At 45.2% G+C, this 131,200-nt stretch overlaps 11 protein-coding genes and 2 long non-coding RNA genes across 19 annotated transcripts; 4 read left to right on the top strand and 9 right to left on the bottom strand.

The window, feature by feature from the left end:
* Positions 1-16,809: 16,809 nt before the first annotated feature.
* LOC144994493 (uncharacterized) lies at positions 16,810-23,047 on the bottom strand. The gene is made up of 3 exons (XR_013658049.1): positions 22,971-23,047; positions 22,813-22,847; positions 16,810-16,926 (listed from the first exon to the last, which is right to left on the bottom strand). It is a non-coding gene; the product is annotated as an uncharacterized LOC144994493 (long non-coding RNA).
* Positions 23,048-25,219: 2,172 nt separating this feature from the next.
* sub1b (SUB1 regulator of transcription b) lies at positions 25,220-27,118 on the bottom strand. Of its 3 annotated transcripts, none has more exons than XM_011479499.3 (5): positions 26,985-27,118; positions 26,126-26,195; positions 25,702-25,821; positions 25,528-25,636; positions 25,220-25,459 (listed from the first exon to the last, which is right to left on the bottom strand). In XM_011479499.3, exons 2-5 carry the CDS (start codon positions 26,192-26,194, stop codon positions 25,380-25,382), a joined length of 378 nt encoding a protein of 125 aa, XP_011477801.1. In that variant the 5' UTR covers position 26,195; positions 26,985-27,118; the 3' UTR covers positions 25,220-25,379. The 3 variants fall into 3 exon arrangements, with proteins under 3 accessions (XP_011477801.1, XP_078808197.1, NP_001098187.1); XM_078952071.1 differs by lacking the exon at positions 26,985-27,118 and adding an exon at positions 26,876-26,933; NM_001104717.1 differs by lacking the exon at positions 26,985-27,118 and having other exon boundaries at positions 25,380-25,459; positions 26,126-26,194.
* A 1,394-nt stretch (positions 27,119-28,512) lies between these two features.
* Positions 28,513-49,299, bottom strand: zfr (zinc finger RNA binding protein). Of its 2 annotated transcripts, XM_023958824.2 has the most exons (20): positions 49,139-49,299; positions 48,912-48,993; positions 44,991-45,273; positions 44,635-44,773; positions 44,299-44,520; positions 43,978-44,213; positions 43,683-43,880; positions 42,713-43,028; positions 42,423-42,613; positions 42,233-42,352; positions 40,863-41,008; positions 40,586-40,742; positions 40,105-40,301; positions 39,837-39,987; positions 38,351-38,492; positions 35,135-35,232; positions 33,669-33,764; positions 33,486-33,597; positions 33,248-33,345; positions 28,513-29,281 (listed from the first exon to the last, which is right to left on the bottom strand). In XM_023958824.2, the coding sequence occupies exons 1-20, from the start codon at positions 49,173-49,175 to the stop codon at positions 29,108-29,110; spliced, it is 3,195 nt and encodes a 1,064-aa protein (XP_023814592.1). In that variant the 5' UTR covers positions 49,176-49,299; the 3' UTR covers positions 28,513-29,107. The 2 variants fall into 2 exon arrangements, 1 of the variants encoding a protein (XP_023814592.1); XR_013658048.1 differs by lacking the exon at positions 35,135-35,232.
* Positions 49,300-54,129: 4,830 nt separating this feature from the next.
* Positions 54,130-56,859, top strand: uqcc3 (ubiquinol-cytochrome c reductase complex assembly factor 3). The gene is made up of 2 exons (XM_004072815.5): positions 54,130-54,344; positions 56,606-56,859. Exons 1-2 carry the CDS (start codon positions 54,228-54,230, stop codon positions 56,732-56,734), a joined length of 246 nt encoding a protein of 81 aa, XP_004072863.1. The 5' UTR covers positions 54,130-54,227; the 3' UTR covers positions 56,735-56,859.
* Positions 56,860-57,062: 203 nt separating this feature from the next.
* LOC101174198 (perforin-1) lies at positions 57,063-60,634 on the bottom strand. 3 transcript variants are annotated; one of them, XM_004072816.5, is made up of 2 exons: positions 60,486-60,634; positions 57,063-57,570 (listed from the first exon to the last, which is right to left on the bottom strand). In XM_004072816.5, exon 2 carries the CDS (start codon positions 57,555-57,557, stop codon positions 57,162-57,164), a length of 396 nt encoding a protein of 131 aa, XP_004072864.1. In that variant the 5' UTR covers positions 57,558-57,570; positions 60,486-60,634; the 3' UTR covers positions 57,063-57,161. The 3 variants fall into 3 exon arrangements, with proteins under 3 accessions (XP_004072864.1, XP_078808580.1, XP_004072865.1); XM_078952454.1 differs by having other exon boundaries at positions 57,063-57,600; positions 60,486-60,582; XM_004072817.3 differs by having other exon boundaries at positions 60,159-60,515.
* A 1,989-nt stretch (positions 60,635-62,623) lies between these two features.
* Positions 62,624-67,501, top strand: fam151b (family with sequence similarity 151 member B). Its single transcript, XM_004072952.5, has 6 exons — positions 62,624-62,675; positions 63,113-63,425; positions 64,890-65,049; positions 65,134-65,351; positions 66,927-67,062; positions 67,140-67,501. Exons 2-6 carry the CDS (start codon positions 63,305-63,307, stop codon positions 67,291-67,293), a joined length of 789 nt encoding a protein of 262 aa, XP_004073000.2. The 5' UTR covers positions 62,624-62,675; positions 63,113-63,304; the 3' UTR covers positions 67,294-67,501.
* Positions 67,502-70,129: 2,628 nt separating this feature from the next.
* ankrd34bb (ankyrin repeat domain 34Bb) lies at positions 70,130-76,562 on the bottom strand. The gene is made up of 3 exons (XM_004072953.5): positions 76,360-76,562; positions 72,049-72,318; positions 70,130-71,945 (listed from the first exon to the last, which is right to left on the bottom strand). Exons 2-3 carry the CDS (start codon positions 72,249-72,251, stop codon positions 70,463-70,465), a joined length of 1,686 nt encoding a protein of 561 aa, XP_004073001.1. The 5' UTR covers positions 72,252-72,318; positions 76,360-76,562; the 3' UTR covers positions 70,130-70,462.
* A 1,309-nt stretch (positions 76,563-77,871) lies between these two features.
* dhfr (dihydrofolate reductase) lies at positions 77,872-79,520 on the bottom strand. Its single transcript, XM_023958072.2, has 6 exons — positions 79,347-79,520; positions 79,172-79,221; positions 78,726-78,831; positions 78,526-78,649; positions 78,324-78,439; positions 77,872-78,006 (listed from the first exon to the last, which is right to left on the bottom strand). Exons 1-6 carry the CDS (start codon positions 79,436-79,438, stop codon positions 77,925-77,927), a joined length of 570 nt encoding a protein of 189 aa, XP_023813840.1. The 5' UTR covers positions 79,439-79,520; the 3' UTR covers positions 77,872-77,924.
* Positions 79,521-79,529: 9 nt separating this feature from the next.
* LOC144994492 (uncharacterized) lies at positions 79,530-83,883 on the top strand. Its single transcript, XR_013658047.1, has 3 exons — positions 79,530-79,609; positions 79,689-79,738; positions 83,745-83,883. It is a non-coding gene; the product is annotated as an uncharacterized LOC144994492 (long non-coding RNA).
* A 493-nt stretch (positions 83,884-84,376) lies between these two features.
* gtf2h2 (general transcription factor IIH, polypeptide 2) lies at positions 84,377-90,393 on the bottom strand. Of its 2 annotated transcripts, XM_023958826.2 has the most exons (15): positions 90,256-90,393; positions 89,823-89,914; positions 89,673-89,750; positions 89,559-89,595; positions 89,397-89,483; positions 89,263-89,313; positions 88,433-88,487; positions 88,190-88,295; positions 88,025-88,115; positions 87,695-87,890; positions 87,552-87,615; positions 87,384-87,487; positions 86,713-86,815; positions 86,600-86,639; positions 84,377-86,490 (listed from the first exon to the last, which is right to left on the bottom strand). In XM_023958826.2, exons 2-15 carry the CDS (start codon positions 89,876-89,878, stop codon positions 86,380-86,382), a joined length of 1,179 nt encoding a protein of 392 aa, XP_023814594.1. In that variant the 5' UTR covers positions 89,879-89,914; positions 90,256-90,393; the 3' UTR covers positions 84,377-86,379. The 2 variants fall into 2 exon arrangements, with proteins under 2 accessions (XP_023814594.1, XP_023814593.1); XM_023958825.2 differs by lacking the exon at positions 90,256-90,393 and having other exon boundaries at positions 89,823-90,247.
* A 335-nt stretch (positions 90,394-90,728) lies between these two features.
* On the bottom strand, positions 90,729-118,376 carry oclnb (occludin b). The gene is made up of 16 exons (XM_004072818.5): positions 118,024-118,376; positions 114,492-115,725; positions 112,454-112,489; positions 112,211-112,389; positions 111,724-111,895; positions 111,600-111,650; positions 107,058-107,158; positions 104,703-104,777; positions 103,960-104,037; positions 101,820-102,498; positions 101,256-101,420; positions 97,743-97,858; positions 94,448-94,552; positions 94,204-94,375; positions 92,626-92,667; positions 90,729-92,532 (listed from the first exon to the last, which is right to left on the bottom strand). Exons 2-16 carry the CDS (start codon positions 115,701-115,703, stop codon positions 92,434-92,436), a joined length of 3,282 nt encoding a protein of 1,093 aa, XP_004072866.2. The 5' UTR covers positions 115,704-115,725; positions 118,024-118,376; the 3' UTR covers positions 90,729-92,433.
* A 6,784-nt stretch (positions 118,377-125,160) lies between these two features.
* sdf2l1 (stromal cell-derived factor 2-like 1) lies at positions 125,161-128,076 on the top strand. Its single transcript, XM_004072820.5, has 3 exons — positions 125,161-125,404; positions 126,885-127,081; positions 127,221-128,076. The coding sequence occupies exons 1-3, from the start codon at positions 125,221-125,223 to the stop codon at positions 127,497-127,499; spliced, it is 660 nt and encodes a 219-aa protein (XP_004072868.1). The 5' UTR covers positions 125,161-125,220; the 3' UTR covers positions 127,500-128,076.
* Positions 128,077-128,221: 145 nt separating this feature from the next.
* il-17n (interleukin-17N) lies at positions 128,222-129,319 on the bottom strand. Its single transcript, NM_001204788.1, has 3 exons — positions 129,277-129,319; positions 128,947-129,122; positions 128,222-128,484 (listed from the first exon to the last, which is right to left on the bottom strand). The coding sequence occupies exons 1-3, from the start codon at positions 129,289-129,291 to the stop codon at positions 128,256-128,258; spliced, it is 420 nt and encodes a 139-aa protein (NP_001191717.1). The 5' UTR covers positions 129,292-129,319; the 3' UTR covers positions 128,222-128,255.
* Positions 129,320-131,200: the final 1,881 nt, after the last annotated feature.

The raw sequence follows: 131,200 nt of genomic DNA, 5'->3' as shown, positions 1-131,200 counted from the left end.
CTGCAGCTTAAAGAAGGTCTGGCTTGGTACTGCTGCGAGGAAACGATATGATGGGGATCCATTTATTCCAAGGCCCAGCCCGACCACAGGGGTCAGTACCACAGCGCCCATCCAACACAGGGCAGCCCAGGGCCCACTCCATGGCTATCAGACCACAGAGCGGGACCTCAGCCCGCCCAACGGGGCAAAACGGCAGAACGGGCACTGCAGCAACAGCACCCCCTACAGGTCAAGCTGGTGGTGCCCCAGAAAAATTGATCCCCAAGAGGAAACACTGGAGTAAAATATCAGAATAAAAATTATCATAAAATAACAACAAAAAAAATAGAAAAAAAGATAAATAAATAAATAAAATAAGATTTAACAATTTTAGTAATTAAAAAATAAAATACGTAAACTGATTAAAGCATAACCTACGTATCATTGGTAAAATAACAATAAAAAGAATAGCATATTAAAAACAGAGATAATAATAGTCCTTACAAATAAATAAATGAATAAATACGTAAATAAATAAATAAATCAATAAATAGATAGATAAAAAATAAAAAGACATAGGAAATGTTCAAAGTCATTTAAAAGCCAGACTAAAAAGGTGGGTCTTGAGCCTCTTCTTAAAAACCTCTACAGTCTCTGCGGCCCTGAGGCTCCCTGGCAGGCCGTTCCACAGGCGAGGGCCGTAATGGTGGAACGAAGCCTCACCGTGTGTCTTGGTCCTCACCTTAGGGACAACCAAGAGGCCAGTGCCAGGGGACCTCAGGGTCCGCGAGGGTTGGTATTTTAAAATAACATCATTTAAAAAAGAAGGCCCAAGACCATTAAAACATTTATAAACCATTAAAAGAATTTTGAAATCAATCCTGAAACGCACAGGGAGCCAATGCAGCGATTTTAAAATCGGTGTAATGTGTTCCCGCCCTCTGGTCCTCGTCAGAACTCGTGCCGCAGAGTTCTGTAATAGTTGCAGATTTGAGATCGACTTTTTCGGTAAACCAGAGAGCAGGGCATTACAATAATCTAAACGACTAAAAATAAAAGCATGCATTAGCACCTCTGTGCTGGCAAGAGAGAGGAACAGGCGGACTCTGGCAATGTTTTTAAGATGGTAAAATCCTGTTTTCACAACGTTTCTGATGTGGGGAATAAAATTCAGCTCAGAGTCAAAAAGAACGCCCAGGTTTCTCACACATTGAGAAGATTTAAAATTCCTAAGTTTGGGTAAAATCATCTCTCTCTTGTCTTCAGGACCAATGATTAAAACTTCAGTTTTGTCCTGGTTGAGCTGTAAGAAGTTTTCTGCCATCCACAGCCTTATATCTAAAATGCATTTTAAAAGAGTCTTGACAGGTACAAGGTCATCAGGAGACACGGCGATGTAAAGCTTTGTATCATCAGCATAGCTGTGAAAGTCAACGCCGTGTCTCCTGATGACATCCCCAAGAGGCAACATATACAAGTTAAAAAGTATTGGACCCAAGATTGAACCCTGGGGAACCCCGCAACTTATTTCATAGACTCCTGAGGACCGAGTATCCATACTTACAAAAAAATGGCGATCTGTGAGATAGGAGTGAAACCAGTTAAGAGCAGTTCCTGAGAGGCCGACCTGACTCCTTAGTCTGTCAAGTAAAATCTGGTGATCTACCGTATCAAAGGCGGCACTAAGATCTTGCAGCACCAGAACAGAAAGTTTCTGCGAGTCATAAGTATTTCTGAGATCATTTAAAATTTTTAAAAGGGCCGTCTCAGTACTGTGATTTGTCCTAAAACCAGACTGACACTTTTCATTTAAAAAATCATGTGATTGAATAAAAACAAGTTTTTCAATAATTTTTCCTAAAAATGGTTAGTTGGATACAGGTCTGTAATTGTCCATGATCTTTGGGTCCAAGTTACTCTTCTTCAGAAGGGGCCTCACCACCGCCGTCTTACAGGCAGAGGGGAAGACCCCTGTCTGAAGAGAGCAGTTAGCTATGTTTAAAATCTCGGACTCAAAGAATTTATAAAATGTTTTAAAAAGAGAAGTGGGAATAGGGTCTAAAAGGCAGGTTGTAGTGTTTGCTTGGGAAAAAACTCGACCAAGCATCTCTGCATCAACCAGGACAAAACTCTCCAGTGTTTCCTCAGGTAAAGACAATGCCACTGACCTGCTAGGATTACTGTCATGTACCGGTTGAAGGTTGGATCTAATAGCATTGACTTTACTCCTGAAGTGGTCAGCAAAGTCCTCACATGCAGTTTGTGAGTGAGGCATGATAGATTTATTAAAATCTATTTATTTTCACTTCCGGACTACGTTCCTTTGTCATTCTTTCAGAGTTTCTGCAGTTTTTGGTTTGTCTTATTCATTCCTATCATTGAAAATTATTCAGTTTAGTGTCTTGTTTTGCTCTAAAGTGTAGGGATAGAACAACTACCGGAAGATAGAGAAATCCTGTAATCCAGTCAAATCACTTTTTTAAGCTTTTATTCATCAAAGGATCCACCTTTTTACAGGTGTAACAGAAAACAGTTGCTGCATCTCTTCCATAAAAGAATTGGAATCTTCTTTGAAAAGTCGGTTCCAGGTTTCCTGCAGAACTTTGACGTTTTGCTTTCGCTCTTGGGTTCAGTTCACGCCAAACCAACTTCCTAGGGTTCCGTTTTGGGGACTATCCATGTTTTTAACAACCACCATCTTGTTCTTTTGTCATCTAGTAGTTCTGGCATAGCTGAAAGTGTGTTTTCGGCCATTGTCTTGTTGAAGAGGGCTGCATGGTGATGTAGTGGTTAGTACTTTTGCCTCACTATGGTTCAAATCCCGGCTGGACTTTTCTGTGTGATTTGCACATGGGTTTTCTCCACCTTCCTCCTACAGTCTGTTGGTCAACTGGTCGCTGCAATTGTCCCTATTGTGAATGCGAGGGTGTGTTGTTGTGTGGCCTTGGAATGGACCGGCGACCTGTTCAGGGTGTACCCCGTGTTTGCCCAACAGTAGCTGGGATAGGCTCCAGCAACTCAGTGACCCCAAAAGGGATTCAGCTGGTTTTGTGGATGGATGGATGGATGGATGGATGGATGGATGGATGGATGGATGGATGGATGGATGGATGGATGGATGGATGGATGGATGGATGGATGGATGGATGGATGGATTTTCCTGTGTCTCTTCTGGTGTTTGTCGCTTTTCAGCCAGAGAACATTGTTCCACTAAAGCTGAGGAGGGTTTGGTACCGTAGAGTTTAAAGCACTGCTTCATTGCTTCACGCAGACAGAGAAGGATTTGAAGGCCGTGTCACACAGCCACCATGTACATTTTACTCTTTTTCCACATATTAAATGTCTGTCTTTTGTGATACATGCATGACATACGTAATTTATAAGTGTTTCTTGCGTTCGTCTTTCGTCGATGTCTCTCGAAGGTTTCGGCAAAGGGGTCTTTACAGGAATTTGGTTTCAAGCTGTTCAAAATTGATTGAGAATTATGCCGTTTACACGTATTTTATGTAGTTTTTAACGCAATTATTACGTAAATCGTATCCAATTGTGTGTGATTTTTGTGGCATGCATACACAAATTTGTGGCTTTCCATGACCGTTCCACGTATGTCTGACAGACTTCATGCATGTATCACCAATGTATAACTTATATGGCGTGTACTGCGCACATATCACATTAAAATTACATAATTGATGCAGAAATCATTAATAAATTGCATATAAAGAGCGCAATAATCACGCAAGGTTCGTGTTCTACATTGATTTGCATGTTCTTTGCGTGGTTTATACGTACTTCTTCCGTGGTTTTAACGTGGTTCATTCGTGATGCAGTGGGGGAAAAAATGTAGTCAGCCACCAATGGTGCAAGTTTCCCACTTAAAAAGAGGAGAGAGGCCTGTAATTTTCATCATAGGAATACTTCAACTATGACAGACAAAATGGAAAAAATAATCCAGAAAAACACATTGTCTGATTTATTTAGCAAAATATGGTGGTAATGGCCTCCCTCATCTTTTTAAATGGGGAATTGGTGGCTGATTGAATGTGTTTTTGCCCCACTGTACATCTGTGAAAATTTAACGTAAAGACCACGACTTTATCACTTTTCCCACATATTTTCACATATGACCAATTTTCCTTCCCTCAAAATGCCAAAATGACCGGAGTGGCTGTGTGTCACGGCCTTAGTCGTCTACAAAAGTCAGAACACCGGGAAGAATGACTTAAAGCTCAATCAACCTCTGTTGCACATAAACAGCTTTACATTTTCAATCCATGTCATGTTCCATGGAAAGATTCTTGCTTCTGGCAATTCAGAACTTACTTTTGTTCAATGTCAAACTATTCATTGGGCTTTAACACTTGAACTTGCATAGTTGGGTTGTTTTAAAGCTTTTGACTTTTTCTGTACATATGCAATATAAACAAACAGTTCTTTCAACATTTTAACATCTCAAATAGAAACACAACAACCGTAGTGCACATCTGCAGCTCAAAATGTTCTGCAAGGACATTGCATCCTGTTTGGTGCAGCACTGTGCTGGTTTGTGGACCTGCAGGAGTCAAAAACGGGTAAAGATGGTCTGGTGTCCAGGATGGGGGCATAGACTGATCCCTGACTGGAAAAAGTAACTTTGATCATTTGTGTGTTGTAAAACCTTTGAGCTGATACAATCTACCACTGAGAAGGAAGAGCATCCAGCACTGAGACCCTCATGGTGGAGGACGTTTGTCCTGAACACCAGATCATGGTAGATGTTCTGGAGATCAATGCAGTGAAGCAGATGGAGATGTTTGAACACATTGAGAGGAGGAACAGTGATGATGCTGGCAAAAGGATGCTGAGGCTGGAGCTACCAGGAACGAGGAGGACCAAAGAGGAGGTTCATGGATGTGGAGAAGGAGGACATGAGGGCGATGATGACAGTGAGAAAGAGATGAGAGGGTTTGATAGAGGCAGATAAAACAGGAAGAAAATGCAGCTTATCTGTTAAAAAGCAAAGCTTGAGGGAACATCATAGCTGGAGTGTCAGTCAGTACGGGACACAGACAAAGAAGAAGTTCTTGTTTTAAAATGACAGCTTACATCAATGACCTTTCAATCAAACCTTGTGCCAGAATCTATTTATGTGTATATTATTAAGCTAATTGTTAGCACAGATTTTCGGTTTTCTCTATACATGATCCATGTTTGAGAACCAGAGTCCAGTTCGGAGATCCAGCTGAATTAACTAAAGGCTCGTGAAGCTCTTTACCATCTATTTTTCCCTGCTTGTTCGGGTCGCAGTGACTGCAGTCTCTGTCTGGATGCCCACACATCCCTCTCCCACTTCTTTCTGTTATTCCGGGAGGATTCCAAAGCATTCCCAGCCTGGCAGAGAGATATGACGTCCATGCAGGGTGTTGTGGGTCTCCCACAAGGTTGGACATGCCCATGACGCCTCACTAGCAGAATGTCCGGATGGCATTCTCGCCAGACGTCTAAACCACTAGAGCAGGATCCTCTGGATGTGGAGGAGTAGAACTTCTTCTTCGAATTCCTCTCCGATATTTGAATTTCACACCTTATCTCTAAAGGAGACCGCAGCCAAGCTGTAGGAATCTCAGTTCCCCCGCAAGTATCTATGCATTTCTTTACAAGACAGTCATGGTGGCCGGAGGTGAGGGTAGGAACAAAGAACTCTTTTCATCTGACTTTTTACCACCATGGGTTTGTGCAAAGTCTGCATTACAACACCAAGAAACCTATCATCCACTAACGAGTGGAATGACCTTTCTGATCCCAAAGGGGGCATCCCACCTATTTCTGGCTAAGAATCAAGGCCTAAAATTGGAGCAAACTGATTCCAGGAGAATGCAAAGGCTCCAGAAGCCACAGCATTTGCCTTTTGATTACAAATTATTACCGTTTCTGGTGGGGTTGAACTTCACCGGTTTTGTTTTGAAGTCCAATCTCACCCGAAACGAGTCAGACTTATGGCAAACGGATGCACACTGGTTTTTCGCAGAGACTTCTGGGAAATTTCTAGGGCACTGAATTTTGAAATTGTAGATTGGGACAGTTCTAGAAAATGGGGAACGGACTATACAGTGCACAAAGTAGTGAGTATTGAAGGAATTCTGGCACAACCACAGATTTGATACATTTTTGCCAAATTATGACCCGTAAAAAAAGGATTGGTCTACAGAGGAAGACCAAAGAGGAGGTTTCTGGATGCAGTGAAGGAAGACATGATGGCGGCTGGTGTTAAAGGAGAGGAAGCAAAAGACAGATGGAGGAAGCTGATTGGCTTAGGCGACCCATGAAGGATATGCTGAAAGGTGAAATTTCCTCACTACTCCCTGACCACAAAAAAACTAGAGTGCAAGACTGACCAGTACCCTGGAGTTTAAAAACAATTTCACTTGTTTTTGGGGGGTTTTAGCAGCAAATTAGACGTCACCAATTTCCCAACGTACTAAATATGAGCATTTTATGAACATTTTTGAATGTACTGTGTTCTGAAAATGAAATGCTTTATAAGAAATTACTTAAAACGTTTTTTTTTCCATCAAAAAATCGTTTAGACGCAATGCATTGTTGTCTGTGTTCACCGATCAAGTGAGCATCAACTCCTGCTGGCTTCTCTGAAAGGTTCCTGTGTTTGTTCAAGTCTCGGTGAACCTCGGAGATTCTGGGCAGCAAACAAACTGCATTTGGATTACAGGAGGTCTGAAAACTTCTCCCTGCAGGTTTTGTTATACTCATTTAGTTTTTCAATTCAGTTTGTTCATTAAACACCAGTTGTCTCACTGCTGTACACTAAAGAACGAAATGTCAGAGTGAGCAATCGCCTGACAGATTAGCAGATTGTAATGTTGTGGATTAGATTATAATGCTACACTACACTGCAAAAACAATCCTAAAAAGGTAAAAAGATCATCATTTCAAGAAAAATTGTCTTATTTTCTGTCTTGCAAGAAAAATAATCTTATCAAGAACATTATTCAGTAACAAAATAATGCGTCAAGCATTTTTGACTTATTTCTATTTGGAGCGTACATGTAACCAACGGAGAAACCAAAAAAAAAAGCAAGAAACATCCAGCAATACCTGACGACCATCTGCTGTGAAGTTTTATGGTCCGAGAGGACAGGAACGAGACAGAAGTGTTCAGACATACTGGAACATCTCTTACGAGTTGGAAGCCAAAGCAAACACAGAATCAATGACACATTTGTCAAGAGAAAGGAGATACTTATCAGTCACTGCAAGGTAAGGAATACTCTTGACACCCCCCCACTAGTCTAAGCCTAAAGTAACAAAGCTGAATCACTCAGAGGCCAAAGGACTGGAGACTAAATTCATTACTTCCAGTGGGATTATATCGTTACCAAGTGAATCTCTGATGCCAAAGTAGCAGTTAAATATTGTTGTACCTGACGTTGCTACAGACGTTCAAAACTGGTCAGAGAATTATAAAGTTAGAATAAGTAAACTATCTCGACAAGGATTGCAAAGCGTATAGGACTTCCATTACTCTTTCTCTCATCGCTTTCCCCCACCCTTGTAATTCCTGTCCAACGATTGAAGAGTTCTGTGTGGTGCTATGTGTTCAATTTTAAATTCTAAATATCAAATGTCAATGATTATATATGTGTTTAACACTAAATGTTTATCTGATACATCACGCAAAAATTCAGATTAAGGACCAGGAGGATGGTACACAAAGAAAGCATGATGTTTTTGATTTGTTTTTTCTCTTTGGAGTGAGAAAGTGAATGTGAGACATTCAGATGATCTAGACCTCATGCTGCTCGGTGACTGAGAAGAAGATCTGAGCGGTAAACTACAGCAACACCTCCTCCTCGACTGGTATTTCTGGACTTGTTAAGATTTAAATAACTGGAAGGAGGTGACACTAGCATAATCTTCCTGCTCCTGCTGCTGCTGCCAGGCTTCTGTCCGACATAACATGTCAATAAAATACCTCTTCAGTTCATTACATCAGACGGATACCAGAAATGCATTGATTACAACACACAATATATGTTGGTAACTCATTGTGCTTCATGTTTGTCAGTGAATCTGCAGGAATGACTCGGTAAAACGCCCAGGAGGTCCATCTCCTCCTGGCCATGAAAAGATATTCGTGCAGCTGCACTTTTCACCTTTCTTTTGCTCCAATTAGCGTGCAAAGCTGGTGTCAAATGATTAAATTAAAGTAGAACATAGCAGATGTTTAGCAAAAAATAACCAATAAGAGTGTATTTTTACAGGAAAGGCTGAATTTAGAAGGCCCTGCGATCTTTTAACAGGTATGTGCAGTCACCGTGGGATGCTGTCCCACTCAGGTCTGTAGTTCTGTTTCAGTGAACCCCAATACTCTTTCATCAGAATCAAACACAGGCTTGTACAAGCATGAGAACATAGTCCCCAGGCTGTCCTGGGGGGTATTCCAGAAAGCAGGTTATGCTAGCTCCCACGGTAAGCTTGAGGCTAAGGAAGTGGATAACCTCAGCTTTCGGTTCCAGAAATGGAGGTATGTTTCAGGGTATGGCAAGTTGCCATGGCAACTTATGCTCTGAACATAACCTGGTCTGGAGCAGGTTTAGTTGAAGGTAAGTTTGTTGTTAGTTAGTTTACTTGCCATGCACGCGCATAAACCCAGGGTTACCAAGTCGAGCGTAGTTAGGCTAAATTATATCCGGTCTTTTGGAACCGACATACCCAAGTAAGCAAGTTCAGGCGGACTTCAGCCAGAGTTCAGGGTTAAAGTCAGGGTAGTTTAAACGTGCTTTCTGGAATACCCCCCTGGTCTGTAGAGTTCTTTGTTTCTCTGGTTCTCATGTTCCAATCAGCTTTACGCTCTTCCAATGTTTCACAACTGGATTCTCCAAAAATATGAAAACTACCTCTCCGTATTTGTGTTTGTCTCAACCTTTGTTCCCCCAAAAAAATATGTATATAGATTGTCTTAAGATTAAGATTTTTTTTAACAACAGACATAAATACAACACAGTTAGTTTGAAGCTTTAACACAGAGTCAGAAAGACACTTGAGATATAGAAATCCTAATCTAAGAGTACATTCAGACTGGACACATTTGGTTCGCTTAAAGTGAACCAGTTTTTTCCCCAATAATCTGGAACAAATGTTCGGTCTGAATACACCCAAACGGAACTTGTCCAGGACCATGAACATCTTTTAAGGTGGTCTTAGTTCAACTTCTGTTCGCTGTCTGAATAAATCCGTTCTCGGAGAAGAACAACTGGACCAAAACGGCCACCATAGTCAACGTAAACAGAGTAGGAATGAAGCAACAGATGAGCCACAGACAAATGCAAAGCAACGATTGACGTGTTGTCAGACAGAAAAAAAGAGTCTAACTGTTAATCTGTTAGTGCGACGGGATTCTTCTTAGCAGCGAATAAATAAATCACTCTAAAATAAGATGACCAAGCCAGCAGACTTCAAATTTAAAACAATGGGATTATATTGATCCCAAAGAGTAAATTCAACTGATTCTGGGAGAGCCTGTTGCCACCACTGCAACCAAGACTGCTCTCTCTCAACTGGGAAAAGTTCACCCATCATAAAAGTTTAGCCCCTCCCACAGACCAATCAACCAAACACTTGTGAAGTCTATAAACTCCTAATGAGCTTTGAGAAAAGAGACAAAACAGTTTAGGCTGGTGTTCAGGCGCTGTCCTGCAACCTGTGACGCTGCTTCGTCACAGTTTGAACGTTTATTTTAACACCCCTGAAAACACTTCTTACATGCTTTTCTGTGTCTCGTTATGCGACAAGCGTCGTTAGCCGCTGCTGTGACGTCATTCTAAAAACTACCTTTTAGTTCCCAACAGAATATTCTAAAATAATGCCATGACGACGAGACACAGCATCTCACTGAAATGTGATCGGATGAATTCAGACTCATCCAAACAGTTTTTAACATGAACGTTGCTTTTGACTGTTTTCCCAACAATCTATATGTCACAAACACTTATCAGTGAACCTTCTTAGCTGTCTTCCTGCCACTAACCGCCTTGTAGCACGCCTCCACCGGACCAAAAAAGCGAGTAAACGGTGTTGAGCCTGAAGTTTGTACCTACGTTCAAAACCTCTGAGCGAAATGTAAAGTTTGAAGGAACTAAAAAAGCAAAACTCCAATCATTTCTGCCTCCAGTTGCTTAGCCCTGCCCTCGTAATTCCTGACCAACGAGTGAAGAGATCTTTAGTCATATGGTTTTGTTTCCAAGCTTTAGTTCAAAACAGGAAAGTCCACGTGATGGCAGTCTGAATACAGACCAGGGGGGTATTCCAGGGGGGTATTCCAGAAAGCAGGTTATGCTAGCTCCCACGATAAGTTTGAGGCTAAGGAAGTTGATAACCTCAGCTTTCGGTTCCAGAAATGGAGGTATGTTTCAGGGTAGGTCAAGTTACCATGGCAACTCATGCTCTGAACATAACCTGGTCTGGAGCAGGTTTAGTTGAAGATTAGTTTGTTTACAGAGAGGTGAAACAGCATGGCGTGTCCATTTGAAGATGATTTAGTGGATGAAAAAGCTCAGATAATACTTTTTCCACCATGAGAGGGTGATAAGACCACATATGGATGTTGGAAAGATAAACTTTTTTACTTTGATCTAACTTAATTATTTGCTTCAGTTAAGATAAATCATTTTTTTTGTTAGGTCACCTTAAAAATAACAGGTAGTTTTCAGACAATTATTTTCCTTTCGTTCAAATTAATTCAATTAAGTAGGTGTAACTTTGATGCTGCTGTTAGAGCGGCACCGCAAGGGATTCTGGGATATCATTCCCTTTGCCTGTCTGGACGGATTTGGGTTTAAGTGTGGGTTTTTTACAAAATGTGTTTGGTTGTATAGCTGTTTTACCGTGTTTCACTGTGTTTTGCCGAGCTATTTTGTCCTACTATGCTTAAGTCTCTGCACCATGAGTGAGAGTAAAGGAGATGCACCATGAGTGAGAGTAAAGGAGAGGATGATGAGTTTAAATAGCACCTCTACCACCTATATCTGTTATGACAGTGATGGAATATTCTGTGATGAATTTTTGCACTCCGTGCATTTTTTTCCGTTCTTTTTTTTGTTATAAAAATGAGCATATCTGCCGGCTCAAACTTTCCGTTCTTTTTATTGTTATAAAAATGAGCATATCTGCCGGCTCAAACTTTCCGTTCTTTTTATTGTTATAAAAATGAGCATATCTGCCGGCTCAAACTTAGACATATGAAAGTTCAAGAAATATAAGTAATTAAGATGGAAAAAAAGATTAATGAAGTAATGTGACATTTAGTTAGATAAATACGTAAATTTGAGTTGTATAAACAATTATTGAGTTTGAATAAATTTAACTAAATTATCTTTCAGCTGTGTTACTTTTTTGATGGATTTATAATTTCTATCCGCCGTCATTAAAATCTCAGACTCCGTCTCACTTCCGTCTCAAATGTCGCGCTTTTTTTTTTCTCCACGCGTTTCCATGGTGATTCCAGAAATCGGCGATCTATTCAGAATGTCTTTATGTACCGTGCGTTAACCCAGGGTTACCAAATCGAGCGTAATTACGCCAACTCATATCCGGTCTTTTGGAACCGACATACCCAGAGTAAGCAAGTTCAGGCGGATTTCAGCCAGAGTTCAGGCTTAAAGTCAGGCTAGTTTAAACATGCTTACTGGAATACCCCCCAGACGCAAGGTTCAGGACTTGATCCAGACCAAACGTTCTGAATACACCCTAAGTTTACATAAATTCTCTTTTGACAGAAAACTTTCATTTCTTGAACTACAACCTGGTCACCTTAATCATTTGTAAATGTGAATAAAAGTTTCAAATCCCACGAGCCAACAATGGCATAACACATAACAAACACAGAAATTTGATGTGTCTGTTTGATTAATTGAGGTTAGTTCAAAAATTACTTTGACGGTCGTACCATTTAAAGAATGAGAATCCTGATAAAAAAGTAGCGCTCCACAGCCTTTTTGCAGGATGTGTGGGTTAAATTAGCAGCAAAAGGTTACTATGAACCAGATCTTCATCTGGTAAACTACTTGCCTATGAAAATTAAATTCCTTTTTCCATATTATACATTTCTGTTTGTTTGCAGGAACTTTTTTCCTAAAAAATACAAATTAAAAGTATGTTTGTTCACTTTAGGCTCCTAAAGTGACCACGTCCCAGACATGCACACTCCTGCACAAGTGCACAACTGTAAACACATCTGCACATACTCACACCTGCACAACTCGCACCTGTAGACACACTGCACAGACTCACACCTGTAGATACAACTGCACACCCGTAGACACATCCGCACACCTGCACAGACTCACACCTCTAAATACATCTGCATAGACTCACACCTGTAGACACATCTGCACATACTCACACCTGCACAGACTCACACCTGTAGACAGATCTGCACAGATTCCCACCTGTGTCTTTGCACAAATTCATGCCTGCACATACTTCTGCACTGACTTACACTTGCATGCACACCTGCACAGGCTGATAATTCTGCACAGGCACAGTCCTGCACAACATCTGTACACACCTGCACACAAACCAATCTTTTTTAAATGTTTGAGTAAATTATATTGTTGGAGAACTGGAATACAAGCTTGATTGTCATTATGGTTTTAGCCACAGATAGCAGCTCAGTCTGAGCAAAACCTCGGTTTCACAGACGATAAGCAGGTTGCAATGCTGAAGCGTGCAGCTGCATGTGAGGGAATGAGGCTTGGACTGATATCTGATGTTTGGCACCGCTGCTGTAATCACCAGAGCGCTCTTTCCTCGTTAGGCTGTCTTGATGCGGATTTGGAAACCATTCATGTCCCATCAGCTGCTGATGTGGATGACGTCAAAAATGGCTTTATCAGATGAGTCTCACACTCCTCACGCTGACCATTTGCAGTGGAATGCATCTCCTCTCAGCTCCTCTCAGGAAGAAATGGCTTCCTTCCTTCTTCATACTTCCGTTCTCATTAGGACTGTACTTGCTGTTTGTTTTGATTCTGCTTTTCACACATTTTCTGGGTTTCCATGCTTTAAATCCTGCTTTTGAAAAAAACATTTTATGAACAAATACTTAACCAGAGTTTTGGAAGAAGTTATATGATAAAGTAATGATGAATCTCTTTGTAGAACCTGGAGGAGCTTACCCTTGCTGAGGATGGTGAAATCAAGAACATTGGTCCTGGTTTGATCCACCTAGAGTTAGTTTCCTCTAAGTCTTCTTTGTCTAAAAGGTACCAAAGCTCTCCTTGAATCTTTCATAACATTTTCCTTTCTTTGATTTAATTTTGATATTGGCTCCTTCCTGGAAGATCTTCCTCTGATTTGATTCTAAGGTTTAAGGGCTTTGCACTTGGGAATTGGATTGTCTTTTCAGAGAATCAAACAAAGAACCATTTTTTGGAAGCACAGGACAGACTCTGTTCAAAACAATGTCCATTGTCACCACTAGGACCAGTCCTGTCAGCTGTGGTTCTTAAATCCATCGATACTACAAAGAAAAACCTCTTTACATGCTTCCGCTCTTTAGACCCATACTTCTGGGAATCTACCATTGGCAAAACGTGTAAGAAACACAAGGAAGACAATAGGCATCCTGTCCCACCAACATGCCTGTGGCTTACACTTGTTACTCCCAGTCTCAGGTGATTCCTGCCCACCTGGGTGCTTTGGTGGTCTCATTAAGGATCACCTGCTGAGTACATCAAGTTGACCTCAGTATCAGACCACAGGCTTCATTCAAACTTTTTACTTCTGGGTCTTGTTCATTTGTCCATTTTACAAGAATTAAAATCTCCACTTTGATGAAAATTGTGTTTTTTGTGTTTTTACCCTTGTGCTATCCTAGGCACTTTAACATTGGGAGTTGGGTCATCTAGACCCACTAAACAGTGCGCTGAACCTTTTTTCTTCAATGATTTGTGATCTTCACTGGTGTCCATGGATTACATGAAATCTTTCCACCTTTATCCACCTTTGTCATGGTAGGGAGAACACGTCAATGGAAGGGTGGGGTCATCTAAGATAACACAAGGGTTACTTATGTTCATGTTGCATTTTTCTGATGATGGAGGATGCGTAAACAGAAAATTAAGCTTAAATTTGTATTTAGGAGTATTTTCTTATTCAAATCTTTGTGAATTAAGGGGCAGACGAAAAATTGCCTTTTGGAAAAGATCCTAATGGTTACGTAGAAAATACACTGGGGGTGACATAAGCTCCCTGCTCCGCTGTGCTCCACAGCAGAGTGAGGGGCTCCAACAGTCCCACCAGCTCTGCAGAGCGTTTGGCCTAGAAAACGACTCACATTTTGATTGTGGCTAAAAATCCCCAAAACACCTGTGTTAGCTATAAATAACAGACAACTGGGAACATTTGACAACAGTTTAATAGATGATCAGAGTGGGACTATGCAAAAGAAAGGAAAAGCACTTTCAGGCCACTTTTTTTTTTTCTGCAATGACATTTTGAAAAACACTAAATCGTCAATAACATCACCTGACCACCTGCTGGTGGAGGGTTCCTGCAAACCACAGACCAATGAAGGTCGTCGACCACAAGCAGTATCTGTGGGACGAGCACAGGCAGGTCTTTTTTTTCATGCATCTGGGTCTTACACACACACACACAGAGAGGCAAAAAGGGACAGATTCACGTGAAGTCCTAATGTTTAAGCTTTGGTGTAGCAGCCTGACGCTCCTGTCCTGACACACTGAGAAGAGCAAAGACCCTTAAATAGCAGAGCAGGAGCCGTCAACCATTTCTTCTGCTGCAGGAACAGTGTGGCCTAACAACGGGTGCAGGACTTCTTGATCAGCAAGACTGTGAGGACTCCGAACTGCAGCTTCTCTGCAAAAACGGTTCCACTCAGACTCAGATGGTGTGTTAAGGGGCTGCTGGGAAAACAAGGCACCCCACTGGACTGTCCAAATATTTGACAGAAGCTGAAACAAAGCAAGCCACGAAGAATCAGCCACGATCATCGTGTGAAGTGGTTTGATGGTGGAGGGTTGAAGGAACCGCTTTGTTTTTCCACCGTTTCCATTCTGCGCTCCTACGTGGAAGTGAGAATAATGCTTCCTGAGTGGGACAGGTTTAGTTCCTCTACCATTATTAGTCTTACTCTTCAAACAGCACTTGTGTCCTTTAATCAAGCAGAGTGTAAACAGGAAAGTTTTTGAGGGCAGGGGGTTCAGGGGTTTTAGGATCATGAAGGAGTAACAACATTTTACAACAACGTAACAACAATGACGTTTTACCGTATTAAAATGTCACAGACGGAAAACAGATGCTGCCCTGCATGTGGTCATATTTCAGTCGATCATGCGTTCAAAACAAATGTTTAAATTGTGTTTTGCTGTGAAAACAGAGAGGCTTTCAGCAACGTCATGCTTTGTGGGCTGCAGACCTGTAGATCTCTACTCTGACAGCTGATTTCCTCTGAATAAATCCACGTGGGAATGCATGTTCCTGTCAAACAGCACAGAAGAACCCGTTGCATGAAATGTGTGATCTCTGCAGACATCAGCGTCAGATTAAACAGATGCTTACAGCATTAATCTTGGCGTGCATCAGAGATAAAAACGTTGTTCTCGTGCGCTCCATGCCTGAGGACATCAAACGCAGCAGGAGAACACTCATTTCCCTGTACTCAACATCTCCAGGGAGGAGCGAGGAAGAGGAAAACCGGCAGCGCTGAGCAGCCTTATCAGCGACTGCCTGACAGTGAAAATACTCTGAACAAAGAGCCTCAGTCCATTAAACTTTAACATGTGTACTGATTCATAAATGTACAGTGAAAGTCTGTGAAAAGGCACCAGTCTGAAAGCATGAAGGTCCTCTCAGGTTCTTCTCGGGTCCTGCAGGTCCATTTCTGATCCTCTGCAGGTCTTCTCTAGGTTCTCTTCATGTCCTCTATACCAGTGTTTTCAAACCCCGGTCCTCTGGGAACACCGTCCAGCCCGGCTCAAACCTTTGATGAATGTCATTGTCAGGCTTCTGGTGAGCCTGATGATGAGCTGAATCCCGTGTGCATAAGCAGGGCAACATGGAAAACATACAGGACAGTGTTCCCTGTACGTTCTCTGCATCCCTTTTGCAGGAAACCTCTTGAGGTCCAATCAGGTCATCTCCCTCTGCAGCTCTTCTTCAGGTTCTGTTTCAGTCTTCTGTAGTTCTATTTCTGATCCTCTTCATGTCTTCTGCATGTCCTCTTTAGGTTCTCTGCAGCTCCTCTCTAAGTCCACTTCTTCTGGGCTTCCTATGGATCTGATCAGGTCCTCTCCATGTCCTCTACTTATTGTTTATTATGCATTATTATCAGAGAATTTAGTGTATTTGCCGTAGAGTCAAACGTACGGCAAATACACTAAATTCTCTGATAATAGCCCCTTTGCAGAAAACCTCTTCAGGTCCATTTTGGGTCATTTTCAAATAAAATTGTTATATTTTTTGTCTTGCAAGAAAAATAATTGTATCAAAAAAGCTTTTACAAAACCAATAAAATCTTAGTTTGAGAAAATATCTCTTAGTGACTAGAATTTTTCTTAAAATAAGAAGTCTTGGTATGAAACTTTTTTCTACCCTATTGGTCAATTTCTTTTTTCTTATTTAAATAAAATCTGCCATTGAACTTTTAACTAATTTTAATCAACCTGTTTTTGCAGAGCAGGTCCTCTTCGGGTTATTTTTAGGTCTCTACATACCAAACTACCAACAAAAGGAGCATTAAAAAAATAATCTAGTACCAATAAAACTCTTACTCATATACAAACCTCACCCACCTAAGCATCTTTTTGCCACTTACCAGCGGATATAGATATAGTCCTCCATGCACATTTTTTCTGATTTGCAAAAAGTTGTTGGTCTGGTTGTTGGAGACTGCACTGAAACATCCTGATGAAACATGAACTCATCTTCTCTCTACAGTCATGGAGGAAGCAGATCATTCAAATGGATGTCAAGATTCATTTGGTGATTGTCTGAAGAGCCAGGTGTTGTTTAGCAGTTAATCAGCACTACTGAAATGTGTGTTTGTGATGCGCTTCAATGAGGAAACCAAAAGGGCAGAGCATTGGCCCAAGATGCATCAGTCTGCCAAAGCCCCCCACCCTCACCCAGGGCAGCACAGGCATGAACAAACCCATCTCAGGATTAGATTCAATCCTAAATTTCATTCATTGTTTGTCCATGTGTGTCTGGAAGCGCTTCCCCTCTAGTCCCTGAAACAACTTTGTGGTTACTTTTTTGGCGAGCTGTTATTGTGGAGCATGTGGAAGTACCTGAAGTGTTACCGAAACACATCCTTGATTCTCAGCAGCACAACAGGCAGCTCTGTGCGACTCCAGCCGGCCTCTGTGTCGTCAGCGGACGCATCCAGAGCAGAAAGAGTCTGGGAAAGGTCAACAAATCCACCACAGCCCCTCCGCACAGACAGGTCACCACAAGAACTACAGTTTGTTCAAATAGTTACATCCCGCTCTCCTCCTGAGCAGCCACAAAGTCATGAACTTTACACAAGGCCAGACGAAGGAAAGCTCATCAGGAGAGTAAAGAAAGCAGCGGCCCTCATCTGTGCACACAGATGCTGCTCTTCTCTGACCTCCATCATCACACTGCCATTCCAATTTCTCCCTGAGATATCTAACCCTGAGGTTTCAATCTTTTTGAGCCAAGGTCCACTTTTTCTTTATAAAACTCCCACGGAACACCACCTACTGAAAATATTAAAAAAAAGAAACTCTATGCTCTGTGTTGACAATAAACAGTCATTCTTTTCAAAGTGTCCTGAAAAAGAATCAGACAAACTAAAAAAAATGTACGATCTTTTTTATATTCCTAGCTACTCAGTTTGAAACTGAGTAGGCAGGAAACCCAGGTTTAATCTTTAATTTGTTTCTATACTGTATGTCCTCCACCATCAGAAAAATGCTACAAGAACATGTTAAATACATACATGTTTCATTGGAGTGGGGTTTTAAACATTTTTTCTGGAAACTCCAGTTTCCTACCAGAGTTCACAAACATTTATCATAAGTTAATTGGTCTGTAAATTGTCTCTTAGTTGTGAGAGTGAATGTGCGGTTGCTTGTCCTTGTGTTTCCCTGTGATGTGACCCCACCAACGGCCTTCAGCTGCTAGGAATGCCCCCTGTGACCCTGGATGGGACTAACCTGGGTTCAGAAACTGGATGGATGGATAGATTATGGTTTAAAAGTGTAGAAATGCCAGTCTGACGCAGAAACCAGCAATGACAATAGTAGCAAATGCTCACCGCTCCCCCAAGGGGGCCAAATTCAGAGAACAAATTTCACGTATGTGACAGCAAATGCAGCTTTAACTTACCGGGCTTGGTGGCAGAAACGGAAACATTTACTAGATAAACTCAAACATAACTAAACTTTAAGGTGACAAAGCAGATGACCTGATAGGACTGAACTAAAACCCAGACACTTCAATACACTGAGGTCAATTAACTGAAATCCAGAGGGCTGTGAAGGATTGGCAATTTAGTTTTTTAAAACTTGTCTGAGCAGACAGATTTTACTGTTACAACAGAGGATTGAGAATCTTCTGACACAGGAGGGGTATGTTTGTATAAACCCCTTTTGTGATTTAGGCTAAGCTTCATTTATTTTTAAATTGATTATATTTGTAACTGTTTTTGTTTTTGGACCGGACAGAAAAGAAGAGGAAGGAAGAGGGATGTTTGGGGGGAAAGAGGAATTAACCCTTGTGCTCTCTTGTGGGGTCCAGATGACCCCACTCCCAACGTTAACGTGCCTCGGAGGCACGTTAACGTTGGGAGTGGGGTCATCTGGACCCCACAAGAGAGCACAAGGGTGAAGGAAATAGGAGGATGATAATAGAATCATAAAGCAATAAGAAACAAGCTGCTGGTATAGGATCACTACTGTCTGGTGTAAGGGGCGGGGCCTGTCCACGCACACACTCAAATGTTACGAACACACCTGTCAGGAGGTGATCACCGAGTGAGAACCAAACAAAGCGACTGTCTACTGTGAAAGGACCCTCATACTTGTTTTGGATTACTTTACAGATTCATGAGTAGCTGGATGGGGAGCATGCTGTGTAAACTGTAATTCTCGGAGTGACTTTTTGTTACAAGAATCAGCCGCATTTTTGTCGATTTTAAGTCCAAACAGGTTTGCACTGCTGCCCGATTGGATGAAGACTCTAACAAACGTAAAAATGTATTCGGTTTAACTTAAAAACATGAATTCTACATCATTCGTGTACCAATCCTTGTGGAGATCTGCACAAATTCAGGATTTTATTTTAAAAAAAGAGTTGTGGCGGAAACAGCTTCTGTGTTTAGATGCACAGGCTTTTACAGTCAAAATGGAGGGAAAATGTCAGAAAGTTTCAGATGTTTGGGCGCTCAAAGATCTCTACAGAAGTAAGGTCACTCATTTCTGTGATCAGTTTGTGCCTGATGGGATTCCAGCGCAGTGATCCGGTCGAGGAGCCCTCAGGAACCAGGAGGGAAGAGAGGAACCTTTGCATGCACGTGGCTCGTCCAGACATGCAGTCAGTCCAGCAGGAAGTGGGTGATTAGGATGAGATTAAGTTGTGTCAGTTTTATCCCAGAATATTTTCCTCAGATATGGAAGCATGGAGGAAGATAACCGCACCGACAGACTTAATCTGCTGGATCTCAGGAAGGCACAGGCTCAAGCGGATCTGCTGACTGCCTTCCTGTTCATGTTAGAGGAAACTACTCTCATCATCTACACCATTACACTGATGGCTCAAGAGATCCCCAGGGGCAGATAAGAGGGGCTGCCTTTTTAGCACCACGGGAGAAAGTGACTGCTCAGCCCTCCCTCTGCCATCACAGAGCGAGGGCGGCGAGCTCGTGACGCCGTGGGGGCTTCAGTCGCCTGCAGATGCAGCACAAGAGTCAGAGATAACAGGAGAAACTGAACGTCTGTGCAGACTGCAGCTTCACATGGATGGGGGGGGGGCAGATTTATTGTCAGTGCAGTAGGTGCCCCGGACCAAATTAAAGTCCCGCCCTGATCCTCTTTTGATCTATTTTCAAAGCGTTCCTTGTGTTCTTTTTAAACATGATGACGCTGTTTTTAGTCAAACTTTTTCTACGACATAGTTTCTGCAGAGCGGCAGGAGTCCATCAGAGATTCATCTGTGGGCGGAACAGGTGATGCAGAGCAACCCCACCTCCTCTCCCCGTCACCCATCTGTTTACACGCCCTCTTGCTAGCTTAGAGCCCTCACAACCTCCAGCTAACGTTAGCGGTGCAACAAAAATGGTGAGCAGGACTGTATTTTTTTTTATTAGAGCGGGTCTTCAAGTCCAGTTCATGAACTCTGATCAGTGATCAACGATGGTGAGATCAATAATCCAACGTTTAAGATCTAAGCTCCCCCAAGTAGTTTGTGTTCTTCAATCCACAATTGACCGTCTTTGATAACCAATCTACGATCCACGATCTTTGATCCAGCAACGTTTTCCATCGGGTTCTCTATCTAATGTTGTTTTTGTCCCCTTTTGTTGGAGGAACTTTGCCATTTTTGATGAAAGTTCTGACAGAACTTGAGCTTCTAAGTTCTTTCACAAAGAAAAATCGTTCAATTGTCTTCCCTTCTCTGGACATGAACACGCTGCCTGAAGCCTCAGGAGTCGGATGCGTCCTCTTCTTCATGTTTGTGGGTAAATAATGTTATACGCTCGCACAGTTTAGTTGCTGTCCTGGAATGTGGAGTTAATTTTCCCCCTTCCGACCCTAACCCCTCCTGCAGGGACCTTAATCCTAACAGAGTTTGGTGTCTTTGTCTCCAGAACCCCACCACCACCACCAAAACCTGTCAATCCCTACCAGAGGCCTGCTGGAGGTGAGGGGCTCGGCTCCTCAGCAGCCGTCAGTCGTGCTCCTAAACTGATGAAGATCACTGACCTTTCAGGAGGTGGAAGCTGCAGGTCAAAGAGTGAACATTGTGGGAAATGATCTTTCCCACAGCAGCTCAAATTTATCGTCTTTTTGTGACTGTTTAAACTTCGGTCAATCATCCAAATGAATCCTGAAACCATCCTCTGCCTTCTTCATGAAGGAAATGACCGTTTCCTGTCTGCCTCTCGCAGCCCCACAGATAACCCCCCCATTGGACCTCCTCAAGGATCAGGATTTCAGGACACAGCGAGTTTCTGCAGAAGCTTGTTCTTCTGAGAGGAGCAGCTCCTGGAAGAGAGCTGCAGGCTCTGGTGGGTGGAAGAGGATCTACAGGGGGGTGTCACAGGTAACTCATGAGAGCCTGAAGCTCTCCAGCGGTGAAAGGTCACATGCAGTGCTGAGTGGAAAACGGATCCTGAAGGAGATCCACATCCCTCTTGCTAGAAAAAACTTAGTACTCTGTGTCAAAACCTGTATTATCAAGCACAGAGGTCAGAGGTTTCTTGTAGTTGATGAGCAGATTTCTGCTCATATCAGGAAGAATTCTGGTCCACTCTTCTTTACAAATAACTTTAAATCATTTGGTGGCTGTTGCTTAGCAACTCTGAGCTTCAGCTCTCTCCATAGGTCTTCTGTAGGGTTGAGGTCCAGAGACTGGCTGGACCGCTCCATGACCTTGATCTGCTTCTTCTTCAGCCGTTCATTGGTTGTGTCGGTTGAATGTTTTGGGTCATTATCCTGTTGGAAGAACCATCCACCACCTGTTTTAAGCCTCCAGGTGGAGGAAAGGAGGTTCTCACTCATGATTTGATGGAACATGGCTCTGTCCATCCTCCCATCAACACGGTGACGTAGGCCTGTGCAGGAAAACGCCCCCAAACCATAATGTTTCCACCTCCATGCTTGACAGTGTGGATGGTGTTCTTGGGGTTTGGGCAGCATTTCTCTTCCTCAAACACAAGTTGAGTTTTGGTCTCAGTTTTGGTCTCATCTGCACCTTCAACCATTCACTCTCTAAATCATGATGGTGTTCACTGACAAACATCAGGTGAGCTCTGCAGGATGTTAAACCGTTGCTGTGTAAAGTATCACCAATGGTTTTCTTGGTGACTGTGCTTCCAGCCGCTTTGAGATCATCAGCTAACTCCTGCCGTGTTGTTTTAGTCGGATTTCTCAATGTTCTGTTGATCACAGAAATCCCACCAGGTCAGATCTGGTTTGGAGCCCCAGACCTGCAGGTGGATTGATGGCCATGTTGCACCAACTGTTGCCATGGTAACCCCCCTGCTTCTGGCTGATTGTTTTGTAGTTGATTCCAGTCTGGTGCCGTTCTCCAAACTTCTCCCTGTTGGAGAGTCTGGAGTCTGATGGACTGATTCTGTGGACAGGTGTCGTTTCTCCAGGTGATCAGTTCAAACAGGTGACAGGTTGGTTAGGAGAGTCTAACTGGTCTGTGTGAAGCAGAACTGTCAATGGTTACTTGGGGATCAAATACTTATTTCCCCTTAATGAAGTGCAAATGAATGTATATCAATTCTTTAACCCTTGTGTTATCTTAGATGACTCCACCCTTACATTGACGTGTTCAAGGTGGATAAAGGTGGAAAGTTCATGTAATCCATGGACACCAGTGAAGATCACAAATCATTGAAGAAAAAAGGTTCAGAGCACTGTCTAGTGGGTCTAGATGACCCAACTCCCTATGTTAAAGTGCCTAGGATAACACAAGGGTTACAGTCATTTCTTGATTTTCTTTGTGATTTTCTATTTCTCACTGTTCAAATGAACCTCAGGATGACAGACTGTCTATTTCTGTTTAATTGGAAAAAACCTGCAAAATCAGCAAAAAATGAAATATTGATTTCCTCCACTGTACCTCTGGGTTGTGGCAAAGCTCTTCTGACCTTTATCCTGCAGATATGAGCAAGAGGATGTGAAAAGATGTTCATTAGAAGGTGCTCTGATTCACAGCAGCCCTCTACACACACACACACACACACACACACACACACACACACACACACACACACACACCTCCAGGAGAAAGGAGGTGGCAATCAAATGCAGTCCGTCTGCTTCTCTTCAGATACTTGACATTCCTGTTGTCAAAGTAACACATGAGGGAAGCTGCTAAGCTAGTACGCCTGAGACTCTGTTTCCGTGGCAACGGTTGCTGTGGAGACCGCTGTAATCCTCACTTATGTGAGAGATCTCTTGAAGCGTTTCGGTGGGCTATTTTAAACGCCGTCTCTGAAAAGATGCGCAGAGGTTAAGGAGAAAGGTCTGTACTTTTTTTTAATCAAACAGCTCCTGTAGAGAAATGGGGGGGGGGGGTGTCAAAGACCTGCAGATAAAGACGCTGCTGATAAAAACAGGAACATTCCTCTGCAGAACACAGGAACCTCCCTCAGCTCCTCCATGACTGACGGATCTAAATGGGGATGGGGCCGTGAACGTCCCACGCAGAACATCTGCTGTTAGCGTTGAACAGATGAAGCTGTTTGTCAAGTAAATGGGGGGGGGGGGCAGTTCATACTAGAAAGGACCCCCCCCATCCAAAGCATCCCAGAATTCATACTTATACTAATATCGATGTAAACCTGCTGCTTCTTAATGCATGGAGGGGTTCTCAGACAGGTAGGAGACCTCTCCCCCAGGGATGGAGGGAAGTCCCAACACAAATTTATGTTCATTAATGGAACTTATTCCTAGTTTTGCCAACAACACTGTGTATTATAAAGGGAAGGGCTTTTTAAATGTATTATTTATATGGTTTATTTAAGGTTTCAAAGATTTCCGATGTGTTCATAGATGGAGCGCTCCGTTAAACCGGGTTAAAATGTGGGGAAAACCCAACCTGAGCAGAGCTTCCAGGAGGTTCTGACCAGTAGAACTAAAGCAGGTCCTTCAAAAGCTGCGATGAAAGAGCAGCAGCTGGACGGTGAGCAAACCTTCTGTACACTGACGTAACCCTTGGTCTATCCTAGGCACGTTAACATTGGGAGTTGGGTCATCTAGACCCACTAGACAGTGCTCTGAACCTTTTTACTTCAATAATTTGTGATCTTCACTGGTGTCCATGGATTACATGAAATCTTTCCACCTTTATCCACCTTTGTCATGTTAGGGAGAACATGTCAATATAAGGGGGGGGGTCATCTAAGATATCTATCTTAGAAGCAAGAAGACGTTCAGGGATCTCCACCAGCTGCTTTCCTCTTCCTGGTTGTTCCTTCACACGTCAGGTCCAGTGCTCACATCCCTGCAATGGCGTCCTCAGCCATGCAGCGTGAACAGCCCCCACCCTCAACCAAATCACGGTTCAGGAGACAGACTGATGTTCTGATTCAGAGATCTGCAAGGACCAGGTCAATGTTTCCATTCCCTCCTAAGTCAGAGCCTAAGTTCTTGACCTCCAACTTTTTTCCGGTTGAAGGCGAGAAAGACCGGTCTGTACGAGGCGGAAGTGGCCGTCTTTTTCTTTTTATTTTAGCTTCCAGTTTCCGTTAACTTTTGAGGATAGTCCCAGAGTCCATTTATATCATTGACCATGAATGTTCATAATACTTGTGCTATCTAGTGGGGTCATCTGGACCCCACTAGATAGCACAAGTGACATAGAATTTATTAGTAAATTAGGGTGTAAAATAAATATTTGGTCACTAACATAAGTTCAACTCAGTTTTTTTTATATCCTATAACGTTTTCTGTAAGTTCTTTTTTTAAGGTTTTCACAAACTGTTGGTTTTCGGTCATCAGACGCCAACTTCATTCTCGTCTGACTTCGGGTGCAACAGTCGCAAAGCACACAATAAGACATGACTCCACCGTTTGAAAAACTTTATTAGCAGCATCCTCGTAACATTAGACAGCCGCTTGCAGAGTCATCTGCATTATTATGGTCTGTGGGAACAACCGTCACAATAAATCCATATTTAGAGTCAAGAGTTTGTTAGATTTCTTTTATTTTGAAGTCAAAGGATTCCGTTTCCTCTTTTCAGCCAAATATGCTTGTTTTTATTAACTTTGCTAGCTTGGAGCAGTCGGCACCGTCGCTCTAAGAACGTAGCGGCCGAAGGTTCGATTCCCGACGGAGCGACTTGACATGCGACAAGGATGTGGTGGAGGGAATTTTTCAAATTAAAACTTCCTTCTGAATCTGATTCTACATATAACAGGGGGGAAAAACAGGGGGGGAAAAATGTCAGCGACCCGGCAGCAACTGTCCCACGGACCGGTACCGATCTGGATCAGGCCCTCGGAGAACAAACTGCACACAGACGTCCACGCTCCCGTCGTCTTTATTCTCACATACAAAAACTGTATAGGCGCCCCCCCCCTCACACACACACAGAACCAGAGAGCACAACTGGAAACTACAAACGAGAGAAACTTTAGAAAACAGGAAAAAAGAGGCTACAAAAACAAGACGGACAGGAATGCTCATGTTCTCTTGATGGCCTCGTCGATTTCTGACATCTGGTCCTTCAGCTGGTTCCACTGCTCCGGGTTCAGAGAGATGCCTGAGGACGGAGAAGCGGCGCGTGACGGGTCAGCGGAACCAAGGCGGAGCTTAAAGACGCCGGCTCACCTTTCTTCCCCGGCTTCATCTCGCCGTCCTGGTTCATCCAGTACTCTCTGATGTCGATCAGAACCTTCCCTTTGAAGTCCCTGACGCTCACGTACCGCATCTTTCCGATCTGCGGGACAAACTGGACGTCAGCTCCAGGAACACCATAAGATCCGCTGCAGGCCGGAGGCTCACCTGAAACATGTTGTCTTCTGGACCCCCGCCAGACCTGGACGAGCCCCCGGGCTTGGAGCTCTCTCCAGTCTTGGGTTTTTTGGCGGGCTTTTCGGGAGCGCTGAGCTTCTTCTTCTTTGCCTGCAAACACAAACATGTTCAGGAGGAGACACGAGTCAACAAACAGGAATCCCTGGGTTTTTCATAATTATAAGAAGAACTTCTTTAAGAAAAAAACCATCTGAGCTGCTCAGGTCTGCAGACCAGCATCATCAGAACCACCACCCTTCATTCAACCCTTCCAGTGTGCGTCTGCCAGAGGACAACCTCCATGATGGACCTGGTCTCGTCTCATGAAGAACTTTGATGCAACTAAGAGCTCAGCACATTCACACGTGCACGCGCTGATGTGCACGGACACACGGAGCATTCGTCTCTCACCCACCTTGGTCTCCACCTCGCTGTCGGAGTCGCTTCCGGAGGTGGAGGAGAGAACTTCCTTGGATTTAGGCATTCTTCAGAAAACAGAAGACAAGGGGTCAACAGACAAGTGAGTGACAGGTGGAGGGGCGGGGCTAGATCACGTGACCATACTCCTCTTTAACCCTCTCTTTTTTGCTCGTCTTCCAAACCCTACCGATCCATACATCCCATCATCATTGGACTTGTGTATCACTGCAGCCATCAATCTGTCCATCCATCAATCTGTCCATCCATCCATATGTTCACTTCTCCATCCGTTCACATGTTCTTTCATCCATCCATCCACCTATTCATCCATCCGTTCTTTCATCCATCTGTTCTTTCATCCATCCATATTTCCAGTCGTTAATCCATTTTTCCCTCTTTCCATACATTCACTTCGTCCTTTCGCTCGTCCATCTATCATGCATCCAATTGTCCAGGCACGTGACACGAGCGTCCGTGCGCGTGTGCTCATTTAGAGCCGCGTGTGTCACCGACAGAGAGAATTCAATGACGCTGAGCCGTGCATGTTTCGTACACGTGCACGATGCTGTTGCGCATCCCGACCAAAACCCAGCGTGCAGCCGCGGCTTCCGGCCTCGGTCACGCAAGAAAACGCACAATGGAGCCCGTGAAATCAAGCATCTTCAGTTCAACGCGTTAGCGTACGAGGCTAACGTTAGCAGCTCCGACGGATTTTTCGCTAAACATATGACGTCATGCGCGGCACCTTTCCGTTAGCGACCTGCGGGAAATGTGGAGCACGCGGCGGCGCGCCTCTGTGCTCCACGTGAACACCAGAAAGACGCGATTTAACGGCGTTTCTTTCTTTTTCTTACTTGAAGTTTGCTTGCTGCGTTGACCGTCTGACCGGAAACGGAAACCTCTTCTTCTATTGTCCACCTCGGCCTCTCAGCAGCGCCCCCGTGTGGTGGAAGGCGCGCAGCTGCATGCTGAGTGCTGCTGACTGAGCTCCACCCAAGGGAAAACACGTGCTCATAAAAATACGTTTTGAAGGAAAATACAAACAGAAACCATAAACAACAAGTGCTGGTTACCTTTTATGTTGTATTATCTTTATAGAAGGAAACTTTACTGACTCTGGGACGTTACCGGGTTAGTGGAAGACCCCTCTAGAAGTCCTGTCCAGAGGATCCGCTTTATGACAAAAAATGACCTTGGTCTGTCTTGGAAAAAACTAATTTTGGCTTTTTAAAATACCAATTTAAGGATTTTATTATTAACTGCATTTTTAAATCAATGCAACATTTATTCAAGTCATCTGGACCCCACAGGATAGCACAAGGGTTAACTCCCCCTTTCCCCACAAATATCCCTCTTTCTTCGTCTTCTTTTCCGTCCGGTCCAACAACAAAAACATTTACAAATATAAACATCATAAAAATAAATAAAGTTAAGCCTAAATCAGGGGTTTATACAAATATACACCTCCTGTGTCAGAAGATTCATAATCCTCTGCCGTAACAGTAAAATCTGTCCAACACATCTGTCTGCCTCCAAGGTACGTTAACATTGGGAGTGGGGTCATCTGGACCCCACAAGATAGCACAAGGGTTAAATATATACTTTAACATGTTTTAATCCACCAATTTGCATTTCAGGATATTTGTTTCTGACTCTAGTGGTAAGATTCTTACTTTGCTGTTTTACTGTTGAGGCTGCATGGTGGTGTAGTGGTTAGCACTTTTGACTCACAGCAAAAAAAAGCCCTGCTTCAAACCCCAGCTGGGACCTCCCTGCACGCAACACGTGTCCTGCAACAGACTGGCAACCTGTCCAGGTAATATCCTAACAGGCTCTAGCAACCCCAAAGGATCAAGTGAGATTGGAAGATAGATGGAGGAAAATTGTTGTTGCCTTTTTATCTATAGGTTTATCATGTAAGAAATGTACAGAAAGCAGCTGTTGAGTGCAGATAATGACAGGAAACCCAACCTGAATGTTACTTCCGTCTGTCTTTGAAGAATTTCTGTCCCGCATTAATCAGAGGGAATCAAAATAAAACTTCAGGATCTTTTTATAGTTGTCTTGATGCCCACTAGTGTCATTACCCACTAGAGGGCAGTGCAGGTTCTTTTGCATTCACTGGGGCTGATGGTGTGATTTCTTGAAATGCTAATGCAGGTTCTCAACTGGACTGGATTTTTTTCTGTCAGAAGATATTTTCTTATACATGAATCCTGCTGTTCCTGAGCGTTGAGAGCAAACGTGCTGTTGCTTCGGCGTTCCTGGTTGTCTCAAGAGTGGCCCTCAGCCGTCCAGACTCGGCCCCGAAAGAGGTCCGACCCTCCAGCTGTCCATGAAGCAGAGGCAAAAAAAGAGGAACTCCAAAGAAAACCACAAATCTGCCCTTAAAGCATGTTTGTTTAATAAGCAGACGGTCAAACATGAGCACAGTGCCATCTAGAGGTAAATGAGGCATGGTTCCATCTGAAAAGGTTTTTATTGGGCTGGGGGGGCGAGGTGAAGCCTTCAGAGCAAGGCGAGAGCGGCTCTCTGCAGTCAGTTTCTCTTCCAGTAAAAACTTTGTTAATTATTCAGGACCAGAGGTGTGAGAGGCTCCTCAGAGCTGCAAAACTGGTTAAAATGCAGGGGACTGCAGCGTGATCCAGTTTCACTCTGAACCGAAACAAATCTATCCGTTTCCATGTCAGATTACAAACACTCAGACGTACAAACATGGGGGGGGTTAGCACTGAAACAAGAACACAGATTTACACGTCAGCATGAAGCACAGAAATTCATATTCATATAATAAACTTCTTCAGCAATGAGGTCTGGACGCAGCTGCTCATCCTCCCGAGCAGAACCCAACCGGAGCTTCAGAACCCCGCACAGCTCTGGCGAGCTTCAGGTCTACAGCTAACACAGACGTACAGTTTCACAGCAACACGGGCGCATTTACAGCCGGGGGGGGGGGGTTCAGAGGGACACCTCGGCTCTAGGAACTCTCGTAATCCTTCTTGTCTTTCTTGCCTTCGCCCTCAAAGCTGTCCGTCCCGTCACTGTTATCGCGGCGCCGCTTGCGGCTGTTGAAGCGAGGGTTGATCTGTGGTAGAGGGTCCATGCCCAGAACTTTGTGGATCTGACGGAACGCCAGCAGCCTCAGAGCGAACTACGGAAACACAGAAGGGACATCTGACATGACGACACCAGCTCCTAATCCAAACGTCATTTTTACAAACAGATTTAGGCCAGTGAGACTAAGGTGCATTCATGTCTTTATGAGAAGTGGTGCATTCAGGACCCATGATGCATTCAGGGCCTAAAGTGTATTTAGGAGCAGTGGCGAATTTAGGATCCATAGTGTTGTGTGTAAACTTACCATTTACTCCATGTGTGAATTGACGGCATGTGTGTGAATTTATGGGATGTGTGTGAATTTTTGGCATGTGTGTGAATTGACGGCGTTTGTGTGAATTGACGGCATGTGTGTGAATTTACGGCGTGTGTGAATTTACGGCACGCGTGTGAATTTACGGCACGCGTGTGAATTTACTGCATGTGTGTGAATTTATTCAATGTGTATTAATTTACGGCATGTGTGTGAATTTAGGGCATGTGTGTGAATTTACGGCATGTGTGTGAATTTAATCCATGTGTGTGAATTTACGGCATGTGTGTCAATTTACAGCATGTGTGTGAATTTACGGCATGTGTGAATTCACGGCATGTGTGTGAATTTACGGCATGTGTGTGAATTTAGGGCATGTCTGTGAATTCACAGCATGTGTGTGAATTTATTCAATGTGTATTAATTTACGGCATGTGTGTGAATTTAGGGCATGTCTGTGAATTCACAGCATGTGTGTGAATTTATTCAATGTGTATTAATTTACGGCGTGTGTGAATTTACGGCACGCGTGTGAATTTACGGCGCGCGTGTGAATTTACTGCATGTGTGTGAATTTATTCAATGTGTATTAATTTACGGCATGTGTGTGAATTTATTCAATGTGTATTAATTTACGGCATGTGTGTGAATTTAGGGCATGTGTGTGAATTTACGGCATGTGTGTGAATTTAATCCATGTGTGTGAATTTACGGCATGTGTGTCAATTTACAGCATGTGTGTGAATTTACGGCATGTGTGAATTCAGGGCATGTCTGTGAATTTACGGCATGTGTGTGAATTTAGGGCATGTCTGTGAATTCACAGCATGTGTGTGAATTTACGGCATGTGTGTGAATTTACGGCATGTGTGTGACTTCACGGCATGTGTGTGAATTCAGGGCATGTCTGTGAATTCACGGCATGTGTGTGAATTTACGGCATGTGTGTGAATTTACGGCATGTGTGTGAATTCACGGCATGTGTGTGAATTCACGGCATGTGTGTGAATTTACGGCATGTGTGTGAATTTACGGCATGTGTGTGAATTTACGGCATGTGTGTGAATTCACGGCATGTGTGTGAATTCACAGCATGTGTGAATTTATGGCATGTGTGTGAATTTATGGCATGTGTGTGAATTTATGACGTGTGTGAATTCACAGCATGTGTGAATTTACGGCATGTGTGTGAATTTACGGCATGTGTGTGAATTCACAGCATGTGTGAATTTACGGCATGTGTGTGAATTTATGGCATGTGTGAATTTATGACGTTTGTGAATTCACAGCATGTGTGAATTTACAGCATGTGTGTAAATTTATGGCATGTGTGAATTTATGACGTGTGTGAATTCACAGCATGTGTGAATTTACCGCATGTGTGTGAATTTACGGCATGTGTGAATTTATGGGATGTGTGTGAATTTATGGCATTGTGTGAATTTACGGCATGTGTGAATTTATGGCATGTGTGTGAATTTACGGCATGTGTGTGAATTTATGGCATGTGTGTGAATTTACGGTATGTGTGAATTTATTGCATGTGTGAATTTATGGCATGTGTGTGAATTTAGGGCATGTGTGTGAATTTAGGGCATGTGTGAATTTATGGCATGTGTGTGAATTTACTGCATGTGTGAATTTACTGCATATGTGAATTTACGGCATGTGTGAATTTACGGCATGTGTTAACTTCTGGTCAAGGTAAATCTGGTGTTTAGGTTGTTTAGGCCAGTGGTCCCTTACCTTTTTAGCGCCGCGGCCCGGTATGACGTCACACAAAGTTTTCACGGACCAGTCTTTTTTTTCAATAAACTTTATTGCACATTTCTCAATTTGACGGACCTGTCTTTAAGATGTTGGCGCAGGATTACTGTAGCAACGCCACGCAGAAGGAGGAACAGATACGTGACAACACAAATCCCGAGCTTTAATTTTGACACTCATGGATAGAACATCGCACAGGAGTCGTCATCCTCTCCCCTTCCCACACTCATGGTGCAAAAAAGAAGTACTGTCTATTAAATGTAGCTTTCTTTTTTTTGGAAGTGGAAGGCTCCTCTTCTGTCTTCTGGCTGGGCCTTTTCCACATGGCAAAGAAACTTTCCAGACGTTTGTTTTTTACTCATTCTGCTAGCTCCTGGGTTTTGTTTTACCGGTAACCTATCACGTGACCGAGAAGAGCGCCTTGGCCCGCTTAAAGAGTGACATAGACGGATGTAACAGAGAATCAGGCAATTTTTCAAAATAAAACATCTTTCAGATTCAGAAAAAAATAAACCGAAAGTAAAGTATGTTATTTATTATTTCTGTGCGGCCCGGTACCAAATGACCCACGGACCGGTACTGGTCCGCAGCCCCGGGGTTGGGGACCACTGCTTTAGGTGAAATATGAGCTCCTTTAATTTTATCAGATATAAATAGGTTTTTAATAACTCTAGATAAAATACCTAACGATCTGTTGATAGATATGTAAACGAACATTTGAATATACAATTTATACAATTAAAAAGTATTCTTGTGATTTTATTAACAGAAATACAAGTTTTTGTCCAAGTGATCTTTTAACTGACAGCTGTTCAGTGATAAATGACATTTCAAACTTCAAGCACTTTAGAGAAATGTGAAACCCAAGAATCAACATTAAACTAAAAACTAAACTAAAATATTTGTGTTATAATGATTAAACAGATTTTATATACATTTGTGATTTATAAAAATAGGCAAATTAAACCTCAGAACACCTTTTTCTCTTGATCAAAATGAACTTCTCAATGCTACATTTTTCTGCAGCATGCTGCTATTATTGATCAGGTGCTATTGAACAAATTTGAATTTCATCAATGTTGTGTCTTTCCCACAGAGTTCCATTAAACGGCACTATAACAAACGTTAAAAAATGCAATTGTGTACGCTCTTCAGGCTTTAGTGGAAAATTCTTATTGAAATATATTCAAAGTTTCCTGAATGTAGAAAGATTTACTTATTTCCTGAAGCTTTAAGGCCCGTACACACCGGGACGAATATTCGCCAGCCGTTATTCGCCAGCGTTTTTCAACACATTTTTTGTGTTCATACCCAGGCGATTTTCGCTGACGATGAGCCGAGTGAACATGCAATTTCATTCCCTGACATTAGATGGCGCTTAATGTAAATCAGAAATACTCCTGTACACAAGGTGGCGCTGCGCAACTTTACGCTTCTTAAAGTCTCTTTTCACTCAGAAGAAGAGAGCGAGTATTTACGCGCTTGTCAGAATCAAACAAAGAAAACATGAATATTTCAAGCACCAGTAGCTTCAGTTCCAGAGATGAAGAATTTATTGTTCTGTTGAATGATGAAAGACGCCGGAAAAGACGCCGATTTTGGGTACATCCCATAGTTACAAAAAGAGAAGAACATGGGGAGTTTTATCGACTGGTACAAGAGCTGAAAATGTATCATGAGTGTTTTCGGGGATATTTTAGAATGTCCGTCATTATTTCTTCGCGGCAGTGTAGACGCTACTTGGCGTATATCTTCTTTGCCGTGACGTATGTGTGCTCAGCAAGGCAGTTTTGTGTTTGAGCGCCCCCAAGTTGTGTTTTACTGTAACTTCAGAAGCTCCACAAACGTGTGCAAAAGCACCATTCTCATTGGTCGTATAGTTTTTGACGCGGTGCGTCAAACCAAAAAAACAAACCCGAGGCGTTTTTTTTTTTAAAATGACGCTTTTACGCCTGGCGTAAAGGCAGGAGAAGTTCATACCTGAGCGCTGGATGTGATGTCCTCCCTCTGCTGCTCCCCCAAAGATGACAGGGTATCCACAGGCTTCTTCTCACATGGATCCATTAGTCCAGGTCCACCTGTGAGGTAGCACAAAAACGTTGAAGGTTCTGGTGCCGATCCACAATAGATCAGCAACGGACCTGCAGTGGATCGTCGGTCTGACCTCACTCAGCACCTCTCTCCAAAGCAGGGAGAAAACTCTGGAACAGCGTCTTACCAGGGAGCAGAATTCCAGAAGCAATACATTCAAAAACGCGTCTGAGCGCATCGCCCGGGCTGAGCGGCGCGGAGGCGCTGCTGATGGCCTTTTCCACCAGCAGCTCCATGGCCTGCAGGGGGAGCAGTGCACAGGTGAGACACCGGTTGGTCCCTGCCAGCAGAGGCCTGAAGCAGAGCTTACCCATCTGGGGAAGGGGGACCACGTCGAGACTCGCTGGCACAGGTCCCTCAGGATCCGGATGATGATCACGCAGGACTGAAGGCCGTTGGCTCTAGCCTTTTGATGCAATAGAGTTAGATTTATGGGGCGACTCGGAGGGTCAAGACATGGACCAAAACAGTTGAATCAGTTCCATCATAGAGGTCCAAACACTACTGTGCATAATGGAAGCTCAGTCTGAGGTGGATAAGCCAGAACTGTTTGCAATCAGCTGCCATTCCCAGTAGTCTTGTACCTCCTAGTTAGTAAAGGAGCTCAAAGTTTCAAAGATGCAGGAGAAACGGTCGTTTCTCCGCATCCATTAAACCCTGAGCCCGCGTCTCTCCAGGTAATTCACAAACAGGGACTGAGAAGTGTGACAGTCCGCCCGAGGAGCGTTCAGAGACTGAAAGAACCAAGGAAATCGGAATGGCTTTGCCACGCTTTTGCTCAGGCAGCAAACTGGCAGGGAAGCACTCAGATGTTCCCTCTTCTCTCAGTCCCCGTTCTAAAGAGTTAAAGGATGAACCCAAACGCTGACAAAGGCACTCTGTGCTGTTACTGTGCAGCCTTATGGAGTCACTGGATTTAGAATTCAACAATTCAGGAGCCAAACAAGGATGCCAAAGTTTCTAATTGCAGTTTTATGGAAGGATTGAGGTTGACATCGTGATGGAGGTCAATCAGGTCCTGTTGTTCTTGCTGGCATCCTTGATTAGAAGTTTGCTTTGAACAGAACTAAATTATTTCCCGTTTATGGCAAAGTAAAAACTAGAGATGCACCACTCCGTCCCCTGACCACAACCTCTGATTTTCTATTTAAAACGGGTTTTTTTTCTCTCCGTCTTTGATGTATTTGAACGAGTCGGAAACAAAACCACAGAGGAGGCCGACACGTGCGCAGAAACGTGCGCAGACACGTGCGCAGACACGCGCTCTCGCTGCAGAGGTCCGCGTGTTGAACAGGATAGACCAGCAGGAGAGGCGTCGTCGCCGCCGCTGGCTAATTCTCATCCTTGTATAGATCCAGTTTTATTGAAGGAAAACTGACAAAACTACACGAGTGAACTGAATGGATCAGGAATCGGCAAACAGATGATCCCTGAAGCTGCTTTAGGTTGGCCAATTATAATCACATATGCATTAAAAAGGAGAAGCAAATTAAGGCAACGAAAAGAAATAAATTCAAAGTTTGAGATTGAAATTCAGGAAAATGTAAATATTTGACTTTTTTGTTCATGAACACCGTTTCACGTTACGGCTACCTAAAGGTTTGAAAAAAACCAAAAATACGTCGGTTTCTGCAGATCCCAAAAGGAAATCCAGCGGTTAAACTTGGAGTGGTTGCATCTCTAGTAGAACCCAAATGTGTAGGAGCACAGATAAACGAGTTAACAGATGATGCATCTCATAAGGCTACAAGAAGAAAGTAAAATGATGTTCCGAACCTGGAACCACTTAGCGTGGCGCAGAGCAGCCAGAGCGTCAAGGCATTTTTGCCTGTCCAAGACGTCCGCTGGGTCTTTCACCAAACCCGAGGTTACATCTAAAAATGGATTTCAAGTGTCAACATGGTGATGAGGAACGGGTGTTTGACCAGGTCAGCCAGGCTTGCAGACAACAAACACATTGCCACACATACCCACGTGTGTTTGCATGACAACCAACAGCTTTTCATGACTGGTATCAGAGCACATGGATGTGGGTGCATGAAGGACTGTTACTGACATGAACTCTGCTTTACATTTCAGAACAATCCGGCTGAATTGACTTGAATTGGTTGGAGGCCCGCGCCACTTTATCAGGTAATTCCCCCCTCAGGAAAGTCCAGAGGATGGTTACGTTTTCTGCAGTTCACTGGCAGGCCTGGGTGAGGCGCCGCTGGTTGAATGTTGGGGCAGTTGGGACCTGATAAAACAGGGCGTGGCAGCAGTAGGTGTGGCAAAGTTTTTGGGATGTGAGAAAACCTTGGTCAAAAATCCTTCCGAACCGTTGGACCCCAATGAACCTCTGAGGACCGAGTAAGCTCTGTGCTGGAGGACAGTCTGGTCTCTGAGCTCCACCTGACACACACTCCACGTCTGCACCAAGTACGGACATGTCGTCACACACATGTATGCACGTACGAGCATGGATACGTTCTCGGGGGTGTGCTTCACGCGCTCGCCAACGACGCACGGTTCTGGGTGAACGGGTCCAGGGAAAATTTACCTGGTTAGACTGACGGGGCTCCGAACAGCCGTCCGCACTTCCCACCACTTCTGAGACCACAGATGTTTCTAGAGACATTATACCCTAGGACTGCATTCTTGTAACGCCTCACTAGAAAAGTTTTGACCAGATGTCCATACGACCTCTGCGTATCGAATGTACAGCTACGCGCCTTCCACTTCCTATTTAAAAAACACGTAAACACGTGTTTGGGACTGATCCTGGAGGAGACGTTCATAATTGTGGTTTGCGCCGGGCTGGAATTATACCCCCCCCCCCAAATCTTTCATATATTGGAATAGAGCTGTGAAAGTAAAAGCCTGGAGCAGGATTTGCAAGATTTCGACATTTCGCTCCAAGCCTCTTCCAACTGCAGGGGGCGGTATCAGGTAGCTTGTGTCAGACAGCAACCGTGCAGTTGTTGAACGCGCGTCACATGCCCGACGTGAACATAGCTCAAGTGTTCAGTGAGCCGCAGTCTTACCTGGAGAAAGTTTTGGAAGGTTTGGACTTTCATGGACAGTCAAAAGGTGAAGGGTTGGGATTTAAGGGTCACATTTCTGCTATTTGCAGATGATGTGATCCTTCTGCTCACACCAGGCCTCCAGCTCTCGCTGGAGCAGTTTGCAGAGGAGTGTGAATCAGCTAAGATGCGAATCGGCATGTCCAAGTTTGGAGCCATCGTTCACCTTCAAAAAAATGGAAGAATGACCCCTCAGGGCTCAAAAGGAGTCAGGGCCCCAGGCAGAGGGGTTTAAAGCAAAGTGGCCATAATGTTCACAAGTGAGAGAAGGTGGAATCAAGAGGCATCTGGACTTATGCGAACGTTGTACCGGTGTAGCGTGGTGAAGAAAAAGCTGAGTCCACTAGATCATCTCTGATCCTTTCTGGAACGGTACAGATCACAAGGGAAGACGGAGCAAACTAGCTTTCAGAAGGGCCAGGGTCTCCTTTAAGGCTTTAAGCTTCACTTTGAAGTACAACTGAACAAAACGGCACCGAATCAGTTTCAATTTGCGTGTCTCTTCAGCGCCGCTTGTCCACATGGATCTTCCCTTCCCAAGAACCAGAACATGTTCTTCTCAGTACGGACTGCGACCGTGTCCAGTCTCACACGGGCTGGGTTTGTTTCTTAGCTTTGGGGTGCCGTGCTAACGAGCTCGCCGAAGAAAAGCGCTCAAGTTTGCACTGAAAGTTAACGTCTCACTGATGCACAAATGAGCGGCAGAGCTTTGCTCCGACATCGTAGACCCTGCGCTCGTTTCTCATGTCTGACCGACTGCACACCCCCGTAGCAAACATATACATGACATACATGCATAGATGTGTATGTTATTGGAGTTTCTGCTGATGCCGCAGAGGAGGAAGCCGTGGTTGAGAGATCGGTGAGAGCAGCAGAGAACAGAGGGGTTAGAGTCACTGCATGCATCCCCGGCAGCAGCAGAATGAACCAAACCCCCAGTGCTGAGCTCAGGAACAACCACAGGTTCCTCCACAGCTGCCGTCATCCAAAACTGACCCCCCCCCTCCCAAAAGACTGAAGGACACAGAGGGGCTCACGGTTAACCGTTGTTTCAGTCAGCAGGTAACTGAAGACAAAACCAGAGACGTTCATGGGATCGGAGGAAACCTGGGAGTCTACGACTTTGCTCCAATCCGATTGGCTCAGCCCAATTTGGAGTCCAATTAGTGTCAAGGCTGTTGTCCCCTCAGGGGAGCAGGTCAGAACCGGGCCCCGAGCATGGTGAACGGGTCACCAGCACACAAAAGGAAGATTTGTTTCCTGTGGGAAAACTGCATCCCGTCTTCTCTGCCAGATCTGGATTTGAGAATTCAAAGAAGATTACGGTCGAATTGAGCTGCAGGAACAGATGTGTTATCCATTTGTCTTCTGCGGGAATTTTCACATCAGAGTAGATGTGGAGAGGGGAGAGTAATCGATGCCTTCCACTGATTATCGCCAACAGTACAAATGGAAACAATCTCCTGAAAAACACAGGAAACAAAACAAAACCTGGACTAGACCCAACACAGTGCAACACTGATCATGCTTTCCAAGGATAAGAACAGGTCAGAGTTACAGAGCCGAGGAGGCAGAGCAGGACTGCTGGCACTTCACCTCTGTCAGTCTACACTCCCTGATGTAGCCGAGCATTCACTGAGACAGACACTGGGCTGGGGGGGGGGGCGCTCTGGAGGGCTTCCACGCCTAACTTAGGGAGAGCTGCATGTGTGTGAATGTGCTGGTTGGCAGATATTCTGGTCTCGGGTTCAAACCCTGCAGGAATCAGGTGTGGCTGCGTGGACCGCAGTAACAGAGCCAAAGCAGCGGGCAGTGCCAGCAGACGGTGCTCTTCAGGGCATCAACCAACATGGTGAAACTGATTTCAGAGAAGAAGAGCAGAAAGACCAGAAAAGAGGTTCTATGGAAAAGGCTGCGATGGAGATCCAACCTCCTTCCCGACCGGCCTCCTCCCGGATGACGGGCGACGTCAGCGTGATTGTCACTTGCATCTTTGGATCGCTGCAGGATGTCAGAATGATGGCCGCTTCCTGGATGGATCCTTTCACCTCGTACTTCTCTGGAGTCACAACCTGAGGACAGGGGCACAGAGAAACAGTCGTTCCTGGTTCCATCCGACACCAAAGCTACGTTCACGCCGGCCGCTGCCACACAAGTCCTTGTGACCGCACGCGGATTCACGCCGACCACCACTGAAAGCACATTCAAAGTGGAACCGGTAAGCCTTATTTTTTTTTTTTTCGTCGACAGGCATCTCCCAAATTTGAATTATGCAAAAAAACTTCCCATCGTCATAGTCCAGCTCTTTGTATTGGGATAAATGCACGAGGAAAATACCGCACAGCTCGCCCTCTACAGCACTGAATCCAAAATGAACTTTAAGTCATCCCTGCTCACAATAACCCAAACAGAGAGAAATGATAAACCTTTAAAAACCAAACAGCATAAGCAGATGAAGCCTCAGATCTACATGTCCTCCACAGAATCTTCCTCTCTATCCATTTCAAAAGCAGCACAGGTGAGTGAGTCACTGTTGAGGAGCTGGTGTCGTTTCTTCAGTCAGTAATGACTGGAGAAAGTTCCCTCAGGTGTCTGTACAGGTTTGTCTATGTGGACTCATTTCCCTGCAGACGCTCTACCTTTGGATCATCAATAACAGGGAAATGTTTCCACATCGGGCTTCTTTTTCCAGTCTCACTCAGTTTCTTTAGGTTTTTGTGTCGTTTATGCTGTTGGGCACTCGCCGTCTTTCGCTCACACTCGGTTCATGTTGTGCTGCTGCTGGGCGTGGCACCGCCCCCTCCACCCCCCTTCGCGCTCAGCACAAACATGCATATATTGACCCTCGACGCACGGCTTGAAGAGAAAAACAGAGACGGCTAATGGGAGGAGCCACGGTGGCGGAACAACGCGACTGCTGTTATGTGTCATTGGTCAAAGTTGCAGTGAAAAAGTTGCAGTGTGTGCAACCAAACGCATGGTTTTGCTTGAATTTGCGCTAATAGTTGCAATCGCAACACTGCGAATTCCTGGGGGGATCGAGAAGAGCGGTAAAAGGAGGAAGATTCACCAGCTTCAAGCGTCCTCCAACTGTGAGTTTATGTGCGAGTATCCGGAGGCCACGGTCCAGTTGTGTGACCACCTCATGCCAAACATGCACTCAAGAATGCACCAAGCACGTTCTTGAGCACACGCCACATAGTAAACGGCGCACACGTGGATTCCTCCGCCGAAAACTGGCACCAACCTTCCACCAGAGGCAAGGTGGGGTTCAGTGTTTGCCCTAAGGACACTCCCACATAGGAGCGGGAAAAGACTCAAACCTGCCGAACAGAGGTTGACCGCTGCACCACAGCCGGCCCACGTGCACCGGTTTCATTTATGCCATAAAGTCCAGACAGGTGTGAAGCTGCTACCGTCAGCTGCTTGGGCAGGTGCTCCAGGATGGAGCTCAGGAGGGTCTTTGTGGGCTTCTCGGAGCAGAGCAGCACCAGGTTGACGTCCTTGTCGCCGCGAAGAAGCAGGCCTTTGGCCAGAACTCCCACCCTCATGACCCCCTTCAGGGCTCTGGAGGGTTGACACAAAACACACAAATACAGTAAAGCAGGAAGCTCACAACACTCTGCCTCAAAAGCTCAATAACAGGTGGAGAGCAGGTGAGAAGAAGGCGGAGTCTGCCCTCACCTGTCCTTCGCCTGCGCCTCCTTGTCCTCCTCTTGGACGCCTTCCTGTTCTGTGATGATGTCAGAGACCAGCTTGAGCGCACGCTCCGTGATGGACACGATCTTCTGGATGGACTGCAGCTCGTCCTCCGATGGGTAGATGGCGGCGTGCTTGGTCATCACGTAGCGGTCGTCGGAAGAATCTGGGCGTCGGGGGGGCTGAGGGGAAACACGAAAAAGGTCACGGAGAAGAATCTGATCGAAGGTGAATCCGTCAGCCGGAGCTTGCTTATCGGGCATCAACGGGAGAAAGAGAGAGAGGCCACACAAATGAGCACATGATGCGTTCAGTGACCAGGTCAACAATCAGAAACCTGACTCCCCAAAAAATGTATTTAACGCTTCAAATGCATCAGCTCTAAAAGGAAAAAGGCTTAGTGCATTTTTGTGTGTCTCTCAGTCTGTACACTGCAGCGCTTTCACACGGAGGTCTTTGAACACACCATGGGACCCTGGGGCTGCAAGCCCGGCATGCCGGGACGGACTCCCAGCAGGCCGGGGGGCCCCTGAGGATACCCTCCGTCTGGGAGGCGGCGCCGGTCGTCCCAGTGGTGCTGCTCCTCCTCCATGCGCCTCCAGTACATGTCCTCCTCATAGCGCCTGAAAGGAGAAGCAGCTGGGCTCATAACCGTCACTCATGTTTCCCACCCAACCTGAAGGCCTCAGGCTCCTCCAGCTGCAGTCACAGCTGAGCCGCAGCAGAAGGTCTGCCTTCCTCACCTCATCTCCATCCTCCAGCGCTCCTCCTCCTCCCTCCTTCTCCAGTACTCCTCTTTCTGCATCTGCTTTCTCATCTTCTCCTCCTGAATCTTGCGGGCTCGGATGCTGGGCTTCACCTCCACCTGCAGGTCCGGGTTCACTTTTTTCTGCAAACCAGAAGATGAAATCAGAACTTCGAACACCTTCTGACGCTGACGTGCGGAGAGCAGGCCGTGCCGCTGGTCTGCGGAGCGACAGGAGGCGGGACTTTAACCACAAATATCTGTCTTAGTTTAAGCTCCTTTCCTGTAGAAGTACATTAACAAGCTAACAGCAGAAGAACTGTAAACGTGAGAAAAACAGCATCTAAAGTCAAACACATCTAGTTTAAAAAACTAGACAGAGTAAAGCAGACTGAAACGGCATCATTTTAATTAACGCAAAGGGATTATCCTCAGAAGAACTAAAGAACCTGTTCCCAGTTTGAAGTACGGTGATGCCGTTTTTAGCCAAAACCTAAAAACTGTCAATTTCTAGGAGACATAGTTTCTGCAAAGCGACAGGAGTTCATTAGACCTCCGAGTTGTGGGCAGGACAGCTGTTGCGGGGAACCCCGCCCCCTCTTCCACTCCCCGTTACCCCAACCTAACAAAAACGGGCGAGCACTTTTGCGGCTATCCAGCCGTACAGTTTGGATCCACATTCCAGCTCAGACGAGGAAAACGGAGACGTGCACGGATCCGTTTGCATGGGAATGGAGCAGAGCAGGGAGACTTTAGCTCGCCCAGCCAACTTTTTATACATCACAAACAGAACTAACTTTAAAACTGCAACTTCTACGTCTGCTACTGATTCACAATGATATGAATAAAGACAGAAATGTACCTTACCAGTGTCTTAATTTCCTTTAAATATGTTCTCCATCACATTAAACACACACAAAAACAGCATTTTCATTGGAGTGGGTCTTTCACTACACAAATGGTGATCAATAAATACAGGATTGATGGACTGGTTGAGTGAATAACCTGGTCTTGTGGCACAGGTACGGTTGTACATATGCTTTCAATAACACCGTCCTCTCCAGATGGGAAACATCCCATCATTTTCTCCTGTTGAAGCTTTTCTTAAGACCCTATTTTATTCTTTACCGTGTTTTATTTTTCTGCTGCCAGATGACTCACTTTAACCCCCCTGTGGATTCTGACGGTTTGTTTATCGTCTTTCAACGTCATTTATTGCTCATAGTTTTGTGCCGCTCTTTGGGAAACCTGTGATTAAAAGGTTTTTCAGTTGGAACACGCGACTTCAGACGTTGGTGGAGGAGCAGAACATGACTGACCGGATCTAAAGAGCGTCCGCTCCTGCTCCTTGGGGTTCTACAGACCCACCTTGTACTGCAGCCGGTGCCGGCGGCCCTTCAGGTGCATCTCTTTGGCGTTGGGGTCGTTGAAGCTGCACTCGCACAGCTTGCAGTGGAAGCGGATGACTTTGCCTTCGTCGTTTCTGACCTGGAACACAGCGCCGCTCGTCAGGAGGTCCGCCTCCTCTGAGCCACAAGCGGCTCTCGCCAACGCTCACCTCCTCCACGTAGTCGTGCCCGACGGGCTGCACGTCGCTCTGCAGCGCCACCAGGGCAGACGGCGACAGGGCGTCACAAACATCCGCCTTGTCCAGGCATCCTGATGGGGGCGCCACGGGCTTACAGGTGTCCACTTTGACCTCTGACCTGCTCTCCTCGGCCTTCGCTGTGGTCTGCAGTTTATTACCTCCTGAAATCCCGTGAGAGCAGAAGAAACCCGTCTGTTTACGGAGAGGTGGTGTGCGTGAAGGTCGCACTCAACTGAGCGCGTGCAGATCTTCTCACTCACCGACAAAGTTAATCTTAGGGGTGCAGATCTTCTTAGCGGCCGCGGCAGCATAGCCGGCGGCAGGCGGGCCGTGGCCCAGCGGGTTCTTCACGCCCGCTGCAGAACCGCTGACAGCACTGGCGGGCTTCATGTAGGAGGAGCTCAGGCTGGCGGCCGACGAGCAGCTGGCTGAGGCGCTCAAGGCGCTGCTGGAGCCGCCCAGGACGGCGGTGGTGGTCTTACTGGAAGCCGAGGTGACGGAGGACGACGTCTGAGTCACTATGCTGGGCTCGGTGGAGGGAATGGGCTTTCCAAGCTTGGTGTGCAGCTTTACAACCTGGAACAGGAGGGAAAGTTAGCTTCTGTTTCGGACCAGAATAAAACCGGAACTTTTTATCTGTGTGACGATCCAGAACCCGATTGATGACCCTGAACCCAGAGGTCAGACGGTTTTCACGACCTTTGACGACTGCAGTTCAGTTTGAGGCGCATTTATGTTTATTTTACATCTTTAGTTCCAATTCTTTCTAATCAAACGGGGAACTGAAGCAGCCACAGGGTGGTAGCCCTGCCTGCGCCTAAAGCCACGCCCCCACCGCCAGCTACATGGCATCGACAGACACGAGCACGCTCAGCTCAGGAGCAGAGGAGGTGCGTTTACAGGTCCTCCTCTTCTTTGAAAATTCCAATTCAAACTTGTGAGTGGAGTTTGTGCATCTCTGTGTGGATGGAGCCAGGTGAAGCCCAGAACTGAGGCGGTCAGACGATGTGAACCTGTGGGACGACGCTCAAGGGTGGAGTCGGTAGATGCAGCAGATCAGAACTCCAGAACATTACAATCATGTCTGGACCTGGCAGCTAGCCAAACACATGTGTAGTTCCAACCAGTTTGTTCTGATGGTTTAACTGCAGCAGATAAACCTTCAGAACCCAGAATGCTCCAGTTCCGTCACTAATCAGGTTCATCAGAGGGAGCTGCGGAGCGACGTACCTTCTGGTGCTTGGCGCCACGGATGTGGGCGGCATACGCGTCGGCACCAGTGCAGGAGACGTCACAGAGCTCGCAGCGGAGCTGGTTCTGAGCGCTGCGGGCCATGGCTCCGCCCCCTGTGCTGCTGCTGCTCTGAGACACCTTCAGCGCCGCCTCCTTCTTCTTGTGCTTCTGGCCTTCCAGGTGCTCCTTGTAGGTCTGCAGCGTTCAGAGAAACCATCAGAGTTATTTCATGACGTCAAAGGAGAAGAAAGCGGCGCTCGCCATCAGCGGGCGCCAGGAAAGGCCGGCTCACCTGCGGGCCCGCACAGCTGATCTTACACACGTCGCAATAGTGGATCTGGGGCGGTTTGGGCGGCTGTTTGGGTCGCAGCTGTTTGTTCTGGAAAGCAGGCTTCTTGGCGAAGGGGCTGCCGGACCAGGCTGCCGTGGCCGCCACGGCCGCCACCGCCTGCTTCTGCTGCTGCTGCTGCTGGTAGTAGTTGGAGGCTGCAGAGTACACGGCCGCTTCGTAGCCCGAGTACGAGGTTCCTGAGGAGCCCAAACGCAGGAGGAACAGAAAGATCAGGACACCTGCCAGAGCTCGGGAGTTACACCGGACATCTCTGGATCTCACCGGAGTATGTGACGGCGTTGGTGCTGTACGTTGGGCTCTGGGAGTACGTTGGGACGACTGAGGCGGCGGCGGCAGCTACAGGCTGCACCGTGGAGGTCACCGGGTAGATGGAGAAGGTGGAGGACGCCGGGCTGGGGGCAGCTGGCTTGATCACGGTGACCTGGCGGGTCTGCTGGGTCTGCGTGTAGGACGTCACGCCCTGACTGTACCCGGGTTTGGGAGCTGGGACAAGGAGAAGGTCATTTCATATTAATAGGATTTCAGTTCTCTATCATCTGCTCGTCTTTAGTTTTCCTGCGTGGAGGTGCAGATGGACACCTGGAGGTGGCGGCGTACCTGTCTGGTAGTAGGAGTCGGCGACGCTGGGTTGCGGCTGAGCTGCGGCCACTGCTGCGGTGGCCGTGGGCTGCTGGTAGTACTGCTTACTGTCGTACGACATGGCCGTGGCGGAGGAGCGCACGTACGAGTACGAGTCCTGCAGGAAACGGGAGAACGGAGCACTAAAACCAAAGCACAGGAGCAAAATGGCTGCTGCCTCACAGCAGCTAGAAGTCGCTCAGCTGTTGCCATGGCAACACCAGCACTGCACACAGGAGTCTGTTCTAGCAGGAAAGATTTAGGCTTTAAACGGACCGAGGACTGCTCGGTTCTCAAGTCAGTGTCACATCACCTGAGCAGAACCCGAGCCGTACCTGGTAGTTCTGCGACGTGACTGGCGGCGGTGGGGGCGGGACCTCCGGCTGGCGCTGCGTGTAGGTGTAGTCGGTGGCGGCGTGGGCCGGCTGGTATCCACCATAGGCAGCGGCGGTGGCAGCGGCTGCCACGGCAACGGGCGCCGGTCGAGCCACGGCAACCGTGGCTGCGGTGGGAGCGTAGGCCGCCGCCACGGTGTGGGCCGCCACGGGAGCCTGGTGAACGGTGTAACTGGCTACCGTGGTGGGATGGGTGTACGCCAGCCCGGCCGTCGGCTGTTGGCTGTGGCAACAATGAGGGGCAAATGTCAGGAGGTCAAAGGGAAAGATCAAGATGTGTTTTTATCTGTAACGTTCTCAGTTCTAGAAGCTATAAATGACCGTCATTTAATCAATTTAATATATTTTAATTTCCATTTATCCAGTAAAAAGCCCCACATAATGCAACCATTCAAGCACAACATAATAAACGGCAGGAAGTGGAGTTTGAATTGAATAGGAAGCATCATGAATTAATTTAACTGCCTCACAAGTAACAACCACAGTTTTAATACATATTCAAAAAGTTCATAAGATTTTTCCTTTATGGTTTGTTTTTACGTTTCAAACTAAACCAGCGAAAAACAAAGACGTAGATTTCTTTCTGTTTTTCATGACAAAACAAACTGCAAAGCCTAATTTGTTATTAAACGCTTGTTTTTTTGTCAAACAGCTCTGTAACATGTATGCACTGAGCTGGAACAGAACCTAGGCAGGTGTTTACCATGTAAACACAACCGGAGCGCTGGAGCCGTGTGTGCAGTGGTGCTCATGAGCAAGCCGAAGCTGCGTTTGGAGCCGTCTCTTTAGACCTGACAGGATTCAAACCTGCCCCAGGTGGAGGAGTTTAAATACCTTGGGGTCTTGTTCACGAGTGAGGGAAGATCGGAGCGTGAGATTGACAGGCGGATCGGAGCAGCGTCCGTAGTTATGCGGTCGCTCTATCGGTCCGTCGTGGTGAAGAGAGAGCTGAGCCGAAAAGCAAAGCTCTCAATTTACCGGTCGATCTACGTTCCAGTACTCACCTATGGTCATGAGCTATGGGTCATGACCGAAAGAACAAGGTCCCGAATACAAGCGGCTGAAATGAGCTTCCTCCGCAGGGTGGCTGGGCGCTCCCTTAAAGATAGGGTGAGAAGCTCGGTCACCCGCGGAGAGCTCGGAGTAGAACCGCTTCTCCTCCACATCGAAAGGAGCCAGTTGACATGGCTCGGGCATCTAGTTCGGATGCCTCCTGGACGCCTCCCTGGAGAGGTGTTCCGGGCATGTCCCACTGGGCGGAGGCCCCGGGGAAGACCCAGGACACGCTGGAGAGACTACGTCTCTCGGCTGGCCTGGGAACGTCTCGGGGTCCCCCCAGAGGAGCTGGAGGAAGTGGCTGGGGTGAGGGAAGTCTGGGCATCTCTGCTCAGTCTGCTGCCCCCGCGACCCGGTCCCGGATAAGCAGAGGAAGATGGATGGATGGATGGAGGATTCAAACCTTTCCCAGCATCCCTGCAGAGGGTGGGCAGCAAACGCCCATCGGCCCTTTGTTTGCTCTGTTGTGTAACAAGTTTGAGGCAAACGCCGATACTTACAACACAACACAACACACCAAACTACACTGAAAAACTATTTATTATAATGTCTTTAATTCAAAAATCATTTGTCATTTTTCAGACAAAATAGCAGCATTTCTGGTAGCTTTTCATTTATTGATATGTCATTATTAAAATCTCTACACTTGTGTGTCAAATACTGGCTTCAAAACAGAAACTTGTGGGTCAAAACAGGCGTGTGGCAGCGGTAAACAGACCAAAGTGATCTATGTGAGACATGAACGTCCAAGCCTTTCAGTATTGACTGATCACGTACTAGAAGACAGAGATGGGTCCGTTTCTGAACGCCTGCGCCAACTTTAGCTGTTTTTGTTCTTCAGCGTGGAGGGGGAGCGTGACGCTCTGCTGCACGCCTCCGCATGATGGCGTGCAGCAGCGGCTCAGATTTGCCCTAAAGCGTGTTGGTGCTGCTGCTCGCGTCGGGCTCCTGGGAAACCCGGACGGTCGATGCCGAGCCTGAAACGCTGAGAGGCCGTTTACAGCCAAACGTCAAAGGTGTCGTCACGCCAGACGGACGCCATCTCATTACGGGAATAAAAAACAGGGAAATGGCGCTGAGGCTCTGATGTCTAATAAGAAGTGAGGCCAGTTTAAACTGGGAGTCCGTCTGAAGGGTTCGCCAGTGGGACAGAACTCCTGAATGGTTCAGGAAACAATTCCCAATGTGGGGGGGGGGATTTGACATTGTTTTGGATCAGAACACATCTGCTGTCTGAGACGGAGCACACAATAAAAAGAAGGTTTGCTCTGTTGCTGAAGTCATATTGATGCTTTTCTCTAGCAAGGCATGTAAAAAATAATAACAAATAAAGCTACAAATATCTGTGATGGCAGAAGTTCTTTGTTTTATTCCCCTAATAGGGGAGTGTCACTGAGCTGAAGAACATTCAGCAGGAATTCCACTGCAAAAACAATAGTTTTACAGGTCTGTTCACCATCTTTCCTTCCATTGGATTTCTCTCGTCTTCCAGCCGCTGTGAACTGAGTTAGCAGAAAAATACGGGTTCCGCGGGCTTCTGTTTACACTGTCAAAACAAGATTCACTTTGAGATAACAAATGTCACAACGACTCGACTCGTTTATCCTTTTTGACCTCTGGCTTCAGGAAGCTTTGCTCTTATTTAAACCTCTACAATGAAACGCTTCGAATGCTTCACAAAGCTTCATCAAACCATCACTGGATTAAAACTCAGAAGACACGTAGATCCGATCCAAACGAGTCGGTCTTCTTTCTCTCAATGAGGATTTTGAAGGTGGATTTTCTTCCACAGAGGAGAGAATCCAAGAAGAATCCAGAAGAAGATTTCTGGTTTTATTTTAATGTGATTTGATCAAAAATAAACTTCATATGCTGCTACTGAAAACGGAGGATCAGAACCGGCCGTCTCCAGTGTTTTCAGTCTGTGTGGTGGGTCAGGAAGGGTTCGGGTTTACCGGTTTAGTCGCCAGTGCTGCATTTTTCATTCCATGTTGTCAGCTGGTCGGGTCGTTTTGCTGGTCAGTCTTTTGGTTAGTGCTGGTAAACAGCGTCGTTTAACGAAGCTGTTGGGTTTTTTACAGTGACGCCATGGAATAGTCTTAGGGGATTTTGTTTACATGTGTTAGTGGTGTCAACCGTTCATTGTCAGTAAGGGGTGTCACCATTAATCAATGTAATTGATCAGTTTATGTTTCTACCATCTGTGTGAAGCAGGCTGCTATGGCACCATTATAAAAGGGTTTCAAGATAAAATAAATCGATTATAAGGAATCTGGAAAACTTCCTCTGCTCTGTTCAGTACCAGGTGTTTGTTTCTGAGTCACTGGTTCAAGTTTTAGCCAAAAATCCATTTTTAGGTCAGTGAATCGGATCTTTCAGAAAAACCGATATCGACAATGAATCGGATCAATAACCACAAACGAATCGTTATAGCCCTATAGTCAGTGTTGTTGTTGTTGTTGTTGTTTAATTGTTTTTAGTTAATTCAAAAAAAACAAAAAAGTAGTTCCCCCATCATCAATTATTGTTAGTGGGTAAATTAATCCGTCGATCTTTATTCTTCTAGTTGATTTTAACCTATCTTTAGTCAGCGCCGTTAACCGGAATCCGGGTCCGGTGCCCAGCCCGTCCCCCCGCCCGGAATGCCCTCTAAGCTCCCGCCGTTCCGCTGACTCCCGTCCTCCACGGCGGCGGAGGCCCGGCCGCCCCTCCCCCCGCGGGAACAATGCGGCGCGGATCGCTCCGCCCGGCCGCCCCGCTGCGGATCTCCCCGGCGCAGGCCGATGGGTGTCCTGATCCTCTTACCTGTACTGGGCCGCGGCTCCGTGGGTAAATCCGAAATAATTTCCGGTAGCCATCTTGGCATCTTCCCCGAGCCGGCTGGGCACTGCGGAGGACACAGTCACACACAGACCGGATCAGAACCAGCAGTACCAGGCCGAGCTAAACAGGTTTTAGCCGCTGCACGAGAGGCGCGAAAAATACGACACCTGTTTGGGGTTCATGAGCCGAGCTCGGTTCCGAAAACTCACCGTAGGTGAAGGACACCACTGGACATATGGGAATCATCGGTTCTAAGGTTCGTCAGACCAGAGCAGAATTGCGGCTTCTACATGTCGACCGGAAGGGTCGGTGTGGCGCATGCGCCGTGGAACATGATCTGACAATGTGACGCAGGCTGCGGCCTCCGTTCAGTCTGAGGCACGAGCCGGAGCTGCAGCCTTTCACACGAACACTGACAACAATTGACTCATTCAAGTCACGTATTTTATATAAACATATATTTTATAAAAACAACCTTTTGTTACTGTAAAATGATAATGAAGTGTTTGCATGGCTTGATTTTCAGGATTCCTCTTATTTTGGTTTTTCAGGAAATATATACAAACTAACTGTAAACGATACCCCCCACCACCACGCACACACACTCACACAAACACTGCTAATGTACACATTAAGCCTTTAGATACCCTAACAGCACAATACATTTTAACTTTAATTTTTTAAATTCTTTCTAGTATTTTTTTTAATCTTGTTATTTTTTAGATTTGCATATTTCACAGAAATCTCTAAATGACAATGTGTCCAAAAAGTGAGGATGTTTTGTTGGCTTCATGTAGAGAAGAGCTTTCTGTGGTTTTGTTTGCATAATACCAAAAAAGTTGTCATTCATAACTTTAATTTTCACCAGAAAATGTTCTTAAAATCAATTTTGTTTGTTCTCTACCGGCTCCCGTGTGGCGTTGGGGGGTTCCGGCTGCCGCTGCTGCTGCGGCGGGGGTCTTGGTGTTGGGGTGGCTGGGCGCTCTCCCTCCTTCTTTTCACATTCCTCCATCCATTTTAGAAGAACATAAACACTCACCTGAGCACAGGTGTTAGCTCACCTTTGCACTAACAGTTTGCATGATTGAATGAATGAAATATTTCACACTAGTTGGTTTAAAGGCATAAGTATGCGTGTGTGAACACTATCTGTTTTGTGTACATGTCGACAGGTGGACATTTCTGCAGCTAGCAGGTGTGTTGATAACATTTGAGTGTGTGTGGACAGGCCCCGCCCTTTTTGTACTACATTTGAACCTTACCATAATGATAAACAACCAGTAAACTTGTTGCTTTATGCTGCTTCATGGTCTTATCCCCCCCCCCTCCTATTATCACCCTCCTACCCCCCCCCCCCCCCCCCCCTGACATCCCTCCCTCTTCTTCCCTCCTTTCCTTTTCCGTCCGGTCCAACACCACAGATTTTCAAACATGATTGAAATTAATCAAGTTTGGTCTCAATTACAAAAGGGGTTTATTCAGACATACCTCTGGTTTGTATGAAGATTAATAACCCCTCTTGTTAAAGTAAAATATGTCCAACACAAGAGGCACTCAGCTAAAACAAAGAGAAAACAATAGAAGAGAAGAGAGAGAAAAAAGAAAAGAAAAAAAAAAATCAATTGTCACACAAACAAAAACAAATCAATTGTCACACGGGTGATTCTCAATCAGCTCAATGAACACTGTGCAAAGGTGACAAAAACAATTAAAGATAAAAAAAGTTTTGATCTAAGAAAACAGTTGATCAGGTTAAAATATTTTAAAAAAAGGCATAAAACATGTTTAAAAGTCCCAGCTTAGAAAAAGTCTGCCCAGTCCAAAGTCGCCCCTCAAAGGTCCACCGTTGGAACCGGTCCTGGAGGAGGAAACCCACCGTTGGAACCGGTCCTGGAGGAGGAAACCCACCGTTGGAACCGGTCCTGGAGGAGGAAACCCACCGTTTCTTCAATCATGTCTAGGTGTGTCTCCAAGTCCGCCATCACACAGAGAAAACCAAACACAAAAAGGCACAGCACACACCAAAAAGGAAAAATAAAAAAGAGGATCAGCACCAGAGGCGGTTCTGCACGGAATTACTCCCCAGGCAAGACCCTCCCCAGGTGCCCAACCACCCACCCCATTAGAGTCACAACTGAAGAAAAAAACAGCTCATGGTTGCCGTTTTCATTACTATGATTGGCACATTTTTTGTTATGAATGTTTAAATAAAGTTTTGTAACCATAGAGTTTTAGTAAATGGTAAAAATTCATCTTTAAAACTACGTACAGATTTATGAAAATTCCACTGACTAGAACCCAACATGATGGAAAGACATAAAAAATAAACTTACAATACATGCAGGCTCAAAATTAACCTACTTTAACTCCAGTTAACTAGTTAAAGAATATTTAAAAAATGTTTAAAAGTTATTTGCCCCATTTGCATGTTAGGGCAGCATGCTGTGTGACCATCACAGCTCATTCAACATTTATGAACTAATCATACAGTAAAACATTCGTGTTACAACAGACAAACCAGTGCAAAGGGGCACCACTTATGTTGTATGTCGCATGTATGTCGTATGTTATAATGTTACAGGCAAAGGTAGAGCAAAAGTTTTAGAAGAAAATAAAAGCATTCAAAAATGAACAATGATCAGTTGCAACATTTAGGTCTACTTGAGTTTCATTGACGTTGTTGTGGCAGGTCGCCCTGGAAAACGTGCATCCCTAGCAATGAGGACAATCCTTTCCTTTTCTCGTTTCTCCTCTTTTTCTTTTCTTTTTTACTCAATGGGGCACCAGATGGCTTTGACCTTCCTTTGTCCATCTCTCGGGCGTTTTGGCATTCAGCCATTTACTTCCCCACCAAAGTCGTCGACTAAACCAATTCTCACCCTGGTGACCTCGTCGTCTTTTGTTTCCTATTTTTATTTAGCCATTTCAAACAAAAATGTGGACATTTTAGACACCTGTATTAAAATGTAGGTCATAGAATGTCACGGTATGACCGATTTTTTAAAATATCTTGTGATTTTGTTGCCAGCAGTTTTGAACCTGATTCTCTCAGTTGAAGAATAGGCTATATTTAATCATATAAGTCTTCCTATAGTTCTGCACAATAAAAAAAGCGATGAAACATTTGCACATTGCACAAAAAGAAGAGATTTCTTTATAATGTGTTTTGCTTTTTAATTTGTAATTTCTAGCTGATTTGTATCATCTGCCCTATTTTCTGTTTATTAAATAGGCAACTGAAAGACATCATGAACTGATCTAATAAAGGAGACACTTTGGACACAATAGTGAAAGTTTTCCAACAGGAATTCATGAATAACGCTATTTGTTGTCGGAAAAACAAAACTCTTGAGCAAAAGAAATTTGCAAAGCTTTTATCCCCTCCCCCCCCCAGCTTTTTTGATCATAACATTAAAGTACAAAACATGACATCAAGGAATCAAACAGATCATCAGCCGCAGCAACCAATGCCATCATTCCAAACGTATTCAAGCACAGCAAGTAATGAACGTAGCAGATCAAAAATAGAGCTTGCTGATAAGAAAATAAAGTATTTCAAAATATATAAAAGATAGGTACAAAAATAGATACAATGTTTTCTTAGAGCAGGGGTTTACCTATCGAACGAAAAAGCACAAATTGTTCCAGTGTTGTTTTTTTTCTGCATTTATGTATGTAAAATTTAGATTGGAAAAGAAACAAATTAATACTATTTTTCTACTTTTTTTATCATCAGAATTGAAATATGTGAGGATTTGTTTGAAATTGATAAGAATGTTACAGTTAAATCTGATGTTTACAAAGCGTTCGAATTGGTTCCAAGATTCACGGGAAAACTTATAAAAGTAGAAAAAGGTGAAGACCTGATTAAAGGAAATCAATACAAAAACTACAATTAGATTCTATATTTGAGAATTTGGATATAAACCTATTTGTAGTGTAAAAGCTATGTAGAATTTTTTTATTTATTTTTTAAATTTTGCTATTTATACAAAATGTATCTGGTAGTAACCATGCTTTTTCCCAATTTATATCATTGTTCCAAAAGATTTCTCCTTTCTGTGTAATGTTTATTTTTCACTTAAATTTTTAAGAATATACTTTTTATTGAGAATATCAATACCATTATTTATGAAAGGAGAGTCAATTTTAGAGGCTTCTTGATATTTAAGGTGAGAGGTCATCAGCTGAATTAATTCTGAGTGTTAGAGTTATGTAATTATCATATTATCGCCATAAAATGATTGTCTCAGTTCTATCTTTCAATTGGAAAACAATGACCTTGCACTGCTTGATTGAATGACCCACTCTTATGTTATCAACCCTGGCCACCAATAAAACCAGACTGGATACACTGGGAAGGCAAAACTCCTTCTCGATTCTCCTTCTGCAGAAGTCTAACAAAAGCTTTCATCTCCTGTGTGTTTCTTCTCTTTCTTAAGGATAAAGTCACCGGTCTAACCCTGACAGGGAGAGCTTTCATTACACTGTACACTGATTTGCTTGTTACTGAAAAACACGTTTTATTTAGAAACCTGCCATAATCCAAAAGGGTACCATCCTCATCAAAAAGACCCGAAACATACATTATTTTTTTTTATCTATCCAGTTTTGTTTAAATAAAGATTTATTTTGTATTGTTCTGTCTTCATTGTTCAAAATTATACTTTTGTGTGTTGAAAAATTATGACTATAACATCACTTCCAAGCAAGAAGAGCCTGCTGATAAAAATTCAAGAAATTGATGGGAATCTTTTTGACATTATAATTACATTTTAATAGGAATTTGCACAGCTGTGACGTAAGGTGGCTCCGTTCTGACGTCATCTACATCCCAGGAGGAAAATCCACATTTCTGACAGCTGCCAGCGGGGCCACTTTGAGTTTCTACCTAAATATACATTTTTAAAATTGAACCATACGAATTTATGAATGTAAAAGATAATAACAAAAGATTAAAAACAACAATATTTTATATTTCTTTTAAAACTTTCCAACATAAAATGGTGAGAGTTTAACTTAAAATGTTCTTAAATCAGAGTGAGCTATCCTGTGTTTTCGCTGTTCTCTCATTTTCAGCATTTTATTTTTACTTTGTTTTGTTTTTTTAAGCAGATCAGTATTTTCTGTGTTTGTGTAAAATGTAACATTACAAATAAAGTTTTGTGGAGGAAAAAAAAAACTAAGCAGAGCTCCCAGCATGCACTGCTGCTCAGTCACTGGCCTTACACAACAAAGTAGGGCAGATGCGCCCCGGTTCGGTTCGTGCTGCCGCTCGTGTCCTTCTTGCCCCCCAGGATGAGCGGCATGCGCACCGTGCTCGCGTCCACGGCGTTGGTCGCCGCTCTGGGGCTCGGTTACGGGACGTGGTCGATTATCTCTCCGGGGGAGGAGCGGCGTAAAGAGATGCTGAAGGTGAGCGCGGTTCTCGGCCCCTTTGGTTAGTGATTGACAGGTCTCCTCCTTAAGGCCCGTACACACCGGGACGAATATTCGCCAGGCGTTATTCGCCAGCGTTTTTCGCCACGTCTTTTGTGTTCACACCCAGGCGATTTTCGCTGACGATGAGTGGAGTGAACATGCAATTTCATTCCCTGACATTAGATGGCGCTTAATGTAAAACAGAAATACTCCTGTACACAAGGTGGCGCTGCGCAACTTTACGCTTCTTAAAGTCGCTTTTCACTCAGAAGAAGAGAGCAAGTATTTACACGCTTGTCAGAATCAAACAAAGAAAACATGAATATTTCAAGCACCAGTAGCTCCAACTGGTGCTTGGTTCGGGGATATTTTAGGATGTCCGTCATTATTGCTTCGCGGCTGTGTAGACGCTACTTGGCGTCTATCTTCTTCGCTGGTATGTGTGCTCAGCAAGGCAGTTTTGTGTTTGAGCGCCCCCAAGTTGTGTTTTACTGTAACTTCAGAAGCTCCAGACACGTGAGCAAAAGCGCCATTCTCATTGGTCGAGTAGATTTCGATGCGACGCGTCGAAAAAAAAAAACGAACCCGGGGCGTTTTTTTTTTTTGACGCTTTAACGCCTGGCGTTTTTTCGCGTCGGTGTGCACACTCTCGTTGGTGCCCTTTGTTCAACTACCCCTGGCTGCAGCCTGCAGAATGGGTCATCATAGTGGAATGCTTTGATTGCAGAGGAATGTGAACACGCTGTGGAATGTTAGCCCCGCCCATGCTGAGCCCGTCTTCTTCTTTGGTGGTTTTACAAGTTTCCATGTGCAATATTGCCACCTACGGGTTTTTAAGGAGTTTTTCCTTACTGTGAAGGGGGGGGGTCTAAGGGCAGGGATATCAGTTTAGCTTAGTCTTTTTTGTTAAAGTTTAGTATTATCCTAATGCATTCTTTGTATTCATGATCCCTTTTTCATTGTATGTGCTAAAATAAAATAAAAATATTTAATTGAATTAGGGAATTTCTACCATGATTCCTGCCTTCTTATGCCTTTTACAAGTTTCCATGTGCATGCATTAGGGAATTAATAAATTCTGTCTGGCCTCACAGACTCAAAAAATAACTCATTGGATGAACTCAATTTAATTGTTTTGTCAGGATTTACATCCAATAAATATGAGTAACCCCACCTCAAAGTAAATTCTTCCATGTAATGAAATATAATCGAGTTAGTCGAACTAAATTTTATCAAGAAAGGCAAAGGAAAAAAAAATAAGCAACAACGGTCTAATGCTAGATTCGAACTCAGAACCTCTGAGTTGTTAACCCGCTATCTAAGCCACTGAGCTATCACTCCGGTGATCACGCACGTGATCATGATCGTCTTTCCTCTTATTGGGAGAAGCCGAGTTGAAGCGATTTCATGCCACAGTTTCGTTTTTTACGTGGAAAAAGCGAACTAAAGTTTTCACTTTTGAAAAGTCGAAGGATTTGAAGGACTAATAGTCATACCAGGCATTACATTAGATGAAGGAGTTGAACATTTTAAAAGTTCAATGGTTAAAATAGGTGAAAAATTGTAGCCGTGAGACGGCAAAAAGAATAAAGAGAAACAGGAAAACAGCATTCAACAGCATGCCCCTTACTTGAACTCAATTATTTTGGATTACTGGAGTTATAGGGGAAACTATTTATACATTTTGTGTTAGGTCAATTAAATGTAGATACAATCTTTTAAAATAAATATTTTTAAATAAAACATACAGAATTTTATTGTGTTACATGAAAGAGGGGCTTGAATCATTTTTTTGAGTGATACATAAAAAAAATTGCACCATTCAAATTTTCCTCCTTCTGTTCTCTTTCTTCCTCATACAATTCACAATGACACAAAATGTGCTCCACTGATTCTTCCCCTTTCCTGCAATCACAACTGCTGTGACAAAGGTGAATCAAATGCACGGGCTCAGCGTGGGCGGGGTTAACATTCCACAGCGTGTTCACATTCCTCTGCAATCAAAGCATTCCACTATGATGACCCATTCTGCAGGCTGCAGCCAGGGCTTACTCCCTTTGTTTAGTCACGAGGCGTTAAACGTCGGCGAAAATCGCCGGCGAAATTCGTCCCGGTGTGAACAGGCCTTTAGGCTGTGGGTTATTTCAGGCAGCTACAGTCGCGCGCGTGCCAGTGTGTCCGCATTTCTTTGAAGTTTCTTTCTAACTTTTATCTGTCCGTAAAGTCTTGTTCCGGTGTCTTCCTGCTCCCTCCAGAACCTGCCGGAGTCCAACCCTCAGAGGATGGAGGAGACAAGGCTGCGGAACGCCATGGTGATGCAGGTTCTGAAGGAGGCTGCCGAGACCGACCACAATCTCGCCCGGAGCTCCGGACCCGGGAAGTAGACGGAGCCGCTTGATTGCAAACTGGCTCGTGCGCTCCGCCGCGTGCTCATATGCGACGAGCGCGCGTTTTCGTGCGTGGCTGTGTTTCTCTGAAGTAAATTAAACGTGTTTGCCTTCTTACCCCCGCCGGGATCTCCCTGTCATTCTTCATCATGTGGTCAGTAGCGATGCAGGTGGATGGAACTGCGCATGCTCAGATCCTGCTGCCTGGTGAGCAGGAAGTCCTACCTTGTTTTAGTCACTCTCTGACAAACCAAAACAATCAGGGGTTCAAACGAACACACAGGCAGGAGGAGCCCAGCCTCTGAAGCAACAGAAGAGCCACCACTTGACAGAGTAAGAAGGTTTATTCAAGGAAACCAGAGCTGAACAGACGCCTGACAGGATGTTGAAGCGTCACATGACTCATGGCGGACGGCCCACTAGCCTACTGATTGATATCATCGAGGGTGTAGGTGTAGGTGAGGACTCCTCCCTTCTTCAGGTAGCAGTCGTGCGTGTGGGTGCCCAGCTTCATCTGTCTCTGGCAGACTCCCACCAGGTCGTGGAAGAGCAGGTCCTGGTCATAAACCTCCAGTTTCAGCTCGTCGCCTTCTTTGGCTTTGAAGTGCTGAAACTCCTCCTCCCACCAGGGGTCGGGGTCGTTCTTGCGGACCGCGGTTTTACCCAAATACGTGGAGCCGCTGTAGACTTGGACGTAGCCGTCTGAGGTTCCCAGGAGGTCTGAAGGGAGGTCGCTGGCTCGCAGGTTATAGAGCCTCAACTGGGCCTCCGCCACGGTCAGGCCCAGGGCGAGGAGGAGAAGAGCTGGAAGGGAGGTCATGGTTCTCCGGAGGCTTTGAACAAAAGACAGTAATGTGTCAAGGCTGAGGGGAAAGGATCAGAACAGAATTCATTCAGATGAATGAATTTATTGTCATTGCCATATCAGCCTGTGTGATACGCGCAGAAGACAGCGGAAACTGCATTAAACGGTTACCGTATTTTCTGCACTTGAAAGATAATTTAGAAGCCGTAATCCTTGTGTATGGATTAATTCTGGTTATACCACGGTCTGGGTGAATACTCGATTCTGATTGGCTCCTGGGTGTGCATTAAGAACTCATAATTAACACCTAAAAAAGAAGTTCTGGTCAAATAGCTTCTTTAAAACAAACTTTATCTTCATAATCTGGACTAAAACGAGCGGTAAGACGTGAACCTTCTCGAGGTCGGTGCTGGGTAAGCGGCGAAGCACCACATAACACATAGTTTGCTTTTTGTGCAAAAAAACATTCTGAACCGAACAAATAACAACAATAAAGTACTAAAAACTGACTTAATGTTCATTTGTATGGTGACCATGGTATTTAAGGGTTGATGGTTGTGTATTATCAGCATTAACGCACGCTGTTCCTGTCGGACGGCTGCTTCCGTGAAGCGTGTTAATTCTGATAATGCACACTTCAAAGGACATTTTCCCGCTTATACCATGGTCACTTACAAAACAAATAAATATTCAATCAGTCTTTAGTACCTATTTAACCCTTGTGCTATCCTGTGGGGTCAAGATGACCATTGACGTGTTCTCCCTACCATGACAAAGGTCGAAAGGTTTCATGTCATCCATGGACACCAGTGAAGATCACAAATCATTAAAGAAAAAAGGTTCAGCGCACTGTCTAGTGGGTCTAGATGACCCAACTCCCAACATTAACGTGTCTAGGATAGCACAAGGGTTAAAAAATAGACTATATGTTGCACGGTGCGCTGCCTCTTAGCCGGCTCAGGCGGCACCGACTTCGACTTTAGCAGCAAAGGAAAGTAATGTCTATGTTGGTCGTCACGATGGGTTGAATAAAGCGTCAGTTAAGAGAGAAAGTTCACCTTTTACCGCTTGTTTTTGTCCAAATGAGGAAACTAAAGGTTGTTATAAGCATTGTGCTATCCTAGGCACTTTGACATAGAGAGTTGGGTCATCTAGACCCACTAGACAGTGCTCTGAACCTTTTTTCTTCAATGATTTGTGATCTTCACTGGTGTCCATGGATTACATGAAATCTTTCCACCTGTATCCACCTTTGTCATGGTAGGGAGAACAAATAAAAGTAAGGGTGGGTCATCTAAGATAACACAAGGGTTAAAGAAGCCGGCGCAGTGATACGGAACATATAAGATATGTTACCGGAACTTTTTTTTTAGGGGTGCGGTTATCCTGTGGTGTATCACTTTTAAATGCACACCCAGCAGCCAATCGGAGCTGAGACTATTAACCTATTGACCATTAACGCATACTTAATTTTCCTGATGCAGATACAGTTTTTAGAGGAACGTGGTGCTGTGTCACGATGTTCGGTTGGGTGTTGTTGTGGACATGCTAACGTGTAACAGTTTTTTTTTTTCGTGTTGCTAACAAGGCTAGGAGTTATTGTAAATATTCTAACGCAACTAATGTGTAGCTTGTTACAAAGAAGCTCTGGAGTTTCTGTGAACGCAGTCAATAAAGTTTGACTTACTTATCTCTGACTCTTTTGTTTTGCTTCATAGTGGAGCCGGTTATAAAATAATCCTTCATTTTGTGGTCCAAGCTCCAAATTTGGCATGGATGTGCCTTAAGATCCCTTCTTTCAGAAAAGCACATACACCAAGAGAAAATCCAAGATTTTAAAATGTATATAATAAATCTGTAGGTACCCCTCAAGTTCAAAGACTACATTTTGTGCTCAAACAGCCCATATTGTTGAGACGGACAAATAAAAGTTGAAAGAGGGGATCCTAAGGTACATCCTTGCCAGATTTGGTGCTTGGACCACAAAATGCACAATTTGTCTAAAGTATCAAGCTAACCGGCATTGGCTATGATGCACCTTATAGTTCGGTGCGCCGCCTATATGACATAAGATCAAAAATAGATCATTCACTGACAGGGCACCCTGTAGTGTGGAAAAACCAGTAAATACAGTAAACCATCTTATGGCAGCTTGACATATCAAACACGACCCTCTATGCTTTTGAATAATCGGATGGAGCCTCTTAAATTAATCAATGGGATGGAGCTTTTTTCTATCAGATGGCCACCTTCCATGTAGATGCGGGTCATTTGAAGGTTAATTGAAGTCATGTGGACTTTAATGAAACAAAACTGTTGTGGTGAAATGGAAATGATGCATTTTTGTTTTGCTATTGGTTCATTGCAAGATTGATCCCTAATGTGGCACATCGCAACTTTCCTACATCATGCAGCCCTAAACCCAATAATATTTTTTCTTTTAAAACATTTATCTCCTTGGAACAATTAAGTCCCATTGAATCGTTGCTATGGAGTCTGACTCTTCTCCATCTGTTGGGAACAAAACTTCCCTCCTGCTTCTCTACCAGCCTGCAAAACCTGTAGCATTGACCAAACCATTACAGCCTCCCAGATCCTGAAGCTTCTGGAGCTCACCTGTAAACGGGACAACTGGACCCGTGGAGCTGCTCCTGGATGCCCCACACAAGTTTAAAGTGCTAAAACAGACCCAGTGTTTGCTTGAAAAGTGGAGTCGCTTTAATAGAGAGCAGTGGGGTCCTGTGAAGTTCTAGGTCTGCAGGAACTCTGTGGTTCTCTCACAAACTTTGGGCTCTGATGGTTTGACCCCCTCACTGCTCGTCTTTCAAGAATTTGGATTTTCCATGGAACTGAAGCGTGAAAGGAAAGCCCCTGTCCAGAGTCTTCATATCTGCACACGGAAAGGCATTATTCTGAGCGTGTCTGCTAAGCTGGGGGTCCTACCTGTGGTTGGTCTCCAGGCTGTCCTGTGTCAGGTGGGTTTCGGGTACAGGCGCTCCTCATATCAGCTGCCTGAGGTCCTGGAGCCCTCCCACCGCGGGCACAAGCTGCTCCGCTCTCACTGTTGCATAACTCCACATGAGCAGGTTTTTGTTGTTGTTACAAATCAGAAGATCTTAGTCTTTCTGAGAATGTGCAACCCCCTCCCTTACCCCCTGTCCTCGTGCCCAACCCCGGTCTAAAAACTGAAAATGTTCATTTCTCAGTTCGGTACCGGCTCAGGATCATAAGCCTGATGATGTCATTGTTGGAAATTAGCTGCTCAGAAACCCTAGCAGGCAAGAGTTTGAAATGGTCGAGTGTTTCCAAACGACCGACTTGTAGTGCATGATGGGTAATTTTACCTGCAAACCACCTGTTGGGCCTTCTGAGCCAATTCTGCAGTGAATGTTGGGTTCGTTGTCCTTGTTTCCACTGACATAAATGATCTTTGCAGGATTATGAAGGGGGATCAATACCCCTCATTCTATTTACAAATTTATATTTGAACCCAGAAGAAACAAATATTGCAGTTCCATAAATGACCACCAGAGGCAGGTTTTAGAAGGGGCCGTGTTGACGTCAACAACTCTTTATGCTTATCGATTCATTTTCCAATGATTTAAACTCGGGGGAGGGGGTTAAATCAGCTGTTTTGGTTTGTTTTGACCTTAAATGTATAACTTGATATGATTTGTTAGTGAGTGGACCCAACAAACATTCCTTTTACTTGGTTCCTCCCATTTTCTCGTTTGGGACGGAGTAAAACCCGGTTAATGTGGCTGCCTCTTGGGTTCAGGACCTCAAAGGGTCGAAGTGATGCTGCCATTTGCTAAAAGATGATGGTTGTTCATTCTGAGCAGGACTACTGATCGTTTCCTGCTTTCTTTAAAGACCAAGAACCTCTAGTTCTGCTCCTCAAGGAAGAGAACTGGATGGACGGATATGTTGATTAACAAGGACATACAGATAGGTTTTATTTAGTAATGAACAAAAAAAAGATTGAATGATTGATAAACGGATGGAATAATAGATAATGGAGAAACCCTGTCCCCTCTTCCCCTCCCTGATGATGAGAGCTCTCTGTTTACACTTCATCTGCTCCTGATTAACAACAATAGGAATGAAGAAATACTTAATCATGCAGTGTTAAGCTTAAATTTCTTAATACGCGTCTTCCATCATCAGAAAAATGCTGCAAGAACACGTTAGAAACAACAAAAACACAGTTTTCCTCGGAGTGGGTCGTTTGGTTCAGTTCTCAACTCTCTCAACCCAAACAGCATGGAGTTCTCCTTCTGCAGGTTCTGCTCTCTGAGCTCAGGCCTGATTATCTGCTGGCCAGGTCCTGACCTTTGTGAGGGGGTGTGTGAGCGCACAGCCCGGCCCAGCCAATGGTTTTTGCCCCCAACTGCTGATTCCCACAGTGAGAATGAACACAGATGGTGATACCTGCCTACCCCCCACCCCCCAACAGACCCACACACACACGGGGGCAGGACAGGCTGCAGGACGTAGGCTGACGGCAGCAGCAGGTTGGTTTAACGACGTTCAGGATCTGGGAAACACCAACAAAAAACAGCAGGAGGGTGTGTGTGTGTGTGTGTGTGTATCGTGTGTGTGTGTGTGTGTGCGCACAGAGAGGTGAAACGGAGAGGTGGCAGTGGTCTGACCATCAGGTGTTGCTCCGCAGGATGTCTGGGAGTTAAAAAAAGCAAACATCTAATCACATGCACATACACACACACTATGTGGTACCTGTCCGTGCACGTGTTTCAGGTGCAGTGTCTGTTGTGGTGCCACGTAAATCCCACGCACACACCTGCTTTAAGCAGATCTCAGATCTAAACGGTTTCTTTACAGGTGCACGGGGGGGGGGGGGGGGGGGGGGTCATTTATGTCAAAGTCCATGCTTTGGAAAAATCCACCTCCATAGAGAACAGCAATAATGCAGTGAGTGCTTCAGGTTATCAAAGTGACACGATGCAGAAAAAGAAGAGAGGCCATCTGTCCTGCTGCAGGTGTTGTTCCCCTCATCTGGGAACTTCATGAAACGCTCAGTCTGGATTTGGAAACCATCCGGTGTAACGGGAGTGAACTCCACAGTCCGGGCTTTTCCTTTTGGATCTGAGTGACAAAACGGCTCAGACTACGGTAACTACAGAAATGTTTGCCGTCTTAGTCAAAGTAATGACTTAATAAGCAGAATTGTAACGATAAAAAACGGTTTTAAAAAATATATATATTTAATAAAGCTATATGTTTTGATTTGATCTTAACTGGAAATCAACAAATGACAACTATGATGGATTTAGCATTATTTAGAGTTCGTGCAGTCTGGTCAGCTTTTTATCTCTAAAATCTAAAGTAACAAGTAACACGGCAACAAACAGTGGGAAACATTTTTTTTTACCATGCAGGACATTTTATATCAGAGAACTGAACTGTTCCTGGTTTTACAAAATAATGATTTGATATTCTGCATTTATGGGAAAGATCCTGGTTTGTGTAAATGATTAATCTTTCTCCCAGAGCCAGAACAGAATGGAATTGAACCAGCACCTGCATTCTCCATGCTGTTTGTCCTCCAGACCAGCAGGGGGCGATCGAGCACCGTGAGCCTGCAGATCGGCTGTCCTGAAAACAGTGCGGTTTCCCGAGCTGTCAGCGTCGGACTTCATTTCGGTTCTGTTCGGCTGTGCTCGGGGTTTAGCAGTCTGAAGGGCTCCGGGTTCGGTGCAGCAGAGAGACTGTGGCCGCTGGGAGGCGCTCGGGGATTTGGGATGGGCGACGGGACGCTGGAGTTCTTCAGGAGCGCGGGCGCGCTCACCGGCAAGGACGCGTGCGCAGTCAGCTGGGCGCACGCGGTCAACAGTAGGCGGGAGCTTGCGCGTGCTCTTACAGGTGGGCTACTGACGTTATGAACACTCCAGTTGGGAGTTCTTTGAACAGCTGACGGCATAAAAAATAAATGTATTTTGGCGCGGGTGACGTCAGTTTACCAATATCGGGATCGATCGTTGGGTTTGTTGTGACGTCACACAGTCTGGGTAAATCGAGGAGCACAGTTCTACCATCTTCCTGTTGCTGGAGCCTATCTCAGCTACTGTTGGGTGACACAGGTGTCCATTCTGTTGTAGGAGCGCACGCACACTCGCATGCACACGCACATGCACAGATAGGGGCAATTTTGGAATCACCAGTTCACCTATGAAGCATGTTTTTGGACTGCAAACCCACACATGCCCACACAGAGAGGGGATGTACACTCCACACGGGTCCACGCTGGGATTTGAACCAGGGCCGTTTTGGTGGAGTGAAAACACATCAGATTGACATTTTAAGCCCCCGGTTTTAAAGGAAAAAGTAAGCAGCATTTATGTTAAAATGACGGTGAAAAGGTTTGAGGTTCTGCTTCACAATCAGACATTAGGCTGTCGTCACTAAAGCAAACGTAAACTGTTTTAGAAATAGTGTTTCAAAATAATCTTCTTAATCTTCCAGTTAGACTTTCATATTTTCTTGTTAAATAAAAAAAAAACTGCCAGAAGAAAAAAAATGACCAGAGATTTGACACATCATAGGTTTATTTGAATATGGTTATAAAATATGGAATTAGGTTTAAATGCAAACATAAACAATAATATAATACAGAAGCTCAAAATATTACAGCTCATAACTGCAAATCGAGTATTTGAAAACCTGCTGCATTTTGAATAAGCTCGTGTAAAAAGCTGTTGTTCTGATTATTTGACGTATATGTCATATACAAAAACAGCATAAATGTCACAAGCAGACCAAGCCGCTCTACACGCATGACGCAGTTTCTGAGGCTCTGAAATATAAACAAAGTTTGAAAAGCATTAAAGACATTCCTTTATAAGAATGATTTTTAGCACTATTTGTCATTCTTATTTGTATCTTTTTAATGCTGCTTTATAATGTATCGCTTTGAGTTTTCATTTTAAAATGTAAAGCGCATATCTTTCTAAATAAAATGTATAATTATTAATTTCTAAACTGCATGTTGAAATGTTTACATTCTGCTTCAAAATATCTCATCTTTCTTTCTAAAAGCCATGTTTTTGCGCATCGCTGCCATCTTGTGGTGAAATCCAAAATAGCTTTTTGCGATTCATGGTTCTGGGGGACTTTATTATAACGCAGCTACAGGCTGTATTTGGGCTTCAGGCCACACTTTGGACGCGCCTTCATTATGTGTGCTATATGACGGACCGTCACGGCACCGCAAATTTGGACGGTAAATAATAATTTACCTTTCATTGAAAGCATGACTTTTGCTCATCAGGTCCTTTATTCTGAGGGGGTCAGGGCCTCTGCTTATGTGTTGGTGGGTGTGTCTCTTAGATCACAGTCACATGCTTGAAGCTGATGTCATCCTGAGAGGTCGTGACCCCAAGGAGCCCGTCATGGCCCACCCCCCAGACACGGACAGCGACATTACACTGAGTGAGTGGCTCCACGGTGTGAGGGAGCACCGTAAGGGGATAAAGCTGGACTTTAAGAGGTGAACCCCACCCCAAACCCCCCCACCACACACACACAACCACACAGACCTCCTAACGGTGCACTCACCTGGCTCTCCATGCAGTCTGGAGGCCGTGGCTCCGTCCTTGGTCCTGCTGGAGCCGGTGCTTTCCGAGAAGAAGTTTCCTGTGTGGATCAATGCTGACATCCTGACTGGTCCTGGGGGGCGGGCCACCCCCCTAAAGGCAGAGTCCTTCCTGTCGGCTACTGCTGATCTCCCCCCCCACGCTGTGCTGTCTCTGGGGTGGACCACAGGATGGACCGCAGGGGCAGAAAATCCAGGTGAGCCCACCTGAGGCTGTCTGAGCCGTTGAAAGGAGGCGGGGTTAAGCAGAGCGTCACGCCTGAACCAGTGTTGGAGGATTTACAATCATCGACCACTTTATTAGGTATGCCTGTTCAACTGCTGGTAAATCCAAATTTCTAATCAGCCAATCACATGGCAGCAACTCAATGCATTTATGTAGACATGGTCCAGGTGATCTGCTGCAGTTTAAACCAGCATCAGAATGAGGAAGAAAGGTGACTGAAGTGACTTTGAATGGTTGTTGGTGCCAGACAAGCTGGTCTGAGGAATTCAGAAACTGCTGATCTACTGGGATTTTCACCCACAACCATCTCTAGAGTTTACAAAGAATGATCTTTAAAGTAGAAAATATCCAGAGAGCAGCAGTTCTGTGGACGGAAATGTCTTGTTGACGCCAGAGGTAAGACTGGCTCCAGCTGATAGAAAGACAACAGGAACTCAAAGAACCACTGGTTCCAACCGAGGTCTGCAGAAGAGCATCTCTGAAAGAACAACACGTCCAACCTGGAGGCAAATGGACTACAGCAGCAGAAGATCACACCGGGTACCACTGCTGTCAGCTAAGAACAGGAACCTGAGGCTACAATTCACACAGACTCACCAAAACTGGACCATAGAAGATGGAAAAAGGTTGTCTGGTCTGATGAGTCTCCATCTCTGCTGCCACATTCAGATGGTAGGGTCAGAATTTGGCCTCAACAACCTGAAAGCATGGATCCATCCTGCCTGGTGGCAACGGTTCATGCTGGTGGTGGTGGTGTCATGGTGTGGGGGATCTTGACACACTTTGGACCTCTTAGTACCAGTTGAGCACGGTTCCAACACCACAGCCTACCTGATTATTGCTGCTGACCATGTCCATCTCTTTCTGACTGCAGTGTAGCATCTTCTGATGCTACTTCCAGCAGGATAAGGCTCCATGTCATCAAGCTGGAATCATCTCAGACATGTTTCTAGAACATGACAATGAGTTTTCTGGACTCAAACGGCCTCCCCAGTCACCAGAACCCAATAGAGAACCTTTGGGATGTGGTGGAACGGGGGATCAGCATCATGGATGTGCAGAGGACAAATCTGCAGCAACTGTGATGCTGTCATGTCAAGATGGACCAAAGTCTCTGAGGAATGTTTCCAGAACCTTGTTGAATCGATGCCACCAAGGACTAAGGTGGTTCTGAAGGCTAAGGGGGTCCAACCCGGTACCAGCAAGGTATATGTTATAAAGTGGCCGGTGATGTGTATATGTGAGCGTTCCTTGATGTGAAGGTGTGTGTGCATGAGTGAGGGAGGGTGCACCTACATGTAGCAGATGAATGTGTGTGATGGTGGGAATGTGTGTGTCAGCAGCAGTGTGCACGTGTGTGTAAGTGTGTTCCATGGGCGGCGCTGAAGTTCACTGCGATTTCCCCAGAGTGTGTTTTTCTGTTGCCGTCCTGTTCCGCACCAGTTCCTGTAAAAGTGTTTCTGAAATCTGTCATGAACTCCTGTTTCTGCGCGGCGGTGCTGCAGCTGCACCTTCATCCTCCTCCTCCTCCTCCTCCGTGTTCCAGGTTACAGCTGGGACATGGTGCAGGAGATGGAGCAGATCTGCAGGGACCTTCCTCACGCCGTCACGTTCCCCGTGCGAGCTGCCCTGCTGGCACAGTCCCTCCCCCAGCTGTGCTGGCTGCTGCAGCGGTCAGACAGGTGACCCCGCCCCCACGAGCATTTGTTAGCTTAAGCCCAGGTGATGCTCACAGCTGTTCACCTGCGTTTCCTCTCAGGTTTTCCCTCACGGTCTGGACCTCCACTGAGGATCAGTTCTCCCTTCAGGACCTGCGGAGCTACAGGAGTCGCCTGGATGTCGGCAAGATCTACTTCGACCTGCTGGACTCTGTGAGAGCGGAGCTCAGAGGCACGTCGGCAGAGTCTGAGTGAAGCTCCCTGATGCCCCCCAGGACGCAGGGGGAGGGACCAAAGAGATGATGCAATGATTCACTTTTTTCACTGTTTTGTTTGGAAATAAGATTTGTGTTTTACAGAACAAACTAAAAATTCAGAAAAAACATTTTTTGAGCAAATAATAGTTTTATACTGAGCCTGGTGTAAAGCAATACGATAAATAAAAAAATCCTTTTTAAACTGAGCTCAATATGTGTTTGTCACTTTCAACACACACCTAATGGATGCAGTGAGGATGCGGCGATTCCCTCTCCATCCAGCTCGGCTCATCCGTACCACAGACAGTTCGGTTTTAAACCGGGATCTGTGGCATCCCCGGTATGTAAACAGTTTGTAGCCTTCAGAGTATTCCTTTATTGTTGGGAGGTCTTGGACTATTTTCAACTTTGCACATGGATAGGAGGTCATCCAGATTAAAGACGTTTTTCATCCAGACATCTGTTTACCTCAGTCTTTATTTTAAGCCAAAAGGAGGCGGAGCTTTGCTCTTTTCTAATCAGCCTGGTATAGTCAGCAGATCAACAAGAACCAAACCTAAAATCATTTCACACAGAAAACCCTTTAAGTCCTGGAAAACCCTTGATTTGATCCGGAAAAAGGAAGTGAACCCAATTTGGAGTCTGAGATCTTCTGGTCAGAAAAAAAGCTGGAGCAGCATCCGGCAGGAGCGGAATGAAGTCGGCCCTTGCTTTGAGCATTAAATAAAACAATTCCTACGTCAAAGATGCTCTGATGGGAGGAGGCGTGGGGTTTCTTAGTGTCGGAGATCAAAGAAGCCACTTTACATTAACAAATTACAGGACGCAGAAGCTAAATCTGACTGACCTTTAGACCTTTTTGCTGTAAAACAGATGAAATCATAGAAGATTGTCTGAGAAAAACAGGTTAGTCCTTAAATTCTTCTGTTCTGCAGGAGGGCTGAGCAGAGATGGAAACGCGTCTACTAGAGCGGGTCTTCAGTGTGTAGGATAACACTTTCCAGCACTAGATGGCGTTGTGCGTTTTCTTGATGGAGCTGTAGCTGAGTTTGCACTTCAATCCCAATATAGATCCAATAGAACACTGCGCTTTAAGGTTGCTTTACCTGTCTGAGCTCCAGGTGAGAACAAATGGACTCTGTAAACTTATTTAAATTACATTTCATTGAACTGTTTCTAGAACATCTGCTGCATGTCATTGCAGAGGCGACATTCCTGCTGAAGCCTCCTCCAGAGCTGATGGGTTCTGTTTGTTCGTGATGTTCTATCTGCAGTCCGTTCCATTGCTTTGAGGGTTTATTTCTTCTTACAAAAACAACGAGAAAACAGGATGCTTTGTATGAGTTAATGAAGGAAAACGGCAGCATTGCGGTAAAAAAGAAATAAGCATCTCAAGCTCTGCTCTCCCCAGTCCCGAGTGTAGGTGAGCGGCCGTTGATCTTCCTTTTTTGAGGCGCCACTACAATGTTAAAAAAAGGCGAAACATGCAAAACTGCAAAAAAGGACGTTTCTCATGCTCAGAAATGCAACCAAGCATCCCAAATAGCCATTAGAGTAATGGTGGCCTTTCAAATGAAAATAATTGGAAACAGTAGCTGTGTTTCTAAGGACAAAAGTGATCGGAATGAACGCCTGATCAGAATAAAAATGCCTCACGTAAACACGCCGTTTGGAATACGCTGCCCCCATATGACTCATTCGGATCAACATTTCTTTCCAATCAAGATAGGTGGGAGTGGCTCAGGTGGTTGAGCAGGTTCTCCAAATCGAAGGGTCGGTGGTTTGATCCCCGCTCCCCCCAGTCAACCATCTTTGTGTCCTTGGCCAAGACACTTCACCCTCCCTGCCTCCAGTGTGGCTCCACTGGTGTGTGAATGTGTATGAATGTGCCGGTGATGGTCAGAGGGGCCAAAGGCGTGGCCTGGAAGCCACGGCTCTGTCCGTCTGTCCCGGGTCATGGTAGCTACTGTTGTAGTCAGCGCAGCATCATCAGTAGCTACCATCACCAAGTATGAATGAGGAGTGAATGAATAATGGACACATTTTAAGAACTTTGAGCGTCTGGAAAGGCGCAGATAAATCCAATCCATTATTATTATTATGTTGTTCTGATGACGGTGCATATAAACAGTTTATTCCAATCGTGGGTCACTACTGCGCTGGTTTAGGTCTGGTTTAGGAACGCGTACGGCCGGCGGCTCTGCGCGAGCGACGCATGTCTCTGATCAGAGCAGCTGGACTCATAGCTTCGTGTTTGCGGGCAGGGGAGGGTGCTTTGTTACGGCGTGCGCTCCGGAAGAAGCTGCAGACCGCAGTCCGTCCGGCCGCTCTGCTGGAGTGAGCTGCAGGACTCAGGAGAACTGTGTCTCCGAGCAGAGGAGCGGAGCTGGTGGAAGCGGTTATTGAATGCAGAAAAGCTGCGCAGTCCTGAGAAACCATGTAAACAATCATGTGAATTTGTGTTTCCAGTTGTGTCCAGACAAAAGAAAGGCTGAAGTTATTCCCACATATTTACGTTCAGCTAAGATGCAGATTGTAGCTTTGACAGCACATTCAAAGCTGAATGTTGTTGTTGGCACATATTGGCCTAATCCTAACCCTTCATCCGAGTCCGTATGACCAAGAATTAAGCACTCGCCGCACATATTTAAAAAAACATGAACAAACAGGCACCTAATAATAATAATAACAATAAAAGCACGTTTAGAAGGTCGTCTCGCTCTATGCAGTAGCTTTGTTTGCTTACAACAGAACTCAATATTTCTTCATCGATGGCTGTTTCTGGTATTTTAGACAGTTCTCCGCACTTCAAAAGGATTTGTTCTGACCAAAAGTGTGGCGTATGTAAACGTTTGTTTTAATCAGATGACGTTTTTCTATGCACATGAACACAGTTCAATTTTAATCTGATCTTTGATCCAATCAAAGACATTTTGCACATAGAACCGCAGCTAATGAGTCTGAACCAATGAGGTTCTAGAAGGGAAATGCAAAACCAACACACATCACCAAGTCTTGAATTAGCAGCTTCTGAGAATATCGCACTAACAAACAATAGGCTAAAGCAATAAGCTAGTTTTAGGCTCTTTGATCTGCGTAGCCTCTGCAGACAACGTTTAAAGTACAGAGAGGTGGAGCTGGAGGAAGTTCTTTCTGTCCATTGTGTCCTAGCGCCCAAATGTTTCCTCAAAATTGGCCAGTTGTTTGATCTGTTCGCTCTGCATGGAGTGGCGTCTCCACAGCATCTTCTTGGCCTTCAGATCTGGTGGAAAACCAGGCGCACACGGAACAACGGGTTTTGACAGAACAGCGCTGAGGGTCTTCTTACTTCCACTCACTGGGTACGTCGAACTGGAGCTTACTCCAATATCCGGGATAGGAACATGGGGGTTCAGAGGGGGGAGGTACCCAGGGCGTGTGTGGGCAATGTGATCCAGAAGAAGAGCTCCCGAGCCTCTTCGCTCCAGTCCGGCACCACGTCTCTGCTGGACGGAGCTCTCCAGAGATTCCCTGGATCCTGACAGAGTGGAAGGCCTGCCGTTCATCAGCTTGTGCTTCTCTGATCCTGAGCCAGATCCAGCACTGCTCTTCTGCCTGTCTCGGTTGCCACCCTGCATTAACTGAGAGTCCGAGCTGTAATGGTCAATGCCGATGTTCCTGCGATGCACCACATTTTGAAGACTGGAAACAATCAACTGTCTGAGACTCTCTGAGGATCCCTTATCCACTGGGATGGATTCATGGGCAAACGGGAGGCTGTCTTGATGTAAGTTTGGGTGGGAGGCAGAATGCAAAGACCCAGCAGCACTGTCATAGGACATTTTCCTCCCAAGGCCTTTCCTTCCCCCTCCTCCCTTGGTCTCATTACCTAGCATGTTTTCTAGAGCTTTCTGTAGCGCTGCTACGTCTTTCACATCAATGCTGTGGTGACGTGAAACGGCCAGTCTTCTTTGGACAAGCAGGTCATTGACTTTGAAGGAGACCTCCTCCTGAGGAGTCATTTCCAGTGGCTCTTCCATCAGCGACGTGCTCTGACTCTGCAGCAGCAGTGAAGGACTCTTACAACCCAGTTCTGAGTGGAGTCTGAGGAGGTTCGATCTCTTGTCTGCCCCAGGCACACAGAAAGGGCTTGGCTGTTTGGTTGGAGAACCAGGTCGAGATAAAAACTTGCAAAACCCAAAATCTAAACACTGGGGATCTCTAAGGCCAAGAACAGGACTGCCAGGTTGGAGAGCAGAGGCTCCTAAAAGTCCCTGTGGGGAAGTTGGCAGATGGACCTCATTGGGCGTCAGGCAGCAAGGGGTTGAGGTGTGAACCAGGCGTCCTTCCAGGTCAGGAGGTGGAGGAACATTCAGGTACTGCTTTGTCTTCTGTTGGCCCGAAGGCATCTTGTTGGTGGTGATGATGATGACCTCCTTTCCCTTTGCCTTACAGGCATCCAGGATCACGTCGAGGATGTCCCTGTTGCCTGAGTTGACCGCGTAAACTATCGCTGACACGCCTGAATGATCCTCAAGGGTTGGATCAGCACCACTGCTCAGCAGGAGCGACACGATCTCAGCCCCCGTCTGTTCTAGACATGCGTGCATCAGAGCTGTTTTCCCTGTCTTGTCCTGAATGTTTGGATCAGCGCCATTTTCCAGTAGATACCTGGTGACAGGAAATTCAACATTTATTCAACCAAAAGAGTATAGGACGTCGGTGCACATTCTTTTAAGAAGTGGAGCAGCTAAAATGTTCTTAAAAACCGTACCGGACCATCCTGTGTTTGGGGACACTCAGGGCGTCGGTGTGCTGAGTCTTACAGGCCACCATAAGCGGCGTCTCGCCGTGCTCGTTGCTCTCATTAATGTAAGCCCCTCCCTCTAGGAGCAGCCGAGTGAGGCGGAGTCGACTCAGGTAAACGGCCTTCAGCAGAGAGTTGCCGTCCATTCGGACTTCTGTGGACTCGTGCATTGCAGCGATCCTCGATGTGGGATGGCCGGCTCTTCGTCTGAAGGTGCACTCGGTGCAGCACCTGCAGCTGGAGATTAGATTAGATTAGATTAGATTTATAGTCATTGTGTATGGTACAATGAGATTTAAGCATCGCCATCAGTGCAAGTACAGCAAGGAAGGGAAAGAAAAATAGTAAAAAACATTGTAATACAATAAAATCAAACAAACGATCAGTGTTTTCACCGATTCGTCAGATGAAAACACCAGAATGTGAATTGACCTGCAGATCCGAGACGTAAAACGTTGTATCAAACATGCAGGTTGATGGCGTCTTTTCTGATTGCTGCTGCCTTCTCACCACGCTGATAACGGCTTGAAGAAACTTTTTCTAACATTGTTTTCTCTATTAGAAAAAATACAGAAACAGTTTTCCTCTGCATGTGAGAACATTCTTAACCCTTGTGCTATCTTGTGGGGTCCAGATGACCCCAATCCTAATGTTGTGGGGTCATCTGGACCCCACAAGATAGCACAAGGGTTATGAACATTCATGGGCAATGATATAACTGGACTCGGTGACTGACTGCAAACCAGTCCAGGGTGTATCCCGCCTTGACCCAACACTGACTTAGTAAATTGTTAGTCGCAACTGCCCTCACGGCTATATATTTTGGGCTGGCAAGAGAGAACATGCAAACTCCACACAGAAATGTCCTCCATTGATGTTCTGGTTCAGGGACTTGAACCGGGGACCTTCTTTTGCTGTCAGGCAAGGGCGCTAACCACTGCACCACTGTGCAAAACTCCTATCCAGCCAAAATCTCATCACCAGAGGTTACACTCAGTGGGAGAAGGCAAGAACAGCCATCAGTCAAGGGATGAAGAGACAGGACTTTTCAGTGACGGCATAACAATTGAAAATGAAGGCCAAAGTAATGAACAGGACTACAAAGATTTGGAACTTGGCTCACCGCCTCGCAAAGTTAGATTCCAAGGTAGATACTGGGGCACAAGTCAACACAATTCCAGTGAACCTTTTCCAAACATTATTCCAGGACATCAGGGTTGCGAGCAGCAAACGACAGGCTCACAGTCCACGGTGGACACTCCCTAAACGTGGATGGCACATGCAAATTGAGATGTAAACACAAAGACCAATTACTGATGTTGGAGTTCCACGTCGTTGACACAAGTTCCCCACCAGTGTTGGCAATGAAAGCCTGCAGAGACTTAAACCTGATTCAAATTGTGATGCAGTAACAACTGAAAAGATTGACACAGACTCACAAAACATATTGGAGAACTTTAAAGATTTGTTTTGGGGCACAGGAGCACTTTGACCCAGAAACAACACCAGTTTTCTGCCCTCCTCACAGGATACCTGTCGCTCAGCGAAGTCGGCTCAAAGAAGAGCTTGAAAGCATGGAGTAGAACGACATCATCTGTAAGGTCACTGAGCCAACAGCATGGGTGAATGCACTCGTTGTAGAAAAACAAAATCTGGAAAGCTCAGGGTTTGTCTAGACCCCAGACCACTAAACTAGGCAGTTCAGAGACCTCACTTCCCACACTTGAGGATGCCACAGCAAAGCCCGCAGGAGCAAAATATTTCATTGTTTTAGCTGCTCGATCAGGCAACCGGAGCATGAACCTGAGTCATGAATCATCAGGCATCACCTCAGCGCAGTGTGACATGGCCCTAAGATGCACCTTGAACTCTCTACGACCCTCCATGGGGCAGCACAACCCAAAAACTCATACCGGTGCATGTAACTGAGCTGTAGACTACCCCATGACAATGGAAGGGATTAAGCAGGTTTGGAAAATAGATGGATAAATGATTCTTTTTTAAATGTCCTAATAGATCAAAAGAGTCTGTTAAGTCGGACTGCAGCCATTCTGACTCTCTGTCCTGCGTAAATGAGGAGCAGGGCGAGAACAGCCGCCGCCACCATCAGATGTGACTGCAGAGACGGCGACAAAGCCCAGCCTTCATTCTACATGGCGTCAACGGAAGACCAAACGTACACCACGGAGACGCTGTTAATGCATCTGATTGGCTCCAGCTCTCTGCCGACCCTGAGCGGCGAGCAGGCCAGAGAAAACTTTTTGAAGGTTTCCATGGAAACAACATTTGATTACCACCGCAGATTCCATCACGTGAATAGTCGCATTGTTAGTACGCTAAAGCACAACAAAACCCCCAGACAAGCAGCAGCTGGAGGCTGAGTGCCTGAAGACGTGCAACGCCAGGCAGGATAAACAAAGGAGGAGCTGTGGTGACCTTCTCAGCTGCCCGGACCTTTGTTTACTCGTTATGTAATGCTGCAGTGCTGCTGCTTCTCCATGGGTAAAGCTCTGAGAAGGTCTGAAACATGTGATCTCCAACGCTGTGCACACTTCTGCACTCAGCTTCAAACTCATCACTTCCTCTGTCTTTACACTTCTGCTCCATGTTGAACCCAGAACCCTGAAGCTGCTGGTTGATGAGTCAGGATGGACCCCAGAGCTGCCAGTCTAACACCAGAACACAAAACTTACAGGCAGGACCAGAAAAAAACTCTGATCTATGCCACCTCTGCTGGCCACACAGCCTGGAAACGTCCCTTGAAACTGCTTTTTATATCACAGGGTTAAGGCCAGTTTACTGCTCAGCATCCTATAGGGATCACCACAATAATGGTAGGAGGGAATTTTCAAAATGAAACAGTTGTTCTCAACATCGACACAAAGACAAGTCTTCTGGCCGTCCGGTTCCTCCTTGAACACCTGTAGCGCTCTGTGGGTGGAGCGGACAGGTGTGGGTCACACCCACCTGCAAACACCTCCCTTTCTTCAAAGGTCCTCAAGACCTTCCGTCTGGAAATTTTGAGCTAAATTTACTCACACCTGCTGATATCCCAAGATGCACAACTCCACCCCAACACGATGTTGCCATGACAACCGTGACAACTGTGAAAAAAAAATTATCGTAGCTATCCATCCGTATAGTTTAGATCCAGATTCCAGCTCAGACCAGGCAAACAAAGATCTTCATGGATCTGTTTGTCTGCAGGTGGATCTTCAGAATGGAGCAGAGCGGGGAGCTCGTGGCCCCGCCCGCCGTAAACTCTGATTCTCCTGATTCACAACTATTTGAATGAATAAACTGTCAGAAACGCAGATTTAAGCTTAATCTTAATTCAATGTGTCCTCCATCATCAAAAATATAACACAAAAATGTCAAAAGTACAATTTCCATCGAAGCAGGGATTTAAAAATCACTAATAAAGTCGTTGATTACATCATAAATTGAAGTTATCATTACTTTTCAGTGACATAAACTCACATATCAAGTCATACATAAACCTATAAAGGAATCGCATCAGTAAATTTAATGAAGCCATTAATAAAATCATCCAATTATTTTCCCCACGAGGATCAGTTCATTGCTCTTTAGATTGCAATAGACGTTTTGAAGGTTCATGACGTCACCAATGAAGCTGAAGTCAGTCCTGAGTTGGGACTGAACCCACCACAGACCACCGGGATGATGCCCCCCACAACATCTGACCAAAGAGCCTTTCTGCCCTCAAGCCCCTCCTATCTTTGTATGGCAGTTTTATCTTTGTTGTCATTCTTATGAGTCTGAACTGAACTGAGGACCAGAAACTCCTGAACTGTGAAGCTGCGAGCTCCCCCCCCCCCCCCTCCCATCATCACCCGTGTGTGGGGTGACACTGAGCCCCCCGTGGGCGTCAGCCTGGGATTGAAGCTGCCCCAACAGACAGAATGTGTGATGAGGGAGGCAGCAGAGAAAGGTCACTCCACCACATTTCATGGGGGCCACCCTCTCCTACCCGGAAGGAGCGTGCACAGAAAGCACGCGCAGCAGGGCTGGCTCCCAGCGTCGAGCGCACGCGCATGAAAACACCTGGTCCAAAACGGGTATTTTCCCTTCTCTTCCCGTCTGGCTGCCAGTCTGCGTGAGTTTCACATGGAAACACGCGCGCGCCTGCACCAGTCAAAGATGAGTTTTGGTTCAGAAAAATGTAGAAAATATTCAAACACAGTTTAAAAAGTTAAGTGGTCACGCGGGGCAGAGTTCCCCCCAGTATCAACAGGTGTTCCGCGCGCGTGAACTCACCTGCCGACGTTCCAACCATCAGGCTGTCGCAGCTGCAGCTCCCTCCAGGCGCGCGTCGCCACTCGGAGCCAGCGCGTGAGGAGCGCACGAGGGCAGAGCGAGGCGGCGCGCGCAGCCAATCGCAGCGCAACCTTGGCTGGAGTTTTGCGCAACTGAAGTTCGTTTCTTTTGATGTGCGTGATGACGTCAACGCTGCGAACGTCACTGCAGGGGTTCAAGGCTGCAGGCGCGTGCGCCCATACCGCTCCAGCTTATACAACGCCGCGCGCGGGCGTTTCGGACTAACCCGGATCTGAAGGATGCGTGTCTTGCCTGCGGTGGCGGGGGGAGCGCAGGTGTCAGAATGCTGTGATGTCTCCCACTGCCGCGCGGACCCACCTGAGGGTCCGTGCGTTTTACCTCCATCACAATGATTTGATGCTGAAAAGAGAAAAACTTTTATTTTACGCTGCGAGGACATAGAATGAGCATTTACACTCATAACAGCAAAAAACTTGCTACTATCGTACAGACAGCACTGTTCTGTGATTTCTGAAGGTGAACTTTGACCAAGAAGGAGCTGCAGGAAAGGGAGGCACGGGGGGGGGGGGGGGGGGGGGGGGGGGGCAGGATGGGAAACTTTGATCAATTCGCAGATGACACAACAGGGGTGGGACTGATGTCCATGGAGAACAAGACAGGGAAGAATCCCTAATGACGGGTGAAGGGCATCTAACCACCCGGCGCTGAACATCTCATCCTGGACCCCCGGCGGGACCGAGTGCTGCACTGCACCTTAACGGAGAACAGGTGGAGTCCACACCTCTGCTGGAATACCAACACCTCTGCCCCGGTTAAAAGGGCTCAGCAGCGGCTACAGAGGAGCTCAGGCAGCAGCAACTCCACCCAAACCTGCTGGTGACAGTCTACCGCTCCACCATCCAGAGCGTGCTGACCAGCGCTGTGTCCGTGTGGCCCTCCAGCAGGAAGACACTGCAGAGGGGGACCCACCCTGCAGACCTCCATCTACCTAAACCTCCCGCTGCCTCAACAGGGGCAGAAACATCTGGAAGGACAACATTCACCAGGTTTTCACCCTGCTGCCTTCTAGACGCGACGGCGCCGGACCGACCAGAACAGGAAGAGTTCATTTAAACCACCTGAGACGCACATTCTCTCTTAGTTCTTGCACATTTGTCTGATTCTTGGGTAACCTGTTGTGTTTTTCTATTTATCTGTATTGACCGTCCACATTGAAGACAGCTGTTCCTGAATTTCATAACACCATGTATAATTACAAAAAAGACTCAAGAAAATAAATAAAAGCATTCCTTCTATTCTATTCTTCTGAAAGCATTCAGGCCCCAAAACCTCTCAAATCTCATTAACGGTCCGTTTAATTAACAGGAACCTGCTGATCAGATCATTCAAATGTGACCTCATGTTGAAATGGATCCACGTTTTCTTTCAAATGGAAATTTAAAAAACAATCAGGTTGCAGTCAGTCTGAGACATGAAATGTGAGCAGACAGATGATTTTTAAACAGACTTTATTAACATGTTGACCCCCCCCCCCCAGCCCCCCTTCACTGCTGGATGCTCTCGTAGACCTCAAACTTGTAGGAAACGCCGTTCTCCTCCTGAAGCTCCTGAGACACTCCAGGGAACCTGTGGAGAAACAAACCTGCTGAGCTTCACGTCCACGTTGGTCCTTATCGGGGCGGCTCTACGTTCAGCAGCTCTACGGACTCAGATTCTAGATCAGAGGTGGGCACTGAGGGCCGCAGTCCTGCATGTTTTCCAGCATACCCTGCTCTGGCATGTTCTGATTGGCTGGACACACCTGAACCAGGTAATCAGCCATGAGTAGGGGAAGAGTATCTGGAAATCATGCAGACACACCGGCCCTCGAGGCCTGGAATTGCCCACCCCTGTTCTAGATCTTCCAGAGTTCAAAGATCTAGTCTGTAGGGAGGAGGTCTTACTCTGGCAGGAGACGGAACTGCTCAGGCCGGATTTCAGGGAAGAATGTGTCGCACTCAAACTGCTTCTGGACGCGTGTCACTATCAGCCTCCTGGGTGCCGGGCTCTCCATCATTTCCTGGGCAGCCCACAGCACACGGACAGAGTCAGACAAGCGGCTCACCTCCGACCCCCAAGCATGTGACCAGAACAGAACCACCTCACCTTATAGATGGAGCTGCCGCCGATGATCCACACCTGGTCAGCCCGCTCAGCCAGCTCCGAGTCCACGAGCCTGAGCGCCGCGGCGAAGTCTGCCGCCACAAAATGAGCTCCAGCTGGGGGCGCCCTGCAGCAATGACGTGTGTGTGTGTGTGGTGGGGGTCAAATTAAAACAATCCATTCATGTGCTGTGTGTGTCATACTTCAACTGTCTGCTGAGGACGATGTTGATGCGGTTCTGCAGAGGCCGGTTCTTCTCAGGGATGGAAAACCACGTCTTCCTGCCCATGATCACCACATTCTGCCGACCTGCAGGACGTCCAAGCAGGATTTGATTTGAAATGGTTTATTTCAAGCAATCAAGGAATAATGCAAGAAACAATACAATAAGCATTCATACTTCCATTCAAAGACGTGTCAACCTTTTGATAATTATGTATTAAATCAAAGATTGCTTGAAAGGGAGTGGAAGGAAGTGAATTTATATAATCCCACCCCCTGTTTTCATGTCTTCTTCCCGTCATCCATCCATATGGAGTTTTATAGGCTGTCTTGTCTTTTTTTTTACAGGTCACCTGCTGTGCGCTCACCTGTCTGGTTCATCATTAACCCCGTCTTACCTTTGAACTTAAAAAAAAACCCTGCTTACCTGCCACTAATGGTGTTGACGTCATCTTCCGAAAGAGCGCAAAATCCTTGCTGCAAACATCAAAAACATAAACAACAACAAAAACATCTGTATCCTTGATTTTTTTCCATCCAACTCAATAGACGATCTTTGATGACTGGGCTTCCAAAGTGCCACGCGCAGCCTGAGCGCTCACCTGAGCCGCAGCGGGTGCCACGGCAGGTTCCCACCCTTCCCGATGCCCAGGTCGGGGCACACCGCCACGATGCCGTTCAGAGTGCGGGTCATGACTTCACTCCGGACCGCAGCAGCCCGCGCGCCAAGAAACGGACGCTTCTTCTGTGGTTTCTCGGTGCATGAAGTCAATGCAAGAGGCGGACTGTCGCCCCCTTGTGGCCAGAGAGAGGAGCGTCTATCCCGTTTGACAGCTGTTCTCCAGGGGCCTGTTTCAGAAAGGAGGTTCGACCAACTCTGAGGTTGAACCTGAACTCTGAGTTGGTCAATCGGGAGATTAACAACTCTGAGTTTTCTGTTTCAGAGAAGCTGATCCGAGTTAGATCAATCAACTCTGAGTGGACTGATTCGGAGGTGAGCGTGAGCACCGCGACTATAAGAAGCCATTATCAATGGAGCGCAGATATCACGAGTCACCATGGCAACTGTGGAAAAAAAGAGGTCTGCGTATTTTTCGCCAGCTGAACTTGATGTGCTGCTGCAGAGTTACAGTGAATATGAGCACATATTCCAGAAGAAAAGCAACACCGCTGCATCTGCAAAACAGAGACAGTTAGTGTGGAAAACATAGCTGCTCAAGTTAATGCCTAAGTTTGCATTTAAATCATTGTTATAAAATATTGGCTGTAATAACTTTTTAAATAGCGTAAGGTGTGAAATAAAAAATGGTGATATTTAGGTGTACTTTTGAAGTGTTATTCCTGGTGTAAATGGGAAAAATGCATTTAACGTCGGTAATGTTTAGAGGACTTTTTTGTTAACCTTCCCCTCTTGCAAACGTTGGTCAGTTTAATATTAATACATGCAATTGTGTTTTTTTAAAAGTGAACTTTTGTCTACTGTTGAACCAGTAGCGGTTTTAGGCACGGGCCATACGGGCGATCGCCCGGGGCGGAAAGATGACGGGGGGGGGGGGGGGGGGCGCCAGCGGCTCAGCCGTTGTAAAATACTTTATGCACCACTATTGTTTTTATTTTTTATATCACAGAGTTTGTAACAGCCTGAAACCTGGCGGCGCCCCCGCCCCGCAGCTGCGCTCCCTCCTGTCTTTGAGAAGTAGACGCAAATGTGTGTGAGAAGGAGAAGGGAGGGGGCGCGGGGTGAAGAAGGAGAAGGGAGGGGCCGCGGGGTGAGGGGTGCAGGTTTAGAGGTGAGCAAGGAGCGCAAAACGCATGCGCAAAACCTGGCTGGATCTTCTTCCAGGGGGGCGACGGTCACAGGCCAGGGCTCAGTGCTTGATGAAAACATAAAAACTGCGCCGCCATGTAGCGAATTGGTGCCCCTGGGTGCAGCTGCACGCGCTCCTGCTGGAAATGTGTGACGAGGGGGAGGGGGGGGGGGGGCTGCGGGTATAAAAAAGGTATAAAAAATCATGCTTTTTTGGTTATTTTTGTGTGAAATGCCCAAATAAAAAATGGGAAAACAAAACAATGTTTTCACTAAGGTGACAGTTGGTTTAGTTGACAGACTTGATGCCTATGTCAGGACATTAATGCTAAATGCAAAAAACATCTGAAATATGGAGAAAAAAGGTCAAAACTGGTGCCCAATTTAGAAAGAAAAGAAAAGAAGAAGAGGAGAAAAAGAGAAAGAAAAGAGTAATATCGCATAGATGCATGTTTTGTAAATTTGAATGCTATCTGCCCTCCGACAACAACAACGTTGCAGAGGAAAAATCTCTTGTTTGGTCTATCATGACCAAAACTAAAGTAGGCCCAAATATTGTAAATTACGTTATTTTTACGATTTTCTTCTTAAATGTTTGCTCTGCCTTAACTTGTAACATTAGTTATGATTCGTGTGTCTGTCTGCTCTGCTGTAACACAAAGTTTTTGTTGTGTTTTATTGTTGTATATTAGTTCATAATGTTAAATAAGCTGTGATGGTAGCATGCTGCTGCTGCTGCTGCTGCAGTTAGCTTTTCAAAACTCCAGTTGATCAAGTCATACCTGAGGTCACCAAAGTCTCAGGAGCAACTCACTAACCTGCTGTTGTTAGTATCAATCATTCAGTAGGGGAGCAGATTTCATATGATGACGTTATTGACAAGCTTGCATCAGGAAGGCCACAAAGGTTAGGTTTTAGTTAGTGTTTTCTGTTCTTAGTGCTGCAGTTATATTTATTCTAGTGTATTATTAGTGTGATTTGTAGTTTATAATATTTATTTTAGATTATTTATTTGTGTTTGATTAAATATTTCCTAACTGTATTTTTGCCATGCTGATAGCCTTTTTTTTTATGTTCCGATAACTGTTATAATGCAGTGCAGAATTCTGATAAACATCTTTTTTTTATATCAATTTCTTAGTTTCAGTTACAATAAATGGACAAAGTGACTCTATTGGGGGGGGGGCGCCAGAGGAGGGTCTCGCCCGGGGAGTAATTCAGGGTAGAACCGCCACTGTGTTGAACCATTCGCTGCGCGAAGACTTCTCCTTTCTTTTCTCTCGTCTTTCCGACCGTGGTCAGAAGCGCATGGAGATTTCCTTCAGGGCCGAAGGGAATTCTCCTTCGGGGTTCACTTCCCGTTGGAAACCCTCAACCTCCAGAGCGGATTAAGAATGACTCCAAAACAGTAATTCTGGGAATGACACCTTCTCTTTATTTAACTAAGTGCTCCGTCCTCCGAACACACAATATATTCCCCGCACACACCTCTGCTCCGTGCTCACCCCCCCCCCCCCATCTGCACCTGCACTCGCACCCCGCTCAGCACACACACACTGCAACACTACCCTTGTATTGATCAAGGGGTATAGGTTTATATGGGATAAAGAAAGAAAGCAGTGCTAGAAAATTGTGTTTCCATAAAATAATTGTTACATTAATTTAATTCAATGTCCCTGATTTCATTTTCATGTAGATGCAATCCTGCAGGAATTAAAATAACATGGCAGCAGTTATAAGTGAAAAAGAAATTGAGTCTTCTCAAAATCCTCGTACGAGGTAAATATAATTCTCTATGAATTAATGCAGCCTCCTCCTCTATTGGGTCCTCCAAAAAAGGACAAGCCATTCTTGTCACTTAGACCGTCTCTGTGTGACGGAAATCTGGACAATGAAGGTTAAAGCGAAAAATACCGCTTCGTCTTTAAAAAGGGGAGGGGACCATCAGAAACTTTGAGTTTGGAGAATAAAACCTGCTCCCGACCAGGTTAGGTTCACAGCATAAGTAACCATGGATACGGACTCCGAGTATAAGTTACCTCTCTTTCAGAAACGGGTTTGACTTACTCTGCTTTCTCTGGTTTAACAAACCTCCCATTCTGAAACGGAAAACCCAGGGTTTCCCTGATTTCAGGGTTAACGCACTCAGACTTTACACTTAACCTCCTTTCTGAAACAGGCCCCTGTTCCCACTGGCTTCTGTTTTGAGGGGAATAACTACAGAGAACCACTATAGCTGGAATCTAGCTTTATGTTAGTTATAGTAAACACAGATAAAGTTTAGGTTAAATTCTTAGGTAGTGTCATTGACTATACATTAGGGTACTAAGCAAGGTTAAATATCTTCCCAATTAAAACAAGCCATAAGAATAATTCATTGGGTTTTTGTGAACACACCAGCATCTTATTCTAGAAGTTAAAATGACTAAATGTTATAGATAGAAATACATTTCAGATGTAAATTAGAAATCTTATGGGACAATCATAAAGTTGTTTTGGAAAATTTGTGCTTTTTTTCTTCTTTTGTGCGTCAGTGAATAATTAATGTTATGTAAAATTGTATCACTTTCTGTTTATAACATTTAAATATTTGATTTTGAGCTTGAAAATAAAATAGAGGACCAGAGTTGTTCCTATAGTCTAAGATAAATTGCTGGTGATAATGGTATTTATTAAAGACAGGCTTGGGTAGATCTTGTTACTAGAAGCATTTGCATATATGTTAAGCTTGGAATGCAAGTATTTCCTATGAATTTTGGAGACTAAGAAAGATAAAAAATCCCAATAAAGCCTGAGTTAGACGCAGCGTCAATATTGTTAGTGATAAAGCAAAAGAAGGCATGGAAACTACAACTCTATTGATTCTAAAACAAATATAAATCAAAACATCAGCTTAAAATACGCGTTTGCTCCTGCGTTTAAGATTTGCTACTTGAAAATAGTGAACAAAACATTTCTCTGACTTTATTTGCTAAGTCAAATAAAAAAAAATCTAATCTTCTTTAGGAAGATCTCATCATATGAGTCCTGGTGGATTTAATCCTAGACTTTTAAACTTTTCTGTCAAAATTATCTTGACAAAATCCAAAACCACGATGGAATTTAATTTAAACGTTTGTTTCACACTAGAAAGTTTATTTTTTCTTCTAAGAAATAACCGCGGCATTTAAATCCAGACTATGTGTGTGTGTAGGAGTTACCTTCACACGCTGATGGAGGCGGATGTCACACCCTGACCTGTAACCACCAGGGGCAAACTGGGGTTCACACATGGAACCTGCAACTGCCCGGCTCGAGGTCGACCGCTCCACCTCTGCGCCCCATGGTGTCGCTGTCCCCCCTTCCCCAGGTCATTGGGCAGCTGGTTTAACTTGACCGTCATCATTTTTTTTTCCTATTCACTACATTCTTCGAGTCAAGAACGGCTTCATTTCTGCGCGTCAACCGTTCAAGGTCACCGTTTCCTACAGTCGGTTTCTGGCTGTAGTTTTCCAGAAGCGTTCGACGCCGAGAGGCGAACAACAACCTTCAGGTAGGAAACTGTGATGACCACTTTATCCCCATGAGGTTTTTATTTTAATGACAAAAGCTGAAGGAACCGTTGAGTCGTTTGTTTTCTGCTGCAGAAGATGCTCGTCCGGTGAAATCACGTGAAGAGGCTGCATCCACGTTGCCATGCCAACGGCGCTGTTGTCCCTCTAACTCACTCTGCAACCGTTTCAGGGAAACAATCCTCAGTCTCTTTGGGAGCTGATCTCTTTCACACGTGCAGTAGAAAGACATAATCTGGTTTTAAAAATAGAAATCTAATTATAAACCAACAACTTTACACTGAAAGCATCATGTTTTAATGAAAAATTAATGAATGAATCGTTTAAACGTTTTGTTGATACGATTCTCGTAAAACCTTTGTGTAACCATAAATAGACCTGTGATGCATTTGGAACAGCTCGGGAATTACTGCTTTATAAAACATATTGAGTTAACACACCAATATAAAATGCTTATAGATCATCAACTGCATATGAGGACTGGACTGATGGACTCCGCCCCCTGGAGTTCCAAACAGGAAGTACCCACTGGTTCTCAGAAATTCCTATAAACTGTGGCCGAATTCCCTCCCTAACTACTAAAAAACTATATAGTGCGGCACTATGTAGTGTCCTGAATTTAAAAATAATCGCTCAGTACCTTTATTTTTGTCTTAAAGAACGGATATGACATCATCGATTTCACGAAGTTAAAATCTCATGAAAATGAGCGATTTGTGACGAATATTTATGAGTCCACTGTCTTCTGAAGATAAAAACGTTCATGGTTTATTTAAAAAAAGAACAATTTTTGGGGCTAAAATTGTTCCGACGCAATGCATTGTGGTCTATATTCACCGATCTAGTGAGCATCGATGCACACTGGCTCTTCGCAGAGAAATTTCCAGGGCACTGGATTTTGGAATTGTAGATTCGGACGACACTAGAAGGGAAGGAATTCTGACACAACCGTAGACTTCTATAGCCCTTGTGCTATCCTGTGGGTCCAGATGACCCCACTCCCAACGTTAACGTGCCTGGTTCTAGAAACAAACAGGTGTCAGTCAGTCTGTCATTCTATTGGTCAGAATAAACACCTTACATTGGGGTGTCACGATTGGGCCCCCCAGACAAAACAATCTAATATGGTGCATAAATCTTCAAAAAGTATCAGATTACAGTTGAGACATTCTAGTCAAATATTTGGCTTCATTTCTATCATTTAGCCTTTCAAAATACCAGAAGCCATATAGGGGCGTGTGCAAAGGTTTGGGCCCGCCCCCACAGTCAGCAGTAGTAGCACAGTGTTTTTTTTTTCTGTATTGCAAGTTATAAACTGACCAATCAGGTGACTCGGACCGACTCGGACTTGTTTTAACACGGCGGCGACCGAGTCGACTTGGTTGGTTTGGAGCCGGAGGTGAGTCCTCACCTGAGGGACTCCGTCCAGGTCTCTGATACGGTCACGGTTCTGAATCCACAGTTTGACCCGGATCAGGTGCCGCCTCGTTTCTGTCTTTTGGCGTGTTTGTGGCGCCTCACGGTGGTCATTTTTAAGAAACACAGACGACAGAAATCCTTTTCTTCCTTTTATAACCAAAAATGTTTTTGCGTCAAACTTTCGTTTCTGAACTTTTGGCCTTTAAAAAAAAAAAAAAGTTTTTGATGTATTTTTGGCATCTTGTCATTTGGATCTGGACAGAACGTCCGGCTTTCTGTAAAAACAAGAACGCCGCGGCGTGTAAAAGGTCGACCAGACAAATCTGCCCTGCTCTGAATGGGGGCGGGGCTTGGGGCAACAGACACGCCCCTCCGCCGATTCCTGACGTCTCGCCGGTTTGAAGTTCTGCTCGTGTCAAAACTTCTGGGTTTACCAAACCTTTGAGAAAGAGTCCAAACATGCTCACAAGGCGGATCCAGAACCAGAACTCTGACCCAGGAACGCTAAACCAAACCCATTTATCCAGAACATTCCCTGTTCTGATCAAACTGGGTTTGTTCAGACTGACTTCAGCAGAACCTTTTCCCCCATTTTGACCAGAACCGTTTCCTTGTTTCTGCCGACCCAAACTCGTGACCTGGGCTGCCTCCAGAACTTTGTCAGAGAGCAGTTTTAATGTCTGAACCGTCTGCGGACCTGTGAAGGCCCGGAAGTGCTTCACAACACTTCTGTCAGATCCAGTCCCCTGGTCCTGACCCGGCCCGTCTGCAGCTGCCTCCCTCTGAATCGGGAGTTTGGGCTGGAGCGTCACTTGTCCGTTCAGAAGCGGCGGAGACGACCCTGGTGCCGGTCCGGAGTCACAGAGCGGCCCGGCTGTGGATGCAGCAGGGGCAGCAGTGCAGGGAGTCGTGGATGAAGAGGTCACACTCCACGCAGAAAACGCCGCGGCACGAGGGGCAGACATACGCCTGCAGCCGGAGGAAACGGGTCAGAACCAGCGCAATGGCTCACAACACCCCCCCCCCCCCCCCCAGCCCCACCCCCTTCTGTAGATGTCCAAGCTTTCATTGTACTCACACTTTTATCCCTCAGCTCTCCTTGACAGCCTTCACAGAACCTGAAACCAAACCAGAACCATTGCAGAACTGAACCAACGAAGCGCACGTGCACGCGCATGTGTGTGCACGTACCTGCTGCCCTGCAGCTCCTCCACGGAACTCTCCAAGAACGGCACCATGGGAAACAGGTGATGGAAGGAGCGGGCCAGGTGAGGGGCTGACACCAGAGTGAGGCCTGAGACACCGGAGCAAAGGTTCTGCTTAGACCCGCCCACCCAACAGACCCATAGAGATGCTCAGAGGCGGAGCCTCACAGGAGATCCAGGCAGCAGTCAGACCAGTACCGGGTCTTCCGGTCCCCTGCAGGTGGACGCGGGTCCGGCTCATCAGCAAACTGAGCACCATAAGATGGTTCCTGCTTCAGCAGGTTCTGCAGAACCTCAAAGAAGCTCTAGAACCTCGTTGAATAGACAACAGACAACAGCTTCAGGACATGCTGTCTGCAGAGAACCAGCAGAACCCTGAGAAACCAGAACAACGGGCCCAGACAAGAAGAGCTGGACCTGATGTTTGGCTCCACAGAGCCCAGACCGCCTGATTCTGAGCCTGGTTCTTTGTGTTGGAAGTGGACCCGCCCTGACCTTATGATGATGGGGGTTCTGGGCCCGGTTCTCCATCTTTAGCAACCACCTGCAGTGGACTCGCCCAGAACTCCTGATCATTAAGGTTCTGAGCCCGGTTCTCACTGAAGTGGACCTGGAATGGGCTGCAGCTGCCTGGACCCTCTGAGACCCCAGACGTACCGCACACTTTACACTCCACAGGAAGCTCCGAGTACTTGGCGTGGCACTGCGGGCAGAAGTACCCCCCCAGAGTCAGCCCGGGTCCGGTACCGCTGTCCAGATGGCTGAGAGAGACAGGAGCGTGGTCAGATGGGGGGGGGGTTAGAGCTCCGCGGCAGCTTGACTTACGACATGCTGAAGGAGGGCCGGGCGTCCCGCTCGCTCACGGAGGCGATGGCGTGCTGAGGGAACCCTGAGGAGTCACACGGAGCGCGCTCAGAAAACCCGCCGCACCCCCCTCCCCTCCCCACCCCCCCTTGATGGAAGCTCACCCATCCGGATCAGAGAGCACTCGGAGGAGGAGCTGGCTGGCGGCGGCTTTACGTGCAGCATCAGCAGCTCCTTGAAGTGGCTCTCGTCCAGGATGACGTGGTACGAGCCGCCCGTCTCCCGGGTCAGAACCGTGCAGACCCGGACCTCGGCCGACAGCCCGATCACCGACACCCGCACCTTCAGACCCTTCAGGGTCTGTCAGGAGTCAAAACAGCTTCAGAGCAGCAGATGATCCGGACAGAACCACCGAGAGGTTCTGGTCACTTCAGCGTTCCAGATGTCTGTGAGAAACCAGCGGCCAGGTCCACCCAGAACCAGAACTTCCTTACCTGGATGAGATCGTAGATGTTTGCCGGGTCACAGGTGGTGAGGCTGCTGAGGATGATCAGGACCTCCCGGCTCGTGTGTCCCGGCATGTGCCTGATGGGAGAAGGGAAAACGTCTGACCCCCACAAACTCATGAACGGAACCACCAGAACCCCAACCGGACTCACTTGAGCGTCTGCACCGCCAGGTTGAGAGCGTTGTAGAGAGACGGCTCACCGACGCACGCTGAGTCCACGGCCTTCTTCAGAGCAGTGATGTGCTTCTTTGGATTTCCTGGGGGCGGGGGGGGGGGGGGGGGGGGGTAAGGGTCAAGAACAAGACGACAGAGATCGGAGCAGAACTGCAGACCCGCTGTAGAGACGGGTCCAATCCTGTGAGAAGAACCTCCAGCAGCTGCAGTGAGTTCTCACCTGCGAGATCCGTCAGCTTCTCCGCCCGTTTGTTCTTGGTGGTGATGACCCCCACCTGGAATAGACAGAAAGGTCACATGACCGACCTTCACTCTCCTCGGCAGATCTCCCCGCAGCAACCACTTCAAGTGCAGCCGAGATGTCCAACAGTCCCTGAAGTGGCCTCCTACAGTCAGCGGCGAGCGTCGGGACTAAAGGGGGCGGGGCTCTATCCCTGCTGTGTACCTCAGGACTAAAGGGGGCGGGGCTCTGTCCCTGCTGAGGTCCTCAGGACTAAAGGGGGCGGGGCTCTGTCTCTGCTGAGGTCCTCAGGACTAAAGGAGGCAGGGCTCTGTCTCTGCTGAGGTCCTCAGGACTAAAGGAGGCAGGGCTCTGTCTCTGCTGAGGTCCTCAGGACTAAAGGGGGCGGGGCTCTGTCCATGCTGAGGTCCTCAGGACTAAAGGGGGCGGGGCTCTGTCCCTGCTGTGTACCTCAGGACTAAAGGGGGCGGGGCTCTGTCCCTGCTGTGTACCTCAGGACTAAAGGGGGCGGGGCTCTGTCCCTGCTGAGGTCCTCAGGACTAAAGGAGGCAGGGCTCTGTCTCTGCTGAGGTCCTCAGGACTAAAGGGGGCGGGGCTCTGTCCATGCTGAGGTCCTCAGGACTAAAGGGGGCGGGGCTCCGTCCCTGCTGAGGTCCTCAGGACTAAAGGGGGCGGGGCTCCGTCCCTGCTGAGGTTCTAGAGCACATGTTCATAAATCCTTTCATTTTTTAGATTCCAGCTGCAGAAGCTTCTCCCGTGTTTAGCGCCCTCCTGTGGTCATCGATTAAATAACTTGATCATTTTCCCACCTGACTGATGGGGTTCTGGTCAAAGTACTCGTCCACAAATCCCTCCAGCAGCTGCAGGAGACAGAGCAGAGGAGGCGGTGCCGTGAGGTAACGAGGTGGCAGTCTGCAGAAACCTCATGAACGCCAGGAGCGACCTTCAGGGTGGCTGCGAGGCGGTTGGGCTTCAGGTCCTGGTCCTCCATGCTGCGGGAGCAGTCGACCACGACGTAGAGGTGACGCATCTGCAGCAGTTCACAGAGGCACACCGTCACCTCACCCCGCCTCCTCTAACGTTCTGGGATGAAGAGGACACTCACCATGCCGAGCCGGACCTGTCCATGACTCTCCACGACCCTGGGGGGAGGGAAAAGCAGAGGCTCACAACAATGAACTGTGGGTGGGGGGTCTCGGGGGTCTCTGCAGCCACACACCTCCTCCTTTTGCTCTGGAACAGGATATCCTCCACGGTGGCCTTGAGCGATCCAGACTCATCCTCCTTCAGCACCTCCCTGTGGAACAACAACATCTGCATCACAAGCTTCAGCTCGGGGGGGTTTACAGCCAGCTTCCAGTCGGCTCACCATGTCCGCTCGTAGCCCCCCTCCCAGCGCTTGGTCCGCTCCGGCTCTTCGTCCATCTCTACGCCTGGTAGAAGAACCTAAACACCGAAGAACTGACACAAAAGAGAAGCGATAGGCAAACATGCGCATGCGCAGAAGTGCGCTGCTCTTATGGTCACCAGCACGTTAAAAGTTCTGCCGACCCGCACAAGTTCTACAGAATAACAGAGTTCTGCTGACTCGCCGGGTTCTGGTTTCTGAGACAGTTCCTGATCCAGTGTGGGGACACAGTTTCCCGCGGACCCCGATGTTTCGTTAAACCGGTCCGTCGGTCTCATTTGGACACAGAAACACTTCCACAGTCTCGCGTGGTTCCGCCCATCACATCGTGTCAGTGGACGTAACTGCAGAACACACGCAGAGCCACGAACTCTGACGAACAAAGCCGACCCACCTGAAGAATCAGCCGAACCCTCTCTGAAAGGTTCTCACAGCAACAGAGGCGCGCGCGCGCTCCGCTCCGGGTGGAAACGTGGTGCGGATGTCAGATGGTTCCGCTTCGCTTCTTCCCTCAGGATGGGGCAGCTTGATCCTAATTATGAAAAGATATTCTCTTGTTGTTTTAACATGTTCTAATGCGTTTTTTTCTGACGATGGAGGAATGTTATAAATAAAATTAAAATAATATTACATTTCTGAGTATTTCTTTATTCAAATTGTTGTAAATCAGACAAAAGGAAAAACATTGTATTTGTGACGTAGAAATCCGCCGGGCGGGCCACAAGCTCCCTGCTCCGCTCCATTCCAACGCATCCACATGCAGACAAACAGATCCGTGTACGTTTTGCTTTTTAAACTTACTTTAACCAATCAAAAGCACTGAACTTGGATCCATACAGGATTATCTACAGTAACAGGAAACTGTCATTTGATTTTAAACGTTTATTTTTTCGGCACAGTAATAAAAACAGAATGTAATCTATATGCATACAGTCAGTGACAATTATACAAAATACATACTTGTAAAAATGAGTGCAGTGTTCGAGTAATAAGTCTCATGTTCAACATTCCCAAATGATTGTTTCTATATGTAATAAATATAACCATTCTTTAATATTGATGTTAATATTCATCACCATCACCACCCATGGTAGGATCAATAAAAGAGCAAAAATAAAATGTTCAAAATGAAGGACTGAATGAAGCTTTTCTGGCAGAAACATTTTTAGTATGACCTTCAGAGGAGCTGTGGATCCATCTCATCTGCAGCCTTCAAATAATATATTTATATCAGAAACTATCATTTTAAGAAAAGTTACCACTCTAGAAACAGTCACATAAACTGTTTCCATGCCTTTGAAGCACCACAAAATAATAAAGAACTTCACATTTTTCGGAACCGTCACTGAAGGTTGAATGGTTTTGTTTCAGAGGTTGATTCATTCGAACGCTCATGCAAAAAACAAACAGAAAATCCAGATTTTAGCTGAACTGAGGAAACAAAGGAGGAACAATAGAATCACCAGCTTCTTAAGCCTTTAGAAATGTCATTTATGAATAAAGAGCCAGTTTAAAACCAATGTGGCCTCAAGGCACCACATAAAGGACAATTGAACCCAGAGCTACACAAATAGATCAACATTACTCCTGCAAACTTTAACCGTCACTGTGAAACAGTGGACATTGTTTGGCCCTCATCTCTTTGCCCATTTAGAAAATGCATCTTCACGTATCCAGAGTCACACTGCAGCACATCATTACCGTCTGAACGTAAAGCCCTCTGCAGCACGACGTCTCTTTACAGTCCAGTTGTTGTGAAAAGAATTTAACCTGTAATTTGTAGTAATTCCTGTTCTTAGCAATGCCCATTAATTAACTTAGCTTTTAAATTTCTGTTCTACTTCTTCTGTACTTTATTGAATAATCCATCATAAAAAATATGCCTTTCCTTTGTGTTTTTGTATTATTGTATTTTATTGCTGTTCATCTTTAATGTATTAGTCTCAGAGCAGAGAATTATTTGTTGGAATTTTTGCACAACTATCTCTTTGTTGCACCATTTTTTCTTAAGTCTCCGTGCTCAGAGTATAAACTTAAGAGATGCCAGGGAAGATCTAAGGCTTTGATGCGACACGAAAAATCCTCCTCAGTCACTGGAAGTTGGGACGATTAGGCTGTGCGAGACTGAAGCAGGAACAGCACCGGCAGCACCGCCGTCATGTCAGGGGAGAGCGAACTTCCTGTTTTGTCTTTGATTGGACTGTTCCAGTAAAAAGGGAGCAGGGAAGCTGCCGAGATCAGTTTTAATGTTTCCTGAGTGAAATCGTCATTTACAGCATTTACAGCAGTTTCAGGACAAAAACAAGCTTCCTGCAGATGTGGGACGAAGAAGCCACAGAAGTTCATGTTACATCAACACAGCCTTCTCTGTGCTCGAAAAAGAAACATTTGTATAAAAGAAAAAAGAAAAATCGACATTAAAAATCACTTAAAAGGAATGCATATATAGTGGAATAAAAAGCTATATTTCATGTCAGATGTGAATCTCTCTTCTGGAAGACAGACGTTCCCCCTGAAGCTTAAAGACCTGAAGGAGGAAGTACTCCAGTGTTCCTCAAAGGGACGCCGCTGCTCATGGCCGGGAGTCGTACTCGCTGATCTGCTTCTTGATGTGGGACAGTTTGGAGCGCAAGAACCTGCACCGTTTTTTCCTCATCTGGTAATGGGGGGTCTGCAGAGCAAGAGCACGGTGAGCACAAACATCAGAGATCCACCAAGGGAGCATGAAGACGAGCTGAAGCCTTCATCTACTCATCCATCTTACCTTCTTCAGGTTCCGTAGTCTCGTGTGTTCACTCATGGCATCCTGGAAGCAGAAGAAAGCATTAGAAGAATGAGGCAACACGAGGAGGCCCCTTTATGCTGAGAGGGAGCCACCAGGGCGCGCTCCTGAGCACCTCCTTATCTAAAAGGAGATCACACCGCTCCTGTTAAACCAGGGGTCTTAAACTCAATTTACCTGGGGGCCACTGAAGGCTGGGCCGCAACTTCAGCGCACACACACACGCAACCAGAAAATTTTTATAGAACATATACTATACTATTAACTATACTCTATTATTAACCGTTTTCTGTACAAAATGTACTTATAAAACTCTCAAAGACAATTAAATACCCAAATTAAAAAAATCAATAAGTAAATGAATCAGTAAAACATTTCTGTTTATTTAGTCTCCTATATCTGCTGTTTTCTAATTTAAACGTCCTCATTAACACAGTTCATTTAACACCATTAAATTATAACTATTAAACACAAAAGATGACTCAGATTAGTCATATACCCCACTGTGATTGGTTGGTTCTTCAGCTACGCACACAACACTGAAAAAGTGTCATTCATAAAAAACTGGCGGGACAGTATAAACTTTCATATTAAGGCGGGGGCCGCAAATACCCCGTGGGCTGCAAGTTTGAGACCCCTGTGTTAAACTGATTACAAGCTTAGACAAATAAAAAAACACCATAAAAATCACTAATGGGGGATTTTTGAAGTAGCAGTAGAGCATTATGCTAAAGAGAAGCAGACTACTGAATAAATGTTCTGCTTTCTGAAGGACTCTGCAGACTGCAGGCCTGTTCTTCAATCAGATCCGGCCATTCTGTGCTTCTGGTGTTATTAACATGTTCTTGTGGCGTTTTTCTGATGGAGGACATACATAAAGAAAATAAGCCTGAAATCACATTTCTGAGTATTTGTTTTATCCAAATTGTTGTGAATCAGGAGCAGAGGCCGTTTGAATGAGCTTGTACCGTGACGTAGAAGCTAAAATTGGCAGGTGTCCAATTCGGCATCTGGCTCAAAACTACACGGCTGGATAGCTCCAACATCGCTCGCCATTTAGTGCACCGCTACTGTTTGGTTTTTATTGGGGGTGTGAGGGGCTGCAAGCTAACTGGTGAGAGTGTGAAAAAGGATGAGTGACGAGAATTGGGGGTGGGGTTACGCTACGCCAATATTCCCGCCTACAACTCAGAGGTGAATTTCTAAGGAGCTCCTGCCGCTCTGCAGAAACTATGTCCTTTGTTAACGACAGTTTATTCGATTTTGGCTAAAAATGGCAGAATGAAAAATGAAAGATCACTGGGAACGCTTTGAGAATAGATTATCGGAGTGGCACTTGATTCATTCAGGAGGATTCTAAAGAATGACTGTGACAAATGCGCCTCCTGGGGCTTTATGGACCAAAATGTTTCTGTAACAAGAGACCACTAAAGATCTATGCTCAAGTTTCTGCTGAGGGAACCAAAGCCCCACACCTTCCTGCCTGGAGAACAATCTTCATCGACGTTTCATCAGAACCTCCGTCTACCGAGATTAGAGGGGACAGACTCTGACCCTTACCAGAAACTGGGGACTGCCCTCTGGGAGCCGGTCTAGATCTCTTTCCAGGTCTGCCAGGTCCTGGTTGATTTCCTCCTGTTCAGCCAGCAGGTTCTTGTACTCCAGGTGGTCCCGGTCAAACTCCCGTTTGTAGGTCAGACGCTCCTGCTCATCCAGAATCTTTGGAAACAACCTGCAGAGGGACAGACCCCGTGAAGATAACTCATGTCCAACCCAAAGGTCTAGGCTGAGAACCAGCACTCACACACTAAAGTCCTCTTCTTCCAGCTCATCTCCAGAATCCATTCCAGGGTCGTAGTTTGTCAGCCTGGACTTAAGCCCCTCCACAGAGCTGCTCATGTCCGAGTCCCTGCAGACAAAGGTGATGATATTTAATGATATATGGTCAGGTAGGTGCTGTGAAGAGACAACAGAAACCTTCAGAACAGGAATGTTCTGATAATGAGCCTGCTGGGTCAGAACCTGCTTCAGACACACAGACGCTGCTTGTGTGAGCTGAACCCTGAAAATTCAAGGTAAAAGCAGTTTTTTTTGTTTAGTTTTTTACCCAGTTAACATAATTCCAATGGATTCTGAAGCAGAGAAAAGCAGCTTTGTGCTGACATGCAGCACGTGTTGGATGGTGTTTTCTGTCGTCGGCGACAGCTCCGGTTACAAAGGGTTAAAGAGCGATCAAGAAAAAAAACAAGCCAGAGGCCAAACCACAGAGGATTAAGGTGTCAGTCCCCATTTCCAGAGCCAAACCCCAACCGACCCACCTCAAAACAAAGGGGAGCGGGAACTTCTTTGGAAAAGAACCATCAGATCATGGTCTTACCATCAGACAAGGGAAGATCAGACACATTGCTCTGTTTTTAACCACACAAAGGATGCCAAGCTTTGCAACACATGCCAAACTTAAAAGACCCCACTAGCAGCTCAAGACAGGACTTGATCAGCCTTTTAAATAACTCAGAGGATGAGAACACTATCAACAGATGAGATGTCAGCTCAAGTATTTACAGACTCACAGATACACACAGGAAAGGAGCTCCTATGTGGAGCAACGTAAACTCAATCATCTACAATGACGTGGTCAAACACATCGCAACCCTCTTATCTCTGTTGGTAGGAAACACGATACAACACATTCACAACAGTCAGGACTTTGTCAGCAAACACATCAGGAGCCAGATGATGCAATGATCTCCTTTAACATGGCGTATCTTTTCACCTGTATTCCCACTATGGAAGGCACAGAAATTATGAAGACAAGACCAGACCAAGACCCAACCCTGCCCGAAAGAACAAGCTGTTCTCAGATTCAAAGGAAATTCTGCAAAACCCTAGCAGTGCCGTGGGATCACCAGCATCCCCTGTAGGGACCGATCTGTATGTGGATGTGGAAGGAGGAGAAAATGATCTGACATCCGTCCCTGGAGTTGCAACCTCACACTGCTTCAGATACATGGATTTCCCAAGAGTTAAACTCAAAACCCAGGACATTGTAGATTTCACTGGCTGTATCAATGCAGTAGACAGATCCATTTGACTGATCATGAATGAACTGCTCTGCACATAAAGATCCACCACAATCTGAGCACTGAGATGCACAGAAAGCCCTCCTACACCCACCAGGATCTCATGTTTGACTCAAACCGCCCGCCCACTTGAACATAAATTAGGAGTATTCGGAACATTTTAGCTCAGAGAGAAGCTATCGCTACAAACCCGGAAAGAAGCAACAAAGCAAAGATCTTTGTTAAGCGACAGGTGTGTTTCAGAAAAGTAGAAGGGTTTTCCAAACACACATCCCTGTTAACCTCAGCAAGACACAGAAACAAAAAGTGGTCCAGGCCTAGAACAAAACATGGAGGGAAAAGTAGAGGAATGTTAAAATGTCCTAATCTGAACATTGGGGAAACCAGACGGCCAACCCTCAATTCAGTCCAGATCATTCCAGTAAGGCCAGATAATCGTGTTTCTATACTCATAGTCTAAACGTGAACAACAGGTAGCATCGAAGAGCGTTCTTCTCAGAAGCAGAACAACATCATATTCCTGGAACATCTGTTATAGTAGAAAAAAGAAATGTGAGTGACTCCAACGCTGAGACAACGTGATCAAGACACATCTATTAAATGGTCAGAATCAGTATATTGTTTGCATAATTATTTTTATCTATATATGTCATTTTTCTTGTTGTTTATTTTTATTTTTTGTAATTGTGCTTTTGAACTGTTTGTTTGTTTTTGCTTATTTAGAAAAAAATTCTAAATATATCATACATAAAAAAAAAAACCAGGTACTGAGACGCATTCACGGATTCACACACTGATGGCGAGCGGCTCTGCTGCCTTACATTGGGGTCAGCTTACTGGAATATTTATAAAACAAACTGAAATCTGTGATTTCTGTTTGGTTGTTGCTGCTTCCTGGTGTTTTATATGTTTCTGAAACAAGAGAACGCTGTAGACGTTTGCAAAGGGGAGGTTTCTGTTTGTATCAGCAACAAGAGGATTCCGGATGATTAAACTCAGAACCACTAATGCCTGTGAAGACGAAAAAAAGCTTTAGAAAGTGCCACACCAGAGAGCAGGAAGGAGAATAACATATCTGTTAAGAAACAACGATGAATGTCAGTGACTGCAACGATGAAGTAAACAATCCTGGATAGGAATAGATGAGGAACTGTCTACAGTGGAGAAGGTGGGAACTCCAGAACTAGCTTTGCCAAAAACAGATGTTGCTGCTAAGGTGTTTCTCTCATCGTAAGGAGGTGAGGCGGAAGGGGGCACTGCAGGGGTGGGGCCACAGACTTTAAGATACTAAACACCCTTAGGGGGACAGGACTGTTGGACTCAAGAAACAGTGACCCTTTGGTGGCTCTGTCCCATCACAACAGGACACTTCTATGACCTGTCAGTGCGCCTTTTTCAGTTCATTTCCTTCCCTTCTACCATTGACTATTTATGAGAACTGGCCTGAGTGGCCCCCTCCCCACTGGCATTCCAAACAGAAAGTACTCGCTGGTCCCAAGAAGCCAAAATCCCATAGACTTCCATAGAGAGATAAACAGCTCTTACTTGGTCATTCAGTTGGTCAGAAGAACCATTCTTGATCTGCGACCTTATTTTAACATGTGCTTGATAGTTTTTCAAGTTATAAACTGATCAGATCCCTCAATAATAATCAGTAGGGGGTCTCACGTCAAACGTCCCGAACCCGCTTTCAGCAGAAGGGGTGTGGATTTCTAACAAGCTCAATCCTGATTGGAGAAAGTGGTTGCCATAGAAATGTTGACACAGATGGACTCTGACTCTTTACCGATGATTACTGGTTCCTACATGGCGACGGCCATATCACAGAAAAATGGCGACTGAATTGACTTAATTTCGTAGGAACCGGAAGCAAGGCATTTTCTATGGGTGGCATCACACCCGCTCGTCCAGTTCTCAGGTACAGTCCATGCCTCCTACTCAGAACACCAACCCCTCCCCCACCTCCGCCACCCTCCTCTAGCAGAACAAGAACATTGATCAAACCAGAACAGATCTTACCCAGGCAGGTACAAAGGTTTGTTGTAGTCCATCTTATCCGGGTGGTCTCTGAAACCCCCAACCATGTCATTGGGGGAGTTGACGAGCATTTGAGGATTCTCTGACACGTTGTTGATCTGAAAGACAACAATTTGATTGAATTTGATTGAATTACAGCAAGTCAATCTTAAAACACAACAGAACCATGCATTCAGGCGTTAGTCCCCTGAAACCTGCAGCAGGACGCCTCTTTGTCAGAAACAACATCTAAACTGGAGTCCATTAGGTAGTGATTCTCCAAGATCTCTGGTTAGAAACCGAGAATCCTCTCATCATTATTCAGAATTAGAAAAATTCACCTCATCTTCTGCTGTCATCTAATCAGGTCTCAGCCTGCTGCCCCCCTCCCTCCTTCAAACAGTCTTTACAGTCCCATTCACCCATAAGCACACACATTCACCACTGGTGGCGCCTGGTGCCAACCTATAACCACCGGGAACAATGTGGGGTTCAGCGTCTTGCCCAAGAACACTTTAGCACACGGGTGGGCAGGGGGGGAACCAAACCTGTGATTTTCTGATCAGTGGTTGGCCGATCTACCTCTGCACCACAGCCACTACACATCCTGCTTAAGCTGGAGGTTTCCCACCCTCCAGACTGACCCCACAACAGTCAAAGATGAGACGGTGCTTCCTGAAACCTGAACGTGGAGGATTGTCGTTTCGCAGCCTCCAGGACCTTCCAGTGGTGTCCAGTATCAATCCTTGAGGGTTTTACTTCTTCACTGTTGTAACACATCTAGTGGAATTAATCAGCAGCACCCCCTGCTGGAGGGCGTCTCTGAGAGGGATTCGTCCTTCTGGACTTCAGGCACAGACTTTTTTTTTTTCTGACTTTTTCTAAGTCATAAAGCTTCTTTTCTTCAGCAGCTGTCACTAAAGTGTAAATGTGTGTAAAAATGGCAACTAGAGATGAATAAAACATGATGATGTAATATAAGAGAGCACAGTCAACTACAAGCGTTTCTAATCAAATTCATGTCAACTTGTTTTTCAAAGACAGAGTCAATGAGGCACAGGACGGGGGGGGGGGATTCTACATTAATCCTTCAATCTGCAGCACAGCATCATCTGCATATTCAAAGCAGCAGTGCGTCAGACACACAGAGGACCACTTCCTCCAAGTTTGCTTCACTGTAAACAGCTCTGACACTGGACTGACGGGTTCTTCTGCTTCCTCCTGAATGTCTGAATACCGCAGATGCCGTTGGCCACGTCAGCTGAAAGTCGGCGCCAGTCCGAGCGTTGGGGTTTTTTTGGGTGAAGGTCATTTCTTCACTGTTATGAGCTTCAGACTTGGAGTGTCAGGTTCACTCCCGCCCCTATTTACCCCCACAGCTCCAGGATGAAACCCAGAGAAGATGAATGGCCCCACCCTGAAACTGCAAACAAAACCATCCAACCTGCTTCACGCCTCATCTGCTGCGCGCGTGCATGTGCACATGCACACTCACACAGCTCCTTTGTCTGCGGGAACACTGCTTCTGAGAAACTCATCTGCATTATTGTTACGATTCTCAGCCTCGTGATGTTCCCTGTTTTTTCCTTAAAGTCAGTGTCATCCAAGCTTGGTCCTCCACAACTTCTACACAGCACATTTGACTCTCTCCTGTAACGCTGGATTAAACAGCATGACACATTTTCAGGTGTCTGCAGAGCTCATCCCATAAATCAGGTGTGGGGGCTCAGGTAGAGAGACTTAGAAAAGACTACTTTAAGTCATTCTCACACGTTTCAGAAAAAAATAACCAAAGGAATGTTTTGTTGATCCCCAGGCTTTTTCTTGCCTTTTTCTGTTTTAGGGGTTTTAGTGATGACTACTTCCTTAACAGGGAAAGCTAAGCACAATAAGTAGTTAAACTGCTTTGTTTGTTTTGACTGTTCCCAACCCATTTACTTTCACTGAATTTGTCAGATCGGTGCGTGCTCACAGCAATCCAATTGTACCAGCGTACATTCCACTGGTTAGTCTGAATTTAGCCAGACACATGACAAACTCCAGACTGGTTGAAAAACGAAGCACAGATAACCAACTGGTCTCAATGTTTCCACCAAGTGATGCATTCATAGTCTGTAGGAAATCCTGTAAACGGCTTAAAGGAAACCTGGATATTTAGAGGATCTCTTTTGATGACCTGATCTTGAAGAAGCAGATGAACTCTGAAAATGTTTTTTTTTTTTTAGGACAAACAGTATTTAATTAGATGCTCGTGTCTGTGCTGCACACTAGAGCTCATTTCTTTTTTAAATCTATCTTTGTATTTTAAAAAATGGCGTTATTTTGTGTTTTATTCATTGGGTTATATAGATGAAATACAAAAACTAAATATTTGTTTGTGTGAAGTAACTAAATTTTTTTTTAGAATAAACAATAGAACAATAGAATAGAATAGAACAAATCAATATTTTTTATGGAATTCCATTGAGTCCTAAATCAGATCATTTAAAAAAACGTTAGTGTTGTGTAAACTAAAAGTTATGTGGTAATGATCTCCAGCCTTCTGCACAGACGTGCACAGTCCTCAATTAGATCTCCTATGGGGGATCTAAAATTTTTATTATTATATTTTATGATATTTTACTACATATTTATTTGTTTAATGTGTTTATTATTATTATTATTATTTATTGTCTTAACATCTTAACTTATTCTTATTTATATTTCAGGTGTTTTAGACTTTTTATGCATTAACTTATTTCAATTTTTGCAAAAAAGGGAATTGGTGTTTTAATGTGCAGCACCTTGAGCTGTTTTCTTTACATGAAAGGTGCTATAGAAATAAAATTAATTGGAATTAAATACGTTAGATGTAGGCCTGCACAATAAATCACAAATTTATCATTATCACGATATCAACTGTGCAATACGCATATTGCAAAAGACGGCGAAAATTGCAACAATGTTTAGGCTAAAACAATCTAATAGCAGCTTGAAGTATTTAATGAATCAAATAAATCCCTTTATGTGTTTGACCAATTGGATGGAGCTCTTTTATGTTATATGTTCACCTCTTATGTAGACTAGGGTTAACTCTCATTTAAACTAAGCTGTTGTTGTGCAATGGAAACAAAGTTTTTGGTTGTTTTGTTATTTGTTTATGTATCGCAAATATATCGTCATCGTAATATTGATCACTAATATCGCATATCGTGAGTTTTCCTCATATCGTGCAGCCCCAGCTGGCTGCACTATTTTTAAGCCCTTTTAACAACCAGGAAGTCTTTTTGTTGCCGTTTGTTTTTGTTTAAATCAAGTGTCAAAATTCATTCCCTACCGCTCTGGCTCCTCCCCATTTCTCCAGTTGTAGGGGTATTCTGACCTTTAGTGGTGTCCGAACATGTTTTTTTAAGGAGAAGCCGTAGGAGTAGGGGATCAAATCAGATTCAGCCTAAATGTGCATTTTTTAAACTATGTGATGACCTCGAGGGGTTAGGCATGTGGGCTACCAAGAGATCCCGTTTGTTTGACACTCACCCACTCTCCGATGCTGTTGTGGAAACCAGCACTAGCGACCTTTGGCTCCTCCCACAAAACTCTGTCCACGCCCCAGTACCGGATCTGGGAACGAGTCCGAGCCGCAAACACCAGTAGAATGATGAGGCCGATGAAGACCAGAAAGCCCAGTACAATGGCTACGGCCTGAAAGGACAAGGAAAAATATACCTGTATATAAAACTCCATCTTACTAACAAGAAACACCAACCAGATACACAAGACACACAATGCACATCCTACAGAACTAGAAAGTGTTTGTTCCATCTAAGCAAACACCTTTTAAACCCTTTATCTCAATCAATGCTCTTTTTCCTGTTAGAAATGTACCAGGGACGTTCCTGGAACTTTAACACATCCTCCTAAAAGACCGGATTATTCTGGAGCAGCAGGATTTAAAAAAAAAAAAAACTTGATGCAGTCCAAAGAAGAAAGACTTTCATTCAGATTGTGGCAGAACCGGCTGCTCTTCTGCTTCACATCCAAAACCCGAGCAGCAGACCTCTCACACATCCTGAAGGAGCACAATGACGGAGCACCACCCACCTCCTGAGGGTCCACCACACAGTAGTGGTACATGTACTGGTTTAAGAAGATGCCCTGGGCCTGGGTCTGCGTCTGGTACTGCGCACACATCTGGTACACCTGGTTGTACATCATTGAGCCGGAGGACTGCGCCATTGGGTTCACGGCCACAATGTAAACAATGGTGGCGATGATCGTCAGGAACGCCAAGATGGCGCTGATGATGATGGTTGCCAGGTAGAACTGGGTAGTGCGAGAGGTGCTTTGTCTTGAAATAACGATGATAAAAATGATGAGGACAGCAATGAAGGTGATGGCAGAGATGGCAATCATGAAGCCTTTGCCAGATTTGGGATCCACTTGCGTTCCTCCATAGCCATAGGATCCACCGGAACCACCGGAACCACCTGTTCCGTAGCCGCCGTAGGACCCACCGTAGGACCCACCGTAGGAACTTCCACTGTACGAGCTGCCGATACCTGGGATTAAGCTAGTTCCACCTCCCATGAGGCCCATTTCATACTCCCACGCCAAAGTGGAGGCCACGCATGCGAACACGGCCACGCACAAAATGATGATGATGATGCCCAGTATCTTCATCACTCCTGGGGGGGAGGTCCAGCGGTAGAAGTGCAGCATGTGTTCCCCTTGATGGTAAGGGTAGACTGCATTGGACATGACCTCGCTATGCCTGTGTTTGCTGAGAATAAGGGGGGGGGGGACAGGAATTAGTTGCACTGAAGCACCTGAAAGCTGATGGCAAAGCTTTGACTTTGACTGTATCTCAGTCATTTTGTATCAACACAGAGAGTGAACTACAAATGCATTTCTAAAGAAAAGTATGTTTTTCCCCCCTCTTTTTTTAATGAGCAGTTGAGCTGTACATGCAGACACTGCAGCAGCAACACGGCCTGCAAGGGACCGTCAACAAAGGGCAACCTCCGTGAAAACGTCATTCTGTAAAAATCAATCTCTCAAAAATGAATAAAGGTCTACATTTATATGAGCTGGTAATGAAGACTTGTCAGCATATTCATGCTACAATGAATATTTTGTGAGAAATTCCATCTTTATTATGTTTGAGATATTTTTTCTAATTCTAAGAGATGTGATTCATAATAAGGTTGCTCAATAGTTCTAAAGATACTAAAGCTATTGTAACCAAACCTTTCTGTACTGACTAATCATGACCCTATTATCTTACTACAGCAGAGATTATGTCAAAAATTCCCTTTTTTTATTTAAATATATTTCCTCAATAAACCATCAAAATTTTCATCTTCAGAACTCAGTGGATTCATAAATGGTCGTCGCAAAACGCTAATTTTAACTAGATATTCACTTTGGGAAATTGATGACATCATATTTAGTAGTGAGCATGGTGTCTAATTTGCTTTTAAAATCCAGGGCACTACATAGACCCACACGATATAGTTTTTTAGTAGTTAAGGAGAAGGCTGGGAATTTGGATATAGCCTAGATGTAGGGATAGGGAATGAATCCGGATTCGGCCATAGAAATCTGGTATTGAACCGGATAGGTTCTTTATGTTCAGATAATCCATTATAATCCAACGATTGTTCAGAAGGTCTCTGCCTTAAGCAGAGAACGAAGCCCCCCTCCTTTCGAAGTCTTAGTTGTTAAATTGTTTATACCAGTCTTTTATAATCAGAACCTTTTCTTGTTACTCTAATAAATGTCACATGTGGTGCCATCCCTAACGTCTTCAAGAATTCTGTTGATGAACTCGTACTCAGAAAAACAAGCTCAAGCGCACAGATGAGATACAGCAGGCAGGGCACAGACACACAAACATGGGTCCATTTCAGTCTGGCTTTGGCAGGAATTCTTCTACAGTTTTCATTTCACTGGACTCTGAAAAAAAACCTTTGTCATGGTTTCATTGGACATTTTCCACCGCTAATCATATAGCTTTATGATAAAACAGTTTAGTAATCTGGTTGGATGGCGGGCTCCATCTTAGAGCGGTTTTCTTTGCAGCTCATCAGAAGCTTCGGATCTTTCTCTGGAGCCGATTTGAGCTCTGATGACGGTTCAGGTCCAGGTCAGAGACCCTGACAGGGATTCAGGTGGACTCTGCTTTACACAAAGCAGTGCAGTGAGGTTTGTGCATATGCAGCAAAGAAGTGGGGTAACTTACTGTTTGCTGCCACTGTGGGTGTGGGTGTGTGTGTGGGTGTGCTTGGTCCTTGGCATGTTGACGTTCAGAAAGGTCAAACTGCAGAAAGAAACAAAAACAGCACTGACTCCACCTGCTAACACACTTTTCAGAACACAACATCAACACAAACCAGATAACAGAAAACCATGAAATAGTGGGGAGGGAGGGAGCAGGTTACTGGACCACAGGAAGGAACCAGGTGGCACACCTGTAAATCCTTAGAATCAACAGTAATCAGGAGCGACTTGAAGGTCTGACCCGGGAGATCGAAGGTTCTAAAACCAGAACCGCTCATTGGACTTCAGATGCAAACATCGCAAAGCCTCGGAAGTCCAACAGAACCAGCTGGAGTTTTTGACCCAGCTGGACTGTCGATCCAACACAATATACTTTTTTTTCTAATCTAAAACCTCATTTATTGTTATATATTTTAGTTAACATTGATTTTTTATATATATTTCTTGATATAAACTCAACTGAAAAGGAACTTTTACTTTCAAAATGAGACCTTTTCCTATTAAGAAATTAGAAAATCTATTTTTTTAAATGGTCTAGCAAATAGAAAAAGTGCTTAAAGATAAAACATTTTACATTATTATCAGTCTATTCCGGCCTGCCGCGCGCGTCAGACCAACTAAAGCAGCAGCTCGACAGCAGAGCCGCGAGCTCAGAACCTGACACCGAACTGAGAGCAAGAACCACAACAAGGTTACCGGACCCACCTGAAGAACTTCAAGAAGAATAATCGGTCCGGATGAGCAGAACAAAAACGAAGAGCGACACCGACGCGCGCGCGGCTGCATCAAAACACTCCCGTGCTCAGCAGTGCACGGCCTAACAGGTGCGCACGTCACGTGGTCTCCTCCCCCAGGTAGTGCAGGACCAACCGGTTTGTCTCCCTCCGCCCTCATTCCAGGAACAGGATTCCTGTTGATGCTTCGGTCCGAGCCGGTTTCAGGCGCTTCAGAGACAACAGTCATCCTCTCATCTGTTTTCTCATTCATCTTTCATTTATTCATCACCTATTTCATTATTCTTGGTCCAGTCACTCACTTTAGAATGATTTGATGGATCATCCGTTTATTATCCTGTTCATTTCGTATCGATTCATCCAGATTTTGGTGTGTTTATTCACTAAAACAGCACCTATGCACCTGCTTTTTCTCTACATGCTTCCTACTGCTAGGGGGCGGGGCCTAATCTGGTCTCTTCACCTTGAATTCGACGTTACTTTACATTTAGAATTGATAAAGTAAAATTAATAAACCTCCCAGATCCCAAGTGGAATATTCCTAAACCTTCCCCCCCCATCCCACACCACTAGAACACTATATAGAATGAAGGAATTTATATTTTTGTGGTCCTTATTTCTCTTAGGCTTTTTATCTTATCTTTATTTCATTGAAGGTTTTCTTTCAGGTTTACTGTGTGGGGTTCCCGCCATTTGAATTTAAAAGGGACTTCCTTAACATTGCATATGTAAAGAGGTCTTGATGCTGCAGCTCCGAACTCATCCCCCTTCAGGAGAAAACAGTCTTTGATCTTCTAAGACCATCTGGAAAGCTTGGCTGTAGATCTGACATGGACCTGAATTAAATTACCTTTAGGATCCGATTCAATGTGTGGGAACCTCTGAAGGAGCCAACTCACATGTGGAAAACAAAGCTTCAGGATCTACCACCTGTTGGGGAGTTCCTGCGACTGTGCTGGACCCCCATGGGGACACAGTTGGGGGTAGGACACGTCCGTCTGTGAAATAACCCCCTGGACGTCTGAAGCAGGAAGCACGGACCAAATGCTGTGATTCCAAGTATGGACTGAAGGAAGTAGGCAGACCTTTCGGCCAGCCAATCCGAGCATCCAGAGAAGGAGTTGTGGCGGCCATGTTCCTTCCGGAGGAGGGGGCTGAATCCACAGGTCAAAACACCGGGACGAAGAAGACCCCTTTTGTTCTCAACAGGCTGGCATGTTAAGACGCTGGTAATTTTGCGCTGTGCAAGCTCTGAAACTGGGAACCCGGACGTCTGTTTTATTTTTGTTTTACTCTGTCTTAGAAATATTGTTAGGGAAATAAATTTGTTAATCTTAATCCAGAATCCAGTGGTTTCTTCTTCACGACTTTTTGAACACGCAAGGAAAGTAATCTCAAAGCGACAGATTTTTTCCTACGAGAACCAGAAAATGAACGTTTAGAACATTCATGCCTTTGCAGAGAACATGTGACCCTTTTCATTTTCTTTTTTATTCATTCTGAGGGTCATAGGAATGAAATGAATCAGTGAATTCTACTAACTCGACCTCTGAAGGCCGTCCGTTGCTGCAGCGCAGGTCCTGAACCCAGAGCAGCAGGAACCACAGGAAACCAACAGATGCAGAGGCTGCAGATCACAAAGCAGCTCCACATCCGTCAGTTAACCGCAAAACAAGAGAACCGCTGATGAGGTGTTCTGACAGAGCGGTTCTGAAGGGTGAGGTCCGCATATCCCCCTGAGTTTGGACCCAGTTCCCCAAGCATACACTGAGACTTTGGGTTCCCCGGATCATCAGCTCTTCTGTGCTGAAGATCCAAAGCCACGTGTCTGTTTCAGGACTTCAGCACAACATTTAAATCATTTTGTTTAGACTGAACCACAATAAATGTCGCCAACAGGACCCGCCCAGTTTCACGCAGAAGAAATGTGGAGATCTTTATTAGTTCCTCTGTTCAGGTTGATCTTCTGCTCTCCACCTGTTGCGATCAAACTGCTGTTTCCATACGTAAAATACGAAGATTTTATTGGCTCATAGCAGTATGAAATATCAGAAACAATAAAAACAGATACACAAAATGGAAGAAGAACAACCTCCACATGACAGCAGATCCCCGTAGAGGCGATCCTGCAGGGATCTGGGATCTGAAAACTCATGGTCCTCTTAATGGAAGCATCCAAAGAACCTCATGGGGGGGTTTCAGACCAGCGTTCTGTGATCTCACAGGCTTGAGGAGATGCAGCTCGAGCCAACAGCAACAAGTTCATGCATGACAAAGATCCTCTATGGGGTGCACCTCAACAGGCTGCAAGGCAGGGATGGGAATTTAACCAGCGGCCTGGTCGTACTCCTGGATCTTCTGTTTAATGTGGGAGAGCTTATTTTTCAGGTACTCACACCTGTCCCTCTTCTCCAGGTATGTTGGATCCTGTAAAAACAAAAACAAAAAGTTAGTGCTTTTCTGAAGCTTCTTGGAAGTCGGAGAAACTCCACCAGCAGGAAGGATTCTGAGAAACATTCATTCCAGACACGGATGTTCATCACTGCTGTGTTCTCTGTGCTCCCACGGCTGCTGTGGGTGCACAGAACTGTGTGTACTCTTTCACAGGTGACCTGAGATGTCCCAACTCAAAAAGCCTTGTTCAGATCTCACCAACCTCAACAACATCCGTCCTATTTCAAATATCCCATTCATTTCCAAAATCCTTGATAAAACTGTTGCCGCTTAAATCACTACACATCTTTCTGGCAATAAACTATGTGAACAATTCCAGTCTGGCTTGTCTCCACTTCACAGTACTGAACATAGTCCTCCTCAAAATCACCAATGACCTCCTCCTGGCTCCATCCTGGCCGTACTCACACCCACACCATTCAATTAAAGTCATTTACTTCCCCTACAGTTGCCATCATGACAGGTGTGCCCAGGGCTCTGTCCTGGTATCCCTGCTGTTTATCATCCACCTTCTTTCCCTTGGTCACAATTTCCGTCAACATCACATACATTTTTACTGTTATGCAGATGACACCCAGCTTTACATTTCCACCAAACCAGACTCTACCCTCCCACCTCAAGTCCACTCTCACTAAAACCAACAACGCTACTAGGCTGTGAACCAGTACGGCAGTGGAAAGAGGGCTGAGGGACGGACAGAGTTGTTCCGAAGGTGGAAGTAGGTGGTCCAGGATGGCACTTAACTTGAGGGGAGGGGAAAATGAAGCTGTCAAAGGAGATTGTTTGGACTCCCACAAAAAACTCAACAAACTTCAACTTGTCCAAAACTCTGCCGCCCGCATCATTACTCAGACCCCCTCCGTCCATCACATCACACCCGTACTCAAGCATCTTCACGGGCTACCTGTCACCTACCAGGCCACCTACAAAATCCTCCTTCTGGCCACTTAAAGGCCCGTACACACCGGGACGAATATTCGCCAGGCGTTATTCGCCAGCGTTTTTCGCCACGTTTTTTGTGTTCACACCCAGGCGATTTTCGCTGACGGTGAGCCGAGTGAACATGCAATTTCATTCCCTGACATTAGATGGCGCTTAATGTAAACAGAAATACTCCTGTACACAAGGTGGCGCTGCGCAACTTTACGCTTCTTAAAGTCGCTTTTCACTCAGAAGAAGATAGCAAGTATTTACGCGCTTGTCAGAATAATACAAAGAAAACATGAATATTTCAAGCATCAGTAGCTCCAACTGGTACTTGGTAAGGGGATATTTAAGAATGTCCGTCCTTATTTCTTTGCGGCAGTGTTGACGCTACTTGGCGTTTATCTTCTTCGCTGGTATGTGTGCTCAGCAAGGCAGTTATGTGTTTGAGCGCCCCCAAGTTGTGTTTTACTGTAACTTCAGAAGCTCCATACACGTGTGCAAAAGCGCCATTCTCATTGGTCGAATAGATTTCGACGCGACGCGTCGAAAAAAAAAAACGAACCTGAGGCGTTTTTTTTTTTTTGACGCTTTGTCGCGTGGCGTTTTTTCGCGTCGGTGTGCACACTCTCATTGGTGCCCTTTGTTTAGTCACGAGGCGTTAAACGTCGGCGAAAATCGCCGGCGAAATTCGTCCCGGTGTGAACAGGCCTTAAGCCATTCAGAACCCCCCCTCCCCCCCTTAGACCTCATTCAAGTCGCCACTCCCGCCTGCTCCCTCAGGTCCTCATCCTCCCTTCAACTTGTTATCCCCACTGCCAGCCTTGTCACCGTGGCGAGCAGGGCATTCAGTTGCTCTACCCCACAACTCTGGAAAACCACCCCCCACCCCCCACCAGCCTCCGGATTATAGACTCTCTCCGTTACTTCATCTCCAGCCTTTTCAGACTTGCCTACTCTTCCTGACTGTAATGCACCTGTGTTTTTAAGCTTTTAACTCATCGTCTGTGTTTTTTAATTATGCTTTTATCCCTACCTTGAGTTTTGAGAAAGGTGCCCAGTAAATAAAATGTAATATTATTATTTTCCACAGTTGACCTGAAACTCTATCTTTCACTGTTGTCCTCTGCTGCTCAGTGGAGGAAACCTCAGCCGTTAAATGGATTGATTTGTCCAAGAGGAAGATCAACCACAGTTCACCGTGACAAAGTTCTTCAGAGGTCCTGGAGGAGAGTTTCAGTCATTTGGTTTCAGTAAGGCTGAAACTCCAATTTGTTACATCATCAGATGGTGATCTCTGTTGACTGACAGTTTTCTCAGAAGCAACAAGCGGCGTTCCGATGTCAGAACCATGACTCATGCCACTGTGAGGCTCCGCCTCCAGCAGCAGTGGCAGAAAGACACAAACACAGAAGCGATTATATCACTTACACGCCCAACACACCCGCAATCAAAGACAGTTTAGGTATGAATGACGAGAGGGGAACGTAGTCAAACCACATTGAGCTTGGTTCTACAAGTAGAACATCAAGTATGGCCATTTGTCCAGTTTTAATAATTTGTTGGGTCTCCCTGTGCCTTGAAACTTCAGGGTTGTGCCAGGAAGGGCATCCGGTATAAAATTCTTTACCAAACCACCTGTGCAAATTAGTGATAGCTGATTTGCTGTGGCAACCTCTAATGGTATAAGCCGAAAGGTAAACAATAACTTATTCATTGATTCATCTCATCATTTTTATTAAATTGCTTATTATGTCAGCTCTTCATTTGTCCAATAATTCCCTCACTAATTCATTTTACGGTAACTCAATTCTACATGTATTCATCTGTCATGAACTCACATGTTCACTCATTTACTTTTCAATTCATTCAAACCTTCAACTGTTCATACATACAGAGGAGTAAATAAGTATTTGATCCCTGGCTGATTTTGTAGATTTTCCCTCTTAAAAAGAAACAGTTTGTCATCCTAATGGTAAATTTAATTGAACAGTGAGAGATAGAAAATCAATAAATCTACTTAAAGAATTGATATACATTTATTTGCAGTTCACTGAGGGGAAATAAGTATTTGTCCCCCAGTAACCATTAAGAGTTCTGCTTCACACAGACCAATTAGACTCAGTAATTAGACCTGTCACCTGAATTGAAGACACCTGTTTGAACTCCTCACCTGTAGAAAGACACCTGTCCACAGAATCAGTCCATCAAACTCCAAACTCTCCAACATGGAAAGACTTAAGAGCTTTCAGTGGGTTAAAGAGAGAAGATTGTAGACCTGCACAAGACCATAATCGACTGCAAAACCATCAGCAACAAGCTGGGGGTTACCATGACAACAGTTGGTGCAACATGGCCATCAATCCACCTGAAGGTCTGGGGCTCCAAACCAGATCTGACCTGGTGGGGTTTTCATGATCATGAGAACAGAGATCTGCTGTGGTCAGATCTCTGTGGCATCAACTCAACAATTCACGTTCGACCCCAACTCCATCCCCGCTGTCAAGCATGGAGGTGGAAACATGATGATTTTGTGTGTGTGTGGGGAGGGGGGGGGGTACCATCAAATCCTGAGTAAGAACCTCGTTACCTCAACCAGGAGGCTTAAAACGTGTGTTGAATGGTTCTTCCAACAGGATAATGACCCAATACATACAGCCAACACAACCAATGAACGGCTGAAGAAGAACCAGATCAAGATTAGCGGTCCAGTCAGTCTCTGGACCTCAACCCTACAGAAAACCTATGGAGAGAGCTGAAGCTCAGAGTTGCTAAGCAACAGCCACAAAATCTGAATGATTTGGAGTCATTTGTAAAGAGGAGTGGACCAGAATTCCCCCTGATATGTGCAGAAACCTGCTCATCAACTACAAGAAACCTTTGATCTCTGTGCTTGACAAGAAGGGTTTTACCAGTCTTTCTAGCAGGAGGGATCAAATACTTATTTCTATCAATGAAATGCAAATAAATGTGAGAACGTGGATTTCTTGATATTCTATTTTTGTTCAAATTAACAGTAAGACGACAGACTTACAATTTCTCTTCAAGAGGGAAAACCTACAAAAACAGGAGGATCACATATTTGTTTCCTAAACTGTAAATTCATGTGTTTTACTAATTTCTACATGAAATCTTTCACTCGTCTGTTTATTCATTAATTTGTCTAAACAGCCCTGTTTTTATTGTTGGTGTATCAGCATGGTGAAACATCTGATCCAGGTTTCTTTAGTAGCAAAACTTTATTTGTGTTTCTCACATGTTTTGGTATTTTGGGTTCTGTTGCCCTGTCAAGTACTATCATTGCAGGATCTGCAGTTATCTGAATCACTAAAGAAGTGGAACATGGTTTTGCAACAGTTTTAAGGATTTGTTCCACCAAAGTAAGAAGTGTGGTTTCAGTGTAAATCAAAGCAACAGGAAGAAGGAAAGACTGTTAATATACCAGATGTTTCCAGATAACTAGGAGTTTGAACATCACAAGGTTACTCACTGCTTTCTTCATTTGGTACTCCTTTAAGATTTTGTTGATGCGCTCCTGCTCCTGTAATGAAACTACCATCAGCCTGTGTGCATAAAGGCGTGTCTGAGCATGCTCAGTACGGAGCTGCTTTTACCATCTGGCTGGATGGCCTGGAGGCGAGATCTTGCATCATTCTGTCCATCTCTTCAAACTTCTTGGCCATTACTTCAACCTCTTTGTGGATATCCCGATACTCTGCGTACTGGTCAGTAAACACAGCCTTGTACCGGTCCCGATCCTCAGCCGAGTGGATACTGGGATATTTCCTGGGCAAACAGGACGCAGAGAGTCTTCTTAAGATGCTGAACAATGCTGACCTGTTCTGTTTCTATTTGAACTCAGGTTATTAAGAGGCCAGCCAGCCTTTACACACTGGCTCAGGAAATCTTGATTTAAAGACAACTTTCACAACTGTTCACAACGTCTGAAAACGGACATTTAAAGTCCCAAAGTTATGTCTGCTTCAAAACCACATGTGTTAAGGAAAGACAAAAACTAGGGGGGGAAACTAATGAGTTTTCAGTTTGAACTAATAAATTGGATTAAACAAACAACAGGTCTGTGGAAAAGACAGAACTCACACTATATAGTCAGCTATGACCACGGGTTTGGGGATGTGACCAGCTGGGATGTGACCCTGAAGGATCTCTGGGTCTGCTGTCATTAAGGAAGACCCCACAGGGAAATGTTGTGCATCCATGATGTCGGGCTGGACAGTTGGCAGAGGCGTCTGGTCGGAGGCCCGAGAGACCGAATCCAGCTGCCGAACAGAAGGAAGAATTTAGACTGCTGCTAAGCTTCGGAAACAGAAAGGGTTAACTTACTATGGGCAGTGGAATCGAAGAGCCGACAGTCTTCATCTGGCAGAGATGAGAAAAATATGAGAAGCATCAGATGCATGCAGAGGTCATGTCAGTCATTTCTCTCTGGATTTAATACACATTTTGAAGAAAAGCAGCACTGGATCAGGTCTGAAAGCTCATGTCATCAGCTCCTCAAGAGTAAGACGGGAGCTTTGAGCTACAGTATAGACTAAAAGTTTGGACACACCTTCACAAACTTCACGGTGTGAAGGTCAGTGTTATGATTATGTGACCTGCAACAGACTGATGACCTATTCAGGGTAGGCTCCTTCTTTCCACCCAACAGTAGCTGGGATAGGCTCCAGGAACCCCGTGCCGCCAAAAGGGGATGGATGGATGGATGGATGGATGGATGGATGGATGGATAGATGGATAGATGGATAGATGGATAGATGGATAGATGGATAGATGGATAGATGGATAGATGGATAGATGGATAGATAGATAGATAGATAGATAGATAGATAGATAGATAGATAGATAGATAGATAGATAGATAGATAGATAGATAGATAGATAGATAGATAGATAGATAGATAGATAGATAGATAGATAGATAGATAGATAGATAGATAGATAGATAGATATGCTGTGGATGATGTTGTGTAGTCTTATGATGATGATATCCAATATTCATATATCCCAGCTGGCATCAAGTGAAGGCAGGTTAAACCTGGACAGGTTTGGATCACACTCACTTCTAACAGAAACATATGTCTTTGATTAATCAGTTAAACACGATTAAACTGTGGAAAGAACCTAAAGAACAAAAAAAAGAAAAACCCACATCCACAGAGAACATGCAATCTCCACACAGACAGGGCCCAGCCAAGACTTGAACCAGCAATTTCTCCCTGTCAAACGCCATTCCCGGCTAAAACCTGAGAAGTTAGCTTCAAGATTTCCAAACACCAAGGCTGTCAAAAGAAATTTGTCAAAAGACGTACGCCACTTTGTTTCAGAATGAGTTTGGATTTAAGTTATTTTACGTTTGTTTTGGTTCACAGACTAAAGTTTGGGAACAGAGGCAAGTGTGTGACAATGGCTCCACTCCTTGAGCATAAATCATGAGAAAAAGTTCCAAAAAACAATCAGGGCAATCTTTGAAAGTTTTTAACGCTGATTTAACACGTTCTGATGCTAGCCTATCCAATCAAGTTCCTCAAATGACAGAAGCCACTCATTAAAACCATTAAAACTACGGAATCTTTGAAGTTCTTTCTCCAGCAGAACTCTTGCATCTAAAGCTCATCTTTGCCTAACTGCAGCTCTGTTCAGGAGCTATAAACCAGACTACATCATTTTTTGCTAAATGTGGAATCTACTTGTACATTTTTGTGCTTATTCTAGCAGCTGTGTTATGTACAGTACAGACCAAAGGTTTGGATACGCCTTCTCATTCAAATGAATGGGAAGGTGTTTCCAAACGTTTGGTCTGTACTGTAAGTATCTGCGCAAATATAAGAGGAACTGAATTCTTTGTTGTTCGGTTTGTCCACTGCTCATGGCTTCAGCGTCCAAAGCTCCTTATCCTCCAAATGTTCAGCTACAGCAGCTTGGTTGTTACAAAAATGTTTAAAATCGGGCCACAACAGGAGTGGTTCATATTTCCAATGTAAAGTAAACTACACCTAGTCCATTTGGAAGTGGAAAAGGTGTCCAAGACTGCCTCTTGGTCCACACTTGGTCTGGACTGGTGTAGGAAAGGAACTCTGATGTTTTAACAGAATCAAAGGACGTAGGTGTAAAGCCACCCTGAGACAGGGTGTCCAATTCCTTTCACTGTCCTGTTTCTTTTCCAACCCCCATTGGCCTCTGTGGCGTTTCTTTTTCACTAAAAACATGTGATCCATATAATTTAGCAGAAGAGGGGATTAGGAAAAGCAAGCAGGACACTGATCTTCAAAAACAGGGACAGCACCCCCTGTATTTTGACATGAGCTAGAGGGGGGTGAAGCATGCGACAATGCAGTGAGGAAGTGTTGGTTGTGAAGCAGACCTCCTGTGCAAACGCCTCCCTCCTCATCCTGGCAGCTTCGTGCCTCCATAGCTTCAGGCAAACTCCTGCGCTGATGAAATACAGCACCATGGTGATGAAGAGGAAGATGATGGCTGCAGTCTGCCCGGCCTCCGTGCGGCAGAAGGCACCGTTCATGCCATTGTTGAAAACAGGTGTGTAGCATAGACCTCCACGGGTGGTGTCCATAACATACACTATTGCTGCAGACATGTAGAGAATCGCCAGAACCAGATTGATGGAACACTCGGTGAGGGGCCACCAGGACGAGTCCAGCAGGATGGCTCTGTAGTACAGGGTCATTCCCATGACGACCAGGATAATTGTCACTATCCAGGCAAGGCCAACCACCACCAGGACAAAAGGTGTCTTGGGACCGGTGTAGTAACTGGCCCCGTATCCACCGACACCGCCGCCGAGCCCTCCGTAAAGCTGTGGCTGCGAGTAGCCAAACATGTTGAACCACTCGTTGTCCTTGTGAACGTAGGCGCAGACGCAGGCGAACACGGCAGCGCCCAGCAGCAACTGAACGCAGCCAAGGATCCTGAGCAGGCCGGCCCACGATTTCATGTAGGCATAGCGCAGGTGGTACTCCTCCACTCGCTCCTGGTAGGTCTGGGTGGAGGTGTTGCTGGGGGCAGTGGACATGATGTCCCGAGCTTCTGCACCCAGCAGCAGTGCTTCATGCTCCTTCTGGTAGCTGCCGAAAGGACGGCTGGAGCCTGGGAGGGAAGGGGATGGGGGGGCGGAATTAGGTGGTGAGCAGGGCACGCCCCCTGTGGTGTGGGACTTGATGTTTGTTTTAGATGAAGGTGCAGAGGAATGGTTGGAGGGCGCAGGGGTGACAGACTTGGTTTTGGAGCCCTGGCTTCTGCTGCTGCCACCGAAGAAGTTTTTCACAGAGTCAGGGATGAAGCGGCGGACCGGCTTGATGTCCATGGCGTCGCGGTCGCCTTCGGGGGGCTCACTGTCACTGGGGGAGTAGAAGCTCTCTGGCCCAACTGCTGGCTGTTCAGGAAGAGGAGGCGGGGGAAGGGGGTCCAAGCTGAATGCTGGCACCTTCGCCATTCCATTTAAGGTTGGTGGTGGTGGCGGGGGTAGCTGGGTATCCAGATATGGGGGGTCTGCAGTAACCTCGTCATAAATTGTAAAGTCCCTGGCTCTGTCGAACCTTCCAAACCCTCTTGAAGACATCTGGACCAGGACTGTGTGCCTTCTGTGGGACCAAACACAAGAGATTATTCTTCTGCAGAGTGGAGATTGGTCCCACATTGTTCTTTTAGGGCGGACCTGAACGGGACCCATGAGAGGAGCCCCAACCCCAGGCCTGTACCCCAGTGACACCAATCCAGGCAACGTTACAAAATCTTTGATTGTACTTCTCATAAAGGGGTTCTGAACCACTTTTTGTCTGGCTCATCACTCAGGACCTTTTTCCCATGAGAGACCCTACCAGTCTCACGAACAGTATGGTCTCTGTAGGACTTAGCTAGTTCTACAAAGGGGTTAAAACTGACAAAAAGTGACTTAAAAAGAAAAATTGTTATTAGATAGGCCAGCAGTCCCCAACCCCCGGGCCGCGGACCAGTACCGGTCCGTGGGTCATTTGGTACCGGGCCGCACAGAAAGAATAAATAACTTACATTACTTCTGGTTAATTTTTTCTGAATCTGAAAGATTTATTATTTTGAAAAATTGCCAGATTCTCTGTTACATCCGTCTATGTCAGTCTTGACGCAGGCGAAGGCGCTCTTCTCGGTCACGCAATAGGTTACCACTATAATAAAACCCAGGAGCTAGCAAAATGAGTAAAAAACAAACTTCTTTGGAAAGTTATTTGCCAAGGGGAAAACGCCCAGCCAGGAGACAGAAGTGGAGCCCTCGACTTCCAAAAAAAGAAAGCTACATTTAATAGACAGCACTTTTTTGTAGCACCATGAGTGTTGGAAGGGGGGATGATGATGAGACCTGTGCGATGTACGATGACATGCATGTTAAAGCTCAGGGTTCGTCTTGTCACGTCTCTGTTCCTCCTTTGTCGTAGCATTGCTTCATTAATCGTCCTCCACATTTTAAAGACTGGTCCGTGAAATCTTTGCATCATACCGGTCCGCAGCATTAAAAAGGTTGAGGACCGCTGAGATAAGTAACCTGAAAGGGTTTACTATGCTAGAAATACATGTGTTAGGGTTAGTGTTTACAGACCCACTCCAATACAAATTGTGTTTTTGGTGTTTTTAAAAATGCTCTCATGGCATTTTTCTTATAATGGAGGAATTGTACATATATTTATTATTATACCGCCACTGTTAGGTTGGGGGTGTGAGTGGGGGAGCATGTAAAAGTGGCTTTCCTGCAAATGGGTGGCAGGAAGGGGGGCGGGGTTGCTCCAAGCCAATGTTTCACCACAACTCAGAGTTGAATTTCTAAGGAACTCCTGCGGCTCTGCAGAAACTATGTCCTAGAAAATGACAGTTTTTTAAATACGTCATAATCATAATTACAAGAGCACTGGAAATGCTTTGGAAATAGATCAAAAGATGATTGGAGCGGGACTAAAATACAGATATGTACTTGGTGGTCTACCAAAGTGTGACCACATTGTGATGCTACAGTGAATCAAAGCCAGGTGACAAAATAAGTCCTCAAGTTCCTCAAACGCCAAAAAACATTCATTAAAACCATTCTAACCACAAAAGCTTTTTTAGAATGGTCATTCCAAACCATTCATATCACACTATTGGTTTAGACATCAGACTCTTAAATAGGGACCCAATGCCTCCCTGCGTTTTATGGGGGGGGCGAACCACCCAAAAGGTTCTCAAACGCGGCTGTGTCTGCATCTCCCTGCTTCCTCAGAGGATGGGTCCAATGCAAATAACTGACTTCACACCAGGAGTGTGATAACTAATGGGACTTAAATTTAAACTTAACAATACAGTTGAAGTTTTTAATCCTTTCCACCCATCCATTGTCTGACCCCACTAAATCCCTTTTAGGATCAAGCGGTTGCTGGAGCCTGTCCCAGGTGCACCCTGGATCTGTCGCAAGTCCATTGAAAGTAATTTTAATTATTTGTTCTGAATAATTGTGTTTATTGTCCTACAGTTGAGATGACCAACAGGCCACACCCCCTGCCTGATCAGCTTTGTGCTTAGAAAACCATCATCACTGTCTGTCTGCAGAAAAACGTCAATCACATCATAGAGAAGCCCAACATGGTAAAATTATCATGTATTCTTCAAGTCTGAGCCACCATCAACAGCTGATTCAGCTTTAATGGAAAGACCCCCCCCCAAACATTGCCCCTCCATATAAGAGTTCTCCTCTAACCCTGACTGAGACCTGACCGCCCACGAGCCAACTCTTCACCTTCATCACACACACCCACGGCTTGCGCTCCTGATATAACAACACCTGAGCTCACAGAGTCCCAGAAAAGCTGTCCAAACATGTCCCCACTCAGAGGATCCACGGGGGACATCCGGTTCCCGTGGACATCTGGGAGACTCACCTTCTGATGGCTCTTTGCGTTGCTCTGCCGTGCTCCTACTGAACCGGGTTTGGCTGGAGACAGGAAGGACAGGTGTCCTCGTCACCCAGACTCCCCTAGCCAGTCTGACAAGCCTTGTGGTGCGTTCACTGCCTCCTCCAGTGTCAGAATTGTCACTATTCACTCAAACTAAGATAGAATAATTTTCTCAGCCAACAATACAAACGTATTTAACAAACTGCTCTCAAGCTGTGGTTTAAGGAAGAGACCTCCTCATCCTCATAGTATTATTGACGGTTAGGTCACCTGTCCTCTTCTGTGGGCTTTGTGGGGCTCTGAGCACAAGATTTGTTCGAGGTAGAATTCCTGGGGGCGTGGCTATCCTCTGGAATGTTAAGAATGACGCTGTTGTTAATGTGAGACTTAATGTTGATTGGGCTGTTGGCTTGGAAATTAACATGGGTGATAAGAAATTTATAATTCTAAATGTCTACATGCCCCATGAGTCTTATCTATTGGAAGATGAATTCTTACACAAATTAGCATTCATAAAAACATTTATTGAGGATAGCAGCTCGACTTATGGGAGAACTGTTATGGGAGATTTTAATGCTGTTCTCTCAAATAACTCATCAATATTTGGTAATCATTTAATCTCTTATTTGTAAAGAAAATAATCTCACTTTATCAAGTAGAATACTTCTCCCAGAGACAAGCTTTACTTATATCAGTGATGCCTGGCATTCCACCTCATGGCTGGACCACTGTATCTGTACTGCGGATGCTCATGCTTCTCTGAGTGATATGGATATCCTGTATAATTTGGCTTCCTCAGATCACATACCAGTAGTCTTCTCTTTAAATGTGGCAAATATACTATCTCTTGTGACCAAAGAAAATAATGATCTTACAGAGAACCTTGATTGGTTCAAAGTTACAAATGAGGATTCAATAAATACACAGCAAACACAGATGCTTCATCTCAGTTTTGGGATACAAACACTTTTAAAAGTCTGCTCTGACTATGGCAGAGACTTTGATATTATCTACAATCCTTCTAAAAGCAGAATAATGATTGTAAGGACCTAAGATGACAAAAATGTAAACTTTCCTGTTTTTAAGCTTTGTGGAAAGCCTCTGGAACAAACCTCAACTATCAAATATCTTGGACATTTAGCACGTTAGCTGTGCAGATGTGTCTTGGTGGGGGGGGGGTCATTGTCAAATTTGTTGGGAGTGACAGTGATTGACAGCTACTCAGTATTTTATCAGACTGGTTTATAACAAACAGTTCTGCCATCAGCATGAGCTGAGAGCAGCAGGAAAATGTATGAAAAAGGAGGAAGAATTTAGCGAAAAGTGGTTCACTTGAAGTTTATCTTATTACATGTACCTGAGTATAAGTATAGCTAGTATTAAAGTACTTACATATATATAGTATATAGTTAACTTAAAGCATACATTGTGACTTCTAGTAAAGACAAAGTATACTTGTGGTAAATTTTAATAGACTACTTTTCGTTTTGACTCAGGTTGGAGCTGTGTTGAGCAGATGCATTTCTCACATTTTTAGTGACTAATATTTCCTTCACCATTGTTTTTCCTAAGTGTTTTAAGTACCTCTAATTATGACACTACAACATCATTTGTAAACAGCATTAGTTTGTTTTTCTTTTACGTTTCAGTTTTGTTATTGCTCTCAAAGGGAAATGACTCTACGTTTTAATCTCTACATTAAATTGCTTCTTGGCTTCTGAATTTGTCTTTTTTATATTTTTTTCTTCTATAACGTTTTACCTTGCTTGTGGGAAACGTGTCCCAAGCAAATCTTTGATTAGATTTGATGTAGTGAACCTGGAGTGTGATGTCCCTTTTTAAATGGCAGCAGAAGTCAGTGGATGATTGAAGGATTGTGACTCTGTCAACGTGACAGAACACAGAATGCTGGACACGGCCTCGTCAGGAATCAGCTTGAGAGCAGGTGTAACAGCCTACAGGTGCTTTTCACGTTTCTTTTTTTATGTTGTCTAACTCTTAAACTCTTCCTCCTCACCCTGTCTCTGTTCAGCACCTGAAGGATGTCAGCTCAAACCCCACACGTGTTTTTCCTCCTGCTCCTCTGGGTTTCCCACAGCACTCAAACGTCTCTCTGAGGACATTTGTTTATTTCTGGAGGAGACCACGCCCATGAATGCACGGACAGACTCCGCCCCTTAAAAGACAGGATGTGAAACCTGTGTGAAACTAAAGGGGGGGATGATGTTTGTAACAAACTAAAGAGTTGAAACCATGCTGGAAACCATTTTATGTGTAATCTTCAGATGATCAGCAGCTGACAGGAAGACAAATATTTTCACCTCTGCAAGGATGCACAAAAAAATAAAACTTCCAAATCTGCTGCTCTTTTCTGGAATCTCCAAGGTTTTCTTCATGGAGCGGTCCTCTGAACACTTTGCTTTTCTTAATGCTTCATGCAAACAACAGGAGGATGGGACTCCATGACGCCATTTCTGTTTTTAGCTGTAAGATGGCCAACATTGTTGAGAAGATGATTCAGATCAGAAGCAGGAGTTCACTTCAGACAAGATGTGAAAAACCTTCAGAGATTCAGAAAAACTATTCACAGATTTGTTGGGGCTCCGGCTGTGCATAGAAAGCAGGACGAGTCTTTAGCTGTGATGGATAATCACAGGGAGACCTTTGACCTCTGCAGGAAGAGCTGTGGGCTCAAAATGAAGACGAGTATTCTCAGGTGGACAGAACGTCACTCAGCACCTCCGGTTTTTCCCCCACAGCTCCTCCTCCAAGCTCTTCAAGTTTCTATCGTTACAACTTTCCTTTGTTTTCAGTTTTTTTACCTGTCTGACTGCCACCTCAGGAAAAGTGATCAATGACGCTGCTGTTAAAGATTTTAAATGTTTAAATACTTTCAAATTGAAGTGTGTTTTTTTTAAAAACCATTTATGGTAAAGTATTTATGGTAACACGCTATTCTATTCTATTCTAAACATCAGACTCTATGGTCCTATAGAGCCCGTCCCACAGAGGACCACAGGGAACTAGAGCAATTACTGGCTCCAAATCCACAACACTCTTAGCAAAATGTAGCACATGTAAAGTTTATTTTATTGAGTATATTGCAGTATAAGTATATCGAGTATACGACAGACTATGCATGTGTAGAGGAAGCATACTGGCTGAATACTTCTTCAGACTAAATTAGAACATTTTAAGTTTATAGATAGTATATAAACAGTAAACTTCAAGTACACTGCCTCACTGAACTAAGTATACTAGCAGTATACTTCAATAGACTACCTTTTGCTAAGTGCGCCCGTAAGGACTGGATAGACAAAGAGGGGCAAACATAGATCCTCAAACATTCGGTGTAAATAAATAGGCCACATGAAACAGGGCTGCCAACTATCACGCATTTGATTGATCTCTCACGCCACACCTCTATTTCTAAAAACGAAATGCACCTAAAGTCACTTTTTCCAGTTTGATTTTTTTAAATGATTTTTTCAGGCTGAAGCATAGCTTAGGCCTGCAGAGACTGTGGTGAGTAGTCCATTACATTAAGTGGGATTCTTTGTTTGCACGGCGGTGGGCGCATGGTTTCTGCGCGCGCGCAATATACCATTACTGTGTCGCATCATCATTTCTCAAGTTAAACGTCATCAGAGTCCCTCTACTTTGATTTTTACCTTCCAGGTATGTATTTTGAGTTTTTGTGGCAATTAGTTCTGAATACTATTAACTGACTTTAAGGATAACTCGTTTTAAAACCTTTTTATTTTTCATTTTGAGTATCTTGTAAACATAACGTGGAGACGCAGATCGTGTTTTTCATTATTGTAACGGCTCTGGTTACCGGAGCGAACAGGAGCGGAGCGAACAGCGCACAGACCACTGGTCACTAAAGCTTTACTCCCATACTCCCGCACAGCGGAATAAACGGGTGCTGCGGGTGTTTGGCACGGACTCCCTGACCGCACGCAAATGCTTTACGCACGGGACGTGCACGTGATACGTAAGAGCCCGCGGGATCCGCGTGGGATGCCCACACAAACTACCCTCTGACTGTCTAATTTTCTCCTTTGGAACAGCGAGACTGCACACAAAAAGCACACACGCACCTGCCCCTTTAACCGCACTAACTGGATTTCTGCACAGTGGGAATTCGGGCTGCGGTGAAGTTAGCTTTAGGTTGGATGTTCCACTGACGTGCTGCGCGGATCCCCAGTGGGGTTTCTTAGGGACCGTCAACAAATTAACAAGTGCAACTAAATTGTACCGACCCAGCCGTTACGTCACTTTGGCGGGGAAGCGAAAGCTAAGCTGCTAATGAAGTGGCTTCATTGTATCGCAAGCCATTTTAACATTAAAAAGTTAAGTTTGACCATCCGGAATTAACATTGTAGATATCACCAACGTTTTTCTGACTAGTCGTAATTACATTTTGGATGGTCGGAATTGTAATTCAAGATAACTGTAACGTAATTGTGACTAGTCGAAACGACCGATAGAGATATATATAATGCAGTTTTGACTAGGCAAAACTGCATTATATATATCTACAATTCAGTTACAGATATCCGTAATTCATAAAGTGGACATCTGCAACTGAATTGTAGATATCTGTACTTGTAAACCCCGTGCAAATGAATGGTGAAAGTGATGTCATTTGTCCTAGGAATAATATCTTTGATGATATCTGAAATTACAATTATGGATAGGAAGAATGCAGTTGCAGATATCTGGAATGTTCTCTATGACTAGGCAAACCTGAAATACAGATATCTGCAATACACATCCAGTCTAGCTTTTCAATGTTAAAATGGCTTTCCAAAGTCTCTGCCTCATACACCTCATGACCTTGGACAGCCTCAGGGAGGAAGAAACAGGCAGAAAATCAAAGTTTACTGTTCAGCATTAAGCCCATTTATTTAAGCACACGCGAGCAACCCAAACAGCATGGATGTCACTTCTACTTCCAGCCCTCTCACTCAAGGTTTTCACACCAAGATTCCCCACTTCCCATGAATCATGGGGGCTGAAGGCGGGGCTAGCTCCCAGGTCGCTGCAATTTTTCGAATTGTGGCGTGGAATTACCTCTGAAATTTTAATCTAAAAATTCACATTAAATTTGTGTCATGAATGATTGCAAAATAAAGTGGTGTGTCTGATGTTGGGACATCAGTACCACAATTCGGCATTGGTTCCATCTCTTTGGGTCACGTGGTTTGGGAGCTATTGAAAAAGATGACCAGAATTCATATGCAAACCTCTGGAATTTAGATATAAAAATGTATATAAAAATATTCATCATCTATCATTTTAAAACAATCTAGTGTGTCTGATGTTGGTATGTTGGAGCCACAATTCGCCAGATATTTGGAATCATAAAGTCACATGGTTTAGGAGCTGTTGAACAAAATATCAGAATATTAACTTCAAACCATTTTTCTCATAAAAACATTGCAAAATAAACAAAATCCTTTGAATAGAACTTGAGGGAATCTTTCATTGTAATTTGTTTCTTTTTGCAAAGCATTTAGTTTTGGGTTTGATCTGAAATCTTTGCCATATCATGCCCTTTTAACTTGTTGACGGTCCCTAAGAAACCCCACTGGGGATCCAACTTAAAACTAACTTCACCAAAGTTTTTTTTTTTTTATATGTATTTACTTGATACAGGGACAGCACATATTAATAGACATTCCTGTCAATATGCCAGTTAGCCAAAGGGCTATTTTCCATCTGCAGTCCCTAGGTAGATGTTTAAAATCAAACATTGTAACATTTTTTACAAACATTATTGTAAATTTAGTCAAAGGAATTGTAAGGCATTGTAAATTTTAAAAATATTGTTCTGCTCTGCAGAAAATTTAACTCGAGGCATCCATCATACATAGCAAGACAAAACAGAACAATAATACAATTTCATTAGTTGTAAGTGACCAAACAGGACCCCAATAAGACACAGTAGACATGACGATTGCCTGAAGATATGTTACAGAAACTGACAGAGACAAATGTGGCCTGATTTTACTCGCAGCCTGTGCTGAAACACAACAGGAAATATGCTAAATGCTATTAAATAAGAAATTCATAGTCAGCCAAACCATTTTCTCATTGCTGAAATGCAGATATTAAAAAAGTTAACAGAAAAAAGTTCCAAAGAATTGGGTCTTGTCCCTATTGAATGGTGGAGAAAGCACTGAACTAATGCTTTTCTTTACAAAGACAAGAAATAGTTAATAGCTTATTGCACTGTATGTTATTTATTTCTGACAGTTTACAGGAGCCAGACTGGTCCAGAGGCTTGTCACCATGCAAAGATGATCCTGGTGCTGCTCCCCTCAGATGTAAACAAAACCAAGACCAGGAACAGTTTGGCCTTGGAGGAAACTTTATCATCGATAATGACATTTAAAACAGCAGGCCTTGAGCCGTGTTTCAAGTGGGAGCCATTTACTAGAATTCTCAACGCCTCATAAACCGCCAAAGGTCATTACTAGAGGGAACAGAGTTTTAAATTTGCCTTGTGTCTGGTCTTAGTATGTAGTTTAGTTTGTTCCTCATGTTTTTAAAGTGAATCATTGATTTTTGTTGCTCTTTCAATTTTCTTTTTTTTTACCTCGTGGTGCTTTATTTAAAGAATTACACTGTCACAAAACTACCCTAGACTGGTCTTAGGACTTGCTGACGTATAGAGACTTATTTTTCCTGAGTCTCACTCCAAGCTTTTATGAAAAGTTGGCAGCCCTGCATAAATGAATAACAGAAGAAAAATAAATGAAAGCATGATTAAAATCTTCGTAAACGCTAACAAATATTTTTGAAACAAACCATTCAAAAAGTATTCCTTGACAAATGTATAAATGAATGAATCAATCGATACAAACAAAAAATAAATATTCGATTGACTAATTTATTCTTTGAATTAATTATTTGATGAATAATGAATGTATCAATAATTAATGGATCAATGAGTGAGTGTGAAAAGAACAATTTAATGAATGAACGTTGAAAAGGGATCCTTCAGTCCTTCACTTCCTGTTTGTCACCAATGTTGTGACGGCACATCGGCGCGCAGTGACCAATCACGGGCGAGAACGAGCCCACGTGACAGGGACTTGGCACGTCGTGATTGGTGGAGTGCGGGAGGAAAGTCCCGCCTGCTGGTGCCGGTGTGTTTGAGTCAGGTCAGAGATGGATGCTGCTGTCGCTTTTCGCGGGATTGTTGCCTCGGTTCTGTCGGTTCTGCTGCTACTGAGCTCCGGCTGCGGCGCCAAAGAACCGGAACTCAACCACGTGACGTGCGGCTCCCTGGTGAAGCTGCTGAACACGCGCCATAACGTCCGGCTGCATTCACACGACGTCAAGTATGGTTCAGGTAAGAGACCGTCACCGTTCACTGAGGAGGTGCCGGTTCTGTTCAGAAACTGGACTTCTTTAAAGCGAAAGTACAGCAGTCAATCCAGAACCCAGCAGACCCGTTTCACATGTGGACTGAAAGGGCCGAACTACGGAGGTTCTGCTCACCCTGCGGAGGGTTTCTGCGTACAGGGGCGTCACAAGCCTCTCTGGGGGCTGGGGGGGCAAACAAGGGCCCCTTTAACAGGTGTTCACCACCTACAATTCATCATTTCAAATAATTTATGCAAAAAGTTAGTATCCTGTTTGAAAAACAAATCATTAAAATATGAACAAAACCAGAACAATAAGCATTACCAGAATAATAATGTAAATAAATGTGACAACAAATATTTATTATTGGGAGAGGGGGGGTAATCATTTGCCTGGATCACAGATGGGCATGTGGTGCCGCTGCCATTCCGGTTCTGGGGGTCTCTCGGATTTACTATGATTTTGAATACTTTGATTTAAAAAAAAAGGTTTTAAATTCCAAACAAGTAACAGTTAAATGACACAAACGTGCAAAATATTAAAGCTCATTAGTGTTTCTGCTGTGGTCTCATGGGGGTCATTTGGGGGTGCAGATAATTCATAATATAGGTGGACCACACAGGATTCAATGTATAAAGTTATGTTTGTACCTCTGGAGTAAAAACAAAAAGCAAAAATAAAATCTGAACTGTTGCTGCAGACTAACCAGTGGAACAGGAGCGCATGAGTGTGGCTGCTGCACTGCTGCCCCCTTCTGGTGAAATATGAAACTGCTTTTTGTTGGATGCATTTTATTTAAGCTCCGCCCAACAGTACTGGCAATCATATTTAATACTTACGTCCTACTATAACCGCGTTCCTAGTAGTCTTTTAATCAGGATTATGATGTTTTTTCAATCCATAATCAATACAAATGTGTCGTTTTCTAGGACATAACTCGCCCCCCCCCGTCTCTCACTGTTGCTGACGCTCTCTCCTGCTAGCTTACAGCCCTTCACAACCCCAAGCTAGCATTGGCGGTGCGAAAAAATGGCGATCAGTATCAGAGCCATCCAGGTGTGACGTTTTCAGCCTGATTCAAGCTCGGACCAGGAAAACAAAGAGCTTGTGGCCCCGCCCACTTACTTTCTGTCACAAATCTTTTTCCAGCTGCATCTTTTCGTCGGCTCCAGAATCACAAAGATTTTGATTGAAAAAATGTAGACACGCCTCCATTAGAACAAACCGAACCACTCCCCTCAGGTGCTGTTCACGCAACACAAAGACCATCCCTGAGTTCCTGTGAGGCGTTCATGAACCTCTGAGGGATTTTCCAACCCCACAGGTGGTCTTCCTGGTCCGGACCCTGATGGGTCTTTGATTCAGAGACTCTTTTGAGCAGAGACCTGCTTTATCTGGACCCCACAAGATAGCACAAGGGGTAATATTTTCATTGTTCACCTGTGCGTGTGTGTTTGTGTGTGCAGGCAGCGGGCAGCAGTCTGTAACCGGGGTGGAGACCGCCGAGGACGCCAACAGTTACTGGCAGATCCGGGGGAAACCGGACCGTCCGTGTCAGCGCGGGTCGCCCATCAAGTGCGGCCAGGCCGTCCGCATCACGCACATGAAGACGGGCCGGAACCTCCACTCCCATCATTTCAGTTCCCCGCTGTCCAACAACCAGGTAAGCGGCTCCCTTTGCTGAGGGGGAGGGGTCTAAACTGGTTCTGCTCGGGTTCTGGTGTCGGGCACAGTGGGGTGTTCCCGTGGTGCTGTTGTGGTCCGGATCAGCAGGTCACCGATCCGTGTCTCGCGTCCCGCAGGAGGTCAGCGCCTTTGGCGAGAACGGCCAGGGCGACGACCTGGACGTGTGGACGGTCCAGTGCGACGGCGTGCTGTGGGAGCGAGACGAGGCGGTGCGGTTCAAGCACGTGGGCACCGAGGTGTTCCTGAGCGTCACGGGCGAGCAGTACGGACACCCCATCCGAGGCCAGCGCGAGGTGCACGGCATGAGCTCCCCCACCCAGCACAGCTGGTGGCGCACCATGGAGGGGGTCTTCATCCAGCCCAGCATGGAGCCGCTGCGCCACGACGAGCTCTGACCTCAGCGCCAGGCGCCGCGCTCCCGGATGTAAATACAAACTGCTGACGCCACGCCTTCCTCGGCGTGGGGGGGTGGGGGTTATGGTAGGCGAATTTTGGTTGTTTTATGAACTTAAGGATGACGGAAGGAGCCGCCCCCGCTTCACATTGATTGCACCGTCCTGCAGGGGGCGCCACGCTGCCTCGCCGTCCTCGGCTGCTGTCTGTCAAACAGGCTTTTAGGGTCCCGTTTGCAGGTTTTTTGGATCATCAGAAGCAGTTCTGCGCCCCCCCTCAGTGACCCCTCCCGTGCAGCTCAGACTGCAGCAGCCGCTGGGCTCAGACTCCGCCTCCTCTCAACTCTCTGCTGACCTTTTTGAACTGAAGTGAAGATTTTTTTCTTTTTTTTGCATAAATGTTCACCCCCTTCAGCTCTCAGGCATAAAAACTACACTTCCCAGGATGCAACTTCCCACCCGTCACGGTTTGGTCGGTCTTACTGGTTCATTTCTGTTTGTCAGTAGATGTTGGCGTTTGTAGAATGAGGGTGGGGCTGTTTTTATTTCAGGGAGCAACAATAAATGTTTGTGTCAGTCATTTCTCATGAATGGTGTTTGTCTCTCCCCCCCCCCCCCCCCCCCCCCCACACACACACACACACACAAACACCAGGCTCATCTGAGGATGTTGTCTTTAATGATTGGAACAGAAACTGAAACCCATTGAGAGGAAGGTCCGTGGATCAGAACTTGTGTGCAGTTCTGGTCCGGTCCGGCTCAGTTGTGCCTGGAGATGACGCACAGACACGCCACTGTAATGAGCTCATAGTCCACGGAGTAGCCGGTGGTGGAGAAGCAGGCGGGGTTCTTCTTCAGGACCGGCATCCTCAGCGACACCGGGACGGTCTCCAGGCTGTAGCCGCTGTCCAGACCCGGGCAGGCGTGGCTGCTGTGGCAGCTGGCCTCGTGGATCACCTGAGGGACGCGGTTCAGGTCGATGTTCTCCCTGCCAGAGATCAGAGCAAGAACCGCTGAATGTACAGGAGAACTGGACGTTCCAAACAGGGAGTATCTGCAAAATCCCTTAGACTAACCCTAAGGTCACCTGAAGCTTTAAAACGGACCTCCAGCTTTCTGAGATGATGTTGAGTCATGAAAGAGCCAATCAGAGATGAGCTTTAAAGTGATGAGACACACCTCTTCAGCATCCTGAACCGTCTGCAGATTGCTCGTTACCGAAGAAACACTCCTAACTAACCAGGTCGCTGTCTGGTTTCCTAACTAAAAAAAAAACCTGCTTCCTGGTCAGGGGAGTGGCTAAGCAGCTCACTCTACAGGTGTCTGAGCGAGGGAGCCTGACAGGTGAGCGATCTGGTTTCAGCTGTGGGATGCGGCTTCAGGTGAGTGCTGAGGATCCAGAGCGTGTGAGTGAGCAGCTGCAAACAGCTGGAGGACGTTTCAGACTCACACGTAGCTCCAGGTGGGGATGCTGCGCTCGTTCACGTGGCTGGGCAGGTTGACCAGCTGTCCGTGGACGTCCTGCAGGTTGAAGGTGCAGAAGGACTCTTCCACGCACTGCGTGCTCAGGGGCGTGGCGGCGCCGCGCTGCAGGCCCAGCAGGCACAGCAGCAGGACCTGCAGCAGCTGCAGACAGGAGCGGGACGGTGAGCTGTGTCAGACAGCTCCTCATCTTCATCCTCATGTCTCCTCTTCAGCTTCAGCAGCTTTGTGAGCAGACGGTTGCTTTGAAAGCTGCTGAGACGGAAGTTCTGAAGATGATGAGGGGCCGGTTCCTTACCTGGAGCTGTTCCATAGCTGAAGTTCTGAAGCGGTTCTGGTGCTGTGGAGCTTTTTTTTCCCCCCTCGCCTGCTGCTCTGCTCTCCGGCGTTCTCTGAAGTCGGACTGGACTGGTTTCCGGACCCGCCGCTCTTTTATATGTCCTGCTGCTGGGGGGCTCTTGGTTCTGGCGCGGGGTCCGGTTTGTGTGCCGAAGGTTGTGGTTGACGTCAACATGGTCGTGATGTTCCCGTCATTAACATGCAGCCTTGACAGAGCAGCCTCATTTGAATTAGAACGATGGAGGGAGGGGGGCTGAGTCAGATGCTCGGGTCTGAACCAAAGGCTTTGGGTTTTCTGTGTTGACCCGCTTCTGCAGAACCAACGAAGCCACAGGCTCCTATGATGGCTAAAATTATGCCGCCATTTATTACAGAGGATATACAATCTGTAGATGTGGTTAGAACCCTTGTGCTATCTTGTGGGTCCAGATGACCCAACTCCCAATGTTAACGTGCCTCCGAGGCACGTTAACATTGGGAGTTGGGTCATCTGGACCCACAAGATAGCACCAGGGCACTGTTTTTCCATTCTTAGACTGTCCATTTGGATTCATCCTCCGTGCAGTTGCTTTGAAAAACAGGATCGAGGGTGGAGCTTTGGGTTTTCTCTGTTTGTCTTTGGGATTAACATTCATTTTACGCCTTTTTTTTGTCATTAAAAGAATATTTTAAAGTTTCAAAGTAAGAATCTGTTTGACTTGAACATTCGGTGGTTTTGTTTTCATTTAGATAAATGAAAACATCCGGGTAAAAAGAAAATCGTGAACATTTTAGGGTCAACTCGCATTAAAGTAAATTGAGATTTTTTTTATTTTTTTTACAGCGAGTTGAATTAAAAAACAGAAAATTACTTCTCAAAGAAACAGAAAAATGCTCTGAGATAAATCATATTTTTCCTCTTTAATCCCTTTTCAGTAAAGTATCTCATTTTATTTAGAATAGAATAGAACTTGAATCGATCCCACAATGGAAAACTTGACTTGTTACCATAAAAAAAGGATAATAATGAAAACAACACAAAATACAGATTACAAATTCAACAATAAAGTGTCCAATGTCTATGAGGCGATGTGGCTGATGGTGGAAATCTTCCAAAGAAGAAAGAGTGATGGCAGGAGGAGGACCTCACCTTTATAGATTCAACTAATCACTATAAAATTACATTTGAAAGCATTTTTTTAAATGCCAGTTGAGATGTAGCTGCTATGGACACTGAGACACTGAGAGGTTGTCAGAAAAATGTGTGGGAGCCAACATTCTTTGGACTGTTTCATCAACTTTACATGCAAGTGAACATTGCTGTGGCGCACTTCTCATTTCCTCAAGTGGAACACAAATACATCTAAATGTGTTTTTACCAAAACGATGTAAAACTGTTCCTCTGATCATTTACATGGAGGCCGACTTTCCCTTTTTTATTGACACTTTTGACATTTTGGAAATGAGCTTGAAAGGGTCACAGAAGGGTCAGGAGACGGTGCTACTGCAGGTTTACAACGGCTTAAAACACAAGTTTTCCCATCACAATCAAGAAGTAATACACCGTTTTTAGAAAGTGCTGGAGCCACATGTTATTCATTTTTTGGAAGGGAATCCTCAGACCCACAGCCGGACTTTGGACATGCCTACTTTAATGCAATCTGTTGCAGTTGAAGAAAAGTGTCACAGATCTTAAACTCCGTTCATCTTTTGATCTGTTTTCAAAATGTTCCCACATAGAACTTTGAACATTCTTCATACTTCTGACCTGATTGTTTGTGGAATATCTTGCATTGTTGTTGTTTTTTTGGTTCTTGTTTGAAAAATAAAATAAACAAAATAAATACGGAGAAATGCCATTTTAATCTCGTATTTCTTAGTTGAGAAAAATGCCACAACAACGA

This window comes from Oryzias latipes, chromosome 9 (genome assembly GCF_053564925.1).
Source record: "Oryzias latipes strain Hd-rR chromosome 9, Olatipes_Hd-rR_3.1".
NCBI lineage: Eukaryota > Metazoa > Chordata > Actinopteri > Beloniformes > Adrianichthyidae > Oryzias > Oryzias latipes.
Note: the sequence above shows the minus strand (reverse complement) of the source record. Positions and strands in the feature narration are given on the sequence as shown.

Bases quoted from the DNA above. Each gene is read 5' to 3' on its own strand.
- sdf2l1 (XM_004072820.5), top strand. From the start codon at position 125,221: ATGGATGCTGCTGTCGCTTTTCGCGGGATTGTTGCCTCGGTTCTGTCG. The intron at 125,405-126,884 runs GTAAGAGACCGT...TTGTGTGTGCAG, and splicing joins CGACGTCAAGTATGGTTCAG to GCAGCGGGCAGCAGTCTGTA. The intron at 127,082-127,220 runs GTAAGCGGCTCC...CGCGTCCCGCAG, and splicing joins CCCCGCTGTCCAACAACCAG to GAGGTCAGCGCCTTTGGCGA.
- LOC101174198 (XM_004072816.5), bottom strand. From the start codon at position 57,557: ATGACCTCCCTTCCAGCTCTTCTCCTCCTCGCCCTGGGCCTGACCGTG.
- uqcc3 (XM_004072815.5), top strand. From the start codon at position 54,228: ATGAGCGGCATGCGCACCGTGCTCGCGTCCACGGCGTTGGTCGCCGCT. The intron at 54,345-56,605 runs GTGAGCGCGGTT...TGCTCCCTCCAG, and splicing joins GGCGTAAAGAGATGCTGAAG to AACCTGCCGGAGTCCAACCC.
- sub1b (XM_011479499.3), bottom strand. From the start codon at position 26,194: ATGCCTAAATCCAAGGAAGTTCTCTCCTCCACCTCCGGAAGCGACTCC. The intron at 25,822-26,125 runs GTGGGTGAGAGA...TTGTGTTTGCAG, and splicing joins ACAGCGAGGTGGAGACCAAG to GCAAAGAAGAAGAAGCTCAG. The intron at 25,460-25,527 runs GTGAGCCGGCGT...CTCCGTCCTCAG, and splicing joins GATGAAGCCGGGGAAGAAAG to GCATCTCTCTGAACCCGGAG.
- il-17n (NM_001204788.1), bottom strand. The intron at 128,485-128,946 runs GTGAGTCTGAAA...GATCTCTGGCAG, and splicing joins ATCCCCACCTGGAGCTACGT to GGAGAACATCGACCTGAACC.
- zfr (XM_023958824.2), bottom strand. From the start codon at position 49,175: ATGATTCCCATATGTCCAGTGGTGTCCTTCACCTACG. The intron at 42,614-42,712 runs GTGAGTGAGAAG...ACGGGATTTCAG, and splicing joins CCCTAAGATTAACTTTGTCG to GAGGTAATAAACTGCAGACC. The intron at 40,743-40,862 runs GTGAGGAAGGCA...TTCTCCTTTCAG, and splicing joins CGCTGGAGGATGGAGATGAG to GCGCTATGAGGAGGACATGT.
- oclnb (XM_004072818.5), bottom strand. From the start codon at position 115,703: ATGTCTTCAAGAGGGTTTGGAAGGTTCGACAGAGCCAGGGACTTTACA. The intron at 107,159-111,599 runs GTGAGTAACCTT...TTGTTTTTACAG, and splicing joins AGTACCAAATGAAGAAAGCA to GATCCAACATACCTGGAGAA. The intron at 97,859-101,255 runs GTGAGTGTCAAA...GTTGTCTTTCAG, and splicing joins ACAACAGCATCGGAGAGTGG to ATCAACAACGTGTCAGAGAA.
- gtf2h2 (XM_023958826.2), bottom strand. From the start codon at position 89,878: ATGGACGAAGAGCCGGAGCGGACCAAGCGCTGGGAGGGGGGCTACGAG. The intron at 87,891-88,024 runs GTAAGGAAGTTC...GACTCCTGACAG, and splicing joins ACATCTACGATCTCATCCAG to ACCCTGAAGGGTCTGAAGGT. The intron at 86,640-86,712 runs GTACGTGCACAC...GTTTGGTTTCAG, and splicing joins GAGGAGCTGCAGGGCAGCAG to GTTCTGTGAAGGCTGTCAAG.
- fam151b (XM_004072952.5), top strand. From the start codon at position 63,305: ATGGGCGACGGGACGCTGGAGTTCTTCAGGAGCGCGGGCGCGCTCACC. The intron at 65,050-65,133 runs GTGAACCCCACC...CTCTCCATGCAG, and splicing joins ATAAAGCTGGACTTTAAGAG to TCTGGAGGCCGTGGCTCCGT. The intron at 65,352-66,926 runs GTGAGCCCACCT...TCCGTGTTCCAG, and splicing joins CGCAGGGGCAGAAAATCCAG to GTTACAGCTGGGACATGGTG.
- dhfr (XM_023958072.2), bottom strand. From the start codon at position 79,438: ATGACCCGCACTCTGAACGGCATCGTGGCGGTGTGCCCCGACCTGGGC. The intron at 79,222-79,346 runs GTGAGCGCTCAG...TGATGTTTGCAG, and splicing joins TGGCACCCGCTGCGGCTCAG to CAAGGATTTTGCGCTCTTTC. The intron at 78,832-79,171 runs GTAAGCAGGGTT...GACGTCCTGCAG, and splicing joins GTCAACACCATTAGTGGCAG to GTCGGCAGAATGTGGTGATC.
- ankrd34bb (XM_004072953.5), bottom strand. From the start codon at position 72,251: ATGCACGAGTCCACAGAAGTCCGAATGGACGGCAACTCTCTGCTGAAG. The intron at 71,946-72,048 runs GTACGGTTTTTA...TCCTGTCACCAG, and splicing joins CCCAAACACAGGATGGTCCG to GTATCTACTGGAAAATGGCG.